The sequence below is a fragment of the Homalodisca vitripennis genome, chromosome 4 (genome assembly GCF_021130785.1).
Source record: "Homalodisca vitripennis isolate AUS2020 chromosome 4, UT_GWSS_2.1, whole genome shotgun sequence".
Lineage (NCBI taxonomy): Eukaryota > Metazoa > Arthropoda > Insecta > Hemiptera > Cicadellidae > Homalodisca > Homalodisca vitripennis.
This window is the reverse complement of record NC_060210.1, coordinates 79,136,012-79,280,190: the sequence shown is the minus strand read 5'-3', so window position 1 is coordinate 79,280,190 and position 144,179 is coordinate 79,136,012. Positions and strand designations below refer to the sequence as shown.

At 32.8% G+C, this 144,179-nt stretch overlaps 3 protein-coding genes and 1 long non-coding RNA gene across 6 annotated transcripts in view; 2 read left to right on the top strand and 2 right to left on the bottom strand.

The window, feature by feature from the left end:
* LOC124359608 (26S proteasome non-ATPase regulatory subunit 1) overlaps positions 1-35,132 on the bottom strand; it is a 251,882-nt gene extending 216,750 nt beyond the window's left edge. The window contains exons 1-9 of the mRNA XM_046812494.1: positions 34,971-35,132; positions 32,318-32,435; positions 31,965-32,134; positions 30,784-30,989; positions 30,362-30,574; positions 29,608-29,832; positions 27,757-27,983; positions 21,023-21,275; positions 11,028-11,216 (exon numbers count right to left, since the gene is read on the bottom strand). Of these exons, the coding sequence (XP_046668450.1) occupies positions 11,028-11,216; positions 21,023-21,275; positions 27,757-27,983; positions 29,608-29,832; positions 30,362-30,574; positions 30,784-30,989; positions 31,965-32,134; positions 32,318-32,435; positions 34,971-34,989 (1,620 nt within the window). The 5' untranslated portion in view covers positions 34,990-35,132. The remainder of the gene's footprint in view (positions 1-11,027; positions 11,217-21,022; positions 21,276-27,756; positions 27,984-29,607; positions 29,833-30,361; positions 30,575-30,783; positions 30,990-31,964; positions 32,135-32,317; positions 32,436-34,970) is intronic.
* On the top strand, positions 4,182-5,568 carry LOC124359610. Its single transcript, XR_006922164.1, has 2 exons — positions 4,182-4,359; positions 5,139-5,568. It is a non-coding gene; the product is annotated as an uncharacterized LOC124359610 (long non-coding RNA).
* Positions 35,133-44,669: 9,537 nt separating the features above from the next.
* LOC124359607 (transport and Golgi organization protein 11) lies at positions 44,670-71,137 on the bottom strand. 2 transcript variants are annotated; one of them, XM_046812492.1, is made up of 6 exons: positions 71,014-71,137; positions 64,612-64,832; positions 57,794-57,888; positions 56,515-56,696; positions 51,905-52,097; positions 44,670-45,132 (listed from the first exon to the last, which is right to left on the bottom strand). In XM_046812492.1, exons 2-5 carry the CDS (start codon positions 64,826-64,828, stop codon positions 51,914-51,916), a joined length of 678 nt encoding a protein of 225 aa, XP_046668448.1. In that variant the 5' UTR covers positions 64,829-64,832; positions 71,014-71,137; the 3' UTR covers positions 44,670-45,132; positions 51,905-51,913. The 2 variants fall into 2 exon arrangements, with proteins under 2 accessions (XP_046668448.1, XP_046668449.1); XM_046812493.1 differs by having other exon boundaries at positions 56,539-56,696.
* Positions 71,138-89,451: 18,314 nt separating this feature from the next.
* On the top strand, positions 89,452-135,227 carry LOC124359605 (gamma-tubulin complex component 3). 2 transcript variants are annotated; one of them, XM_046812490.1, is made up of 16 exons: positions 89,452-89,874; positions 91,027-91,217; positions 93,687-93,875; positions 96,872-96,968; positions 99,027-99,140; positions 100,093-100,208; positions 103,850-104,029; positions 105,813-106,058; positions 106,885-107,021; positions 109,044-109,195; positions 110,027-110,222; positions 112,463-112,667; positions 113,141-113,282; positions 117,965-118,191; positions 123,329-123,568; positions 134,419-135,227. In XM_046812490.1, the coding sequence occupies exons 1-16, from the start codon at positions 89,787-89,789 to the stop codon at positions 134,587-134,589; spliced, it is 2,691 nt and encodes an 896-aa protein (XP_046668446.1). In that variant the 5' UTR covers positions 89,452-89,786; the 3' UTR covers positions 134,590-135,227. The 2 variants fall into 2 exon arrangements, with proteins under 2 accessions (XP_046668446.1, XP_046668447.1); XM_046812491.1 differs by lacking the exon at positions 134,419-135,227 and adding an exon at positions 128,756-128,868.
* Positions 135,228-144,179: the final 8,952 nt, after the last annotated feature.

The window sequence follows — 144,179 nt, the reverse complement described above, 5'->3', positions numbered from 1 at the left end:
ATGTAAGATGGTCATATTCCTGCTAAACTCAATATTTTTCCTCTCAAAATACAATATATACTGTACATGATTTTAAACAGTTGATTATAAGTTTTCCAAGACTTATTCTTCATTTAGACAAAGTTGTATTTCATCATGTTGTGTGAATTTTAGGCAACAGTAACCTATCATTGTTATCCATTGCACAAAATATTATCATATTAGTTGTATACTCATTTCTTTTTATATTATAAACAAGTGATAAAAATATTAAGCTTACAATATTATAAATATAAGAGAGCAATCCTGTGAAAATATAAAAAACTATATTTTAGTTTAATTAATTTTTTAATTGTGCATTTTGTATGAACATATTATAATGTATAGATTTCTAACTAAACAATGTAACACAAGTGTAAAAAATATTTATAAAATATATTTTTTATACTGCCTCAATCCACACAACAACAATAACAAAAAAACCAAGACATCTACTTGTTTGAGTGATAAATTAAATTTGTTTAGATAATTAGAAGAAACTTTAAACGATTCAAAGGAGTGACTTGTGAAAATTAAAAGAAAACTCAAATAATAACATTCTGTAACATTATTCATCGTATAAAATGAAGGGAAGGTTAATATTATACAATATATAATATAATGCTCTGTTCTATGTCAACTAAAGGGCTATATAAAATTCATTAGTTATAAACCACCTTTCACGATTAACAGGATCATTATGATCACATTTGTTAAATTAAAAGGCTTGCTTATTAACATGAACTTGATAAATGAATACACAAAAAAACACAAATAAAAAACATGACAAGAAATAAACAAAAAAGTATATTCGATAAATGGTTTGCCTGAAGGAGCAAGCTATCTGATCCTTAAATAAATTGGTTTTCTGCCTTCAAATCTAAAAACCTAATTTCAAAGCAACTGTCTACTGATGCAACAGTAATTTATTGAGACAAAATAAAATATTTTCTACCAAATTGAAGCACCTATAAATGTAGTGTTTTACAACCAATAATAGAAAAGTGTTAAAAATATTCTTTATTGCAACTTTCCAATTTTGTTATTAAATCCAGATTTTACTTCAACAATATTATCTGTTAACTTCAAAGGCAATTTTGAAAATCGCAGGTTAAAAATATACATGAAAATATTTTTAAATCAATAAACACACATGTAAATAGTTAAGCAAATAAACATAGCATGGACAGAGTATTACATAATTTTAATTAATATTTATATACCTTTATATACTACATAGTACTTGGGGATTTCACATCACCAGGTAATTCTGGAAAGCCTGGTTGGATCATAAAAAACTAAATTTGTTAGGGAAAACATTCTTCATCTAATGAGGTTTAAATTACATTTAATAATTTATACTAACATGGTCATTTTGTGTATGTACAACACTTTCAATTACATTCTACCCAAAGCTAAATTTGTCACATCTTTTGAACAAAACTTTTTTGATTAAGTTTGAGCCTTTAGTTAAGCATCTGCTGTATTAATAAATAAGAATACAATTTGATCAAATCTATGAAGAATTTTTTGAAACTACCTTTAAAATAAAAATATGTTTTATAGCTAAAAATTATAAATTGCCTGATATAATTTATTTGACTGATGGTATCTTATCCACACTATTATCACCAGATAAGTCCCAGATATTTAAACAGACTTTGCAATAGAATTTCCACTTTCTTACTGTGATAAGTACTACAGTGATGTAAAAATCCTGGATTTTATAATTTAGCTGGAGTAGCTGGTGGAAGCAAAACAAAGACGTCGGAGACTTATAAAACATTTAAAACCTCTCTTGTATAATGTATACCTCTTTGTAATGAAGGGAGTGGAAAGTTAAAATTATAATATGCTTTGTGAAGGGTATGGTTAACAAAACCATTTATTTAATGTTTTGTATTAAATGTGCAGATTTAGTTAAGTCAACTGCTGCTTTGTTCAGTCAACTGTTATTATTCAGAGATAACTCAATTTTTCACAATAGAATATTCACTGATAAACAAGAAAATAAACCTCTCATGTCTCTTTTCATCTCAGATGCACAAAGAATATGAATTCAGATAAAACAGGATTTATTGATTTCACTGAGGCTTTAAATCGGGAGAATGTACTGAAGTTCATGTAACCTTCCACTAACATTCAGTCTGTATATGGTCATTAATACCCTTATCAATACTAAATCTCATATCATAAAACTGCAAAATATATTTACATGTTACTGTTGTAATGGTATATCAGAAAATAGTTTCGTTATTGTTAAATGAATATTATAAAAGTTGAAAAGAATTATTAGAATAAAGAAAGAAAAGTTGATGAATTGTTAATCAGAACGCCGTACTTACACTGTTAATAACCTTGTTACCCAAGAGTCACGTTTTGAACATGAATTACAACACCGAGTGATGAAACACATGTAATAAAAACTTGGTGAGACAAACAAGCCCTTGTATAAAAGCAACCACAACGTGATTTGTCAAGGGAAATAATTAACTCTGCTTGTAGAGATTCATCTTGTTGTAACCAGATTGTGTTAATTTGTATTTAACATTGTAACCAGATTGTGTTAATTTGAATAACTATCTCATAAAGATGCTGTTCCATTGTTAATCAACTTTAAACTGGATACAGCGTTTGAGACCGGATCTTCTTGACAAATGTTTCAAGTTAGAAAGAGCAGTTATAAACAAGTACTGTTATTTGGTTAAAGAAAAATAAAATTATCTCATTCAGATTTTTATTTATCCAGCTTAATTTAATTTTGGAAGGTATGAAACATGTAAAAGGACCGAATTTATTTTGCTCTGCCTGCCTATAGTATATGTTGAGAAATAGCTTTAATGTATTACTACAGGGACTAATTTTACAGCACACAAGTCTGTTCCTCTCACAATCGGATACCAAATGTTCTATTCTACTTATCTACACTAACTTGTATGATGGTTAAAAAAATATTCATAAGTGCAAGTTGTTTAACAAGTAGTAAATCATAAATTTTACTATTAAAAATTGTGTGACTAGAGAACACCTCCTAGTGCACTTTTGGCCACACCATTACTCTACCAGTGCAGTCATGTTTAGTAAATTGTGTGACTAGAGAACACCTCCTAGTGCACTGTTGGCCACACCATTACTCTACCAGTGCAGTCATGTTTAGTAAATTGTGTGACTAGAGAACACCTCCTAGTGCACTGTTGGCCACACCATTACTCTACCAGTGCAGTCATGTGTAGTAAATTGTGTGACTAGAGAACACCTCCTAGTGCACTGTTGGCCACACCATTACTCTACCAGTGCAGTCATGTGTAGTAAATTGTGTGACTAGAGAACACCTCCTAGTACACTTTTGGCCACTGTGCACTAGAGAACAACTCCTAGTGCACTGTTGGCCACACCATTACTCTACCAGTGCAGTCATGTGTAGTAAATTGTGTGTGACTAGAGAACAACTCCTAGTGCACTGTTGGCCACACCATTACTCTACCAGTGCAGTCATGTGTAGTAAATTGTGTGACTAGAGAACACCTCCTAGTGCACTGTTGGCCACACCATTACTCTACCAGTGCAGTCATGTTTAGTAAATTGTGTGACTAGAGAACCCCTCCTAGTGTACTGCTGGCCACACCATTACTCTACCAGTGCAGTCATGTTTAATAAATTGTGTGACTAGAGAACACCTCCTAGTGCACTGTTGGCCACACCATTACTCTACCAGTGCAGTCATGTATAGTAAATTGTGAGACTAGAGAACACCTCCTAGTGCACTGTTGGCCACACCATTACTCTACCAGTGCAGTCATGTTTAGTAAATTGTGTGACTAGAGAACACCTCCTAGTGTACTGCTGGCCACACCATTACTCTACCAGTGCAGTCATGTTTAATAAATTGTGTGACTAGAGAACACCTCCTAGTGCACTGTTGGCCACACCATTACTCTACCAGTGCAGTCATGTATAGTAAATTGTGAGACTAGAGAACACCTCCTAGTGCACTGTTGGCCACACCACTACTCTACCAGTGCAGTCATGTTTAGTAAATTGCTCTGACTAGCACAGAAGTCACTAATGATTTCTTCTTCACATTTATCTAGAATATCTGGCCATTAAAAAAAATCTTTTTTGTATTCAATGTTGTTGCTAAGGAACGTAATAAAGATCCAATCCGAGAGGACATGTTTTAAAAAGACCATCCCAAGTACAAATGATTAATGAGATATTGGATGTTTCAAACACGTTAATAAATGTTTTGTATGTTCATTATTTAAATTTTAAATAATTGTTATACATTCGTTAATATATGGTCAAAACTGTATATTCAAGACAGCAGCACAATCAGTAAAGGTCTGTAGATGCAAGTCATATTGTAGACGATTAGATGATATATTGCATTAATTGATTCATCAAACTTAAGTTTAAAACATAACATAACTATCTAAAAATTACTTTCATGTGCTTATAGTATCTCCGAAGAGATTACTCATCATTTTCACAATGTAGAAAACTAAATGTTGATAGTAAGACAAATGAACTAAAAGTTGCTAACAGACAGAAATTTAGTGTCATCAAAAAACTGTTTCACTAAGAGAGAAGATGGATCTCTCTCTCACACGTGTCAATGTCAACATTATGTAACTACAAGGAAATACACTTCTAAAGACATGCTTTAGCCCTCAGCAATTTCTAGATTCTAAGTTTGTTTCAAGTTACATTCACTTGTTCACCTTTTATCACACAGTTTATTTTCTTAGTTGAAGATGTACCAGTATTATTTTAACATGAGAATTAATTGTAAAACTTAATTTGGTAAATGCCAACGTTAGAATAATAATAGGCATTTTAATAGACTAATTGTTTGAAAGAAATCCTTCTTAACTTAGTGTATTAATAAAACGGATTAAAATAAAAGAGCATGCTGTACAAGAAAAATTTTGATTTAATTTACTCTCTGTAAAAACCACATATGTGTATTCATTTTCACTTTGCTTATTTGTCAAATTTTGACATTTTAGTATTTTTAATCACAACAAATATTTATTGCCTATTAAATAATCATTTCATAGAACTGTAAATTAATACAAAAAGGTAAACAATCTTTTTTATTATATCAATTTATTTTATAGATTAATAACTGACTTAATAAGTTGGTGAAGGGGCTAACAGTTGAGAAGAGTTACACAGAAATGACACATAAAAATTTTACTTAGTCCAAAATTGATGTGCTGTTCTTATTGGAATGAGAATCACAAAGCAGACTTATCTCCACTACATTGTCACAGAAGCTCCTCCTGAATATTTGGTGTATATGTGTTTACGAAGTCTGATGTTACTCAGTACATGTTTTATAAAAATATAACGAATTTGTAAAGCAAAAGAACACGAGTATATGATGTGAGTCAGCTAAGCAAATATCAGATTTACTTTGTAGAGAACATGAGAGACAAACACGGCTGTTACAGTATTTGAAGTGATCAAAAATGTAAAAATCCTCAAAGATGCCTCAATGTATTACAACTTATAATATCCAAATAATAAATTATTGTATGTTTCTTTTATCATTTGTTGTAATTCACTTTATAGTAAGCGAACCTTTCAAAAATAAACTATAAATGTTTTTTTTTTATTATTGGATATGAGTTTAATATTCACATTCTATGTTATTGTAGTGTAACATGTGAAGAAATAAATAAATATATAGGTTAGTTTATACAGCCTACTCCATAATACCATAAACGTCCTACCTTACTTAATAATAATCTCATAAATAAAAACTTAATTATCCTTACCTTTTGAAAAGATGTAATTTTAACCTAACTGTTGTTTTTTTATAAAATAACAAGCTTAAGGGATAAAAATGGACAGAAAATTGCCTTTTATAAGCATGTACTGACAAATACTGGACATACACTGACATAGTCAGAGACTATTGCATTAAAATGTTTTAAGGCAAAAAATGTGTCTCGAATCTTCTGTAAGAATATGTAGTAGTACTTATTTGTTTAAGCTAAAACACAAAAATGTAATACATTTGTAGCAATCGTAAGCACTAATTTTTTTGTTTTAAGTGTATAAACAATAAGGATCATCAATTTACTTGAAGTATTCTCAAAAATATGAACCCACAACGTTAGTGAATAAAAACATTTTGCCTTTCAAAAACGAAGCGCATACGTTATGCCAAGATTTAATCTGGCGCAGTATATCTTACTCATGTCAGACTAAAAGGGTGGAAAGAGGGGAAGGGAGAGAAGATAACACAACTTAAAATGTGAGTGAGAAAATGAACCCTTTGGCTTGAGGATTGCTAGTTTTTCAAACCATCAATCTTATCTCTATAGCGTGCACAATATAATGTATATTGATTTATGGCTTAAACAATATTTAGGTTACCTTAATATTTAAATATATATATTTAAGTGTAATATTACACTCTAGCAAGAAGTTTTAGGATTTCTCTCAGTACTTTTAATCTTAATACTGCTATTTAAGAAAATAAAACTTAAATCATGAAACTTATGCTATAAAGATTTCCTTCCACCGAAAGTACTTCTGACAATACTAAAATCTGCTAATTTACATGGCAAAATTAAATAAACAAAACAGTGATTATAATACAACAAACTAGAGTCATTAATAAACACTACTAATACTTTATTCAATACACAATACAATAATTTAAAACTATCTAAAGTATGTTTTCGATCTGCTTCAATTTAAAATATGAGACAAAAAGCAAAATAAGTGTTTTAAAAAATTTTGCTCGTAATTTCTTATGCTTATTAGACTTTCCTCCCTTTAGTCAAACAGTGTATTTTATTCACATGTAGAAGAAGTATTTCTAAATAATTTCAAATTTTAATTTTTAAGATTGATCATAATGGTAAAGTGTATCGATCTTATCAAAGGCAAGGAAACCATTAACATTAATAAATCCCCATTTTACAAGGGAAGTAATAAAATAAATGTGTTGATGAATGTTCCAGAGATATTAAGGGTGTAGAATGCTCACAAAGAGAGAATTAACAGGCAGACATACAAGAGACACATTTCATCACTACACTACAATTTACTGACAAAGTTGTTCTTTAATCAAGTCTAAATTAATCCCGTGTATTTTCACCATTTACTCTAAGCTTGACGCATTTAACGTTAATCATAATTTGACTTAATATACAACAAACTTTAGTTTTATTAATCTCACTGTTTAAATATCTAGGATTGAATATTGTACAATTTCAGTATTTTTATCTCCAAAAACAAAATAAGTTAAGATTTTCAGATGTTAAAAATAATGAAGTATGGTTCTAAAATAAAAGTGAGAGGATTGTTTAATTTTTTAATAAATTATTATCAGAAACTAGTCATAATACAGGGAAATTGTTAGTCAGATTTGGTTGATTCTTGAAAGGTTAAATATATTTTGATTGTATCACTATGTATAAATCAAATTATTGATAGAGAGTACACTCCCCGCCTGTAAATATTATCAATATTTTACTTTTAGGTACATTTTGACCGTTAGAATATCCTACCTTAAGTTGCATTTCTTCCCATATTGCTCCCATATAAAATGCAGAAATTTAAGAATCAATTGCATTAACTATTGAAGTACCTGTGACTCCAGTCAAGATTTAATCTCTATAATTGGTTTATGAAATTTTCAACTCATCAATAAAGAGGTTCTACTTTATTGATTACTTTCCAGTCGGGGCTCCTTGTACCCTTTTCCTCTACACTGTTCGGCATTTCATATGTGTTCTTCATTCTGCACCACAGAATCATCATCAGTTTTGTATCTAACAGTAGCCTACCTGTCCAAGGTATAGTTAGTTCTCTCATGGCCACCAGATTTTCCTTCAAACTGGTAACAGTTCAAAAATAACTGTATACCTGTGCTACTAAAGTCTGCAATGTTTTGTTACGATAGAGTTTTTAAATCCTCTCTCTCAATATTCTGTAAGCTATTACCCATGGCTTTACATGCCATTTCCCACAGTATAGCAGCGAGATTGAAGGGAACCTTTTTAATACTTTATCCTCTATATTCCCAAATTAAATGTTAGTATGATTGGACGATATTCCTGTTTTCATAACTACTTCCAAATATGAATGGCTGTCCTGCTGTTTGCTTATTACTGTACACCTGTGAAGTAACATAAATATGTTAGTTGCTATTGAATCGTTTTAACTAATGAGCCCTGTGCTCTATGTCATACATCTTGAATACCCTAATGCTGTTTTCTTTGTAAAAGAAGCCAATATAATGAAGTGCAGTTTTCCAATACACATAATAGCTACACTGCTTACAGTTCAAAAGTACTTTAAACATACAGTTTGTCCCAAGGATAACCTACAATCCCAATTCCAAGTCTAATAACCCTGTATTTCTGTTGATTGGTGTATTTATCTATGTATACATTGCGTGTTGAAAAAATTACAATGTAAATCTAGAGAAATCATTTAAACATCAGAATCAGAATCATTTTATTGTCGTCCAACAATTACAAAATTGTATTGACAAAGTCAAATATGATATTAAAAATATCACTAAGTAGGCCTACAGAGCCTAAAATAAATACAATCTATATCTATGTTAAAAGTTTAAAATTGTAAGTCACTAAAATTAGCATAAAAAATCTCATCTACAGAATAAAATGTTTTTCTCTTGAGCCACTCTGCAACAACATTCTTAAACCTACCAACAGAAATTGATCTTGCACTTAATGGTAACTTATTGAATAGCCTAGCTCCGGTTATTGCATAGTTCTGTTGAGTTTTACTTAACCTAGCATATTGCACATCAATTGTATTTTTAATTCTAGTGTTGTGTTCATGGTTAAAGCTTCTAAGATTGAAAGAGTCGAGATTTTCCTTAACAAAAACTAAACTGTGTAATATATATATACATGGAAGCGTAAGTATACCCAGTTCTTCAAAAAATGGCCTACAGGACTCATTGTCGCTAATTCCTACTATGCAGCGTATGGCTTTCTTTTGCCACTTAAACACAGTCTTGGCTCCACTAGAGTTGCCCCACAGTAAAACCCCATACAGAAGGTGTACATTAAAGAAAGCGTAATATGCACTAATGACAAGATTAAGACTTGTATACAATTTTAGTTTTTTTAGTAGAAATATTACTCTTGCCAATCTAATACATAAATGGTTTGTATGGATTCCCCAGCTAAGCTTTGAGTCTAAATTGATACCAAGTAGTTTTACAGACTTATTTACAGAATTACGTAAACTAAAGACAATTTCCTCGGTCTTGTTATTATTCACAGTTAATTTATTAGCAGAGAACCAGAGATAGGACCTTTCCCTCATATAGCCCATAACGACATCATTTAATTTTGAGTCTCTGTCTGATGATAACAGAGTAGTAGTATCATCAGCATACAAGACAACCTTACCAGGGACAAATTTAGGGAGATCATATGTTATTTTAATAAAATCAAACATGGTTTACCAAGAATTCAAATCCAAGTTATGATTATCAAAATCACTATTTAAAATATTACTGACCTAACCACATTAAATGGGTACACTCCTATGACTGCTCTACCAAGGTATAGTCTATGGTAAAATAGAGTGTACTCTGAGAATGTAAGATCTCCACTGTAAACTTTTAAACCTCATTATCCTACTGACCACAGATCACTGGGCTAGAGGTGTGTTGGGAGGAATGCAACACTGTACTGGGCACCTCTGTCCTAAGAATACCTGTTACTACAAACAACAAGTACCGTACTTGTTATAGTGTAAATCGGAATATGTAACTTTTTAGGAGAACTCAGTAACTATTTTTTCTTTACTGTAACAATAGAATAATATTCTTGTGGTTATGTTTTTAAACAATACTTTGTTTATAAAAACTATTTTGTACAGATATCTCAGTATCAATGGCTAATTGGAAGATGTGCTAGCTGTTCATAACTGAATAACTTGTATCAGAAATACTCTGTATTCAATATGATTGGATACTAAATACTTTTTCTGGGCTATCGGTAATGTAATGTAGTAATGGAATTAATGGGAAATACTCACTAGTACTTTATAATCATTAATGGACAGTACCTGTTCAATATTTGTGGAGTGCTGCTAGTAACTGTTTAACTCGTAACAGAAGTACTTTATATTTATTATGACTTATATTGGATACAAAACATCCTGTGTTTACAGCTATAATGGAGAGTAGTTACAGTACTTTGTAACTGATATTTGTAACCACTACTGGTGAGTACCTTCACTGGCTGTAATGGATACTGAGAGGACTCTTTTTACTGTACATCACTACAACTGTGTTTATTGACTATTTTGTCCCATACACAGATTATACATTATAGGCAGATGTATAGTTAATAAAACTAAAAAGAATTCCACATAGTATTTCAAGTAGTCGATTACAATTTTTTCTACTAACTATAATTATTTAAAGTAGTGATCATTTATATTCTCTTTTAGTAATAATGAGTGTTCTTACATTCATCGATAACTCAATAATTTAAAAACATGGGGAAAATATGTTTAAATTAAGATATCTTACTATAACAAAAAAACAATAAAGCAAGATCCTGAAGTCACTTTAATGACTGTAAAATCAGCTGTAACCCTCTGTAGGCGTATTTAAATTAAGATCTTATAAATTAAAGATCTAGTCTTACTAAAAATATGTCCACATAACATTGGAGATCGGATGTTTACAGAAAAATGAGCTGAATATGTTATGTAATTAAAAGGTATTAGTTACAGTAGAATTCCTTAAGTCCAGTCTCGGTTGGTTCACCGATGATGGATTAGGCTTGCAACCAGATTATCGGTTACACAGCAAAAATGAAAGACGATCAACTGATGATATACCCACTTTGACTTAAGATATTCAGTGTTTTGAATGTACACCAGTTCCTACTCGCATTTACAAATACAGGCTTTTAAAAAGGAACATTATAATTTCACACTGTTGAAGACTGAGGAGATAAGAATAGTACAAATAGCAAATGTAACTAACTCACCGCAACCATGTCCTCAATGGCTTGTGTAGCCTTGGAGCCCAACATCACCATTCCCATAGCAATACCAGCAGCCTCTCCTGTCACCGCATCGTCTTGGTACAGGTTAAACTTGAGCTGCTCGTACACGTCCTGTCTGTGTGTGCCCATGGCCGCCAGCCCCAGACCCAGACAGCCCCCGTGTCTCACCATCTGCAGATAATATATGTGCCTGTTACTGTACAGTTCACTGCATGTAAACAAAAATACAATGTTCCGTGTCTGTTTAGTTCAGCTTGATTTACAGAAAAACGACCTTCACAAGTAAATCATTTATCTGCAACGAATTAATATGCATATTAGTAGTAAGGAAGACAATACAGAGCTTAGTGGGTAAGAGAATAGAGAGAACAGGAGATATTTATTAAATAACTATTTTCGTGTTTTCCATATATAATTGGTGTGATGTAGACTTATAACTTGATTTTTATTAATGGAACTCAATTTATAAACGTAATTCGTTGTGTGACATATTTTTTCTTGCTTTCAAAAATTTTCTGTAGCCAACATTTTCTAATCCTAATGTTATGTTGCCTAAGGCATTATCTACTATCTAGAGCCTAGTTTGAATTCCTGCATATTATACAACTAATTTCTACGATATAATTTTCATCTACATACTATCCACCAAAATACAAAGTGCCTGTTTTTCAGCCCTCAAGTCGACTTCACCTGATATATGATCTATATAGATGGAACAATAGTTTAAGAGATTTACACTTAATTAATTCTTACTTACACAGCATATGGTTAAGTAGTTTTCCTTGGTTTTAAAATATGTTTGATGATTTTCATCAAAGATTATGATTTAGCATTCAATTTGGAGCACATTAAAGTGTGTGTTAAATACTCTTCAAACAGCATCTTAGGAAAAATTTAATGATTACAATAATGCAATATTTTAACGTAAAATATACTAAATTTCAAACATTTAATAATAAATTCAATAATTAATTGAGTAATATTAATTGTTTAAGAGTAACTTTCGGCAATTCTGAAATATTAGAAAACATGAAAATTTCATAAAAGTTTATTCAATTGATAAACTTAGAACATGTGTAATATGCAGAGAATTATAAAACAGCCATGGGAAATTCTGTTCTGGAAGCCTGACATCATGATACTTCATACATAAAAAGCTTTTTGTTGGTTTCATTCTTAATACAATAAGATTATAACTGTAATAGTTGTTATGCAGACAATTGTTTAACACCTTCACTGCCACATGAGATACGTGCTGACTTTAGGATAGGTAGAGTAGTAGTGAAGTGCATCCACTGCAGTCAATGTTTTAAACTATGGTCAATCTCCTGCTACATAGTATGTTGTTAACACCTTCACTGCCACATGAGATACGTGCTGACTTTAGGATAGGTAGAGTAGTAGTGAAGTGCATCCACTGCAGTCAATGTGATAAACTATGATCAATCTCAAGCTACATAATATGTTGTTAACTCCTTCACTGCCACATGAGATACGTGCTGACTTTAGGATAGGTAGAGTAGTAGTGAAGTGCATCCACTGCAGTCAATGTGTTAAACTATGATCAATCTCAAGCTACATAATATGTTGTTAACACCTTCACTGCCACATGAGATACGTGCTGCCTTTAGGATAGGTAGAGTAGTAGTGAAGTGCATCCACTGCAGTCAATGTGTTAAACTATGGTCAATCTCCTGCTACATAGTATGTTGTTAACACCTTCACTGCCACATGAGATACGTGCTGACTTTAGGATAGGTAGAGTAGTAGTGAAGTGCATCCACTGCAGTCAATGTGTTAAACTATGATCAATCTCAAGCTACATAATATGTTGTTAACTCCTTCACTGCGACATGAGATACGTGCTGACTTTAGGATAGGTAGAGTAGTAGTGAAGTGCATCCACTGCAGTCAATGTTTTAAACTATGATCAATCTCAAGCTACATAATATGTTGTTAACACCTTCACTGCCACATGAGATACGTGCTGACTTTAGGATAGGTAGAGTAGTAGTGAAGTGCATCCACTGCAGTCAATGTGTTAAACTATGGTCAATCTCCTGCTACATAGTATGTTGTTAACACCTTCACTGCCACATGAGATACGTGCTGACTTTAGGATAGGTAGAGTAGTAGTGAAGTGCATCCACTGCAGTCAATGTGTTAAACTATGATCAATCTCAAGCTACATAATATGTTGTTAACACCTTCACTGCCACATGAGATACGTGCTGACTTTAGGATAGGTAGAGTAGTAGTGAAGTGCATCCACTGCAGTCAATGTTTTAAACTATGATCAATCTCAAGCTACATAATATGTTGTTAACACCTTCACTGCGACACGAGATACGTGCTGACTTTAGGATAGGTAGAGTAGTAGTGAAGTGCATCCACTGCAGTCAATGTGTTAAACTATGATCAATCTCAAGCTACATAATATGTTGTTAACACCTTCACTGCCACATGAGATACGTGCTGACTTTAGGATAGGTAGAGTAGTAGTGAAGTGCATCCACTGCAGTCAATGTGTTAAACTATGATCAATCTCAAGCTACATAATATGTTGTTAACACCTTCACTGCCACATGAGATACGTGCTGACTTTAGGATAGGTAGAGTAGTAGTGAAGTGCATCCACTGCAGTCAATGTGTTAAACTATGATCAATCTCAAGCTACATAATATGTTGTTAACACCTTCACTGCCACATGAGATACGTGCTGACTTTAGGATAGGTAGAGTAGTAGTGAAGTGCATCCACTGCAGTCAATGTGTTAAACTATGATCAATCTCAAGCTACATAATATGTTGTTAACACCTTCACTGCCACATGAGATACGTGCTGACTTTAGGATAGGTAGAGTAGTAGTGAAGTGCATCCACTGCAGTCAATGTGTTAAACTATGATCAATCTCAAGCTACATAATATGTTGTTAACACCTTCACTGCGACACGAGATACGTGCTGACTTTAGGATAGGTAGAGTAGTAGTGAAGTGCATCCACTGCAGTCAATGTTTTAAACTATGATCAATCTCAAGCTACATAATATGTTGTTAACACCTTCACTGCCACATGAGATACGTGCTGACTTTAGGATAGGTAGAGTAGTAGTGAAGTGCATCCACTGCAGTCAATGTTTTAAACTATGATCAATCTCAAGCTACATAATATGTTGTTAACACCTTCACTGCCACATGAGATACGTGCTGACTTTAGGATAGGTAGAGTAGTAGTGAAGTGCATCCACTGCAGTCAATGTGTTAAACTATGATCAATCTCAAGCTACATAATATGTTGTTAACACCTTCACTGCCACATGAGATACGTGCTGACTTTAGGATAGGTAGAGTAGTAGTGAAGTGCATCCACTGCAGTCAATGTTTTAAACTATGATCAATCTCAAGCTACATAATATGTTGTTAACACCTTCACTGCGACACGAGATACGTGCTGACTTTAGAAGAGGTAGAGTAGTAGTGAGGTGCATCCACTGCAGTCAATGTTTTAAACTATGTTAAATCTCAAGCTACATAATATGTTGTTAACACCTTCACTGCGACACGAGATACGTGCTGACTTTAGAAGAGGTAGAGTAGTAGTGAGGTGCATCCACTGCAGTCAATGTGTTAACCCTTTAAGTGGCAAGCGCCGTCTGAGACGTACGATTTACGCCGCCGCAAAGTGGCAAGCGCCGTCACAGCCATCGCTTCACATTTAAGGCTGTTGCTCCGCAACCGTCCATTATTTTTAGGCCTAGTTTGAACTATCGTATTCTCCATGAAATTCTCTATACAAATCATATAGTATAGTGTGTATTCATGTTACTAATGTTTGCTGGCTTAAATGAATCCAACAGTTTTCTTTTGACCTGGCGGCAGAGGAGAGATCAGCTGTCTACTCGTCTCGTCACTGTTTTGTTTGGCGGCTTTGCGTACTGTTATTGTCAGTATCGTGTTGTTTGTGTTACCGGTAAATGTTTAGGTTTTTTGTTCGTCATGGAAAATGTTGGTTCTAGTGATATTCTTGAATTATTGCAAGAGGAAACTATTAGTTCTGACGAGGAAAGTGATGTGCCCGCTGATGAAATACCGGATAATGTTTCGTTGCGAGATATTTCGTCAAGCAGTGAAGACGAAAACCAACTTAGTGATGAAGATTTAAGTGCATCTGACTCTGAAACCCCCCTTGTACATAGACTTCCACAACTATGACCGCTTACTTGGATCCACGTACTTCCACCCGAGCCAGACAGAAATATTGAAGCTGAGTTCAGCGTAAGAAACCCTGGTATCAAAAACTGTCCTGCCAGTAACTCTAGGCCTGTAGAATATTTTTACCTTTTCTTTACTAACTACCTATGGAAGCTGATAACAAACGAAACTAACTTTTATGCTGCAAAAACTATGAGAGACAAAAGAAATTCTGGTGAGCTTAGACGATTTTCTAGGATGAAAGAATGGGTTAACCTCATAGAAAATGAAATAAAAACCTTTATAGCATTGATACTAAATATGGGACTAGTAAGGCAAAAAAATATAGTAGATTACTGGAGTACCAAAAGTAATAGATACCATTTTTTCCCAAGAACATGACTCTGAGAAAATTTCAACTTATTAGCTCTATGTTTCATGTAAGCCGCTCTCAAAATGTACAACGTAGTGATCCAAATTTTGATCCATGGAATAAAATTAGAACATTTTATGATTATTTCAATTTAAAACTAAAAGAGCATTTTGTACCTGGGCAAAATCTTGCAATAGACGAGTCCCTCATAGCTATGAAAAACCGTTGTGTATTTATAATGTACATGCCGAATAAAAAACATGCCCGGTACGGGATAAAAAAATTTGAGATGTGTGATAGCAACACAAATTATGTTTTGAATGTGGCATTGTACACTGGAAAAGACTTTTTAACACAAAATCCAGGCCCATTTACACAAAAAGTTGTGATTGACCAGTTAACTTCTTGTAGCCTTCTAAATAAAGGTCATCATGTTTTTACAGATAATTACTACACCAAACTCCCACTGGCCCGTGAATTACTAAGTAAGAAAACATTTTTGACTGGAACAATAAATAAGAATTCTAAAGAATTGTGTAAGAATATCATTGCTGCTCAGTTGGGGGAGCAAGAAAGTATTTACTATAGGCAAGGTGAAATTTTGCTTGTAAAATACAAACAAAAAAAATCTAGGAAACCTGTATATTTATTGACAACTGGCTGTCACGCTGAAAATAAATTAATTACCAGCAAAAGTGGACTGCAAGCAGTAAAACCAGTTGTTATAAATAAATACAACTTAAAAATGGGCGCTGTGGACAGCAGTGACAAGAGTATTTATCACCTTTCTTGCGCAAGACAAAGCAAGAAGTATTGGAAAAATATATTTTTCAATATGCTTGACATTGCGATTTTCAATGCCTACATATTGTATTTCCAAAACTCAGACAAGCCTATGGCAAGAGATGATTTTGTAGATTCAGTGGTTCAAGAATTAGTAAGAAAAGAAACCATTCCTGACACTTTAGTTGCAGGTCCACACCAAGTAGGACCTAGTAAAAACCATGCAATTGTTCATTTAGAAGGAAAAAAAGAAAGGGTTTGCGTAATTTGCGCAAAAGACCCTACAGTGAAGAGAAAGAAAAGTGTATACTGGTGCCCAGGCTGCAACTGTGGCATTCATCCACTGTGCTATGACAAACTAAGCCACTATTATAGGCCCTACACTACTGGGAGGAAAAGACAAGCCCCTTCTAGTGACTCGGAGTAAAAAACCAGTTTGTACATAGATTTAGTTTTTTCCATATAACTTTTTTGTTCTTATAAATAGAAAAAACTTTATAGGAAGTAATTTGTTTAGAATAAAATGTTCTGTATTCTGTGAATTTGACATTATTTTGTAGCTCCAGTAGTTTCAAAGTGACGGACAGTAGAACTCAAAAAATATTTTTTCAAAAACAAAATCTTTACACATCTACAAAGATATTCATCTAAAAACACAGGTAAGGAACCAAATAATATATTTATTCTTATTCTATAGTTCATAAGGAAAACAAAAATATATATTTTTGCTAGGTTATCACTTATACAATATTTTCTAAAAATGTTTAACGATCACGGCAATTTACCCAAAAACGGCCTGCCACTGAGACCAAAAATGACCGCCACTTAGAGGGTTAAACTACGATCAATCTCAAGCTACATAATATGTTGTTAACTCCTTCACTGCGACACGAGATACATGCTGACTTTAGGATAGGTAGAGTAGTAGTGAAGTGCATCCATTGCAGTCAATGTTTTAAACTATGATCAATCTCAAGCTACATAATATGTTATTAACACCTTCACTGCGACACGAGATACGTGCTGACTTTAGGAGAGGTAGAGTAGTAGTGAGGTGCATCCACCGCAGTCAATGTGTTAAGCTATGATCTATCTCAAGCTACATAATATGTTGTTAACACCTTCACTGCGACACGAGATACGTGCTGACTTTAGGAGAGGTAGAACAGTAGTGAGGTGCATCCACTGCAGTCAATGTGTTAAACTATGATACATCTCAAGCTACATAATATGTTGTTAAGTCCTTCACTGGGACACGAGATACGTGCTGACTTTAGGAGAGGTAGAGTAGTAGTGAGGTGCATCCACTGCAGTCAATGTGTTAAACTATGATCAATCTCAAGCTACATAATATGTTGTTAACACCTTCACTGCGACACGAGATACGTGCTGACTTTAGGAGAGGTAGAGTAGTAGTGAGGTGCATCCACTGCAGTCAATGTGTTAAACTATGATCAATCTCAAGCTACATAATATGTTGTTAACACCTTCACTGCGACACGAGATACGTGCTGACTTTAGAAGAGGTAGAGTAGTAGTGAGGTGCATCCACTGCAGTCAATGTGTTAAACTATGATCAATCTCAAGCTACATAATATGTTGTTAACTCCTTCACTGCGACACGAGATACGTGCTGACTTTAGGAGAGGTAGAGTAGTAGTGAGGTGCATCCACCGCAGTCAATGTGTTAAACTATGGTCAATCTTCTGCTACATAGTATGTTGTTAAGTCCTTCACTGGGACACGAGATACATGCTGACTTTAGGATAGGTAGAGTAGTAGTGAGGTGCATCCACCGCAGTCAATGTGTTAAACTATGGTCAATCTTCTGCTACATAGTATGTTGTTAAGTCCTTCACTGGGACACGAGATACATGCTGACTTTAGGATAGGTAGAGTAGTAGTGAGGTGCATCCACCGCAGTCAATGTGTTAAACTATGGTCAATCTTCTGCTACATAATATGTTGTTAAGTCCTTCACTGGGACACGAGATACGTGCTGACTTTAGGAGAGGTAGAGTAGTAGTGAGGTGCATCCACTGCAGTCAATGTGTTAAACTATGGTCAATCTTCTGCTACATAATATGTTGTTAACACCTTCACTGCGACACGAGATACGTGCTGACTTTAGGAGAGGTAGAGTAGTAGTGAGGTGCATCCACTGCAGTCAATGTGTTAAACTATGATCAATCTCAAGCTACATAATATGTTGTTAACACCTTCACTACGACACGAGATACGTGCTGACTTTAGGAGATGTAGAGTAGTAGTGAGGTGCATCCACCGCAGTCAATGTGTTAAACTATGGTCAATCTCCTGCTACATAGTATGTTGTTAAGTCCTTCACTGGGACACGAGATACGTGCTGACTTTAGGATAGGTAGAGTAGTAGTGAAGTGCATCCACTGCAGTCAATGTTTTAAACTATGATCAATCTCAAGCTACATAATATGTTGTTAACACTTTCACTACGACACAAGATACGTGCTGACTTTAGGAGAGGTAGAGTAGTAGTGAGGTGCATCCACGCAGTCAATGTGTTAAACTATGATCAATCTCAAGCTACATAATATGTTGTTAACACCTTCACTACGACACGAGATACGTGCTGACTTTAGGAGAGGTAGAGTAGTAGTGAAGTGCATCCACTGCAGTCAATGTTTTAAACTATGTTCAATCTCAAGCTACATAATATGTTGTTAACACCTTCACTACGACACGAGATACGTGCTGACTTTAGGAGAGGTAGAGTAGTAGTGAGGTGCATCCACTGCAGTCAATGTGTTAAACTCTGATGCATCTCAAGCTACATAATATGTTGTTAACACCTTCACTACGACACGAGATACGTGCTGACTTTAGGAGAGGTAGAGTAGTAGTGAAGTGCATCTACTGCAGTCAATGATTTAAACTATGATCAATCTCAAGCTACATAATATGTTGTTAACACCTTCACTGCCACATGAGATACGTGCTGACTTTAGGAGAGGTAGAGTAGTAGTGAGGTGCATCCACTGCAGTCAATGTGTTAAACTATGATCAATCTCAAGCTACATAATATGTTGTTAACACCTTCACTGCGACACGAGATACATACTGACTTTAGGAGAGGTAGAGTAGTAGTGAGGTGCATCCACGCAGTCAATGTGTTAAACTCTGATGCATCTCTAGCTACAATATATGTTGTTAACACATTCACTGCGACACGAGATACATACTGACTTTAGGAGAGGTAGAGTAGTAGTGAGGTGCATCCACGCAGTCAATGTGTTAAACTCTGATGCATCTCTAGCTACAATATATGTTGTTAACACATTCACTGCGACACGAGATACGTGCTGACTTTAGGAGAGGTAGAGTAGTAGTGAGGTGCATCCACGCAGTCAATGTGTTAAACTCTGATGCATCTCTAGCTACAATATATGTTGTTGATACATTTACTGCGACACGAGATACATACTGACTTTAGGAGAGGTAGAGTAGTAGTGAGGTGCATCCACGCAGTCAATGTGTTAAACTCTGATGCATCTCTAGCTACAATATATGTTGTTAACACATTCACTGGGACACGAGATACGTGCTGACTTTAGGAGAGGTATAGTAGTAGTGAGGTGTATCCACCGCAGTCAACGTGTTATGAAATAAATAACAAAGCGGAAGGTTATTTGTCTCCGACATTTTCCATCACTCTGGACATCAAGAACTATAACATGAGAACTAGTACGAGGCCTAGTAATCTACACAGTAGTGATTACTGAGGATGTAAAGTTGATTGTTATCATTGAAATTTTAAGCATACACATGTAATGAACGAGTTATGTTTCCAAAAATATCATGTTTTCAGGTTTAATTTTCAATGTATTTACAGATTTTGTCACATTATTTAATGGATATTGAATCAAATATTCTCATAGGAATGAGCAAAGATGTGTAATTAATCCCCAGATTTATTACAAATATTTCAGCTTACACAAACAAATATTTAAATTCAAGATTACCAGTCTATCATTATGATACACTAGACATGTTAGTTTTCATTTACCACCAAAAAACTACTTGTCCAGCCACCTAGTGGCAGTGCTTAAACAGGATTAATGCAGAAGGGACCAAGCACAATTTAAGAGATGAATAGTAATGAATAACTTATACAAATATCACAAGTTTAATAAGAAATATTTATAAGTTTAGTATAGATGATGCAACAAAGATTTATTTTTTAAGGTAAAATTAAACAGGGTTAAGAAAGAAGTAACCAATAAGATTCAGCCTTCGTGTGAGAGAGTCACTGATCCACAACAGAGCTAACATGTACAACAGTTTTAACAAATTTGCCTAGCAATTTTTCATGGGTAAGAATATTAATAAACCTAACAATGATTACTCTCTGGTAGGCGTATGTTAAACAGAATACATTTTTGCTGTCATGCATGAGCCTCTTTTTCACTTTCACTTTTTGCTGCCTCATGTAGGTACGTTTTTAATAGTGTGAATGGTGATAACATTTCTTCCACTGACTGCCCCTCATATGAGATTAAATTTACTAAGTGACAGCTGGTGAAGGTCTTCATTGAAAACTGTTTGGTACCTGATATTCTAATACTTAACAAATAGCATTGAAGATGAAAATCACCTCATTCTGAGCATCCTTGAGTTGTCCCAGCAAGTATTCTGTGATAACAGCCCCGTGGTTGGCATGTATCAGTCCCAGGGCATATAGGCCCCCACCTTCTGAGAAGCCGGAGCTAGGCCCTGCTTCCTTGGGCAAGTAGCTCTGCATGAGAGCCAGTGCTTCCTGCTCGTGTCCACGATGGATCACTCCCAGTGACGCTGTGGCCGTCAGTTTGGCCCAGTTGGTAGCTCTAGCTAGCCATTCCAAGTTATCTCTGCAAGATTCAAGATCTTTATTGGCCATTAAATAACATTTTCAGTTACAATAGGCTTCGCCATGAAAAAACATTTCATATAAAAACTAATTTACTTACTACTAATTTAGTTACATTAACCAGATTTATTTTGTAACAGATCAAACATGTTGCACTTCATGTACTCGTCAACAGAATAAAAAGCTTTTGTCTTCAGCCAAGTTGAAATCCTTAATTTAAACTTATTAATCGGTAGTTCTCTTATAGCTAATGGTAGTTTATTGAATAATCAAGTTTGTTGGGAATTGTAACTATTATAAGCCCGAGTTAGTCTTACTTGAGGAACTACAAGATTATATCGAAACCTAGTGTTGTAATCATGTACTAACTCATGAGAGATAAAGGTGTTGATATTTTCTCTAACAAACACTAAATTCTTATATATATATATATATATATATATATATATATATATATATATATATATATATATATAAATACAAGCAAGAGTCATTATTTTAAAATTACAAAAAGACTGTCTGCAGGACTCTTGATTAAAAAGATCCGCCATTAACCTGATTGCCTTTTTTTTGCCACAAGAAAACTTTTTTGGAGGCACCAGAGTTGCCCCATAGACGGGTACCATAAGAAAGGTGTATATGAAACAGTCCAAAGTAGGTCATTAACAATGCTTCAAAATTAACACAGTACTTAAGTTTACGTAGGAGAAAGATTACTCTAGAAAGTTTTTTACAGATACCTTCCACATGTGGCCTCCAGCTAAGTTTACTGTCAAGTACAATCCCCAAGAGCTTAACAGGTTTAATGTAGTTATCGTCTAAATTTAAATTATTATTGTATGTAAAAATTATGTTTTGAGTCTTATTTTCATTTATAATAAGGTTGTTGGCTGAATACCAATCTTTAGCTTGTTGAAGAGCATTAATTAATTGTACATTAAGTTGCTGTAGATGGAGCTTATATTGGTCACTGTTAAATTACATGAAAAACATAAAACCAATATTTAAAACTTTTATTTGTTTTGTGAGGCCTTTCAATAGCGAGGCTATCATCTTCAGACACATCACAAAAGTAAATGCAAAAAGTAAATTTGATTATTATTAATAGTTAACATATGTGATTTAATATTAATTTGTCCTGTGTGGCGTAGTGTGTAAATACAATTAAATTATTACTGGTATTATACTATATAAATTTTGAATGTTATTTTTGTAGTCTACGTTTAAGTAATATTGAATTTTGTATTGGTCCATCTTCTTGATTTAATAGATCTTCTGTATTTGTTTGATTAATGTAGTATGACTCCCATGCATTTAAATATCTTGGGAGTGTTAACATGTTTTAATAGTTTTAGGTTTTTCTGTGATATAGTGTGTCCAGTATTGATACAGTGGTGTGCGACGGCCGATTTTTCTTTTCTGTTGAATTTTATGTGGGAGCAATGTTCTTTATATCGTGTATGAATTTTTCTTCTTGTTTGTCCAATGTATTTTTTGTTGCAGTCATCACATTTAATTTGGTATATACCTGATTTATTAATAATTTCTTCTTCATCTTTTGGATTTTTTAATTTATTCTTCATGATGCAAAATTAAATTGGCTTAGTTTGGAAATAAAAAATATGTATTCAAAACAAGCTTCTTTGGAATTAGAAGCTATTGAACAGCATTTAAAAATTACCAAAAAACTGTCACCAGTGTATTATGATATATTCGAAGAACGATACCAAAAACTACTTCAGAGTATTGAGTTTAAATGTAATAGAAAAATGGAAACACTTGAAAAGAAGTTTGATAATTTAATAAAGAATCAAATTAAACCTGAAAATAATAAAAATGTATTCCCAAATCAGTGCTTAGTTAAAAATTTATCTTCTACATCATTTTCAGACGATGAAATATCTCTTTTGAATAAAGGTTTAAACTTCAACTTCCGTAATTCAAAAGACAATGAGTCATTAGTGATTGATATTGAAACAAACATTCAAAATTTAAACTCAAATCAAAAAACATTAATTAGATCTGATGTTTACTCAGCTATATCTAATGGCTTAAATAGTTCTAAAAAGCTAACATTCCGCAATGAAGATAAGAAAAATAAAGACGCATTACACAAGTTACAAAATAAAAATGTTTTTTATTTAAAATCAGACAAAGGAAATTCAATAGTAATCTTGAATTAAGACGATTATTATGAAAGAGTAAACAGTATGTTAAGTAAAGGACCCTACAAACTTTCAACAAAAAATCCACTTTCAAAATTTACCCATTCCACATCAGAGTCTATGAGACAATGTAAAATAGTAATCAATAATGAAATATGTAGAAAGCTTTTAATATCAAACCCCATTCTACCTTGATTATACTGTTTACCGAAAGTTCACAAACCTGGAAAGGAAATGAGACCTATAGTGTCATCAATAAATTCTCCAACATATTTACTGTCTAAATGGTTGCAAACCAGACTTAAAGAGCTACCACAATTTCCTTCATTAGCAATAAAAAACAGATATGAATTTTTAAATTTAGTAAAAAATATTGAAATTGAAGATGATGAGTACTTAGTATCTTTTGATGTTACTTCTCTATATCCTAACGTATCTATGAACACTACGATTCTCTTAATACAAGATTGGCTTCAGTCTATACATTTATCAAGCAAAGAAGTTGAAGAGTTCATGCTTCTAATTAATCTATGTATGAATCAAAATTGTTTTCAGTTCAAAAACTTATTTTATTTTCAAACTGATAGAACAGCAATGGGAAATCTTTTGTCATGCTTCATTGCAAATATTTTCTGAAGATGATAGCCTCGCTATTGAAAGGCCTCACAAAACAAATAAAAGTTTTAAATATTGGTTTTATGTTTTTCATGTAATGTAGATTAAGTTGCCACACATCCACATTAGAACAAAGAAGAGTTGTATCGTCTGCATAAAGTACAGACATAGATGAAACATTAACATGAAAATCATTTATAAAGACTAAAAACAAAAAAGGACCAAGTACAGAGCCTTGGGGAACACCTGCTACCACCTTCTGATACTGTGACGAAACATTGTTTACAGTTACCATTTGCATTCTATTTGTTAGGTAACTTTGAATCAACTTTAATTCTTTGTTTCTTACACCATAAAAATTAAGTTTTTCAAAAAGAATAGAGTGAGTAACAACATCAAAAGCCTTTGTTAGTCTATAAGGGTAGAACCAATTACCTGTTTGTTTTCTAGACCACTAAGAATTGAATTTACTAGACATTCTATAGCCTTAGCAGTAGAGTGATTTGGCCGAAATCCAAATTGGTTTTTGTACAGTAGATTGTTTTCCATAAAATACTTATATAATTGTTTAAACATACAGGTTTCTATTATTTTGCTAAGGGTTGGTACAACAGTAATAGGTCTATAGTTCTCGGGCATTTCTTTTCGTCCTTTTTTAAAAATAGGTTCACATCAACAGTTCACATCAATCATCACTTTTAACCCTTCACACACCATTAACTTATCCTGTAACACCAGAAGAAGACAAGTAAAAAAATGTTTTCCTATAAGGCCAAAGCTAATTTTTATTATAACTAAATTATAAAATGTAAAAGCAAAATAAGTATAAAATATGGAATTTTATTTAAAATTACCGTATTTATTGATAAAAAAAACTATTTACGAACCTGATTTTTTTCAAATAAATTTAAATTAAATTAAATACACCTTGTTGCACTATAAAACAAGATAAATATTTAAAACTAATCACAACACTACCATACAACGAAGAATAATAACGAGATACGTTGTAGACGCGCACTCATGACAACTGAGAAAGCAGTAATACACGCCACGGATATGTTTGGTTATGGTTCTGTAGGAGACGCAGAACTGATGAGCAGGTGGTCAAAGATGACAAAGGGTGCTAACTGCTACCCCCTGCCGCAGAGTGAAGGTCATTTATAAATACTTCCTTGGCAACCATGATAAATATGAAGCGTGCACCGGGCATTTCGATGCCCTTTTGTGAACATAAAAACTCTCTAACAGACATAATCTATAATATCGGATATAACTTTATTTGGCATTTTGGTCAAATTCTACCATTTTAATATATCCGTTTACAGTGTGGCAAGTGTTAAACTTTCCTCTTAATCCATTTTCAACACATCATAGATAAAATTAAAAACCTATGAAATTATTATTTACATTAAACCTTCAAGAAAAATATAAACTTTAACTATTTCTTAAAATTAAGAACGTTTCTTTTAAAGTGGCTCCATTCTTCTGTAATGGTATGGTAAATAAGCTATTTATTTTTAACTGTAAACCACTTGATAAAATATTTTATTACTTCAGATTCTATAATCAATATAAATTACAAACCATTAGTATTAACTGTTAATCGTATTTCAACATCTCATTGGTTTTGAGATACTGAAATTTAAGTTTCTGAAGTGAAACATTTATGATTAGAGACAACACAACTATGATTATAACACAACTTAAAACTTTAGCCCAGTGTTAAAAGTGGAGCCTCAAATGCAACTAACCTGTACATATCTTTAGAGCTAGCTGCACACTGATCTGGTGTATGGGATATTTTGATAGTTGTTGCCATTGATTCTTTAAAAAATGAACCCGAACTACAAACTGGAAAGAGTACGGTAATGATCAAACAGTAATGTAACTCATCATACTATGTAATAATCTAAACCAGGCTTCTGTGTCTACACTCAAATGAGTTTTCTGTCTACTTGTTGGTCAAATTTTCAGTAAAACTTTACCATTGGAGCCTAGGAATGAGATGATTCGCATATTTTGATATTAAAATTAAGTAGGATGTACACAAGATGAGATTTCGGTAATACCACCAATGGTCAAGTCCAAATTGCTTTGAAAGACAGGATCATGTGTTGACCACATATCAAATTAGTAGGCTTTAAAATCATAAATGGTATTAATTTTTATGTTATTTTTGCTTGACACCAATTATCTTAGTGATAAATATCCTCCAAGAAGGACTGATTAGTTCATTTTGACATGCCACCATCGATACATGTCATCAAAGACAGTTGATTTAAACTTTCACACTGTTATAGTTTAATTATGTTTTATATCACAAAACAAGCACACTTCAAGAAATTATGTATCAGGTATGAATCTATATATATAAAAATGAATGTTTGTATGTTTGTCCTTTATGGAATCGTGAACTATTGGACCGATCATGATGAAAATTTGTACGTATATGTATTTTTCCACGGAGAAGGTTTATAAGCTATGCCCATCCCTTTCCCGATTCAGGATTCCGCCCCACTGGTTACAGAAATACCCATAAGAAATGCATTGCAGCAAACATATGTTAACGTCTTTTCAAATTTTTAATCAGCTGTTCTTTGTAAACATATATTACACTTATAGTTTTAAAGCATAGAGTAAGCTTAAGAGAAACGACAAATTTTGTTTAAACTGTTTTTGCAATCACTGTTAAACATAGACTTTACTATCCAGATAATACAATTCAAATTTGACGTAAAAATTCACCTTTAACTGCAATATTTATTTAATATAAACCATGCTCATGCTTGATCAGAAGAGTAATGCAGATATCATAATTACTATCTTACGTTGGCTACAAATATAAAGAATGTTATAAAATCAACCTTAGTTGTTTTTTTTTGACAGAAGTATGGTTCTCAAAACTCCGTGTGTACATATTCTCTCGATCGAGACAACAAAGCAAGCTCAATCGTGGCATCGGAGATATAACTAATTTAATCTAAAATTTATTATAGTAAAAAAAAAAATTTACTAAGTAATATAAGGACTTCGGTTCTTAAGATTTGCGTGCGAAGCCGTGGGTAACAGCGAGATAGAGGCAGGAATATGGTACATACCTTCATAATACGCCCAAGAGGCTCACGATGGAACGACTATCAATTATCTCAGCAATGTTTAGAATGTGATAGAAAAAGAATAAGTGAATATAGTGTACTGTTTTCAACGGGAAATTGCGTGCGAAGCCGCGGGCAACTTTTGCAAAAAATTATTGAAATGCGCAGCAAAGCGCGCCGGGCCCGCTAGTATCTTATAATTCACAATTACCTGAAAAACTTATCAGAGTTGGTTCCACTATATATAAAAATGTTAGTTATGACTGTTGCGATGTTCTTGAGAACCATGTAGTGTGGTTGCACCTGATGAAAAGAACTGCAAACCCATATTTGAATACTTCATAGTTAAATATTACCTGAGAAACTCATCATCATTGTGCATAAAGGTATTTGCTATACCTGTTCTTGACACACAGCATGTCAGTAAGGTTAATCCAAATGAGGAACGGAAGATCTGAATATATGATAGTTAAATATTACCTGAGAAACTCATCATCATTGTGCATAAAGGTATTTGCTATACCTGTTCTTGACACATAGCATGTCAGTAAGGTTAATCCAAATGAGGAACGGAAGATCTGAATATATGATAGTTCATGATTACCTGAGAAACTGGTCAGAGGTGGTTCCACTGTGCATGAAGGCGTTGGCTATAACAGTTGCAGTATGGCAGATGGACACCCGAATCGCATCCTTGGTGTTCTTGAGAATCAACATGTCAGTATGGTTGCTCCTGATGAGGAACTGCAAGTGCAGATCGATTGACACTTCTCCACTCAGAATTTTACTCAAATTCTGAATCCGTGACTGAAATACCTTCTCTTCTTCGGTCTGTAAAGGCATTACTCAGTTTAAGAATACAAGTGCAAACAATAATTAACAGTAGTTAACACTACTACTGTTCAAGCTAAATAAATTTCTTACATTGCTATACAGGGTGAACATGAATATTCTTGGTAATATTTTAGGGAATTATTCTTTGTGTCAAGAAAAACTTTGTATAAACATGAGTAAAAAAAAATAGTTTACCGTCTTTTTATTATTAAACGTTTTTAGATTGTTTTTCATTTCAAAAAACAGTAGAGATTAAAAAACTCAAATTTTTGCATTCTTATTTCTCTTGCAGTCTCACATCTAGATAAACTAGCATATTATCATATCACAATTCAAGAATGTTTTTTAAAGCTTAATACTATTAATAGGATTATAAAAATATTTATAAATAACTATAACATTTTGACTAGTGATGTGTCAAAGCCAAATCACAAATACACTAAATGTTAGATAAAGATTCAGATTTAAGAATTGAGTAATGAGATTCGACAATCGAATTCAATTTATAGAACCATAAATTTGTGTATAAACATTTTTTGGAATGCTTACCCTACCAATTAATATTTTTTACCTATGATTTTGGGTAAAATCATAGGTATGATTATGGTTTCTTCTCTATTTTTAAATGATAACATCTTGCACAGAATTCTTAATCAATAAAATTCCTTAGTTTTTGTAGATTTTAAGAACCTACCAAACATAATTCTATAGGCTACCTATTTAATGAGAGCACACTGTGCTTATAGTTCACAATATGAGAGCCAATATGCATTGTATAAGCACATAATTTGCTTTTTATTGAAATCTATAGAAAACTTACCCCTACAAAATAAAACGATCATCAGCCATGCTAATTTTTGGGAAGTCGAAACAGAAGAGCATGAAAAAGGTTAAAAACAAAGAATAATTTTTTCTCAGATTATAGTTTTCTTAGTTTGTCACACATCAAACTAACCCCATCAGACATTTAGAAGAATGTTAAATCAATCTGAGCTAACCATATACAGACCATCAAATTACCAATTTTCAGTGTATTTATCTAGGATAACTGTCTAACAATATAACTATTTATATATCTGACAGTCGGTTTTCAGTGTTTGAACCTACAAAATATGTAATTTGAGAAGAAAATCGTAATTTCATATTTTTAACCCTCCCATTTCCACCTCTACCAAAACTAGTGCAGCTGATGATAAAGTTCTTTCTTATGAAAATTTGTATTCTCAATTTCAAGAATAACTAGGTCATGTGCTTATGCAGTCCTAATTGGCTCTCAGCTTCTAAACTATTATCATACATCATACATTGCATTATATATGGATAAAATCTGGCAAATTTAATTTATTCTTAAGTTTTTGTTGTCAGTTACTGAAATCAGTGTGGTAGGAAAACCTTAATATTTTATTTGTGGCTCAAACACGCCTCAAATAAACCTGATCATTCTACAAGACAATTTATTCTTACCAATTCATGCTATGTGACAATCTACATAACATGTACGACTAATTACCATCTTTAACATGTGTTAACTAACAAATTACGTTTGCCTAATCTAAAATAATCCTAGATAAATCTGCAGGTGTTTACTGTTGCTGAGTTAAGAGCAAGAGAGAAAACTGACCAGGCTTTCCATGTCACGGGCTGGCTCATCAGTAACAGCATTGTCTGCTACTGCGACAGGTGAGGGAGACGAGGCAGGGTTCTCCACTGGCACTTTGACTACAACATGTGCTGCCTGTGGAATGGGAGCAGACACTCGCAATGCCTGCAGCACTTGGCCCAAGAACTGTTGTGTAGCCGACTCGTACATGTCGAAAGCGATCTGATATGCCATCAGAGTACTGTCCTACAACACATCACACCAACTTCATACTTTTAACATTTAAAATTGTGAATTCTCAACAGTTACATTATGCGAATAAAAAAATTGTTTTTCAAACCTGTACATCTAATTTTATTGGGGCAATTGAAAAAAAAATGTTTCTTATTCATTTACAACTCAAAATTATTACTTAGTACAACTTAAATTTAAAACAAATATTTTAACAAAAGAAAATATGACTAACTACAGAATGGACAAAATAACTACTACCCGGCACAACTAACGGGACACTGTGTGTGCTGCAGTAGTCATTGTGTGCTCTGTGGCAGGCAACGAACATTTGACTGGCCACCTCTTTCCACCTTCTCGTTAAGCAACAACTAGAAGTAGTCTTTTTCTTTAGTTATTTATATATTTATTTTTAATTTTATCTTTAGAACAACTACTTAAGGGTTTTACAAAATGCCAATACTAAAGTGTAAAACAAGAACAAGAACAATACAGAATGCTCAGTAACAAATATTACGTTAACAAGACATAAAATCAATTATACCTCTGATTCCTTGCTGAGTTTCTCAAGGACCTGGGCAACAGACTGAGGATCGTCCAAGAATATCAAGCACTGGCACATGTTAACGTAGTCAGGGGTAGTCAGGTCTCGGTAGAGAGAGACCAGAGAGCGCAAAACCTTATTGCGAAAACCTCTGCTCTCCAGAGACGACATTGCCACTTGAAAGGCATACGACAGCATCCCACTGACGTCATCCTGAACCCAAAAAAGTTTAGTAATAACTGAGTCTTGCTCCTCCTCAATCACTAGAAATCATTAATCATTCAACATAGGATTATAATTTATTTTGCTTTTCAGATGACCAATATTTTTAATATTTCAGGCTATACAGATTTGATTAAGGTTATCTCACTCTCAATTTTACATAGTTACATTTATTTTATAAATTAAATCATTTTACTTACAGACTCCAAGATAGATTTCTCAAATATGTCCATACGTCTAGTCTCCAGAGCAAGGCCTAAAGCTTGCTTGTACTGTCCATCATCAAGACAACGTTGGAACATTCTGTTGACAATAGACTCGAGGCGAGGGTCTATTTCCCGACGTGCTTCAACAGGAGAGTCCATGTTGGCACTACTCAGCTCGGTGTAGTGGTCTATGCATTTAGCTGTAGTGGGAAAACAGGAAAATTTAATAAGGTCAAAGTTATTAATTCTGCCAAATATTATGAATTACCTTACTAGTAACATTGTAACTATTTTTCCATTGCTATAATTTTTATGATTTTTCCAAACTAAATCATCAGAACGTGACTGTTGTTTGATGTCCAATTAAAACTATAGATAAGTTGTTTTCATCCGTTATAAACTTAATTTGGTACTTGTAAGACTTTTAATGGGTATATGTATTTATTAATATTTAATTCTCATTGACCATTGTGGTATGTATGGCATTGTCCCATCATGTACTGTACTGCATCATTGTATACTATAGCAATAGAGGTTTAATCCATTTCTAGTTATAAAACCTTGTGTGAATGCAGTTTGCTCATGCTTACTTTTCTATACTTACAGTAATAGTTTTGCTTTGATAGGAAATTCTCTATTAATTGTACGCTAATATTGACACATCCATAACAAAACTTTACAAAATCATATAATAAGTATATTACAATCAGACATAAAATTGACATTCAATGACAGGTTATAAAAATTTTGAGATATACACATTTAACCTCCGTCAATAGGACATTTTTATAACACCATATCATTTTCAGAACATTTACAAGGCATTTTTTAAGTCTTAAGAATAGGTCCTTTGTAGAAATACAGCAAGTAATGTTTGGAATCATTTTTGAAGCCTTAAGATCATTTACAATAATATTTTGTTAAGGAGAGTCCAATCCCCTTTTCAGCCTTATTCTGTCAGTCCTCATGGGCCACTGGCTTGTGCGAGGATTTTATCAATCAGAATAAGGTAGAGAGTCGATACAATAAAAGTTCGATGGTACTGATAAAAATGCTACAGTCACAGACAGAATTTGTATCTGCACTATCTCTAATTGAGATCAAAATCTGACGTCTTAGACCGCTCTGTCATCGGCATTCCCATAACATAATGTATATATATTTATAAAACTTACCAATAATGGTATCAACATATTCTGATCGAGCGTTCACATCAAATAAATTGCCAGCTCCAAGAGCATACTGAAGTGAGTCACTGAAGGAGCCAAGGTGGTAGTACACCTTGCTGGCGACCAATGCTGCCAACTCATGCATGTTGAAGTTTTTGTCCTCATGCAAGATTTCACTGTAAAAATAATAGTTGACAAATTACATAAGTAAAATTTCTATGTAACCTATAAGGTAACATTTGATATTATATAATTGATAAAATTTGTATAATCAAATTTATCAATCCAGTGAAATACAAATAAATTATCATTTTCAATAAGTTAATATCATCACCCAAATGAAGGAATAAAGAACTTACATTTTTTGGATGGCTTCAGAAATTTCTGGCCAGAATTCATCTACAATCAAATCCAGCTTCTTCAACGCAAACACCTTTAGTTCAGGCATCGGCTCCTCTAATAGGGATATTATCCCAGCTGAAAAAGTATTGTAGTATTATTTTTATGAAATGTAGTAAAAATGTAGAACTAATCAATAGACAACCTAAACCAAGATGCATAATTACATTTTGTGATCAGAAATTTGTAAATTTTAATTAAAATTTCTTCATTGTGTCTTCCTGACTAAAATAACCCATTTGAACTTTTACTTTGATATTATCTGGAGCCAGCTATTTTTTAATAGTTTTTGTTATCGAGGACATACAAAAACTAAATTATTAGAAAGAACAAACTTTATTTCACTTACTATGAATACTGCATGCCATTATGACGATCGGTTTTTTGTTCTCTGCCTACTAAAAAGATGTTGGCAAGGACGCCACTATGTCCCTATCTACTATTTATTATAGGCTATACATACATGTGTATTATAAATATAACAAAATTATAAGTCACTATTTACAAGCGTGCACATGATCTGAGGTTGTACTATTTCAAGAGATGATTTACTTTTCCACCAGAAATGCGGGGAGGCACCACCAAAGTCCGCACTGAAAATTCCGTGATCTGATGTCAGAAAAGTTGGACGATCTAGGACGTGATCTGAAGTCGGGAAAGTACAGATCGGAAATGCCCCTAGCTATCAGTGCGGGCCTCAGTGACGGGGAAAAAGAAAAACATCCCTCAAGAAAGTACTTAGAATCAAATTATTGATAATTGTAAGAAGCATAAAAACTGTGTCCCATTATCGTACTCTGCACCTTTAATTTTATTGCTGATGAATAATATTGCATTAAAAACTGATTAATTACAGTATATGACAAAAGAAGATTCTTGGAGCAATTAGAACATTTTAAATTTGATACAACTAATAATCATCACAAAATTTTCTAAAAATAATTTTTATTTTCAAAGGCCTTGCACAAAATAAAAGCTAATAATGGAAAATAGTGTGATCATTGTTAGTTATAAGAAAAATATGGGATGAATGGCGGAGGCTTTAATAAGTGGCCTCCTACACTTGTTATTGAATTGTGATGGCCACTTATTAAAGTCTACCCGAAGAATGTTTGTGAGTATTGGTCTAATTTTACAAAACAACCATCACATGTTAAAATATGAGAAATTAAACAGGGAGTTATGAGAACTATCATAAAACTTTAAGTAGTTTAAGTTACAATTAACTTTTGTTTAACCCTTTGTGTGCATTCGCATATCAGACGCGATAAAAACATTGTAAATTGATGGTACCGATTGCCTCAACGATCCATATTTAGATGATATTTAATATAGTACCATTAATATATATTTTTTAAACTATAGTACCATTAATATATATTTTTTAAACATGATAATGTGATATATATTTTAACAAACAAACTGGAAAAACAAAATGTAGAATAAAGATAGTAAAACGTAAATCAAGAGTACTGTAATTTATCATGGGTAGGGTACGATAAGCGGACCCGGTTTTTTATATCGAAATTGGCAAACGATATTACTTAATCATAACCATCGATACAATCAATCGATACTGATTAATTATTTTGAACCATTAACTTAAATAACCTACATCAATAGCTGTAAACACTTTCAAATGATACTTGTAATGTAATATTTCAATTATTTATAAGTAACATTTTATTATTAAAAATGAGTCAGTTTTAGAAAACTAAACGACATTGCTTTGAAAGATGATAAGACATGTTTTTTGTGACTTCAACATGTTGTACTCATACCGAAAAACCCATTATGTGAAATTTGTGGGAAAGAAACAACTGTAACTGTGAGAGGAGCAAATATGGTCGTCTTCAGTTTTCCTAATTTTGGTTATAATAATTTGTTTGATCACTGTAAATATTAAATTCATATTTTAATTTAATACATATGATTGTTATTGAGGACTATAGATACTTTTATATCGATTGATAATGTAGGATTTAAGATGCAAATATTAGGTATCGATGATTACATTCTTTGATATAAAAAAAACCGAGTCCGCTTATCATACCATACCCTTTATCATTACTATTGTACACCATAGTAAATGGTAATTCATCAATTTAAATTTGTACTGTACAAGCAAAATTGAAAAGAATGTGGTATTTTCTCCAGGTTTTTAAGTGCTTGACCCATTTTACAGTAGGTATGTGAAAATGGAGCATGTAAGCTAATCAACACGAAAAGGTCTGTACAGATTCAAAGATTATAAGATATAAAATCCATTATAAAAACATACAAAATAAAAATAAGTGTCTAAGCTTTATCAAAACAATAGTATTTACACAGAAAAACAAGGTTAAAACATAACCTCAACGCCTTGTCTGGTATACTCTATCTAAAACAATAATTATAATTTTACCAAATTAATCTAAATTTTCTTTTCTAAAACTAACGCTAAAAACGTTTGAATAAAAAATGAAGAGCCATTTAATACTTTATACAGAGTAAAAATTTATTCAATGTAATGACTTGCACATTTGAACTCTATAACCTCACTTATTTGAAGTAATCACTTGACACATTATGGTTTAATGTTACTTTAGAGTTTAATATTAATAAAAATATTACCTGCTGACGTAATATTCATTGTAAGAAGTTTATCTTCAATTAAACTTTAATATTCAGTCCGATTTCTCAAAATCAAATATACAACAATAATACGACGTCTACAACGTTCTATTCAATCCACAGAAACAAGCAAGCAAGGCAAGGCAACTGAACTAAACCAAAGCCAAACCGATGCAATAGAGTGACGGCATGCAGTATTACACCGCCATTGAGATATTACAAACATTATACTTTTAATGCATATTGTTCTTTTTACGTCTGCATGCGCAAATCATGACATTACGATAAAAATGTATGATTTTAGTTCTTGATGCAACAAGGAGAAATGATTAGAAATATATCCAAAATTGTAATTGGCCTATGTAGAAAGATCCTAAATGCATTAATAAAATAAAAGATTACGCAATGGTAACATATTATGACACACATCTACTATTTATCTATAATGTAATGTAGATTGAATTTCATTGTATAATAAAATGTAAACCCCACTTAAGAAAGTAACTTTAATAATTTCAAAATAAACCATAGAAAATTAATACAACTGAACAATAAAGAATAATAAATAAGCTTTGAAAAAACCAAATTCACATGTGAGTAAAACACATGATAGTTTCTATTTATTAAACCATTAACCATATTCACTCCTCCTTGATAGGGAATAGTCTTCAAGACAATATGTTGGAAGATATTTATTTTTTATGAGTCTTCTTATCTCCGTTATTGAGACGTATAGTTGCATAATTGGGATTTACATCTATCAGTTCGACCTCGTCTGCCAACGGATCGTACGGTACTTGCCCTGTCTTACATTTCTCTTAAAGAACACTTTTTCAGACTCAAGTAGCCAGGTTAATAAAGATTTTGTCGTTTGAAGATTTTTTGGAATTGATATAAATTCATTCTTGTGGTGTCACATTTGTATTAATGCATAGTAAGGACCAAATAGAAAGTAATGAATCATTTAAGACACACTGCCATTCATTTATTCTTAAATTACGACTTTTCAGCAACAGGGTGCCTTCCATACTATGACGTTGTAACTTTCGATCTGGCCATTACATTGAGAATTAGATGGTGTAGTCCTGCTTTAGAGGCTAGCAGCAATTGAATGCTCAGATGTATCCGTTTGAACGCCAAACAAAATATTTTTATTTATAGAAAAAATGGTTGGTTTCATGATTTCTTGTTTCAAATGTTCAAAGTCTGAGGCAATTTGAAATGTTTTTGTTTGTATTAAACCTCGAACTTTATCTGAATAGTGTGATATCCACTTAGAATGATGGGATTGCATAGGTACCAATAGTTTTTCTTAACAAAGCTGTGTCTATAGGCAGTAGTAGATTATCTAGTGGTTCTATCCTGATCAGATCTAATAGTTCTGTTATTTATCTCATAGCCTAATAGTTTTATTGACTGGAGAGAATAGTTTCTTTTTCTTGTAATTTATGATAAGTTCAAATTTCTTGAGTCCTAAGGAAGTTATTTAGGTTAATATCATGTTAATGTTTATTCTTGCCACATACAGTAATGTCATTCGAATATGTAAAGGTTCCATTTAGATTTTCAGATTTGTATAACGCCATCGATCACCATCTGGAAACAAGCTACACTATTTGTTACCCCAAATAGAATTCTGGTAAATTGATAAAGCCTACTACCAGCTTCAAAAGCAGTGTATTTCTTTTCACCATCTCATAGAGAAATTTTATAATTAGCATTAGACAAAATGATGGTGCTAAAAACAGAGTATTTCGATACTTGAGAGACAACGTGCTCTATGCTAGGTAGAGGATAAGCATCTAAGAGAGTAAACCGATTGATAGTTTGAATAGTCTATCACCATTCGCCTTTTATTGTTTTCATTAACAAGAGTTTGAGCTCGCCATGGTGATAGTTTCTTCTGTTAATCCATCTGCTAATAGTTTTTCAACTTCATTCTGATTGAATGTTATTATTTACTAATTGTCTAAGGAACTTAGTAGCAATCGGTCGTACATTTTCAGTCAGTTTACTGAATAGAGGAGGAGGTTCAACTTGAACATGAGGTATTGAACAGACAGTAAGTGGAGATTTGCTCCCACCAAAATTCTATTGAATTTGAGAATGTTTCAGTAAATCATTACCAACTATGACATCAGTACTAAGATCTTTAAAAGAATTTATTGCAGTAGCCAATAATTTGAGGACTAAGTGAAGCAGATGATATTGAAATCTTACCAGATTCAGAGAAAAGTTTGATGTTACACTGAGAAACAGACAAATCACTTAAAAAAAAAAAAAAAACTATGAGCTTCCAGTTTCTATGAAAACCTCCTCTTCATATTTGGCAATAGTTAGTAAAATAACCATGTTTTAAACATGAGGAAGAAGGTTCTGTAATAATAGCAACATTTGAACTAGTCGTAATAGCATTAGAAGTTTTAATGTTGCTTTTCTTTAGTCTTGACTTACAGACCTTAGAGTAATGTCCTGATTTAGAACAAATATTGGTACTTTTGGGATTATACCGACCACACCCAGACATGAATCGTTATTTCACATTTCGTTTCTACTGATTACTAGATTAGCGTAGAACAATATTTCGTCAATATAAAACAGGAATTGTCTTATCGCAAACACCTCCCCATCCTCAGACAGAGGTCAAAGTCGAGCGTCTAGTAGATAACGTGATTGCAGAGTCTCGCCGCCCGTTCAGCTGGTGCATCGCTTTGTTGTACTTCCGTGTTTTACCTCTACATTTCTCCAAACACAAAAATTCAACAAAAACAAACATTTACCAAACTAAACTTTTTATTAAAAAAACACTCAAAACTTGTTTTTATTCTTGATCACATTCCGCCACCCAAAATGCGAGTGCCTCCGGCCATCAGCGCGGGCTTCGACAGCACCTTCGGTGCTGCCCCGCGCTGATGTCGACGAAAGAAAAACATCCCTCGAGATAGTACCTATCAGTAAAATATCAAATTCTAGAGGGGCTAATCAGAAATATAAATTGAATTGTAATGGAAAGGCAATGATGTACCGTGCAAATCACGTGATGCCGCGCGGCCTGCCGTAATCAGGATTCTCGAGAAAGATAAGATAACAGCGACAACAATACCGATCACAATACCTGGAAATGCTTGTAAGTTTGTAATTTTGTAATTGAAGAGTTGTTTTTTCGTTCTATCATGTTTGTTTCTATAAATTTCTATTTTTGTGTTCTTCATACTGGTGTGGTCGGTATAATCCCAAAGTACCCAAATATTACATATAGCGTCTTTAGCAGGACAGTTTATGTGCAGAAGCCGACTATATCCACAAAAGTAGCATTTGGCAGAAGGGACAGCCGAAAGATGTGTCTTCATTGTCCGGAGGAACATTTATGGGTGTACTAGTATTTATAACAACTACATTAGAATAACACGCTGATTGATTATGAGCTGCTTCTAAAGCAAGAGCCTGGTTAAAGACCTGGTCCTGAGTTAAAGTATTACTTGAATACTGCATCTTTGACCAGACTAGCTGGATAGATTGCGTCATTGGACTTAAAACTAATAAATACTAATAAATAGAGTTGGCGATACTACACAAGATCTGGGTCCATTCCTCCACCTAAACAGCAAAAAAACTCATCGAGAGAGTAAAATTATTTGAAGAGTAACCATAATTTAGTTTTAACTTCAAATGCCTTTTTATCCAAACATTGAACGGTCTCAGGGAGTTCGTTAAACATCCTGAGTGCCAGCACTGGGAAACAGTCTCTTGTCTTACTAAGTCGGCAGTAGGGTAAGTCCCTATTGTTTAAACCACGGAGATTGTAAGTGTGTGTCCGCTCTAGATTTGAAAGAGTCTGTTCTCTCTTATATAAACCAGACACTGAAGAATATATTGGCCAAAAACAGCCTGGATCCCAAGTCTCTGAAAAATTGGAGCACTGTGATCTTGATAACCAGCGGATGAGATTATATGGAGTATTTTCTTCTGAAGGAGAAGCACAGCTCCACAGCATGCCGCGTGACCCCAGACCATCAGTCCATATCTAATGTGACTATGAAACAAGGCATGGTAGATCATGACCAAATGTGCCTCAGATAGCATGTTTCTCAAGCTAAGTCTTCTGAAGAGGAAGGTTATTCTTGCCAGCTTGTTGCAAACATTGTTGATGTGGCCACTCCACGTCAGCCTTGTATCTAGAGTGAAGCCCAGTATCTTTACATTAACTTCAGTATCTACATTTCGTTTCAGGCTACATACCATACGTTGGGTTTTTTCTGTATTAAGGCAAGGCTTGTGTGTAGAGAACCAGTCCACTGCCTCATCAAAGACAACATTCGCAAGGCTGATGGATTCTTCTGGTGTCTTAACCCTGTGAAAAAATGTAGAGTCGTCCGCAAACAGCAGAACATCCCCTCTCAGACCTAGATCATTTATTAGGATGAGAAAAAGTAATGGTCCTAATATTGAGCCTTGTGGAACACCATGCTTCACAGGTAGAGGTGAAGATGTTGCTCCTCCCACTGTGAGAACCTGCAGTCTATTCTGGAGGTAGGACTTTAGCATAAGATGTACCCTTCCACTGATTCCACATCTGCCCAGTTTGTTTAATAGGAGCTCATGCGAGACACAGTCAAAAGCCTTTGTTAGATCAACCAGTATCAAGGCCACAGAGTCACCAGCTTCAAAAGAACCCAACACATAGGACACCAAGCTTTTGACAGCAGTGACAGTTGATCTGCCCTCCCGGAAACCATGTTGTGCATCTGTAAAGTGCCTATTGCGGGTCAAATAAACAACTAGTTGTTTTTTCATTATCGACTCAACACTGGTAATATTGAGATTGGCCTAATATTTTCCGGGTTACCTCTCTTGTAGATGGGCACTGTTCGAGCCAATTTCAGGGCATCCGGAAAAATGCCTCTTGTCAGACAAAGATTTATTATCATGCTCAGAGGGTTTGCAATGACCTCAGCAACATGTTTTAAAGATACCACTGACACCCTGTATACATCCTGGCAGGTTGAATTTTTAAAACTTTGAGGACCTTGGCAACTAAAGAAACTAAAGGACCATGCCTAAAGATAACATTTTTTATATCAACAGATCTTGTACAAAATGTACATTTATATTATAAAATATGTGATTATTAGTTAAATTTAAAGTTTGTGTGTGATTTGCTCATAGAATGAAGACTAGTCAGTTTCAAATGGGAATTTTCTCTCTGATGCTGCAATGCAGTGTTGATGAATATATTATGATTTTGTATTATTTTAGCCATTTTACTTCACATTTCTGTACAAAATATAACAGCTTTACCCAAATTATACAGTTGTTTGCCCATGGAGTACTTTTACTAATAGTAGATTTAATAGTTGTTTTCAATTAAAAAATTTCCTACAAAATCTTTAGTAAAACAGTTTAATAAAACATACTCAAGATACATTTTCATGTAATAAATTAGTTATTACAAATTCAAGTGTTCCCCAAAAATAAAATTACTACAAACTACTACAATACTAAAAATTACTGTATTAAAAAATGACTATTACATAGTAACTCAGCATTTTGTGATGTTAATGTGGATGTAGCAAACACCATTTGGTATGTTAAGCGAGTTATTTCCTGTTGTCACTTGGTTTTTCATTACTTGCATGTCATAGCATAGATAAAATTTAAACTTATGAAGACTATCAATCAACAACAATACTATTTGTTAAATTCTAATGCCAAAGCTAAATAAAGGCGGAAATAAAAATCAGGATCAAATTTTCTAAAAAGATATATTTTACTATAAATTATTTATATTTTACAAAACAACTTTCAATAAGTACAGAAACAGTAAAATATGGTTCAATAAATTAAAACTGTGTTGTGTTGAATTGATATTAAAGCAGATAATAGAGACATTCAGCTTAGCTATTATAAAATTTTCATACATTAATACAACAGAAAACCAATAGTTATTAAAGGTAGCCTTTACGTTAATGGAAAGCCAGTTTTTTTACTTAACTATAGAAAGTAATTGAGTACAAGATCAGAGCAAACACAATTTATAAAGCAGTATGATTTCTCCACCATTCCTCTATAGGTATTTAACACTATGGTTATTTTGCTGAAACATTTTTTGATTGAACATCAAGCACCCAGAATTATCAAAATGTATGTTTATCTTATTTCTTAGCATTTTTCATTATGATTTTTCAACCAGAGACCATTTTAAAAAAGTTATCAAATTTATCTGCTAATACTGAAAAATTAAATAAACTAATAAAATTAAATAAATCAACAATAATTTATGTTTTACTACTTTATATGAAATATACGTAGAAATATTATAATAATTATGGATTGATTCAATACAATTATGTGGATTAGATTAATCAATAATACAGCATTGATTTCAATATGAATCGAGACAACAGAAAATAGTTTAGCTTTATCTGCCTCTTTTCAGAGTTACAATTGCACATTTACACCAACATTATATTTCGTTCATTAATTGTTTTAAGGCATAGAAAAAGGTCTCATATATAAAAAAGAAACCGTCAATACCAAATACAATTAAAATATAAATATGACATAAATGCTAAGAGTATATTGCATGTGCTGTCCATTGAAAAATACAGGTGTTTTCCATATATTTTTACTGAATTTTGTCAGTTTAAGCACACATTTAGGAAAAAGTGTTTGAATTATTTTCACTGTATTAGATCAATGATTGTATGAAGCAAACTTTAAGCAATACTTAGAAACTTATTTTCAATGTTTGGCAATTTACTAAAAAATTTGATTTAACTTTTGTATACTCATTATTGTCTAGCTTATATAACTGGTATGACTCACTCAAGATGGTGCATCGGCCGCCTTGCTGACACCACACACAACCATGGCTCGCACTAACTCAACTTTAAAATACATTCCCTAAAACTGATGTGAGAAATAGTACTGTTAAACATTTGTGTTAGTATAATGTAACTCACTAATTTGTTCCTGATTTACATAAATAACGTTAAAACATGTATATGCTACTGAAAATAAATAATAACATATTAAAATAATATATTGTTGATTTTTTTGTGAGGCCACTGTTCCTTTTAAATTTGTAGAAGCCAAATTAAGTGAATAAATTATTTTTAACAACAATATTTTAGTAGTTATGTGTCATGGTGAATATAATATATAGAGAATATTAAAGGAAAGGGGAAGGTGGTTATATGAAGAGCGGCCTCCAAGTGGTAATATCGGACTGTATTATATTCGAACCACTTTAATGTGCTGGTACCGCACTGTGCGATATGTTCGGTTTTGTCACATTAGTCTAATATTTTATTTAATCAATTTATAGTTTTTATACAAACACAATATATGGTAAAGATTTATTCCTTTCCAATAAAACTGAAAGTGTTATTTCAAAAGTTCTGAAACGTAGTTAGTATATTAATTAGCTATTAGTGTACTGTACCTTGTTCCATTTGTCTAGTGCCAAGCGCCAAGTGACGAGTTTGTTTTGTTCATATGTTAAACCAAGATTAATATTTTGAAACAAAATTCGTTGCCGATATGCTTTTCCAGACAGTGTAGACTATTTGCTAATTTTGGCCAACTGATGGTTATTATTCTGGCCACCCCTCAGTGTATGTTTTGTTCTCAACACTATTATATATAATTTTTTCTATTGGAAATTAATTGTGACAGTTCATGTATTTTAGAATTTGATTAATCTATTTTGAAAACCATATATACATTAGTCACTAGGACAAACAATTACTTTACCAGTCAACAAGATCTCCTTCTTTTAACAAACAGTGATTTGTATTTTTTTTTTTAACAATACAGCATGTTTTATTGAAAAACTTGTAGTACAATAATTAATATTAAAAAAAATGGTTATATTAAAAAAAAAGTAATATTTATTGAAGCTAAGTTATATGTTTGAAAATGGTCCAGCACCTGTAAAATAATGTAATTACCATTTAGAAGTATAATCCAGACTTGGCAAGGAGAGATGTATTACTTTGAATAACATTATTTTGATCACAACAATTTTTTCCTATCATTAGAGGAATAATCCATTCCTTGAATTCTTGACACTGTAAACTAATTACAGTCACAAAAATGACCGTACAAGTGTTCTTACAATTGTATTTATATATCACAAGTGTTGAAGCAGACATTTGTTTATTTTCATAGCATTAAGCTAAACAAAACACGGCATGTTTCTAATTTGAAAACTGTTTAGTTTATCTGAGTTCCTATGAGTTTCTGCGATTTTTAGTTTACAAGTTTTAATACTCTATATAAAGTACAAATTAGGTTTAACATAAACAATTTTAAATAAGGAATAAATCTACTCTTCTACACAGTAATTATTGAATTGTAAGTTTTAGTTTCCGAAAATGAAATCTTGGATATGCCACTGGCTCCGATCAAGGTTGAATTTGATTTATGCTGTATTTACTCCAACCCCAAGTAATTGATACTTATAAGTTATAACCATATAATTCTCTATTTAAACAGTTTGAATTAACATAATTTTAATCATGACAAACAAATAGTTTCTGTGACTGACCCGCCTTTAACACAGAGCCAAACTCTGTACAGACTCAGTCAGAATCTAAACTCTAACAACGATCACAGACTCACTGTTAGGCAAGGTTGAAATACATATCCAGGACTCATATAATACTATCAACGAAGTAAAAGAAATATGATTATACTTACAATATAAACTAAAATAATAGTTCATTCTTTCATGAGTTAATCTAAAATTAATACATTTTGGAAATATAAATAAAATAGAAACAAATTCTTTACTAGTTCATAATTAATTGATAACTTACATTTCAGAAGACAACCAGTGTTACAAAAACTGAGTCAGGTAGGGTGTTGTGTGATTTGTGCACTAGATGTGATTCAAATAAGTGCACACTATAATCAATCATGGCTCAACGCAATAAAATCTAGCCAAACAGCTATTTAAGTTTGCAGCAAAATATCTATAACTGTAGTCCACAATATATATACAGTATTATATATATATATATATATATATATATATATATATATATATATATATATATATATATTAAGAAAATAACTAACATAGTACCCTTTCATAACTTTTATTGCTGAGATGTGTTTAGGAAATTATGCCATGGTCACAGTAACACTCCAACCTCACAATACCAACCATAACCTCACAACAAACTATAAACAAATAAAAATTATAACAAATATTGTGATACATAATAAATTATAAATCTTTGTTGGTAAAGTCTACTTTCAGGATTACTTTCTTTATTTTGATATTAGTTCAAATATTGGATTTTTATGCTGACTTGCATTGTATTTAATATATTAATTAAATCTCTTTTATAATTTAAATAAATGTGAAATTTACATTTAGAATATAATTTTTCTCCCTTTTTCTGAAACTCAATAATTACCATGTTTTTTCAATACAGTTATTGTTGTCTTTTTTATTACAAAAGGGTAGTTACTTATTTTCCTCATATATTTTTTACAATAGCCCTGTACAATGAATTTCAAACTTACAACAATAATATACATAAAATAAATCATTTATTTTATATATTAATAATATTCAGGTATTCACTTATCTACAGTGCTGTAACAAAGGGGCAAAATATTAATTTTAGGTAAATATTGTATATAACTACAGATTTGAGGGTGAGAAAATAAACTTAACTGGCCAGATACATAACCATTAATATAGGTGTTTTATTTTTAACGTTAACAGTCTCATAAAGTAACCAGCACAAAATAAATTAATATTTAATGAAATTTCTAGAAAAACAGTGTTTTGTTTACTACTGTGTTTACAAACCACCACATATGACACTCTTCCCAAAAGATACACACAAATACCGCAAGGACAATCCTAACAGACTTGTCACCAAATTAAATTTATAACTTTTATTTTATTCAGTTATTGATTTTTATGCATTGTCGTTATCACAAATAAAGCATCAGTACTCATCTGAACATTGAATGTAGTGTTCTATGGCACCACTACACTTCAGAGACTACAAAAAAAACATATCTCTACTTTACCAATATAATGTACTAAATAGAGATGCAAAAACAACAGATGTTTGTGTAACTTTGGGGTAGTCTACGCCCAGTCGTGAGTCCGAGTTGTTTATCACCAACAGGTCATCTGAAAATGAAAAGATTCATAATTGATTTTAAACACTGTGATTTTAAAGTCTTGTAATCACAGTGATAATTTATATAAGGCACATTATTAAGATATGAAAGATGTAAAACGTAAATTTTAAAGAAAAATCAGAATTTCTACAATTCTTTCTAAACTAAACATCAACACCATATGAATTGACTTAGCAAAGGTAAGTAGGCCCACTTGTCAGTACTTTTAAGGTATTGATCAACTTATGATCGAGTCAATTTAAAAACAAATTCATAGCGACAGTCCTTCAAAATACCTCCTCTGAAGAGAAAAAAAATGAATAAATGTTATTATCTCTCCACAATGAAATATCGGCATTTAAAATAGTCATTTGAGGCAATTTTGTAATTAGACTCAACGAAAAATGGCTGAAGTCGACGGTATAAATGTTGTACAATATGACTGTATTATATGATAAGACTTATGGGACTGGTATTTTTAATGAAATGTGACTTAATGATAATAATTGTTTTACCTTTGGTCATGTTATATATATATATAAAATAAATATTGTAAAGAATTCATATCCCAGGGACGGAGATATTGACTGCCCTCCCCTCCCCCCATCATCCTATAACATTGTGACATGGTGCCACCCGAGGGGGAAAACAGGAATAAGTTGGGAATTTAACACACTGGGCATGTATTTTATTTATTTGTATTTGCATTGTATTTATTTATGACTGAAAAGTCTACTTCCGTTGTCATGACGGTATTATAATCTGAAGATAACTACAAAATGTAACATTTAAAAGTCGATAATTCATTTCATTAATCTGATGTTTAATAAAGAAATACAGTGAATACATTTTTATAGCGGCAACTGCTTGGGTTATATGACACTATATCCATATGATGTAATTTGCCTAGTAGCGTGCGTGATATGTTAAGACAGGCAGCAACAAGTTTCAACATCTTGGAGCTTGTCAGTTGATTGCCAGAGCCATTAGAGTGAGGTTGTGTTTATCTTGTCTGTCGCACATCATGAATTTCAAAACAACACATTAACATTAATTTTTGTTTGAAGTTGCAAAGGAATGCCAAAGAAGCTCACTAAATGTTAAAATCTGTGTATGGCGATAATGTGGTAACTCTAAAAACTTGGTATGCGAAAATGGTATGACTGATTTAAAGGCGGAAATGAGTCGGTTGAAGAGAAGTAGCGTTGACAGATAAATTGCAAATGAGACTAGTGAGTGCAAAATTTGTTCCTAGACTTTTCAGTGATATACAGGAGGAAAATTAAGCATCAGTAAAGAACTGTCTTCAAGCAGATACGGACTTCATGGCTAAAATTTTAACTGGAGATGAAAGTTGGGTCTATAGATATAACCTGAGAACAAAATGCAGAAATGCATATTCTCACCTTAAAAAGGCACGGCTGTCACATTTGAACATCAAGGTCATGCTCATTGTTAAAACATTGGATAAAACTCACATGACATTGGATAAAATGCCACAAAGATCCTTTCAGGATTGTCATACCTTCTAGAGAGGCTTAGTCAGAGGGAAAGAAACCTCTTCCACCAGCAGAATTTGAATGGTTTAGAGACGGTTCCAAAACAAAAAGTGGCACAGGCGCCGGAATTGTGGGGGTGAGACCATGTAGGGAACTGGTGGTCAATATGGGTCCTTTTTCAAAAGTCTTTCAAGCAGAAGTCACAGCCATTATGGAGTGTGCACGTAAAAATTTTCCTCTGCGGTAAAGGAGTAAAATGATTAGCATTTTCACAGATAGCCAAGCAGCATTGAAGGCATTGGACTCTTGTGTGTTCAACTCCAAATTTGTCTAGAATTACTATCAAGTCGTTTCTTCCCATACCAGAATCAATAATTTCACTGTTTGTTCGGTTCCTGGTCATGAGGGGATCTCTGGGAACATAAAAGCTGGTGTCCTGGTTAACTTGTGCTCAGTGTCCAATATGATGAGAACTCAACTGTTCTGTGGCATTTTTTGGTGTGAATCCTTTGGGGCTATCACGGAATGGGTTTACACTGAACATGAGAGAAGGTGGAGGCTGCATCTGGATCTGAGAATAGGCAGATTGGTTCTACAATTGCCTTCCCTTAGGGTGGCGTCTGACCTTCTCTCACTAAGTAGATTGGTGTCTTCTCAGGTTATGGGTCCAATTACGGGACATGGTCACCTGAGGAAGCATCATCACAGAGTCCATATCCTTTGGAAGGATCCATTCTATAGAATATTTGACGAGCAGGAGGAAACTGCTGAACACCTGCTCTTTGATGTCCTGCAATAGCAAGAGAGCGATACGCCATCTTTGGTAATTTGAAAAAGGGTGGCGATTTTCCCCAGGAGCACCTGATTGGTTGTTTTTGACTTCATAGTGTGCTTCCAGGGTGCGCAAAATGTCCTTGAGGCTTAACTGCATGGCAATAGGTCGCCCCATAATAGAAGAAGAGGCATAATGCGATCAGAGTTCATTCCAAGGGGAACAACTGTGAACTGTGAGTTGTATAGGGGTGTGCTGTAACTTTTGCAAAACGACATATGAAGAAAGAGAACTAAAAAGTGGGCGAATGGCTTTCTTCTTCACCAAGTCAATACACCTTGTCACACCTCGCTTCTCATTTGTTCGATTTTGGCCAAAAAAAGTTTCCTGTCTGTACACATCCACCATACTCACCCGATTTAGCACCATGCAACTTCTGGCTCTTCCCAAAAATTAAAACTGTGCTTAAAGGAAAACTTTATGACATCGAATTGAATTGAATTGAATCATAATTTATTTCCAAACAATATTTACATGCGTGCAAATTTACTATTAAATTTATATTGTCGTTACTATACTAGTTAAATGTTTACATAACAACATTATACATAAAAATATTATACACATCAAATTTAAAGTGGCCTAGGAAATGAGCCTACATGGGCGGAAAAGCCTGTGCGTAGGCTCGAGTTGCTTCCCTGGAGATTTTGGACGAATTTAATCTGGTGATTAATTATCATATTATAACATCAATACACGCATACACACACACACACACACACACACGCACGCGCGTGTGCGTGCGTATCTACATAATACGGCATTGAAATTTATCAGCGTAAGTACTACAAATAGGTTAAAGGAAATATTTAAAGAGAAGAAAACAAAATTAAGGAGTGGTGTATTTTAAGGATCAAAAAGTCTACCTGCAGAACAACCTAACACATTACTAGCAGATTTCTTTACAAACTGTTATGAAATAAAAAAAAATAAAAGTATAAAATAGGAAAAGTCCATCTAAAGGCATCAGTGCTGTTGAAGGGGCATCAAGAGGGGGGAGGCAGGGTCAAAAGTCAGGCAGGTCCTTCTGTAGTTAGCCGTGATAATTGCCTCGGCCTCCTCCGCGCTGATAAGATACAGCCATTCATTCGAACGTTTCTTATATGTAAGTATTGAAGGTGAGGTGAATATTTGGTTGTCTGGAAAGTATTTACAGATATTTCTATACACAAGATGGGATATATAAAGAGAATTTGTAGATGAGAAGGATTTACTGATTTGCATTGATGCGACACCAATATTCCGTGAATATCGTGTGTTATGAGAATGTGAAGTTGTAGAGAAAATTGTATAAAAATGTTTATAAATGTGAACAAGAAGTGTTTTAATGAAGATTTTTCGAATTGATAGAATGGCAGTTTCTTGATATAAAGTGTCAGTTGGGTATCTCCTAGATTTTTTGAAACCGGCTTTTAAGATTGCCTTCTGAACCACTTGCAGTGGCTGTAAAAGAGTTGTATACGCTCCACCCCAGGCTATTATTCCAAACGAGAACAACGATTGGGCATAGGCAAAGTAAGCAAGTTTGATTTCTTTTTCATTTAAAATTTCACTTAAATGTTTAAACGCAAATATATATTTCCTTGCTCTCTTTTTTACATATTCAACATGTGCAGACCATTTTAAACGCTTGTCAAAGAAGACACCCAAATATTTATAAGACGATACATTTTCAATAGTTTCACACGAACAAAGATCATTGTAACTGCCACAATTATGAACCACGAGGTCGCCGAGGGCATAGTCTGTGGTCTCTTGGAGAGAGATGGGCATAAACTTAGTCTTTGATGTATTTAATGAAAGAATGTTTTGGTTAAACCATTTTTTTAAGACCATGAGGTCATGTAGAGCGTTAGAACGGGCATCACCCCAATCGCTACCTTTTATTAAAATTAAGCTATCATCAGCAAATAAAACAGGATTGCCATATAAATTCAATTTAGAGATATTGTTAATATAAGTCAAAAACAGAATTGGGCCGAGCGTACTGCCCTGAACCACCCCGTAGTCCACCGGAAGCGCGTCGCTCTCGGTCCCACAGACAGACATGGTCTGTAGCCTACTTGTGAGGTAGGTTGAGAACCATGAAAGTGCATTACCCCGTACTCCAGTGGCCTCCAATTTAAGGAGCAGCCTATTTCTATCAATGCTGTCAAAGGCCTTCCTCAAATCATGAAATATTAAAATAATGCGCAAGTTGTCAGATATAGCATCATTGATTTGTCTGTTGACATCAAAAAGAGCATCAGAAATGTTCCTGTCCTCTCTGAACCCATACTGACACTCGCACAAGATTTGATTGTTAGAAAGATAGGAAACTAATTGTTCTTTAACTATACGCTCAAGGATCTTGGAGAATACACTCAAAAGGCTGGTGGGGCGGAAATTATTTTTATCTAAGAAGCTATCTCCTTTATGCAAGGGAATGACCTCAGCGATTTTAAAGATATCCGGGAAAATTCCAGAAGAAATACTTAATTCATCATTCCTGACATTGAGAGGGCCACAACCGAGCAGCTATCTGCCCTTCTGAAAGAAGCTTGCCTGAAGTGTTTCCAGTCATGGAGTTAAAGTTGGAATAAGTGATTCCTTATTGGTTCCTTGGAATAAGATTAAATCAAATTTGATGTAAGTTTATTACTTTTTGAAATAAAAATTATTCAGTGTTCTTCAATCACACCTCATACACACACAGATCGAAACATTTTGACTCGCAGTGCTGGGCAGCATTTCACCATATTGCAGATGATGTGAAGAGATGCAGGGTACAGCACATTTGTCCAAAGATTTGACTTAAGTTGCTCTGCAGTGTTTCAAACAGCCATCTGAACTACGTTTCGGTTTCAAGACATAATGCCTAGAAACTGTTTTGTGCACACATGGTGCAGAGAACTGTTATCAGATGATCTTCTCTCTGGTGTGGTCTTTTACCTATTAGTCCAAAAAAGTTATCACTTTTTGTTGCCCTCATTCTTCAGTATGAAACTTCTGAGTTCCACCAGAATATCCCTGTCACCTTACCTTCACCAGTTTTAAGTCCGATTTAAGATGACCCAGATTTTTAAATATTTAGAATTTCTTGTGAAATTATCAAAATGTTTTATTATTTTGTTCCAGACTTTAGTGAACGTATTTGAAACGTTTGACATGATTTTTTAGCTTCAGCAGTGAAGCCTATGACAGGCATTTTTATAACAATTTTAATACAAAATACAGTGGCTTAGTACAGCCTCAATATTTTAGCTTATTATGGTCTGATTTTTATATTGTTTTTACCACAATACTTATCATTAAACATGGTAAATCTATTATAATAAGTGTATTTATTATGTAATTACTTTTGTATGCTTAAATTTATTTATTACCATCAAACAACAATAAAACATTGTCCAGCAGTAGATTCACTGTCCTGTCATGATTACAAATGACTGCAGCTTTGAGATAACATATTAGTATATCAAACATTTTTCTAAAGGAAAATCAATCTCACTAACGTAAATAGTGCACAGATATGTCCCAGTAAGGAAGAATCACTGCTTAGTTTATTCATGACACTATTAATGCAATCCGTAACTCCTCGTTAAGGGGCTAAAGAAGTATGATTTCATGTTTTTTTTCTTAGGACAAGAAGCTGAGAAACTGCAATTAGACCTAAAAGAACCTTTGATCTGATTTTGGAGTGACAGGATATTCACAATGGGTAAGGTTTGCGATAGGGATCGCCTCCAGCCAAGAACCATGAGGAAGGAAAGTGGGCAATATTCTTGGTCATATTTCCTTAGAAGGAAAGGCCAGCTCTTTAGCAGCCTTTCCAGTCCTTGCCCAGATTATTGTGACACGCCAGTTTTTACTGTTCCAATTGTAGTTGGATTTTGATTGAAGTTTGAGTTACTGTAAAGACTATCAATAAAGATCGCTACAACCTTAAAAATCGCATCTTCGTTAGCTCATATGGTATTTCCAAATGAAGTATCCCATATATGACGTTTCACAGGTCTCAGGATCAAGTCCACAACCTACTGTGATTTCCTTCTGATGTGGCCTATTGAATCTCATACACTTCATATCCCTCCCTGATCCTACCCAGTCAAATTATAATTTTATCTATCTAGCTGCCTCTATCGAGTCAATGATTATTCATTAGCATATAAATTTACTAGGGCAGGTATGTCTTAAATATTCATAACTGTGCTAAATTTTGCAAATACTAGGAAAAACTTTTAATTTATATAGTTCTGTATAATTTGATGTATACAGAAGTATTTATTTTTAAAAACTAGGACAAAAATATCATTTCTGTTTTTGGGATAAAATTTTCTACGAAATAAAACATTGGAATGTAACGCTGTATTGTTTATTTTCTCCACATTCCTGAACAGTCCCAATGTTTATAGTTTGCAGTTCTGCCAATTAGGTACAGTTTTACATGTTACACAATAGTTTGAGTGTACCTGAGATGTCTATGAGCGATTGAGCCACATAAGTCCCTTAATGAGGAAGTATGCAGTGATGACAGCATACATTATCTTCTCCCTCTGCTGCTGTTGTAGTGTGTTCAACTCCATGGCCATCACACGACGGTTCAGTTTGGCCAACTGTCTGCGCAGATGTACCACTTCCTCGCTGGTCGACATGCCTTCCGCACTGTCACACAAACAGTGTCAGATTTATTTTTTTAATAAGTAGCTCAATTGGAAAATGTGTTCCCTTATCTCTTTATTTTTAAAATAATAAAAACAGCACACAATAAGAAATTTAATGTACAGTTATTTTAAGTTAACCCTTGGTACGCTAAATAATCAGTAAAAAAGCTACTGTTACACTTAATTACTTTTTTTTTTTAATTTTTTCTAAAGTTTATTTTTTTATTGAACATATTGGTTAAATAATATATAAAAACACATGTTATGTTAAAAAAATATTTTTATTATTTACATAAATACATAATAAAAGTTTTGAAGTAATTTAAATTTATTTTATTTCATTTTTTAAGACTTGATACATATTAGTTTAAAACAAAATAATTTGGATTTGGTACACTGTTAAAAATTAAATTAGAAGGCACAAAACAGTTAGAACATTGCACAGTTAGAATTGAGCTTGACTGTGGTAGACTTCAAAACAGTCATCCGGATGGACAGCAGGCTTGGCATTGCATGTCTTGCAAAGATAAATGGTTTCTTTCCTCAGTCCTCTCTTCAAACACACAACGCACCTAGCTGTTCCTTTTTTCATAAAGTGAGTCATTCCACTGTTAGGTTACTAAACAAACAATGCACGTTCAGCTGTTGTTTTCACGAGCGAGTTTACCCGCTCCGAGTGTAGAGACAGCTGGCCGAGTGCGCGCGCAGGCAGTCATGGCCAACAAAAACCAGATTTTGTGACTGACGACAGCTGTTTTGATGTGTCACGCTCCACCAATATCACAATGGAAGACAAAAGAAACACTCATGCACATTCTGACGGCATTTTGTGGAACTGAAATGTTTATAATACGTTGTTAAGAGATACCGCGAATTATACCGCTTAGCGCGCTACGGGGAAATTACGATCGGCGATATATACCGCTTAATGCGTACAAAGGGTTAAAAATCATTTGATATTTATTATAACCTAAAAACATTTATAGGTCTGCACTGATTGGTCGGGAATGTGTTAATCTTTGTAGCTACAGCGATTAAATCTTTAGCATACACTTTTAGACCATAATAATACATTCTGGGTATACCTTTGTAATTTATAACACAATTGTTATATTTTTGGGTATCTAAATATCGCATTTGACTTTGTTACTTTGTTTCAGAGTAAACTGAATTTTCCCAATCCTGTGTAAAAAATTAACAAATAAAAATATTATAGGAAAACATTCCACATACTTTTCACTATGAACATTGCACATACACACATACATTCATCACATTTATAGTTAAATGTGAGGAAACGCAGAACAGATGGCTTGGCTAATGGGTGGGGATAGCAACATGCCTAAGAAAATGTGTGAATATAGACTGAAACTCTGTAAAATCTAACACATACATCATGCATGGTAAAGTTTAGGTTGACATGCTGGGAAATGCGAGTCCTAATACCTTCTTTTAAATCTAGAACAAGTACATTGTATTCAAGATAAGTTGCATATTTCCAATATACTAATCCAGTTAGTCTGTCCTAGGCTTAAGGAGCATGGATACTGCTATGGCAAGTTATAGTTTGTATCTCTCTATGCATTGGCCATATAAATTGTTATATGACAATACAGATTTTATACTATTTAACATGGATTTAACTGTAATTTTAATTGTTAAAATAACCAAGTAACTACAATACAAGAATTCGTCTAGTTTGGTGATTTGCCTTGGTTTTGAATCATACAGTTTATCAGACACTATTGTACGAGATACATCATTGCAAGCCTGGCTGTATGGACAATTACCTTACCCCACTCCCCTCCTAACCTTACTGTGTTACCACATTGTCCATATCAGTTTATTCTCAATATAAGGCGACACGATGACATCTCACCCCACTCCCCTCCTAACCTTACTGTGTTACCACATTGTCCATTTCAGTTTATTCTCAATATAAGGCGACACGATGACATCTCACCCCACTCCCCTCCTAACCTTGCTGTGTTACCACATTGTCCATATCAGTTTATTCTCAATATAAGGCGACACGATGACATCTCACCCCATTCCCCTCCTAACCTTGCTATGTTACCACATTGTCCATATCAGTTTATTCTCAATATAAGGCGACACGATGACATCTCACCCCATTCCCCTCCTAACCTTGCTATGTTACCACATTGTCCATATCAGTTTATTCTCAATATAAGGCGACACGATGACATCTCACCCCACTCCCCTCCTAACCTTGCTATGTTACCACATTGTCCATATCAGTTTATTCTCAATATAAGGCGACACAATGACATCTCACCCCATTCCCCTCCTAACCTTGCTGTGTTACCACATTGTCCATATCAGTTTATTCTCAATATAAGGTGACACGATGACGTCTCACTTCGTTGCAGATGTTTACATTTATTTTGTTCATCAATGTTCAACTATTAGTCATTTTTTATTTTATTATTACTTTTTTACATTCTGTGTCACAGTGTAAAAATGTCTTGATTTAAATCGTGAAGATAAAGTATTTTGGAAAGTGGATTAAAAATAAAGAGGATCAATAATGATGAGCAGTAACGATTACTAATTATTTTCTGGCATATTCTGACACTTCAAGACATACTGCAACATGTACCCGGCTATAACAGACCCCAAGAAGTTGTCTTAAGCTGAGACATTATTAATTTCAACCAAAAGTAAAGTATTTCACCGGGAGTGTTAAGCATGTGCCGGCTATATGTCAGATCACAGTACAGGGTCTGTATAATAAGTAACCGGACTGAGCCTGCCCCGCTCCGTCAAAGCGTCTGCTAACCGGTATCTGGTGCTGCAGTGGTGGTGGGGGGTATAGTGAAAAGGAACCGGGCTGCAGCAGTTGCCTCCAAGCGCTTAGAGAGTTAGTATCGAGCGAGAGCGGAGTGCATGTTCAGTTACCCCGTCGGAGTGAAAATGGAGAGTACGATCGAGCAACGTTTTAGCATTAAATTTTGTGTCAAACTCAAGAAAACGGCCACGGAAACTCTTCAAATGATTCAAGAGGCTTACGGTGAGGATGCTCTGTCCAGAACTCAGATGTTTCAGTGGCACAAAAATTTCTGGGAGGGCCGCGATGACGTCCATGACAAACAGCGCGTCGATCCTCCATCAACGAGTCACACGGACACAAATGTGCAAAAAGTGCATGATGTGTTGAACAGTGATCGTCGTCTGAGCATTCGGGCTATCGCAGATGAGGTCTGAATTGATAAGATGACCGTTTAAAACATTATTAAGAATGATCTGGGCATGAGGAAGATCTGCGCGAAGCTGGTACCCAAACATCTGACTGATGAGCAAAAGAAGCGTCGTGTTGCTGTCGCTTCGGAAATCCTTGATCGACTGCAAACCGAACCAGAGTTTTTCAACCACGTTATTACAGGAGACGAGACGTGGGTTTTTGAATACGATCCTGAGACGAAGCGGCAGAGTTCGGAGTGGCGTCACCACGACCGAAAAAAGCGCGCATGAGCAAATCGAAGGTGAAGTCGATGCTCATTGCTTTCTTTGACGTGAAAGGCATTGTTCACAAAGAGTTTGTGCCACCCGGTCAAACTGTAAACGGCCAGTACTACAGAGAGGTGCTCCGTCGACTAACCGCCCAGGTTCACCGAGTCAGTCCGGAGATTGCCGATTCATGGATTCTCCATCACGACAATGCACCGTCGCACACCTGCCTGCTCGTCACCGAACAGTTGGCAAAACAGTCGAGGGCAACGTTGCCACAGCCTCCTTACAGCCCGGATATGGCACCACCGGACTTCTTTATGTTCCCCAAGATCAAGAGACACCTTAAGGGGACGCGGTTCGGAACTCTGGAAAACGTTCAACGTGCTACGACGAGGGCTCTAGACAACATTGAGGTTGCCGACTTCCAGGGAGCGTTCAGGGATTGGAAAATACGGTATCAGCGTGTTATCGACTCCAATGGGGACTACTTTGAAGATTTCTAAAGAAAAATTGTACAAAAACTTTTACTGCTAATTTACAGGTTGTTCTTGGTTTAATAGCCTTGATAATTAAGCACAAATAAAACTTATACAATGCACAAAATTGTACGGATAAACATGTGGCTGAAATTATGGCTATTTTCAGTTATAGCAGATAACCTCATCTGATGTCATTCAGTAATAATTGTTTTAAACAACTTAACATTTCTAAAAAAATCATTATTTTAGTTCTTTCTCATCCGTTGTAAACAATGAACTTCAAAGACTTTATTGTGTTGGTACCAATTACTGTACATACTGTACATTAATTACATCAATTTAGTGATAGTGGATGAAACAATAATTGGGATGTCAACCCATAATCTGGAGGGTACAGTCATCAGCCATAAGACATCGCACAACTACTGTTGACATAGACTAGGGAGAGAACCAAGCCACACAAACCTAAACTGAACCAAAGGTCCAGACCTCTGCTCACTGCTCATGTCCAGGGCTCTGTTTATCTGGGTGGGTCTAGTGGGGGGAACCACACTCTTGGCCACTGGTTCAGCAGGAGGGTGCCTCAGGAACTCATCATCAGCTGAAGGGAAGTAGTGTTCATCCAGGGTAATTACTCTTGGGGGTGTCTGTAACAAATTACTCATTAACTAAAAAAACATTTGTACAGAGTAATTTGAGTTTTCTCTACTTTTTGCTACAAGATAAGGATGTTTAAGTTTAAGAACATCCTTCCATCAGATAGATAAATTTATTTAAACGGAAAGAAATATTCTATAACTAAAAAATTGTGAAATGTTATTTCAATTTAATTACATGTGTTTATTTGGTTGATTTTTAATTGTAAAAGAGCTTTTTACTTTTGATATTGTTAACAATGATAGATCAGACTATCTGTTATAACTTAATCCTCTACCAGCCAATCACCTTGATCATTCCTCTCTGATTTGTGCTACAATCATATTTATCGGTTTATTTTAATTTATGAAATAATATATTCACAATAATATTTTTGTGAATAGTTAACAAATAGCCTAGTTTTTCTTAAGGAGAATTTTGTTAAGAGTTATTTCACTTAATGGTTTTTTGTGTTGTATATGATACTCTAATTAGACATATGAAATATATTGCACATCACTCACTGATAAAATATAGCGTTTATCTCTTCAACACCAACTGTTTTTTAGAGTACCAAAAGAAAGAAGAAGTACAGATTTCACAAGTGAATAAGAATATATAAGTCTAAAATTTATGTAATTCATATTATGAATTAAAGTTAGCATACGATTATGATTTCATATGTAAAAACATAAAATAATTTAATTGTAACCAATACAACCTTGTAAGTCCAATAATTTTAAAAAACCACCATATCAAAGAGAATTTAAAAAGCTTTATAATGATATGATATGGCTATAGAAGTCAAATGGGTTATTAATATTGTGAATGTGTTCACCAGTTGAGAGGCTGATCCCCTTCTAAACATTATTCTGTCCTCGTGAGCCACTGGCCTGTGGGAGGATCTTATCAAGGAGGATAAAGTACAAAGTCGATAGTACTGATGAAAAGTGCAACAGTCATAAACAGAATGTGAACCTGCGCTATCTCTATCTCAGATCAAATGTCTGACGTCTACGACCATGCGGTCACAGGCTCTAGCTTGTATTGCCAAATGCACACTGTGATAACTCGATCGAACTGATAGATATCCAATGATGTCTTTTACCTGCACTCTCACGAAGCCTGGATCTGGTGGCATCACGGAGTTCTCAAACTGCAGTTCTCGGGGTGGAGCTCTGGTACCAAAATGTTGATCTTGACCTGATTGACACCATGTGGATTAGGAATTTACATCCAAGTGTATACTAGTTTTAAATAAACATACATTAATTTCTCATATAGCATTACTTATACGACCCATACAGTGCCTAATACAATAAGTGAAAGATTTATGTTTTAATCTTCTCCGGCAATACGCTGATTAAAAGAATTATATTTAAACACTATCCAGGGCCAGTACGGTGAGTAAAACATCAAGTGAAGCAGTTTAGGTTCAATCCAAGGATGTCTTTCACAATATAAATAGTTATGTATCAGTTGTGAGGAGTGTCTTTCTGAAAAAATTCTGAAATGTTGACCTAAGTTACATTTTTGTATATACTTAAATCACATATTTCAGTTAGATGTAAAGTAAATTTAGATAAAATAACATATTTTATACTAAAAAAAAATTAACTGCACTACCATGGATATTAAAGATGTATAAAAACATTTACAGAAAAAACATTTAGTGCTGGTTCACCTAGCACTTTTATAATAACTACAGGAGCTGACATTAACCTACTGAATTTGTTGAGACAATTTTGAAATTTATGGAAATAAATTATATTTATGGAAATATTTTTTTATGGAATAATAGATGGATATAGCACACAGATTAGAGAAAGGCTTTGGTACCCAAAATGTTCACCAGTTTTAATTCACCTAACTACCATACATAGAATTGATGGACGGAATATAAGATCCTGCATTTTATCTCAGCAGCCCTATGACCTACTCTTACTAAGAATTATATGCTCTGTTATTATTAGATTAATCTTCAAGTATTCATTTGTATGTGAACGAAAAGATAATATTATTACTTTAAACATTGCACCACTTCCAATCAATCAATGACTGGTTTCCCTGAGTGTAAGAAGTAGCACAAGTCTGTAACTTCTTTTTGAGATAACATATTGTACTGATAAAAAACTTCATCTACACAGATAGTGCCAGTTACTAGTTAGACGTTGCACAGTACAAGCAGCAATAGATTAAGACACAGCCACTGTTTTACATTAACCATCAATATGAGAACCATACGATTTCTGGCAACTCTGTATGACATATGCAACACACTATAGCCAATAGACAATAAACATTTGCCACTGTTGTATATTACAAACAACTGAACACTGTTTTGAGGATTTGGAATCTATTCTCTTCTTCAGTTTATCAAAAAAATCTTTAAGGTCTAAGGTTAAGCACATACAACAAATTAACAATCAAAGTAAAGAATTGAATTTGCGAAACATATAATGGTACAGAACCAGAATTATATATAATTTCAATTTCAATAAACATTGAATCACAAAAAGTAGTTGCTCCGCCGGGACTCGAACCCGGATCTCTCACTTGCCGGGTGAATGTGCTACCATTACACATTCAATGGGAGTGCTGATGGCCGAGTGGTCTAAGACGTTGGACTTTGAGTCTGCGTTAGAGATAGCGCAGGTTCAAATCCTGTCTGTGACCGTTGCACATTTTGTCAGTACCATCGACCTTGTACTGTATCGACTCTCCCCCTTTTTGATAAGATCCTCGCACAGGCCAGTGGCCCATGAGGACAGGCAGAATAATGCATAAAAGGAGATACCAAAAATTTTTATTGAAATTAAATAAAATTAGGCTATTGCCACTTATACAAATTTTATATGTGTGTGTGTGTATGTGTGTGTGTGTGTGTGTGCGTGCGTGTGTGTGTGTGCGTGTGTGTGTGTGTTCTGGTTTTGGTATCACATCAGTAGCTGTAAGGCATCTATATATCACCCCTGGCAGTGGGACTCCAGGCAATAGTTAGTCAGAGAGTTTTCAGTACTAAAAAGTCATATTGAGACTACTTCTAATCATCATCATGTCAATAATTATTGTAATGCGTGTTACCCTCAGGTAGTGGGACTTCCTACACCTTTTTTTAGGGTTCGTTAAACAAACTTAAAAATACTTTGCATATATTAGGCCTAATTGTATCTTTAAAATAAGACATCTCCCTTAACTTATTATCAAAAATAAGGTTGTAAAAGGAATAACAGGAAACCAACAAGGGTTGGCACAGACAGTGCAGATGTTGAATTTTTTCCAGTCGCTCACATTCTCTGGTGCATGTAACACATGCCTGTACAGTGCACATATTTTGTGCAGTGGTCTGTGCATGTACTGACTGCTCAGCATATACCATTATATGTGTAGCAAATTCAATTCCTTACTTTGATTATTAATTTTTGTATGTGCTTAACCTTAGACCTTAGCTTTTGAGATAATAAACATTAAAAAAATGGAAAACACATGGGATGTTTTCCCCCCACCCAATGGTATAAAGACAGGCATGGAAGTATAACAGTCAACAATATCTAAAACTTGGCACTAAAACTTGAGGTGATATTTTAATTGGCTACGATATCAAACCAATGCTTAAAAAAATGTGGTATGCCAGTTAAGTATTTTAAGACATTTCTTCCAAATATACTGATAAACAGGAAAGAAATACTTAATGACTTAAATCAGTTACTGTTTGTTCACTTAAAATATTATAAAAATATACTCTTTGTAACAAAATGCAGTATATATCATATATTTTAAGCGTAAGCCTAATGCTAAATAGTCAATTAACATAGTTAATGCTGCTAGCCTAAATTTTATCTCAGATTTGTTAGCCACTCACTTCTGGCCAGCTGGGACATATATTAGTCACTTTAGATATTCTCGTAGAAGTTCTGGTGTATCTTTTCTAGAACCAAGCCAGGGACAGAGTCGAGTAAAATAGTAGTGTTGGAAAATGATTCTGTTCAAACTAACCTTAAAACAAACTTAACCTCAAAACATAATAGGCCTAAAGGAAAGTCAGTTTACAAATCATTAAAAAACAAAACTAATTTAGAGATAGTGCTGCAAGAGTGTGACCGTGATCTTGTTTGTATATCCGAGCATTGGCTTAAGACCCAAGAGACAGAATTCTACAATCTAAGAGGCTAAAGTAGCTGCCTGCTATACTCGAGTTTCTGCTGAACATTGAGGTGCATTAATTTATGTGAAGACAAATCTGGATTATAAATTAGTGGATGTAAATAAATTCTGTGTTGACATATATCATGAGGCAGCAGCCATTCAACTTGTAAATAGTAATATAAATATAGTTGATGTATATAAATCTCCAAACAATGCCTGCTCTTGAGGCAGTACAATCTGCACATTATGAATCAAACTCCAACTAGAGATAAAGCAGTTTTGGACAGTATGTTTATTGATCTGTCATGGAGGATATAGTGTCTCTGTTGAACTGTATTTCTGACAATGCTTCTATATTGTTTGATATCAAATTCTTCACAGTTACCTGGCGAGCCAGGACGACCGATTTTAATTACGCCTATAACAAATGAATGTATTTTAGGCTACTCAGTTTTTTTTTGGCTGAAGCAGACTGGTCATGCCTTCAGCAGGATCTAAATGCAGAAGAAATTTTAGATTTGTTTTTCGATATTGTAAAAATCGGGTATGAAACCTGTTTCCCAGTAGTTAAGGGAAATAGATAAGGTTGCAAGAAGAAGAAACTCCAGTGGTATAATAAAGATCTTATGGAAAAAAGAAAACTTCTAATGACATTTCATGGTTTAAATAAACTGTTGAATACAGAGGAATCTCATAAAGCACAATCTGAATATCGGTCTAAATATACAAGCCTACTGAGGGAAACAAAGAAACAGTTCATGCCTGATAGCATCGAGAGTTTCCGAAAACAAATGGCAGCATGACATCTACCAGTTCTCAAACACAAGTATCCATGGATCCTAACCAATTCAACGAGTTCTTCACTTCTTCTGTAAGAGAGGCAGTCGAGGAATGTGTAGGTGAGACAACTGCTGCGCTGGATCTTCTCAACTCAAGAATCGTCACAGCTCCAAATTCTCAATGGACAAACATGTCTTGTGAAGAGGTAATGTCTCATTTAAGTTGTCTAAGGAGCTCGAACAGTCAAGATATCTATGGCTTATCAGTGTCTTACTTAAAACTATTATCAATGTAATATTAGTGCCACTAACCTTTTGTTATAATAAGAGTCTAACAGAAGTTTTTTTCCTAGTAAACTTAAGTTGTCTAAAGTGATTCCTATATTTAAGAAAGATAATAGAGACCTTCTATCTAGTTATAGGCCTATCTCATTAGTACCTGTGTTTGGCAAGGTCTTAGAAAAAAATTATACACCATCAACTTCACCTGCACTTTTAGATTAACACTCCTTTTTATGTATATCAATTTGCTTTTAGGTCAAGGAGATCTACAATTCAAGCGGTTCATCATTTATTAAATAACATACTCGTAAATTTTTAAGATAGAGCTGATACTGGAGTCACTTTGTGCAACCTCAGGATTATTTTGATTGTGTTGACCACAGAACTTTGTTGTCTAAATTAAATTACAATGGTCTCTGTGGTACCTCCTTATCCTTAATGAAATCCTATCTTGAGGAGAGGCAGCAGATTGTTTCAGTAAATGATAAATCTTTAGAATGTATTAAATATATGTTAAGGTGTACCACAGGGGTATGTGATTGGTCCTTTTTGTTCCTGATAATGATCAATGACATAGATTATGATGTTCCTTGTAATGTGATTTGTTTTGCTGATGACACAATCTTAATCAACTCCAGTGTAGATATAAATAGTCTAAATAACAACTGTAAATATTCACTACAAAAAGCTACTGGTTGGTTTAGAGTCACATATTTTTATTAAATAGGGATAAGACTTAGTTTATCGTATTCAGCCAGAAAAAGATCTGTCCAATTGACCAATGTACAACCTTAGACAAAGCCAAACTACTTGGTATTATATTAGAGAAACTTATCTGGAACAGCCACACAAACTATATTTGCAATAATTTGTAGAGTGTAGTCTACCTGATGAAAGCCCTACATGCAAAAATACCAAAATTATATGTTAAAGTAGCCTATTTCAGCTTCTTTCAGAGCATACTGTTGTATGGCATTACTCTGTGGGGCAGTTCAAGTGGAGTCAATAACATATTCGTGATTCAGAAGAAAGTTGTCAGAATATTGGCTGGAGCAAGGGTTAGGGACCAGTATATACCTCTGTTTGTACAGGAAAATATTTTAACTAAATCATTCTATTCTATTCATGGATTTTTAATGAAATATGAGACTTATTATCTTACTGTATTGCTATACTTTTTTCTTTCAAATGTTTGTAAGATGAAATACTTTCAGACCATAATTATGTACCAAAATTAGTGCTAATACCTCCAATTGTACGAATGTACATAAAACAACTTTCATATTTGGAACTTATTTCACTGGAAATTATAAATCGTTTTAACTAAAACAATTTATTGGAATTTGACAATTGAAACAATTTAATGTACAAATTTAATTCATGAAACATTGTTCCAAAGACAATACTTTGTTGCAGATGAAAAAATAACTTCACCTCAGTCCCAATACATCAAATAAAAGTCAATATCCTAACAACTATCATCATTATAGGAAGCGGGTTGTTTTCATTAATTATATTAATTATCACGAGCAACTGAAACTTTGTGTATGCTTTTCCTAGCTAAACATATTTTAATAAAATATAAGACAGTAAAATCCAGCTCTGCTGCATATTTAATGATGTTCCTCATTAGATCATAAACAGTTATGAGTTAATGAAATAATGATTTTAAAATTATTAATATATTGAAGTTATATTTTTTTGTGAGTTTATCCTAATTAAGAATGCTGAGTCAAAGAGAGCAAAAGATTTGAAAAAAATGCAAGAGATAATTTATATTACTGAACATCAAAAGACATACTGTGCATGATGTGATTAACATATAATGTGTTGAACCTTTCTTGTTGATGTGTCCGAAAAGAGCGTCTCTTTTCACCTTTTAATACTAACCTTCCACAACATTTTTTTTAATGTTTAGCCACAATATGAAAATCATTTTCAACTTTCCATTGCAAGAAGATATTGGAAACAAAGTGCCATCACAGCATTAAGATACAATTCTGTAAGTATTGCAAAACTATGCTAGAACAGTGATAAGAAACAGCCACACTACGAACCTGAGTACTCCTTTATTGTCTCTGGTGTCATATCCATATAAATGTTGTCTATATAATAAAAAAAGCATATATCAATGAATATCCACAAATCTGAAGATCATCAGTTAAAGTTTTATAACATAATAGATAATCATCTTTGGTGAGAGCTTCCATAAGTGATATTACATATTATAACAAGAGCCCCAATCCCCCTTGATTTTTAAATGGTTTAGAACTTTCAAACTTCCTCTAAGGATATAAATATAATAACAGAACCTATAGACGTTTTTTTTTAATTTCAAAATTACACCCTACCCTCCGAATGTGGAATGGGAGACAGCTCAAATATTAAAAAAATGGTAATCAATTGTGTGTTTAATAATCTTTTTACACAGTTTAATAAATTTAGAATAAATACAGATATGTGACGTGAATCAGTGACATTGCTAGAGTACTGGCCAGATGAAAACATCAAATTATCCATTATGTACAAAGAAATTTTGCCATATTATATGCAGATTGTATTATACATCTTAATGTTCTATACTTCATTTTAAACAAAATTATACCACATATAGGCAGATTTACAAAGTACTAGATAGTATTACTAGGCTAATATTCAAATGTAACAAATGTTCATTACACCAATTTGATTGCTAATTATTCAAAATATAATGACTTACCAATTACAAGAATCCTATCAGGAACTTGCATGTCAAATTTATCTGGTTGGTTCCAAGAACTTAGAGGTAAATTAGTTGAAACATCATCTTCTGTTTCACCATCAACCCTTATCCTTTTTGGAACTCGCATCTTCTGACTAATCTCTTGAGTAAATTTTGGGTCGTAAAAATGATCCATGTCACCGGAGAATCGTGTGGGACTTGCAGCCTTCGACATGTTCCTGTAACATATTCCAATTACTATTCAAATTAATTTTAAATATTAACCCTTAAAGCTCTGGAGAAAATTTGGCCTCAATTCAAGTAGCATACATTTAGATTTTTTTAATTCTGTTTTTGTTAAAGAAAAATTTATGTTCTATATCTTGGAAGAAGAAGTAACCAACAAATTTGTTCACAAAGGTCTACATAGACGCGCATATACGTGGGGGAGCCATACGGTTATATCTGAATGCTGTGCCTCGCTTCACAACACGAAGTGTCAAAAAAAGAAATAACACTGGTTTTTCTTAATTTTCATGTGACACACAATCCAACTTGCTTGCTGATGATCATATATTAACACATTTACTCATTCCTACACATTCAAAGCATTTTCACGAATTATAATGTGCCCAATAAACTAAAATAAAAGACCATGGATATTCCAGTTTACCACAATTTCAATGGTACGAACCTATCCGTATCCACGCATTAAGAGTTTAGTTTGAAAACAAATTTTAAAAACAAGACTTATTTTAATATAACATGTTTATAAAAAATTACTTTGTTATAACATTAAAAATTAGTAAAATATTATTTTATATATTGCACTCCCATTGCAGTCTATAACGCCTGAACAAGATAGTACATCTGTCTGTGAGGCTGTCATCGGCCTAAACAAAATGTTGAAAGGATAATACAATTTCGGACATTTGCCATCGTTATATGTTACAAATTGTATAAAACTACGTTTTGTGATTTGCATCTGCTACGTATCCCACTTTCACCTGTGCTAGTGTGACATATGATTGTGAGCTTGACTTATTGTGCTCGTGACTTACATTCTGTTCCGTGATAATGTCTGGATTGGCTTGGCGTCCAATCCAGACATTTGGCTATGATTGTTTATTTTAAACTAGACTGTAGTTATGTAAGGTTATTAAAGTCTGAGAAAGATACAATATTATCAGATTGCATATCTCGAAACGTAGTATTATACATTTTGTAACATATAACGATGGCAAATGTCCGAAATCCTATTATCCTTTCATACCTTCAGTCGTCAATAACAAACTTTAAATACAACTGTTGAGTAACAAACACGTGTGAAGTCCGATAATATGATGCACTTGAGACTTACACAATGATGCCATAACAAATCAGACTGATGTTTTATCTGCCTCTACATTTTGTTATTCACATGTGGAGATTTATTTTGAAGTTGAAATATCTTGCCCATCCTATATTGTATTGTTAAATTAGTATCAGCGCAACTGAAACTATGCAGAGAAATTATGGAAGAACATTTACATTAAAGTAATAGGGAACTAAGTGTGTTTCTGTGAACATTTCCTCTTCCTGTAAAACATCTAAAGAAAATACTCTTCTCTTGAGGTGTTTATGCCATCAGAAGTACAGGATCAACATCTTTTCCTTCAACAGCAACTATAGTCTTTGTTTTAGCTTTCTCAATCGCACTTTATTTAATATTTGGTCAGCATACTGGAAAACACTTGGGTTCCAAAGGTGTTATATATCAAATTTACATAAAAAGCTGAAACAATGAAGACTTGTTATGATTACCTAATACGTATTCTTGTTGAACAGTGACTTTCATGTCCAACTTTAAGTTTATCCCCATTATCTTGTGCTGATGTTCTTTGGCTGCAGTGAAGCATGTGGCCACCACCACAATTGAATCATCAATAGGCTATTCCTAATCATCTGAACTACCAAAACCAAAATTTCAAACCGAATTACATTAAATAGGTAGGCCTATTTCAAATTACAGTATACTTAAGCTATTTTTATATACAAAATAACAATAATTTAATGATGAATATAAAACTATTTAGGCTATGTGTATTTATAAAAAGTGACAAACGAAAGTGTGTAACATTTAGTTACTTTTTTACTATTTTGAAGGATAAACATGTTTGACAACTTGTAACAAAAATAACACAAGTACAACACCGGTGTACTTACAACCATTACTCAGATACCATACAAATTATTTTAATTTGTTTGAATTAATGTGGAAGAATATTGTTATTCAATACATTAAAAAAGTTGTCTATAATTAATTGTAAATAACTATAAATAGAATAATTTTTATTTGATAGTTTAGGTATTTGTAATGTGGTACCATAAATGATTGTGGTGGTAGCCACTTACTATACTGCAGTCTGTACTATTTTTTATTTGTTAACTTATCACAATTAACCTTGCATTGAATATGGTATTGCGTAGTGAGCGATATTGTGCAAAAAACTATAATTGTGTCAAATTTGTCACAAATGCACATATTTGGCATAATGGACCACTGGCATGAAAGAATGGTATTATTATACTTTGTACTCAAACAAAGTGAGCAAGCCAGTAACTGCAGTGTTGTAAAACAATAAACTGTTTCATAATGATAACTGACCATGTCAAAGTACTAGATAATAGTAAAGCCATTGGCCCATTTTGCTTCAAGCTGCTTCAAATTCACTTGTTATTTTGGACTACTTTAAAGTGATGCAAGTTGAGAGCCATTCATCTTCAGAGTCATGATCTGATTGAATACGTTTACCTCCTTATCTACTGTAACATTGACATTGCTAAAATATGTATTTCATAAAGCCATCTGGAACTAAAAAATATTCACGAATCTCACTGACATAGGTACAAGGCCAGGATAAAATAGTAACTAAAGGTAGATGGAAGGAGGAGACTTAGCTCTGAACTGGGTGATGCCAAGAAACGTTTAGTAGCACAGAGCGTTTGTGGCGTAGTGATACAGTCAAGGACATGTGGTAATGTTTTCTAGATATTCTAGCCTACTCATTTTTTGTAGGTTAGAAACAAAAATACATACAATTATGTGAGGCTTCTATATGTTACATGAGGTTATAACAATTGAATTCAAGGAATTTATGGCTTTACCAAAGTTTCCTCTACATATATCACAATTAATATTGAATTCTATGACAAATATGCACAAGACCTTTCCTGTAGGAAATTTTACTCCCAATTCTTAAATAATGGTTTATGCGCTAAACTTAATAGTTTTTTTAATATTTGCGAGAAACTGTAATACTGTAACATTTCATCTCCCCCACCTTGGCTCCCCCCCACCAAAGAGGATTTTTAGTATGTTTATCAAAACCCTTAAGGATACAAATGTACAAACTTTTAGACTATTAGAATTTGTTCTCCCAATCGCTTTTTTAATGGCTAATTGAAATGCGACAAAAATACTTTATGTTCTCATCTAGGAGAGCAGCATTGATCTCTAAATCTTGTTCAAGATTATTAATGGTTTGATTAACTGCTCTGAACTACTGAAATTACTTTATTTTCATGATCATATAAAAACAAGTCTTGTGCTTCAGTTGTCCACAAATCTACCAACTTGACGCATACCGTGTCATAGATCCTTGGCATTTAGAAATCTTTAGATCTTCTTTTCAAATATTTTGGCAGAACTCCTTTTGGGTTAAAGAACTGCCAGGATCTTAAGTGTAATTAAATTAATGCTAATATTTTCCTTTTATATTCTCATTTATTTATCTTATATAATCTGTTTCATTTACATGTTATTACCCAATGTTACTTTATAGTCATAATCCTCATAAAAATAACTAAGTAGTTATGGTACTCTTGATTGAATTCATCAACATTCAATCTGACACTGAATCAACCATTCCATTATAACAATCAATTGATTCTTCAATATTCAATCTGATACGGAATCAACCATTCCATTATAACAATCTTATATGTAATTTGGGTACTTTTTTATTATCCGAAGGCCACATTTATTGGAAGAGATTTTTTTTACTGAGACCTAAATAACTACATTATTAGAAAGAACAAACGGTTTTTGTTTCTGCCTCCCATAAGGAAGTGGTGTTAGCGAGAAGGAGGCCACTCTGCCCCTGTCTACTAATTATTGTTATGCGATATATGTAGGTTTAGATTTGGTTATCATAAATATGTAACTAGTAGTACCAAAGTTAAAGATAACCTTAACGAGCACTCTCGTGATCTGAGCTTGAATTTAGGTACTATCTTTAGGGATGTTTTTCTTCCTTCACCAGAAGGGCGGAGTGATGCCAAAGACCCCACTGAAGTCAGTAGTATTTGCGATCAGTACGTTCCCTACCGCAGATCACATTGAACGATCTAGCTACATGGTCTTCAAACAATTAAATAAGCCTGTCCATAATTTGGTCTATATTCAAGTATAATTTTGCTACAATAGACTACATAGGTACTAGGACTGTAAACTTTAAGATTTACGGTTTAAATTTATACTTTAACATTTTTCATTTCATATATCGGGTAGGGTCCAATAAGCGGGCCCGGTTTTTTATATCGAAATTGGCAAACGATATTACTTAATCATAACCATCGATATAATCAATCGATACTGATTAATTATTTTTAACAATTAACTTAAATAATCTATATGAACAGCTGTAAACACTTTCAAATAATACAATTAAGGTAATATTTTAAATTTCACATAAGTAACATTGTGTATTAAAAATGGCTGTCAATCTTAGGAAGCTTCACGAAATTGCTTTAAAAGATGATAAAACATGTTTTTTATGGCTTCAGAATGTTGGGTTAGTACCTAAGAATCCATTATGTGATATTTGTGGAAAGGTAACAAATATAACTGTCAGAGGAGCTAACATGGTCGTCTTTAGATGCAAAAAAGAAGGTAATGGTGGACACAACTTTAGTAAAAACGCACTGAAGAATAGTTTTTTTGAAGGGTCAAAGTTCGGACTGCGCAATATTGTGACTTTAATGTACTTATTTTCCAGAAATCAGACAAATTACGATTTTTTAATTCTTGAGTGTAGTTCTGATTTACACAGTCCATCTAGAAGTACGATATCTGACTGGCTGTCGTTTTGCAGGGAAGTGTGTTTTGTTTGGATAGATGATAAGTTTAATAGGGAAGAAGAGCTTGAAGGTCCTGGAGTGGTGGTGGAAATTGATGAGTGTAAAATTGGTAAACGTAAAAATAACAAAGGGAGGTTGGTAGAAGGAACCTGAATTCTAGGTTTAATAGAAACTATACCGGAAGGACAAAAACGTGGGGGTAGATATAGGATAGAGATTTGTCCTGAAAACAAACGAGATGCAAAAACTCTCATTCCTCTCGTACTAAAACACGTGCAGCCTGGAACAACCATAGTTACAGATATGTGGAAAGCATATTTTGGATTAAGTGATTGTGGTTTTGTCCATTTTACTGTGAACCATAGTGAAAACTTTTTAAACCCAGCAACTGGTGCCAACACTCAGACAGTTGAAAGTTCGTGGAGAGCCGTAAAACGTAGTCTAAGAAGTGGTATCCCAGCCGACCTTCTCGCAGATCACCTCTGTGAATATTTATATAGAAGAGAGGTACGGTTTTCTGAAGAGGACGCATTCAACCATTTCTTAAAAGCTGTAAAAAATTGCTACCCAGGCGAAGACATGTAGATAGTTCGACAAATTTCGGTTTCCTATTCTAATTATTTTTTTGTTCTAATTTATTTTCTATTCCCAATGTTTGTTATCATTTCTTAATTATTTTTGGTTTTGCTGTTTGATTGTTCTCGTTCTGTTTCATTTAGTTAAAGTTATGAGTTTCCCTGATTTTGTATTATTTGTTACATCATTAAATTCACATTTTAATTTAAAACATATGATTGTTATTACTTTTATATCGATTGATAGTCTATGATTCGATATGCGAATATTAGGTATCAATGATTATATTCTTCGATATAAAAAACCGGGTCCACTTATTGGACCCTACCCCATATATCACCTTCACTGTGACTATACTGAGTGTTTTTGAGGACTCTCATTTTAATTCTGTGCCATAAAGCATCTGCTACTATTAAAGTGTTAATAAATACCCTACCTGCATCTCACCAAGTCTTTGATATACACATTCCAAGACCTGAACCACAAAATTCTTATTTAATAATATTCATTTTGGAACATATATTAATACTCTTAAGTTATGATGAAATGTATTTTAAAGGGGCTAATAGGAACCTTTCAGTTTACCTAACCTCAAAGATTAACTAAAAGCCTCTATGGTTTGCTATATTTTATTCCTTTACTTGAGGCATCATATTTTTAGTAAAAAAAGTATTGACTTATAAGAAATTATGCAATATAAGGTAAACTTATAAATATTTACGTGTGTGTTATCCTTGAACTTGTGTGTGATGTAAAGAATTTGTACACTTGAAATTTGTGAAGGGTTAAATTAAAATTATGTAAATTGAAGATTTGACAAAACAGCTGAGATATAGCTACTAGTCTACCAGATTATACGAATCTAATCAATAAATGCGCACTGGGTATAACTAATACTAATATAACTTGTATATTGTACTAGCACTTGTATAAACTAATACAACACTTTCCAATATAAAAATTATAAAGATTGTATTCGTTTATACTAGTGATAATACAATAAACCTTTTCTTCCAATGCTCCAAGATTCTACATAACTTGTATACTAAATAAGTATCTTGTAGGTACTGTGTTATTACTTATTATGGATGACATAATAGAAAACCAATACAGACAGATAAAAAACCTATTCCCACTAATATTAAAGTAATTTTTATTTTTAAAGTGTACTTTATTCTAAAAAATAAAAAACAATTTTTTTACAAACTATTCAGTGACAATATTAAAAATATTTGTTAGATAAAGTAAAGGATGAAAAATACAGTTTATCGTGATTAACAGGCGCTTGTAACAGATGAATGTAGTATTGTGTTATTTTTTTTACCAAGCTCAGACTTGGGAACGCGCTACTGATCTGGCGGACTCGGTTGGACTGATTTAGACTCATGCTAGGCACTAGGTACGAGCTCCTCACGAGTGAGATTTAATGGGGTGATCAACCGAGGCGGAGAGAAAGAGTGGGGATGGAGGGGCCCCTCCTGCCAACTACAGATAGCCCGTGTGAGGAGCTCGTGTCAGTTTTGGATCCATCAGTATAAACATAAACATAACCTAAATGTGATAGTGACATTTTTTCTAACCACAATTGTTTTAGAGTTTCTTAACTCGTATTCTTTTTACTTACTTCTAAATTTGTTAATCTAGTATCGCCTTTTATACTATTTTCTTCCCATAAATAAAGGTAATTCAAAATCCCAGTCATTTTTAAATCCTTCAGTTTCCATGATGTTAGGCATCATTTCAGTTACATTATTAAATGACTTTATAAATAAGGGTAACTTTTTCTTTTGCCAATAATCATTATTTTGACTTAACATATTTAAGTAACACATATTTCTAAATGCTGGATGACTGTTTTCTAATATAATATAATATTCTTTTGTAATATAATATAATTAGCAAAATTTTGTATTTATTAATGATGTCACATGCTATGTTAGGTATTTAAGTCAGGTAGTTGTCATTGGTTTTGTCATATTTCTATTATTATGTTTTTGGTTGAATATTTACTCGCAAGTTTCTTTTTTAATCTTTTTTAATACCCTTAGTTTATTACAGCTATTACATAACTCTTATTACAGATTTTGTAGTGTAATTATTAATTTATTTACTACCAATTAAGGACTCCACATTATAATATGTTGCTTTTTTCCTATTAATTTGAATATATTCCAATAGCACAAAAAGATTATGACATTTTATTCGTTGTGCACCATCTCACATTTTGTAAAGTGTCTTTGGAGTTATAAAGAAAGTTCAATATTAATATAATTAATTCGATATAATTTCTATGTTTTGCAGATATGTTCGTGTAAAGTGTCTTTGGAGTTATAAAGAAAGTTCTATATTAATATAATTAATTCGATATAATTTCTATGTTTTGCAGATATGTTCGGATATAAAACGACTCATTAATTCGGATATAAAACGACTCATTAATTCGTAAGATAATAGAAATCAGAACCGTTCCGAACTGAGGTCGCTATTAGCCGCATGTACAGAGTTTGTCAGGAATTTTCGGGATTTATCGGTACTGCTCGGCTCTGCTCGGCTCTGTCCCCACTCTTTCTCTCCGCCTCGGTTGATCACCCCATTAAATCTCACACGTGAGGAGCTCGTGGCACTAGGTAGTCTAAAATATTGCGCCCACGCAACTCCCAAACCGATGCTTTAACCTAATTATATCTTAACTGAGATTGTTTGGAATATATATATATATATATATATATATATATATATATATATATATATATATATATATATATATATATATATATATATAGAGAGAGAGAGAGAGAGAGAGAGAACAGTGGCGAACTATATTATTATTTCTATCGTTTTATATATGATTCGAATGTGAATGACTTCTTATTACAAGAGACTAAAAGTTATTTTAGTCTCTATAAGAAGATCTCCTCCTTCTTCATTAAAAGTTATTTATTTATTTGTCATGCCTCCTATATGTTAATAAATAAATATGTGACCTCACTTTTAAATTACTAAAGCACTGCTTCACCTGCTTCCCATTGCTCAATATTACAGCTGCCATTCATGTACCGGCAAGCCGGACAGCCCTGCCTGAACAGTCCGCCGGGGAACGGCGGCTTTTGTTGGACTGATCACACCATACACCTTCAGTTGAATCCAGTCCGGCAAGCGGTATTTTTATGTGTAGTGAATTACTTGCAATGCGTATTAAGTAACTGAAATGTCATCCAGTGATGAAGATGCGAATGCCATTTTGGCTCTATTGGTAGTCTTAAATGGTATAACAGGAAACTTCTTTTCTCCGTTTCCTGTTATACCATTTAAGACGGTGCGGCTTCATAGCACCTAATCTTTTAGCACCTAATCTCATACCACCGACAGCAAAAAACTCGTAATTTAGGTGCTGTGATATTAGGTGCTATAAGGTTAGGTACTGTGTGACGATCCACGGTTCGTTTAGGTGCCGTGATACTGTTTCAAGTTTCAGTGTCACAGCACCTCTCGCTTTGTTCCAAAGGGGCCTTGGTGGGGACAGAGCGGTTGGAGGAGAATACAGCCATGCCCCTCACCCCGCTCAAGACGAGCCGCCATTACTGTCCTCTACAGCACCAGCAGGGCGAGCAGTCGACTGCACAAGGCGAGGCGACACGAGTTAGACAATGTGTCTACTCGCACAAGGGAATGGTCCGTGCGTATGGCGAGCGGCGGTTGTTGATTACAACTAATGATGGCACCAAAAATTAAGTACCTTGAATTTGAATGAGTGTTTAGGCCAAACCGCAAATCTTGCACATAATCCAATAATTTGTTCATCTAATTTCATTGTGTTTTAAATTTTTATATACGTTTTTAATAGTTTTTATCGTCATTGGAATTAAATGTGCTCAAATCGTATATATACCGTGCACTGAAAAAGGTAATAATTTGCATTAAAATCTCTATAAAAATAGGCAAAGCCTTAAATCATTCTCCAATCACTTATTCTCCAAATTCCATACATAAAAAAGTAAAAATTTTATACACGTAAGCATCATGACTTAAATAAAGAGCAAAAGTATTTGGATTAAAATGTAATATCCATAGGAAATTGCAACCATTAGAAGAACTATAGTTTAGCTTTTTAACCTCCCGATGTTCTATAACAGTGACATTTGACTCACGAGTTTTATAGGCCTACTTTCAGCCGACAAAGCTAGCTATTTCATGTCAAACTGTTAGATAAGTGTTATAATGAATACAAGTACTATACATATATGATGTTTTTGAGAACCAAATACGAGATTACATAAAAATAACCCGAACGATGTTAGAAGCATTGAAAGACTCGACATTTTGTAACATAAGTGGTAGCGCACAGACCATTCTTCTTTATCTTCAAATCAATAGAGTTCTTATTTAGACCAACAAGAGCATATGTACCAAGTATGAAGTCACTAGGACCTTTATAATAAGAGTTATCGCACAGACGAACACACAACAAACCATTTCAATAAAGCCTTTTGTTTCTTCATAAAGCGTTAATAAATATTCGGCTCATTACATTGCATTAAACAAATATACTTATTTTATAATTACTAGATAAACTTATAAGTCAAATTGCAATTTCTATAATTCATTCCATAAAATAATGAAAATAACCTGAGCATTTTATAGTAAAAAATCAAACTGGACAAAAATAGATTATATTAGTATTTAATATTTAACAAAATACTGTTCTCCGTGTTATCAAGATGAGTGATTTTGCCGTTTGCGACGAAACTCTGCCTGATGTGAGTGAACATGCTGTTTGTTCTCAATGTAAAACAAAGCTACACTTCGTTTGTGCTGATATTTTAGAAAGCACATGGAATCGCATGGTACAAGCACGTCGTGAATCATGGAAGTGTAAGAACTGCTGCTCAGGTAAGAGTAAACAGCAAAAATAAATAACTACTAAGAACATTTTGGCCAGATTGCACAATTATTTTTGTCAAAATAGAGGATACCGTTAAGGCTCAATTTGAAAAATATGATATTATTTTTAAGAAACAAATGAGTGAATTTAAGGAGTCCATACAATTTTTTTCGAACAAGATTGATAAGTACGAGGGGAAAATGGAAACGTACTTGACTGAAGTTAAACACCTTCAGTCCGCACAATCTGCCCTTTAACAACAAAATAGTGATTTAAGAAAATGTGTAGCAGAGTATAAGACCATACTTGAAAATATGGAGCAACATAATACAAATAAAAATATTCAGATTGATGGAGTTCCGCAGTCAGCTAATGAAAGGATGTCTGACGTTGTTGATAAGCTGTCAGAGTTGTCCAGTATACCGTTGAATTTTGCCACTGATGTGCAAGCAATGCACAGGATTCCAACAAAGCGGGAAAAGGGACAAAAGCCAATTGTTGTTCAATTTTCAAGCAGACAGACCAGAGATGCCATGCTACATAAGTGTAAAAAATTGAAAATAAAATCCACGGACTTTGATCAAGGTGTTCCAGAAACAAATGTTTATGTTAAATCACACTTAATACCCCATAACAATGAGTTGTTATTTCGTGCAAAGAAACTCAAGGAACATAGTTAGCGTTTTTTCTGGACTGCGGAAGGTAAAGTTTTTGTGAAAAAGTCGGAGAATTGATATAAATTTACTTATAAAAAAAATGTCAGTGTATGGTATAGGCCTGGCTTTGTTATGGTTGGAGTCTTCATGCAAAGGAAGAAAGCAAGCTGTAAAAATTAACAACCAGTATAGTAAAACATTAAATTTGAATTATGGAGCAGCTCAAGGCGGGGTGTTAGGGCCAGATTTATTCCGTATTTTTATAAATTATATGTTGAACATGGATCTTAATTCTGTTTTTGCATACGCAGACGACCCTGCTCTTGTATGTGGGGCGTACAATAGACGTTCATTATTTCAAAGAATCAATGATGAGTTGCAGAAGATGTCTAATTGGGTAATCAGTAATAGATTGCTTGTAAATTTAAATAAGTCTAAGTGTATTAAATTTTGTTATAATAAAAAAACAACAGAATATTTGCACGACATGTTGAATTGCTTTGTTACTCCCATCAATGTATATATAGCTGTGAATTTTCTAGTATAGAAATGGTGAAAAGTGTTAAATATATATATAGGTTTATGTATTGATGAGTATTTGAAGTGGGATATACATGTAAACTATGTAACAAAAAGGTTAAGGAAAATAAACTATGCACTTTACTATTTGAAAAATTTCCTTAGGAGTGACCAGTTGAAGCTGGTGTATGTGTCTTGGTTTGAGAGTACCATGAGGTATGGGATATTGCATTTTGGAGGTGCATATACCACTGTTCTAAAACCTATTGTAATGAGCCAAAGACATTCGTTGCAAAATATATACAATGTAAAATATAATGAAAGCATGAGCTACCTTTTTACAGAACACAATATTTTAACTTTCACACAGATGTGTAAGGACGCCTTTGTGTATATCCACAAAAGTTTATTTATGTTCAATCTAAAACCATCAAATAGAACTACCGAATCTAGTAATTATTTTTTACTCGAGGTACCATTTTTTACCAAGGAATCGAGTAGACATCAGTTTTGTTATCTTGGCCCAAAATTGTTTAATGACTTTGTGAGATTCTTTGGAAATGAGGTTATATTTGATAAAAAACAGAATGTTAAAATCAAAGCTAAACTTTTCAAAAGAATTAGTTTAAATATGTGTTAAAATTTTAATATATACCAGCCATATATATTATTTACGTTGCTTGTTACAACTTAGACTATTTATTTATTTGGTTTGTAAATGTTAAACTGTATTGTTTAGCAATGTAATATTTATTACGTACTATTGTTATTACTGAATTATTTATTAAATACTTATTTATTGTTTATAGCCACTTGGAATGTTTATTTATTTGTTACTAGATTTCATATATTATAGTTTATTAAATTATTTGTTATTATAGTTTATTGAATGTTATTAAATTTCAAACCACCTACAATATATATTTATTTGTTATTTCTTGTCAATTTGTATTGCTTGTTATTTCATTATTTTTGTGCATTGCAAGTAAATAACTTTGTAAAGGAATTTGCTTGAAAATGTATTAAAGTTGTACTGTTAGAAAGTTACATATATTATTTATACTACTTGTTGCACACTTGGATTATTTACACATAGACTATTTATTTATTTGGTTTGGGAATGTCAGATTCTATTGTTTACCACTGCAATATTTATTACTTATTATCGTTATCACTGCATTATTTATTTTTTATCTCTTTATTATTACTTGTAAATTTTTAATGTTTATAATTACATTGTTTATGTACATATAACTGTTAATGCTGCTTTATTCTAAGTAATATTATAATAATCTCGTGGTTTACCATTTAATAGATTTACACTGCTTTTGGCTAGTTTATGAATTTAGTTTAAGTGAAGACAATGTTACAGAAATATGAATTGGACAATGAACACTAAGATAATTGTAATTATGATTCAACTGAACTCCCGCACGCGCCGCTTGAGGTGCACTGGGAGGTAAATTGTATTTATATATGCATTTTGAGATAATAAAGAAAATTGAACTTGAACTTGAAAAATTTATTTAAGAATATTATTTTAATATTCTATTAAAAAGTGTATATTATTATCTATCAATGGCATGAGTATACATTTTAAAAAGGTGAATATGTCTAAATTCTTTCTATCTGGCTTATGGGCTTATATGAAATAATATACATATTACGATTACATATAAGGCCTACATATTATACATAAAAATGAATCACAACATATTCTTATTTCGACAAAATTTTGGTAATCTGTTGAAATGTGAAGAACTTTTATAAGAAGAGGTGGATCAAAATAGTTGCCTAGAATATTTTACAATTTGAAAACTATTCTAATATTATTGTTTCGTAATCGAATTTTAACTGAGTATTTAACAGTTGTTGACACTTTCAGTTCATGTTCGTAAAACAGACATTTTAATACAAATTAAATTTACTTTTGGATTTAGCAAGGTTTTAGATGTTTCAGACAAAGTATTCTTTTCAATATTTAAAATAAGCCCATTACGATCCGAGAAAGAAATATCAAAGATGCTGCATGAAATAACCTGATCTAGGCAGACTAAAAAAACATTATCAAGACAATGGGCTCCCCGAGTTGGTTTGCCATTAATGCATAATACACATGTATGTCAAATTTAACATTCATAAGATACGGGAAGTTTACAAAGCAAAACGTAGATTTTATAACGGGTACAACTTCCATGTAAACCAATAATCTGGGTTTATCTTCTTTAATATACGTTTTGTAATTGTGTGTGTGTGTGTTTGTGTGTGTGTGTTTGTGTGTGTGTTGTGTGTGTGTGTGTGTGTGTGTGTGTGTGTGTGTGTGTGTGTGTGTGTGTGTGTGTGTGTGTGTGTGTGTGTGTGTGTGTGTGTGTGTGTGTGTGTGAAATTTTTACTTTTTTCGGATAGCGGGAAGATGAAAAATAATAATATACTTTTTCTATGGTTTGCAATTATATTTCAGTCGCTATGGTAGTTAATCTTCATAAAGACGCTATTGTTTTTCTGTGCAAGTCATGAGGCATGTGTGTGCCACACTTTATGTACATAACATAGGACATAGGGAAGTTCTTCTAAGAATTCCAAGTCCATTTCTACCCCTATGGGTGGATTATATTAATGAAAGATGTAGTTATTACTATGTATAATACACTATATAATTCAAAATAAATATGTAAACCACCTAGGAGCAAAATGTATAAGGCAGAAATTACAGGATGGTTTACTAGAAAGGAGTCACTTTAGTTCAGATATGAAAAAGTTGAACTTCTAGTGACAGTCAAGCTCCACGCGATAGAACTAATATGGGCGTCGTTCACTATTAATTCTATCACAAAATTTGTAAAGAACCTTTGGAAAAGACTACACCTGATTGTTGGATGAAAGTTGTAGAGAATACAAAAATAGTTATTGATAACGCTTGGACCAATGAATGATTGCTGGGGGAGGCTGTGGAGAGACCACTAATATTTTGACTGAAGGACGGAAATTCGTCGGAAGGCTGTGTCAGTGAACATGAGGCAAGCAGTGAAAATATAAGCACCGATAACAAAGATGATGATGATAAGATTATGGAAGGTATTCGGCCGCTTCGGTTTGAGGAATATTAACTTCCCTCAAATTATCTGTTAGTGAATTTACAAATATAAGTTTAATTAAATGTTTGTTTTGAGTAAATGAATAATTTAATTGCCTTTCCTTGAATTAATATATTTACCAGAATCTTACAAGCCTAATTTAAACATTTTCCTGTTGTGTTTTGTGTGAAAATAAAACTGTCGATATTTTATCTTGTGTTTTTGGCACACGGGGCAAGTTGGTATGTTTCTTTAAGCCATAATGTAGCAAGGTTCCGGCACAGTTACTGTGTACCTCGCTTGTTCTGCACCCTCACTCATAAGTAAACACAATTAGTAATAAGCATTGCGTGATTTATAAATAAATACAAGTCTAATTAGTTTCCCAAAAAAATTGTTACGCCTTTAGTTATTAACTTAGAACTCTGAATTATCAGTATGTCGTTGTTTAAGAGACATACAACAAATAATATATTAATATTTTTAACTGTAATTATTTTTGAATTATGAGGAGTTAAATTGGAGGAAGCTTAAATTTAAAACAAAAACTGTGTTTTTCTACATATTTTTGATTATCACAATCAATAAAAATATCTTAAATATCTCACTTTCGCTATAATATATGGATTAATACTACCTAAACCGTCAAACTTTTTCAGATGTAATAAAAGGGTACATTTTAATGCGGTAGACGTTTTAAGTGAGATGTTTAGTGTGTGAGAGAGAGTTTGCCGGGATCCGGTAACAATAACATATATAAATTCCTAAATGAAACGTCCACCGCCTTCAATTCTTCCAGCGAGCGCATTAATGCAATCAGCACAGCACGTGTCAATAACCAACTTAGAGCTCTCGCCTAACCACGCGACTCAACGGACGGTCGCCCACTGGGCCACGGACAGTGGTGGCGGGTGCGGCTTCATAGCACCTAATCTTTTAGCACCTAATCTCATACCACCTACAGAAAAAAAGTCGTCATTTAGGTGCTGTGATATTAGGCGCTATAAGGTTAGGTACTGTGCAACGATCCACGGTTCGTTTAGGTGCCGTGAGACTGTTTCAAGTTTCAGTGTCACAGCACCTCTCGCTTTGTTCCAAAGGGGGCCTTGGTGGGGACAGATGGGATGGAGGAGAATCCAACCTTGCCCCTCACCCCGCTCCCGACGACCCGCCATTACTGTCCTCTACAGCAGGGCGAGCAGTCGACAGCACAAGGCGAGGCGACACGAGATAGACATTGTCTCCTCGCACAAGAGAAGGGTCCGTGCGCATGGCGTGCGGCGGTTTGTTGATTACAACTAATAATGGCACCAAAAATTAATTACCTTGAATTTGAATGAATGTTTAGGCCCAAACCGCAAATCTTGCACAGAATCCATAATGTAAATTATTTGTTCATTAATTTCATTGGGTTTTTACATTTTTATATAAGTTTTTATCGTCATTGGAATTAAATGTGTTCAAATCGTATATTCCGTGCACTGAAACCGGTAATTAATTTGCACTCAAATCTATTATAAAAATAGGCAAAGCCTTAAATTCATTCATCACTTATTCTGCAATTTCCCTACGTCAAAGTAAATATTTTATAGACGTAAGTATCACGACTTAAATAAAAGCAAATTTATTTGGATTAAAATGTAACATCCATAGGGAATTTTCAACCATTAGAAGAACTATAGTTTAGCTTTTTAACCTCCCAATGTTCTATAACAGTGAAATTTGACTCACGAGTTTTATACTTTCAGCCGAAACATCTAGCTATTTCATGCCAATCTGCTAGATAAGTGTTATAATGAATACAAGTACTTATACATATATGATGTTTTTGTGAACCAAATACGAGATTACTTAAAATAACCCGAAACGATGTTAGAAGCATTGAAAGACTCGACAGAGTGTAACATAAGTGGTAGCGCACAGACGATTCTTCTTTATCTTAAAATCAATAGAGTTCTTATTTAGACCAATAAGAGCATATGTACCAAGTTTGAAGTCACTAGGGCCTTTATAATAAGAGTTATCGCACAGACGGACGCACAACAAACCATTTCAATAAAGCTTTCGATTCTTCATAAAGCGTTAATAAATAGGCGGTTCTTTACATTGCATTAAAAAAATATATTTATTTTATAATATTTACTATATAAACTTATAAGTCAAACTGCAATTTTCTATAATTCATTCCATAAAATAACGGAACTAACCTGAAGCTTTTTATAGTAAAAATAAATCAAACTGTATAAAATGGATTATATTAGTTTTTAATATTTAACTCAATGGTGTTCTCCGTGTTATCAGTGAGTGATTGTGCCGATTGCGACGATCTTCTGCCTCATGTGAGTGCCTGTATTGTTCTCAATGTAAAACAAATCTACACTTCGTTTGTGCTGATATTTTAGAAAGCACATGGAATTGCATGGGACAAGTACGTCGTTGAATCATGGATGTGTAAGAACTGCTGCTCGGGTAAGAGTAAATAGCAAAAAATAAACACCAATTACTAAGGACGTTTGGCCAAATTGCAAGAAAAAGTTTTGTCAAAATGGAGGATACCCGTTAAGGCTCAATTTTAAAAATTTGATATTACTTTTAAGGAACAAATGGGTGAATTTAAGGAGCCCATAAAATTTTTTTCTATTTATTATTGCTTATAAATTTGTAATGCTTATAATTACATTTTTTTGTACATATTGTTAATGCTGCTTTATTCTAGTAATATTATAATAATTCTCGTGGTATACCATTTATTAGATTTTACACTGCTTTTAACTAGTTTATGAATTTAGTTTAAGTGAAGACAATGTTATGGAAATATGAATTGGACAATGAACACTAAGATAATTGTAATTATGATTCAACTGAACTCCCGCACGCGCGACTTGAGGTGCACTGGGAGGTTAAATTTTATTTATATTACGTATTTTTAGATAATAAAGAAGATTGAACTTTAAACTTGAACTTGAAAAATTGATTTAAGAATATTATTTTAATATTCTGTTAAAAATTGCATATTGTTGTCTATAAATGGCATGAGTTATACATTTAAAAAAAGTGAAGATGTCTAAATTCTTTCAATCTGGCTTATGGGCTTATATGAAATAATATCCTTAGTACGATTACAAAATAAGACCTACATATTACACATAAAAATAAATCACAACATATTCTTATTTCGACAAATTTTTAGTAATCCGTTGAAATGTTAAGAAAAATTTTATAAGAAAGAGGTGGATCAAAATAGTTGCCTGGAATATTTTACAATTTTAAAAACTATTCTAATATTGTTTCATAATCGAATTTTAACTGAGTATTTAAAAGTTGTTGACACTCAGTTCATGTTCGTTAAAACAGGCAGAACATTTTAATACAAATTAAATTTCAGAACGGTGCTTGATCAGTAGATACGTAGACAGCAAAATTTATATATATATATATATATATATATAATATATATATATATATATTAGCAGTTACCCGCGGCCTCGCACGCAATTTTCTGTTGAAAAATTGGACAATATATCTATGTATTCTTTTTCTATAACATAATAAACAGTCTAGAGATAATCGATAGTCACTCAAAGCTATTCCAATCTCCTGATCCAATTTAGATTTTAAGTTTAAAGAACAGAGATTTGGGATCCTGAAGTCGTAAAGTGTGAAACAGTTTTTATAAGATTAGTATTTCCCTCCCCACATTCCATGTTAATTTATTGAAGTTCTTCGATGGCTTCAGTAACAATAAGAGTTAGCCTTTTTATCCCAATGACGTAAGTGTATCGTACAACTCAAAAAAATTGCTGCGGGACAATATGGGTCTGTTTCTGGTCGTTTAAATTCACCCCCGGTCTAATCTATTTACAGTTCCACAATTGATTTTATGCTGTTGCACTAACCAAAACAATGGTCTCATACGTTGGTTTCGGATCTAACTTAGGTTTAAATTTTGATGATTAAGTGATTTTGATATTTTTACCGATCGCTAAATATGTATTAGGGGTATATGCTTCAAGTATTAGGGCAATATTATCTCCATTTGATTTTCAATAACTACAGTAAAAGGCCCATACACAATGTTAAAGGAAGTAACCAGATTAGATTACGTTATGTGCAAACATTCACAGCTTTATACAATAAGGTAGTTGTTATAACAGCGTATAAATAGCATTTCTATTGTATTAGATGGATTATTGATCATTGGCGCAATCTAAATTTAAAATTAAATAACTTCGTATTTTGCAATCTACATTACACTACTGATTAAGCACTTTACAATAATTCAATATTTACTCAAATCTAAAATGTAAACACATGTTTCTGCCTCTTTGATAAACTTCAGCTGAAAGTGTTAAACAGCTACTCTAAGTGTTAATTCAGACCAAAAGCTATACCGGTTCAAAATTTCAGCACAATCCGTATATAGCAGTTTCAGCGTGATTCGAGGACAAACATCTTAACATCTAAAACATACAAACATCCAAACATCCAAATATACAAACATTCAAACTTTCGCATTTATAATATTAGTGGGATATATATCTTATTACAGATTGCGCCAGTACCGCACTTATAAGAGCGTGTCTTGTTTTGGTTGTTCAAAGAAAATAAACAATTTGTTATGAGTCTTTATAAAAATTATTAATCAGCCTTGCTATCTCTGAATTTTGGTGTATTGGCGCGAATATCTCTCTTTAGTAATGATTGCATAACAAATTTAAATTTAATTTTTAAAATTACATTGTCAAAGCTGAACATTCATAGATTAAAAATGAATGTATGAGACCATGTTAAACAAGTCGTGAAACTTAAAAAGAGGATGAGGACTATTAGAAAATTACTTGAAAAAACTGAGAACAAGTATACAGTAAGGCTTCAGAAGACCCATATAATATGACATACAGTGCAAGACGACAACATCAAAACGTATATTAACACTTTTGTTGCTGGTAGCCTATATACTGAGTGAGATCGACTACTCTCAGTCCTCCCACTGCGTCGTAAGAAGTTTGCCGTAGTCTACTTGTAGACTGATTGTTGTTAAAATTAATCTTCCTGATTTTTGAGGATCAAAGTTATTAATTGTTTAGGACGCAATCTCAATACCTCTTAAAATGTTCCATATTGATACTATTAATAAACATATCCATTTCATTGTAATCTATTTATACAGGATGTATTACATAGGAAAGAAATAAAATTTTTTAATATAGAACAAAAATAGGCTTTCAATCTCGGTTTTTTTTATTGTATATAAAAAATTATAATTATCAGACATAAACTCTAATTATTGCCTGGCTCACTTGCCTACATAACGGGCATTTGGAGATTAACCTGGCAACCATGCAGTGTGTCTCAGCACTCAGTGCACTGGCACAAGGCACAAGGAAATACCACATGTGTAGACCTTTGAATCAGGCACACTGCACAGTTACGAGGCACGCAGCAGGAGTGCCTCGTGAAAAATACAACAAATATTGCAATTTGTCTTCTGAGTAATTTATAACATGCCTATTTTGTTTTTTGTTTAATCTGCAATGCTCAATAACAATATTATATTTATTTCTGCTATTATAATTATGCAATTTGCTAGTCAAAATTAATGATGACATGTTTTTTGTAATATACAATACTGAGTCAAAAATATATAAATTTATAAAAGTTTCCACCAAAGCTTAATAAAAAGTGGTTCACAGTGTTCTAGTGGTTGTGATATTGTTATTATTCTGATAGCTTTGTTTTTTCAGATAACGATTTCATTAATTTTAGCGCTATTACCCAATAATATTAGGCCATACCTTGTTATTGACTGAAAATAGGCATAGTATGCAGATTTAAAATATTTTTCAGTAACACAATTTATAATACGTCTAAGTAAGAAAATTACTCTACCAAAATATTCCTAGAAATTTAGCACAAGAAAAGAAATAATTTGGTGTGTCAATTGTAGGGGTTTGTCGTAAAGTAAACAAATGTTTTGAGTTTTGACTTCATTTAGTAATGATCCATTTCATCTAAACCACACTGAGGCTTTCTCAACTGATTCAATGACAAGAACTTGTAGTTTGTCAAAAGTTTGTATGGATATTCTAAAGAGTTGTGTCGTTAGCATATAAAAGAGATTTTAACCTAACAACGGTAGGAAATTAATTTATATATAATAAAAACATAATAGGGCCCAGGGACTGACCCTTAGGTACAACAATCCCGATCACCAAATTTTTGGACCGATTTCCATTAATAGAAACAAACTTTTCGCCTGCGGTTAGATAAATAGTCTTTAAAGAACTCTTTAAAGCCGGATTCCCATAATTACCGTAATAGTTAAGTTTTAAGGCCCTGCTCAAGTCAAAATATGTTACCTGAGCAAAGGCTTTAATCTCAAAAGTGTTTAGGACCTCTTTAATTAGTGAATAAACTGCATCAATGGTGTATTTACCTCTTCTATTGTAATAAATTTAGATTGATATTATTTTCCAGATACGCAAAAGGTTCATCATGTAAAACAGTTTCTATTATTACAGGACAGGTAAAATTTATACTGGGCAATAGCTCTCAGGGAAACTCCTAGACCCTTTCTTAAGAATCGGGCAGATATACATATAGTTAATGGGTTCAAAAAAACGTATGGTAAATTCGTTAAAATATAATGTTAGATTTGTTATAAATGTCTTTGCTTTCTGAGTTTTTTTTAACTCTTTTGACAGCTTTAATGACCTCATCAATTGAGACTTCTACAAAGATAAATGTTTTTCTTTCAAAATATGGTAATTTCTTATTAAGTTCATTCTATTAACACGAGGCTTTTTGATACTACCCTTTATTTGATGTTAACGAATTGATAAAACAAATGGTTTAAGTTACCTGGAGTGATATTTATTGATAATGTCGATTGAGATGCTCAATGGTTGTATTTTCGTTTATCTGCACCGAAAACGCCTTATATTGGCGTTTAAAAACCTCTCCCAGGCCTTATATTGGTTACTACTATTTTTATATTTTTGCGACATTGTGAGTTCGCATCTTCTACGGACTTTTTATAACATTTCTAGAGATTTAAATAGTTAACACCAAGCCTGTCACTAGTAGAAAGTTTTGTCGATTTCTCCAAAAACAAAAATTTCTTTCATTTGGTCCAGTTCCCCACTATACCAATAATTTTGATTTCGACCTTTAATCTCACTAACTGTGGAACGTTGTTTTTTCACTGTAGAGTAAAATGTTTATTTATGAACTGAAATGGAGAAATATGCATGAACGAGTTTTTGGGTAGAGAATTACTCTTCCATTACTAAGTACGACATTCCAATCATGTGAAAAACACATGGTTTGTCAGATCATCAATAGAGGATTCTGGAAAAATTAAAATAAATGTGTCACTTGTACTTTTTGGATTTAGCAAGGTTTTTAGATGTTTCAGACAAAGTATTCTTTTGAATATTTAAAATAAGCCCATTACGATCCGAGAAAGAAAAATAAAGATGTTGCATGAAATAACCTGATCTAGGCAGACTAAAAAACATTATCAAGACAATGGGCTCCCCGAGTTTACAAAGGAATGTTTACAAGGAAGTAAGGAAGGGAAGTTTACAAAGCAAAACGTAGTTTTTTATAGCGGGTACTACTTCCATGGAAAACGAGTAATCTAGGTTTATCTTCTTTAACATACGTTGTATAATCAATTTATATGACGAGAACTGTGTGTGTGTGTGTGTGTGTGTGTGTGTGTGTGTGTGTGTGTGAGAGAAATTTAAAACTTTTTTCGGATAGCGGGATGATGAAAAATAATAATATACTTTTTCTAGGGTTTGCAATTTTATATTTCAGTCGCTATGGTAGTTAATCTTCATAAAGACGCTATTGATTTTCTGTGAAAGTTATGAGGCATGTGTGTGCCACATTTTATGTACATAGGACATAGGGAAGGTCTTCTAAGAATTCCAAGTCCATTTCTACCCCTATGGGTGGATTATATTAATGAAAGATGTAGTTATTGCTATGTATAATACACTGTATAATTCAAAATAAATATTTAAAGCACCTGTGAGCAAAAGATTATAAGGCAGAAATTACAGGATGGTTTACTAGAAAGGAGTCACTTTAGTTCAGACATGAAAAGTTGAACTTCTAGTGACAGTCAAGCTCCACGCGATTGAATAATATGGGCTTAAATTAATTTACATATCGCAAAAATAATAAGTAGTTCACTATTAATTCTATCACAAAAATTTATAAAGAAGCTTTGGAAAAGACTACGCTGATTGTTGGATGAAAGTTGTAGAGAATACAAAAATAGTTATTGATAACGCTTGAACCAATGAATGATTGCTGGGGGAGGCTGTAGAGAGACTACTAATATTTTGACTGAGGGACAGAAATTCGTCGGAAGACTGTGTCAGTGAACATGAAGTAAACAGTGAAAATATAACACGATAACAAAGACGATGGTTGATAGGATTATGGAAGGTGTTCGGCCGCTTCGCTTTGAGGAATATTAATTTCCTCAAATTATCTGTTAGTGAATTTACAAATATAAGTTTAATTAAATGTTTGTTTTGGGTAAATGGATCATTTAATTGCCTTTCCTTAAATTAATATATTTACCAGAATCTCATACAAGCCTAAATTTAAACATTTTCTGTTGTGGTTTGTGTGAAAATAAAACTGTCAATATTTTATCTTGTGATTTTGGCACACGGGGCAAGTTGGTATGTGTGTTTAATTAAGCCATAATGTAGTAAGGTTCCGGCACAGTTACTGTGTACCTCGCTTGTTCTGCAACCCCTCACTCATAAGTAAAAGACTATTAGTAATAAGCATTGCGTGATTTATAAATAAATACAAGTCTAATGAGTTTCCCAAAAAACTTGTTACGCCTTTAATTATTAACTTAGAACTCTGAATTATCAGTATGTCGTTCTTTAAGAGACATACAACAAATGATATATTATATTTTTAACTGTAATTATTTTTGAATTAGGAGGAGTTAAATTGGAGAAAGCTTAATTAAATTTAAAGAAAAACTGTGTTTTTCTTCATATTTTTGATTATCACAATCAATAAACATATCTAAAATATCTCACTTTCGCTATAATATATAGATTAATACTACCTAAGCCGTCAAACTTTTTCAGATGTAATAAAGGGGCCATATTTTAATGTGGTAGACGTTTTAAGTGGGATGTTTAGTGTGTGTGAGAGAGGTCGCCGGGATCCGGTTTAAAAATAACATAATAGGTCATAATATAAATTCCTAAACGAAAACGTCCACCGCCTTCAATTCTTCCGGCGAGGCGCGTTAATGCAACCCGCACAGCACGTGTCAATAACCAACTCAGAGCTCTCCCCCAACCTCGCGACTCAAACGGACGGTCGCCACTGGCCACGAACAGTGGTGGCGGCCTACCCCTCCGGCGATCCCCACCACTTCCCTTTTAGGTGGTGTGATATTAGGTGCTATAAAACTCCAGCACGATCTTTAGGTGCCGTGCGACTCTCGGGCATTTCCTTAGGTGCTGTGAGATTAGGTACTATAAAATTAGGTGCTATGAGAATCGGCCTTATTAGACGGTTAAATTTTAGGTGCTGTGAGATTAGGTGCTGTGAAACCCCACGGAAAAGAACGCAATTTGTGGTGTAAACAGTGGTTGTCGAAGAGGGGAACGTACTCAAATGTAAATTTAATAAGTAAATTAAAGGGAATCAAAGGATTTACACAATTACCTATGACTGGATAAAAGTACGTACCTAAACATTTTGTCATTGTTTGCTCCTTTAATTAAAAAAAAAAAAATACATGACAGCATGCACGGTTTACAGCGAAGAAGTTCTGGAAGCACGATTACCGCTACTTTCAATCTCTGTTTAGTAAATTATTGCTGTAATGTAAATTTTTTTTTCCTGGTAATTGTCCATAAAACACTTAATTTTGTATTTGGAGTTAAATATTCACATCAATGAATATTTTATACTCTATGGTGTCGTACTCCGAATAAAACAATACAAATGCATGTAAACTAAACTAAACGAAAACAACCGCAAAAGTAAAGAAGTTATAATGGAGGTTGGGTTGAGTTTGCGATCGTTTCGTTTGTTTTGTTGGGTAGAAAAGTTCGAATTTGAATAGTTATTGACAATTTTACTAGTGAGGAATTCAAATTTAATTTTTGTGTCCTACCGATATGGTTTATTTTTATGTGTTGTCAAACATATTTTGTCTGAATACGGTAATAACATTTAAAGGAAATTGTGCTGTTTTAAACGTCAGTGCAGTGAATTGATCGAAATACAATGTACTTATAAATACTGTTTAAAAAATTAATGATTTTATTATAATTCCATTTTAAGTGTCGTTTTATTACTGAAAACATGTCCTCAAGTACTGAACATCATATTCCTTCAACACAATCTCTTGTCAAAGAGCTCTGTAAACATATGTGCTATGGAATCGAACCTAGTAAGTGATATCTACAATTTGCACATTTTATCAAATATTTTAACAGTGATATTGTATTTAAAGGATTAATGCCAATTACGTGTGTTCAGTAAATTCAGGGAATGAGCAAATTAATAGGATGTGTAGGTCTAGTTAATTATAACAAGCTGCAGTATAATAAGAAGCCACTAACACAATCAAATCATGATTATTGATTAGAAATATGAAACTATCGAATCAACACTTGATTTATAGATATTCATAATTATTAATCATTGCCACCTCTTTTTATTTCATTTACATACTATGTAGGCTAGTGACATTGGAAAGAACAATGGCGATGAAAATGCAACTATTATCTCAAAAAGTATTTTTAAACATAATGTTACAATGTTTTAAATGGTTACAAGATAATGACCTACCAGCCTACACTTGTTTTTATCGTAACGTAAAGTAAACATAACTTTAAAACTCTTTATGTATGTACAATCTACTTAAAAACCACCTGGTAACTTCTGATCACATAAAAATATCTTTACCTGATTTAAAAACAATGCATAATTACATTGTCACTGCACAGAATTCAAGAGCACAATGACATCATACCACCACAGGTAAAAGAGGGATACTTTACAGGCGAAAGTAGGCTACCACCGTTATTTGTAGTCTACTTGTTAGCCAGATGCTGTAGCATTAAAACATTTGACTTACAATACATCTGCTTTGACAATCTCTTAGTGAAGCTATATAAAAGTGTACTTAGTAAAGACTGGATGATCTCAACTGCACTGGCAGTAGCCAGAAAGATTGCTTCTTAGAAAACTCATCTAGTTGAAAATTTTTGAAAATAATGCATAACACACAGTGAAACCGATCACATAGCTAAATGTATAGTTCTTAATCCAAATCAACTTGCTTTCCTCTGTCAAACATGTTACTTATATATATATATATATATATATATATATATATATATATATATATATATATATATATATAAGTTAATATATATATTATGACACAAATTCTCCAGACCCTTTAACAGCAGATGTAGTTATTTTCACTTTCCCAACATATGTACAAAAACATTTGTTTATAGATTGATAATAGTATCTAGATTACCTCTCACTTATTCCAGTTACATTAGAAATTAATGTGTTTTACTCTTTGCAGGTGAGGGTGCAAGGATAGTGAAATCATCTCTGGGTATTATCACATCACAAGATGTGTCATTTCTGAATAGCTCATTGTCAGATAACGATGAATTTGCAGTAGTAGAGAAAATCAAGAAACACTTGAAGTTGACTGGCCGTGAACATGTTGTAACACATTTTGATGCACTGCATAGAAAACTTGTTACAGTTGTAAGTATACATGTGGCTGAAAAATAAGTTAACTTATATAACTTTCATGTTTTAAAATATTTGACTAACCTTAATTAATTAGTGGAAATTAGTGCAAGACATGCCTTTAACATTGTTTTTTTTATATAATGAAATTTAATTTAATACATAAAATATACCTTGTTGTTTAATGGCTATAAGCTTACAAGATAAAACTGTCACTAAGGTAACAAATAATGTGTATGAGGTATTATCTCAAGATGTGAAAGTTAGCTCTAAAAATTAATTTGTAAAACTATAAAAGTCATAATTGTATTTTCTTTTTTTTAAGAAAAACAAAAGAGCAAGTATCTTAATCTGTCACACAAACTACTAGAGAACAAAATTGCTTCTTTGGAAAATTTGCTTTCAATTCGGAGACAAATTTGTATTAAGCAATCTCAACAAAATGAGGCTGCTGTAAAAGTCAGCTTCAAAGTCAGCCATATTCTGGCTAAAGCTGGTAAACCTTTTACCAATGGCAAATGGGTGAAAGATTTCATTTTGGTGAGTGTGGGAGAAATCTGCCCTGATAAACGTTCACTGTTCAATGCAGTTTGTTGACAAACAGTAGCGTGCAGTACGGAAAATTTTAGAACGTTGTTTATTGACTGAAAGGCGCAAGCAATGATTTTGAATGGTTAATCACTCTTTATGAATTGAATGGATGTCACTAACTCAAGTTTTTTACTTGTTCATGATGTGAACAGTGATTTTAAAATCATAGAAGAGTTGGCTGAGGTCAATCTATAGAAAATAGTGTGACCGGACACAAAATCTTTGTAAAAATAAGTAAAACCATTTCTAATCTTGGGCTTGACTTCAAATGCATGAGGGGTGTTACCACTGATGATGGGAGAAATATGTTTGGTACAAACAATGAAGTAGTTGGAAACATTTGCAATTCTGTTAAAACAGCTGGCTGTGTTCAACCCGTGACTTATCACTGCATTATCCATCAACCAGCGTTGTGTGGTAAACACATAGATGTAATGAATGTAGTTGTAAAAACAGTTAACTTCATTAGATCAAGTTCCCTCAAACGCTGCCAATTCAAAAATTTTCTTGTTGAAATTGACAGTGCATACCTAGATGTTTCCTATCATTGTGAAGTTTGCTGGTTGAGCAAAGGCAAAGTATTTCAGCGATTTTTCAAACTTTGTGAAGTGTCATTTTCATCACTGAATAGCATTGCCCTGTACCTAAACTTTCTGACAGAGTGTTTGTATGGAAATTATCTTTTCTTTTTGACCTCATGGCACATAATAACTCTCTTAACTTGAAACTGCAAGGTGAAAACTTTTGTGATTTGTACTGCTGTGTCAAAGCTTTGAGAAAAAACTCATAATTTTCGAGAAGCATCTATGAATTTTGACCACTTTGAATATTGTCGGAACTTAAGTGCACTAAGCACTACTACCTTCCCCAAGGATTACGTTTTAGGAATCATGTTAAAGCTACAAAAAAAGTTTGAAAACCGCTTTGAAGTCTTTGACCATGCAGCAGAAATGCAACTTGAAGTCATTGATCTAACAACCAATGACTCGCTCAAGACCAATTTCCAGGAATGCTACAAAGAAGGTACTACTTACATTTTATAGTTCTCTCCCATAAAAAGTCTTTAAAAACAGAAAAACCTGCTCAAGCTATGGTTTCTCTTATTACTTATATCTACAAGTGTGACCAGACTTTTTCATAAATGAAGTTTGTTAAATATAAATACTGATCTTCCTTGTCAGATGAACACTTAAAATCAATCCTAATGATCAGGACTACAAAGTTTGACTCTAAATGAGCTGAAATTTGGTAAACAAGTGCAATCTTTCCACTAAAATGTAATTGTCCTATTAAGCTTTACACTTGTTATAAATTCATATATTGTAATGTTTTCTTTAAAATTCAATGAAGTACATTACAAAGATTTATTTTTGTATCATTCCATGTTTCCTTTAGGCCTACTGGAAAACTCTTTATACAGAACAAATATTTTATTTGTTTGGTCGCAGGTTTATTTACAATCACATAAAGAATTTTAGTTAGCCAACAACAAAGATATATAAGGAAACATAGCAACTTTAAAAAAACTAAGCAAGAAAATCTCAAAACCACCTCTGAGCTCTTAATTACAAAAAAGCTTTGTGGGTTTATGGTAGCAGTGATGAGGGGGGGGGGTGTTACAAGACTTTCTGCTCTGAAATATTGCTGGCCTGCCTTTTCTCCAAAAGTTTTCAAAGTATTTCTAAAGTAAAATAGTTGGAGACCTCTGGTATCAATGAGTTTTGAAAATTAAATTAAAATATTAGTTATACTGCTAACAGTAGATATAAGGCTGATCAATTTGTCATAAATGTATAGCGTTTAGTGTTGTTATATTAGCATATTTTGTCAGTTATGAGACTAGTAAAAGTTATAAAATTAAAGTCTATACATGTTTTATCCGTTTATTTTCAGTCCCATACCGTGTTGAAAAACAGATCAGCTATTCTGACATTGTTTCTTCGTCTCAGTGAAGGACAAGGAGGTTCTTCTCTGAATGGAAATATAGAACTTGGAAAACATCTATCTCAACGCTCCTTTGACAGCTTGGCTATAAGTGGAAGTGTTGCGTCTGTGCATAGCGGTCGAAGCAGAGCAGGATCAGTAAGTTATTTAAACTTTTTATTTAGAATACAGCAACAATATTGACCGTAGTTAGTTCAAACCTCAAGAGACTGGTGGAAGAACTTGAATTACCTTAGTATCATAAAAAGGACTAAAAAATATATTATTTTAACTGCATGATGATTGTATATGCCATCTTAATGTTCGAAAACATATTTAAATCTTGTGTTTACTGCATATTTAATGTTCTGTATTAATAGACAGAGCAATAAACATAATGTAAAAGTCTTATGCGGTGAGAAAATCATTGCACGCAAGTTGTAATGCAATGCAACTATGTTGATGGCTAAACAAAGACATGATAGGAGGAGTTATGTTTTGGAGGGCGAGAGAGGTGAGTTACTGACCTTGATAATGGAGAGACATGGTAGGATTGTTCACATTGCTGCATTTGAGGAAATCAATGCGTAGATGGTGGGGAGGAGGCTCTTTCATGTAAACTACGTCTCACCCTACTCAGTAAGTACAGCAATAGTCTTTGTAGTCTTACACAGTTATAGTGGCAACTACAGTATAAGGTACTGCATTTGAATGTTACATATACTTTTAAGAATTCCAGTTCAAAATTATTGTAGCTTGTTGCTTTCTGAATCATACATCGGCAAATTTACGCATTTGTGGTACGTTCGTATATTGTAACATACACAATAAACTGAAATAAGACAATACAGAAAAAATTCCCATATGCTGCAATAAGCAAAGGTATGGAGATATCTGTATGTCACATTTTAAGGTTTAACATAACACAAATGTTAACAGATCAGAAGAAAAGTTATTTAAATAGTTTATAATTCAGATGACAATCTTTATGAAGCAAATAGCGATTTAACCAAAAATAATTTAATTTGCTCAGAGTATAGCAACAATTTGTGCTGTTTTCCTTTAACATAATTCATTTCTTCCTTTGAAAATGGGGTCTAAACATAAGGGAGAGTGGAGGACATTAAATAGTAAAATAAGGTGAACTACCAAACCAAAATAGTTTGATACCATTTGAGACGGTGTTACCATATCACTGCTTACGTGGCTTTGGTCACTAACTTACTGTCTGTTTGATTCACATTTTGTCTAAACAGATGAATAAAATTAAACGAATCTATATTTGTTTATGAGCTAATGATTTGTTTATTGTATCGGATGTAGAAACAAATTAGTATTTTTTCATACATGTAAAATTGATAACAGTGTTGGACACAGGGTGTAGTGGTGAGATTAAAATGCAACAGCATCCATCAGACTATTTTGGTACAGACTTCTAGTTCTTCTTCTTCTTTTATGGGCGGCCTATTGCCATGCACTTAAGCCTCAAGGGCCTTTTGCACACCCCGGAAGCACAACATGAGTCTACCAGTCTATGATTTCAGCAGTTCCACAAACCGCCGAAAACAATCTATCAGGTCCTCCTGGGGAAATGCACCACCCTTGTCCAAACTAACAAAGATGGCATACCGCTCCCTTGCTATTGTAGGACAATCAAAGAGCAAGTGTTCGGCAGTTTCATCCTGCTCATCACACATTGTACAGAGCTGATCCTGCCGAAGGATGCTGGCTCTGTGAAGATCAAGTGACCATATCCCGTAATCAGACCTATAATTCGAGAAGTCATCAATCTACTTAGTGAGAGGTGAGACGCCACCCTGAAGGAAGGCGACGATTGGTAATATCTGTTACCATTCTGCTCATTCTCATCCCCGGATGCAACCTCCACCTTCTCTCATGTTCAACGCGAACCCATTTCGAGACAACCCCAAGGGATTTACACTTTAGAATACCACAGAACGGTTGAGGGCCTGTCATAATTGACACTGAGCTCTGGTTGGCAAGGGTATCAGCTCTTTCATTTCCAGGGATCCCCTCATGACCAGGAACAGTCACATTGTTGATTCTGGCAAGGGAAGAAACGAATTGAACTTTGGTATGGTTGTAGTAATATTGGTTGTTTATTTACTTTGTTTCAATAAAATGCTATTACTTTGTAGCAGTAGCTGTGATAATTTATTTCTTTTTATTCAATTCACAAAATATTTTGAAGATTAATAGTTAAAACTTTACAATCCAGTTAACACTTTGAACAGCAATGACACAACAGTCACGTCACCGTTGCTACAAGCCACCACAGTAACAAGATCACTGTTGAATTTTTATATTAATCTTAAATCAGTGTGGAATGTATACGTTGCAATCTGCTTAATTTTGTTAATTAACTACCTTGCCATCCCTCTGCGAGATTTAGAAACTATTACTGTAAGTCTAATCACATCTGCTTGATGTGTAAAAGTAGTACAATCTTTGTATAGATGACTTTTCTTCATTTTGCCTATTGGTTTTTAAAGTTTGTTTTATTGAAAAAAAGTGGTGAAAATACCCTTTTCTTATACAAAAAGTAATCACTTCTGAGCTAACACCAGATATAGTGCCAATATAATGGGTAAAAATGTATTTAAAAATTTGTTTTCAAACTTACTTTTTAGGGTTTGAAAACAAAAAATTAGTTTAGTTAAATGTTGGGAAAGTCATTGCTCAAAGGGTCAATGCAAAATCTATAAGAAGGTTATTTTGATTTAAAAAGTTGATTTTACGAACTCATGATGAAATGATGGAGATCAAAGTTGTTTAGTTGTACTGTTATAAAAACTGTGTTCTACTGGCAGTGCAACCTTTTAAAAGGTTGATTTTTTATGATGACTTTGGAATATTTGTACGTTGTGTGTTCAAAGTAAGTAGTCAGTTATGACTGTATCATTGATTGTTACATAATTAGCTTCTTTTGAGGTTTCCTTTTTTTTAATATTGCATTCTTACTTAGACCTCACAGCTGTTCAAGAATTCTGCTGGTCAGGTTTCTTTGCCAAGTGAGTGAATCAAAGTGATATAGGACTAATTGGATGCTTAATTTTAATGAAGTTTTAAATCAGCCTATCTGTTTCTTTCAAAATGTTTAGAGTTTATTGTTAGTGATACTTATAATGTTATAGGATCTCATACAGCGATCTCCCGGCTACAAGATTCCTTCAGCCACAATGAAACAATCCAATGTTGATTCTCTTAATTGGAGCAACGGTCTTCCTAAAGGTAACAATTTAAATTTAATTAAATATGTTCTTTAAACTTCAAACAGCACACATGTATTACTGTCCTTCAACAGGTAAACGGGTATTCTGGACTCTATTAAAAAATGCTTAAAATATAAGTAAATTGCATTTACGGTAGGTTTCTTTGTTTCTTTAGACTATTAATCTATGTAAGAGCACTAATAAATTGGTTGGAAATACTAAATAAAAATATTATTTTTCAAAATCCAAAATTTTGATGATAAAATATGTACTATTTGAAAAAGGCCATATTGATTAATTGTTTGAAGTTTTAGGTACAAAACTATACACTATATCACACATAAATATCCGTAGAATCAATCTATAATTGTGTTCATTCCATTACTACAATGATCTACCTTACGAAAAAATCACAAACTCTGCGATTTCCCTCCCTTCTAGATAATTGGCTATGTCACTTCCCTCAATAGGCTTTGTGGCTCCTGTGTCAATCTTCCCAACAGAATCCCTGCCCTCTACTTTCACTACCACATAGAGCCTAGGATTATATCAATCAGCAGTGCTATTGCTGGTGCCTAGGATTCCTATTGCAAAGTTGAAGTATGTTGTTGGAGAGTCTGTTCTGCAGGGCTTCGACTTCCCCTCTGTTCCAGAGTCCCTTTTTCGTTTCCCAACCTACAATCAAATTCGTCCATTCTACCTTGCTTTTTACAATAAAAACAATGTTGTCTCCTCGGTCTAACAGAATTTCTTGTAAGTAGTCCTTTAAGCCCACAACTCCAGCAAGTTAAACTTGTTCTAGAGAAGTACCTTTATGTAACTTCGTGCTTGTGGTTATCTAGTTCACCAGTTTGTTGAAGGGGTACCTTCCTTTACTCTTCAGGTAATCTCTCATGCTTAATCAATAAAAATAATAGTTTTACGTATTGGTTTGTGTGTTCTAGATGTAGTGATTAAGTTAATAGTAGCCAATATAAGTTCCATCTTTAACATTAATCTCTCATGGTTCAGCTGTCTGATCTCATTTTCCGCCAATCATCTAAAATAGCCGTATCTTAAGTTTTTCCTTTTGTTTTCTTCATACGATAAGCCGTTTCAGGAGCCAGTGCCTGAGTAATCTCAAGCCAAAGTTCATAGTCTTCTACCTGGCTTTCTAATTCTCCTAGATCTGAAGACTATTGTTTTGTCACGTTAAACTTGTATTCGTTGTAGTAGTTTTTCCTGTTCCATGTAGCTGTCTCAGAGAGCCATCATATATTGCTTAAAAGGCATGGGAGGAATGTCCATGTTGTTTAAGGTAGTGTCCACGTGTGGTTTTTGATGTTGTTAACTCAAATAATCAGCTTTTTGTCTTCTATTTTCGAACAATAAAGGGGTTTGGTTACTGTTAATTTATCATAATGCACTATGGATTTCACAAAAATTGCATTGTATTGCAGTCACAACATTCCCCTATAATCTGACTCCACAATTAGAGTGTACTGCATTGCGCTAGAAGCATTTCTAAGAAAACTGTGTGTGGCGAAAGTAGTTTTGACGTTTTATACTAGATGTTAGTATTTCCTTGGTCCTCTGTCATGACTTTTTGCACTATGGTGAGTTCATTATATTTGCACACTGCAGATGACTGACTACCTCATGTTGTTGTATGTCACCCGTCCTGGAGTATTTTATGGTTTTTGTTGTACTATGGAAATGTCCGGTGCACAAATAGCTCATTTGAGTGATGATGACACGGGCATGGATAGTGAAGATGACACGGGCACGGATAGTGAAAAATTGATCAGTGGAAGATATATTCAATATTTTTTAATATTAAAGACACTAAAAATAACAAATTTAGGTAAACAAGTGTATACCTAAACTTTGCAAACAGCAAAAACATAATTTTAGGTACAAAAATAAAACTGTTAAGAAGTTAACCCTTACAAAAGTATGTAATGAATTGTCTTGGATAATATGATTTTCAACATTGAAAAGTACTGTCAGTGATAATTTTATTTTAGAACTGATATGTTATTTGTAAATTACTGTATTACATGCTAAAATACAATAAAATGTGACGGATATTTTTCAGATAATTCATACAGTGTGAATGTGAACACAGATAGACGCACAAATCAGCGTAGTGAGAGGCCAGAAACTATCACAAGATCTGTCAATTCGACCCCTCCACGAACCCCACGCACTGGTAAACTAGCTGCTGTTTTAAAACTTTGTTCTATTTTCTGTATTTAAACTGAGTAGATTTATTCTTATACTATTTTAACAAATAGTAAAGAATATGTCCAAACTTTTTCTTTATATTGTATTTTCTTTTATAACGATATAATAGTATAATAATTGGTGTCAACAGAAAAAATAAAACATAAAAATCAAACAGCTGTAATGAAAGGACCAATGATATTTACCACCATTGTGTTACAAAAATGGATGTTGTAATAACTGGTACCTATTTTTATCAGTTATGTATAACTAAAATATAATATTAACAATGAGTTAACGTAACAAAACCATGTACTGTACTTGACATGCTAAAGTAAGGCATCTATAGAAAAGTTGTATGTTGAAGCCATCTCATGAAACAAAACTTATAAAAGCCCATACTATAGCTTAATACATGTGTGCTCCCTTTGGTAGGCTGGTGCTATGGTGTCTAAAAAGTTTCAACACTGATGATCCCTCGGATTTCTAGTTCTACTTCCCTGAAGGAATTCTTGTTATAATTGTTACCAACTTTAGCAACACAATTAAGTTAAAATATTAACTTAACATTTTCTGTATCAGATAACCTTTGAATGTGAGATGGTGAACATTATAGAAAGTGTTTTTACCTTCTTCTTCTATGGGGTGGCCTATTGCCATGCACTTAAGCCTCAAGGGACTTTTGCGCACCCCAGAAGCACACCCTGAGGCCTACCAGCCTATGGTTTCAGTAGTTCAACAAACCACCGCTAACAATTTTGTCAGGTCCTCCTGGGGATATTCACCACCCTTGTCCAAAGACAAGTGTGGTATTTTCATTCATCTTATTCTTAGAGTCGTTTTACTTAATTTTTTATATATACCTTACAGATTTGGGTAAAATTTTGTTTTCTAGATTTCTGTTAAATTGTACAATCTTTGTGTGTTTGCTTTTTTAGGTAAATTCGAGGTGTCTGAAGTTCAGATTCTTCAAGAGTTACTGTTCTGTTTCCAAGGAATTGAGGGAAGTATACTTAAGCTAGATACCGACAATGGATTCAAAATTGACCCAATGGTAAATATACTTGAAACAAATTTTGTAATATACTTTTATTACTTGCAATGAGATATACTATTAATAGATTTTTAGAACTCAGGATTATAAAAATATGATATTACATTATTAAGTATTTAATCATTTTCTTTTTTATTTTAATGATATCTTTATTGCATATAGTAGAATTCTACCTTCTGTATATAACATGTCATGTTTACTTCGCTATAAGTGCAGTATACACAATATGGTGGCCAGTTCCAATGACTAACAATGTATTTTAATAAATGGCAATTGTTTAATTGAGTTGGAGTTCAAGTATGGCGTCCCACAGGTGTCGGTTCCCCAGGAGGATTCACTTCTGGCTGATATATACCTTCCAGTTGAACCCACAGTGGGTACAGAAATAACCAATGTGTCACTTAAATCTGGGCAACCCTATGCATTTCCAGGAGCAGCACATCACTAACCACAAATGTTGAGATTCTGGGACGCAAGGTTAATGCGATAGGTCTAGTCTACTGTTGAAGTTGTTGGGGTTTGTTCCCTAAGAGTCAAAGGGTCTTGCCAGCCTAGACATAAGGATGTGCCACCCCCTGCCTGCTTTGACTGGAGAGGCTGGTTCAGAGCTGGCTTCTCCTTCATCCTAGGACACATGTCGAGATTAGTGCCCTAAACTTTTCGTCATGAATTTCAACAGGAAGCGGCCCCTACTCCCAACCTTACCCATCCAAAATATCCTGTCACTCAGAAAGCAGTGCAAATGTCCTTATAAAACTGGTTGAAATTTTACAAGCTTCTTGTCCTAAGAGAACAAAAAAAGATCGGTTTTGGGACCTATGCTCTTTTTGGAATGAATCAATGATCTGTTAGCCTTTATGAAAATCAATACATATTTATATACCATTGATACAACTTTGTTTCACACAGGATCAATATTGAAGAACTTAAGAACTTGGCACAAAGTGCTTTGGACAGTGCTTCAAATTGGTTTAAAGTTAATAGGTTTTTCCTCAATGAAGATAAGAGCCAAAATATAATTTTTACTTTAGGGTAATTGATAAAAATGTTCCACTAGAAAACTATATTGATAAAGTAAAACTTTTAGGTGGTAATTTATGTCGATAAAAATTTGACACGGGTTCCCATTTTTATCACACCAGTTCAAATATATCTAGGGAAATTTTCTTGATTAAAAGGCTCACTAGCTGCATTCAGGTAAACTATATTAGATCAGCCTATGTCTGATATTTTTAAGCAATTTTTAATTGTGGATTAATTGTTTATGGAAACTGTAATAGGATTGATGAAATGCTAAAATTACATAAAATTCATAAGGATTATGTCTTGAGCAAAATTCATGAATGATTGTAAACTTCTATGTATCAATTTAAAAATACAAACCATTATTGATGTATACATATTTTATTTAGTAGTATATACCCTTAACAACCCTAATATTATCAAAAATACCACAAATAATTACAGAACTAGGAGTAAAACAAATGGGCTTACTACAATTAATTACTACTACTAACTTAAGTCTTAAGTTTCTTGGCATTTTTATACAATCCAAACTTAAATGGCAAACTCATATTGATTATGTAGCTTCTCGAATTTCCCGAGGTATTTTTCTTATAAGATCCCTTAATGGAACAATTTCTGCTAAACACTTGCTTTTTATGTACTATGCCTATATTCATAGTTTCTTAACATATGGAGTAACTTTGTGGGGCCAATCTCAGATTGCGAATAAACTGTTTGTGTTACAAAAAAGAGCAGTCAGGCTTATATGTAATGTCCAGAGTCGTGAGCACTGTAAACCACTGTTTGTAAAATTAGGTGTATTAACATTGCCGTCTATTTATGTATTAAATGTTTTGTTATATGTCAGAGATAATTTATCATTATTTATTAATCAATGTGATGTTCATAGTTATAGTACTCGTAATAGAAATAATGTAGTTGTACCAAAATGTAACTTTGCTAGCACTCAAGCCAGTTTTAGATATCAGGGAATCAAATATTACAATGCTTTGCCCAATCATATCAAGGTATTAAACAGATCAAATTTTAAAAATGTTGTAAAGAAAATGTTAGTAGATTCATGTTTGTACACTGTTGATGAATTTTTAACTGTGATAAGAAGTAAGGATATTTAAAGTAAGCTATAGATTATTTATAATATGACGTTGTTATATACATATTTTGTATTCTGACAATAAACCATTTGAATTTGAATTTGAATTTGAAAGATATTACAAGAAAAATACTATTTAACAAACTGCCACAATCAAAATATATTTCACAAGGTTAATGATTTCCTATTAAATGAAGCTCGTCAATTACATACAATATTTGATAGCTAAATGCAGACCAGATCTGAATAAGTGTGTTACTCTTTTTATTGGTTGTACTTGTTTGTTATGTATTGTATAAAGTTAACTTTTAAAAAATCATATATTGTCGATTCGTGTTGTTTGTTAATTGTTATTTATTTATATTATTTATTACTGATATAATTCAGTATTTAATGTTGCTGTGAATTATTACATAGACGCCTTCTTATGCTGTACATATTTATCTACTGTTAACTCAAATTTGTTAATTTTTATACTTGGTTATGATATTTTCCATTATATGTGCAGACAATTTATTTATTAAATATGACTTAACTACTATATTAAATTGATTAATGAACTAGAAGCATTTATGTAATAGCTGCTAAATAGTAATTTATAAATGACGAAGTCTAATGTATCATTGTATGTCTAATGACTAATAAAGTTCTTGATTCTTGATTCTTGATTCAATTGAATTTTGCAGACTAAGCAAATCAGCCAATAGTCATTATATTGTGCCACTGAAAATGTATAAACACTTTTGTCATTTAGTTAATAGTTATTATAAAAAAATGTTTTCTGTAATAAATGTTACAGTCGTCTACTTAAAAATAATATTTACATTTGACGAGTTTTTTAACACGTTATTATTGTTTTAATTTTTAGTTCTTTTAACAAATTTGTTTGTTCTCTTAGTTTTCTATTTCCTATCTAATTCGTAACTATCTTAGTTTTGTTGGTTTATTCTTTGTGCAGATTGTTTACATACATAGGAGGTACAATGTTTCTCTATTACAGAATTTATTGTTAGTTAGCTCATAAGCTGCAATACATGATTTTGTCAATGAATTAAAATTGTAAACATTATTATTGTTATTACTCAGCTCACTCCTCAGATTATGTTGTACAGATCTAGACATACCCAGAACAACATTATAATTTTGTAAGTAGTATTAATCCATACTTACCTTATTACAGCCCAAGTTATATAGTGGGAGCACCACACTCTGTGTAAATACGGTATGACTGTATGTACTTCTGTTTCCATACAGTTACATTGCACTGCTACGCGTCATATACTAACTATTAACTTCAGTTAATGGTTGAGATACTTCAGTTTTCAAATTGTGTACTGTAGGACATTTCTGGAGGTCAAGAAGAATTGAAAACTTCATCATCGGAAATGTAAACTTCAAAGTGATTTATAAAATGTTCTTTTAGGGCATTGCATGTTATAATCATACTATGTTTTAGTGTTGTCAGTTAAGTTTGAGTTACTTTACAGACAGTAATGTAAAATGATTGTTGACACTGTTGCAGGCCAGTGTACCTCAGCCACACATGGTGAGGACGTTGATGGAACTCGGCTATCTGCACAACTGTGTGCAGGGCCTGTGTCAGGAGCTAGAGGAGGGGGGAGCTGTGGCTCGTGCTCTTACTTGTGCTATCAGGACAGAACTCACCAACTACTATTGTACAGTCGCACAACTCAACTCTGATGTGAGTCACTTAGTGATCCCATCAATGTAAATTCATAAACAATTTAATGTTTTCAATATGGGTTAAGGATAATACAAATAAATGCCTAAGTAGATATAACAATCCTTGACAATAAGGGATGTTGAGATCAGGATTATGAAGTAGTTCTCATAATTTGTATCTAAATTTGTCCAAAATCATAATTCATCAAAATTCATGTTCTTATCTGAATATTATGATTATTCCTTTTGAAATGTTACTTTATCTAATAAACTTACCTTCCCTTTCTCCTTTATTTTTTTAAATTGTAATTTATATTTTGTTTCTTTTTAATTTACTTAAAATTACTGTACCATTTTGTTTAGTTTAAAATACAGAGTATTTTATGGTGACTCCTTCACATTCAGTTTTTATAGCCCATGTGGGAATAATTCTCAAATAATAAAATAAATAATCTAATATTACTTCACACAATCTGAAGTGAAGTATGCTATATTAAATTAATAGTGAATAAATTATTTTGTTTTGATTTATAATAATTATTTGAATAATAAATTTCAAATGCGGTGGGAAAAAACCTAGTGTGACAAGGAATGTATTTTATCCAATTGTATTGCTAACCTGAAACTAAAATGAGACAGTACCAAAGATTTTGGACTCAGATTTTTAATTATTTATTCTGCGTTGGATTTTGATTCTTTACTTAAATAATTGATGTTGTATAATTTCATGACAAGGTTTAGACACTGAGTATGGTGTAACAGTCCTGTCAAAAACTGTTGTCGTACGATTTGTGTACCTGACAAGAATTTCAACTGGAAATGTCATAGGAAAAAAAAATACAAGCTTGTCTGAAGTTCTGTTCTCATTACAAATGCATCTTGCCATCAATTTACATCAATATTTAGATGGGATAGTTCAATTGATTAATCATTGTTGCTTTTGTTATTTTAAAACATAGATGTATTAATAAAATCAATATAAGAATCGCCTGTGAAATCCAAATGCAGTTATGCATGTGTGTAATGTACAAGAACATTAACATTAACATCTCAAACAAGAACAGTTGATTATGGTAAAAATGTACTAAGTGAGGATGAATGTTTGCTGAAAAATTTAATTTTTATAAGGGGATTTGTATTACTTTAGACTTTACTACGTGCAGGTACTTTCCTACTAAACAATAAATACATACAAAAAATATGTTTTATAATTTTTTTTTGTTTTTTTACTTAAAGTGTACATTTTCCTTTTTTTACAAGGTACTCTACAGTAGTTGAAACCAGTGCAAGCAAAACCATAATGTTGGAAGTTTTCAAGTATAAAAATAAGGAATGAATATAGTTCACACAAAAGCATACAAACCTGTATTCAGTTGCCAAATCTTTTCAATTAATCTTCTATGATAAGGAAGATTGGGGTCAGAATACCCTGTCAACTAGCCTGCCCACATGAACTTTGTTTAGAGTGAGTCCATAGCTCAATTCACTGTGTGATGTACTGTAGACAAACAGACAGACTGAAGAAACATTTTACCCACCCTCTGAGTGATTTGCGAACACTTAGGTAAATCACATGGAGGGAAATTCATCATCATCAAACAAATCTTGGCTGTCTAAAATGTAGTTTCATACAAAATTTCAAGTCTATAGCTGAATTCACTATAGGCATGTGTATGTTCAGTATTAAAATATACGCTTAATATCACACAATGTGACTAAAATTGGAAAAGTAGGTTATAGTTCATTTCTACACATATTGCAATTAGTACATACCTTTTAAATTTGTTCTGGATTTTGTTTAGTTAAAACAAAGCCTGTCACTGAGTGAGGACTCGCCAATGTCGGAGGAAACACTAAGCTATGCAGGTCTGAGCTTGCGGCGGCTGTATGTGTGGGTGCGAGAACCAATGTGGAAGTTCCAAATACTAACAGACATCTGCCGTGTATGTGTCAAGCAGCGAGGTGGTGCGGTCGTGTCCTCTGCTTACACATTCTCCTACCATGGTGATCCACAGGCTCAGCGTATTGCCGCCAGCATTTTGACAGCAGTAAGTATCACGGTCTTATAGATGTAGAAGACTTAATATCAAGCTAATAAAGTATACATTCTATTGTAAAGTATAATTAATTACTCTTCATATTTCATGGAAAATCTAAAAGAAGAGTGTGACTCCCAAAATAAGAGCATTGTTATTCTAAGAGTATGATATTGCTTTGATGCAATATACTGTATTGTACAAGACGCTCAATCACTCTTCATAATAAATTAATAAACAAAAAAGAAATATGATCTCAAAAGTGAGTTCTTCACAAACGATGCAATGTACTGTACAGGATATGTTATAACTCGACACATCCACAAAATATTGAAGAATCCAAGGGGATAGTATGATTAATATTGCTGTTATTATACTGTTTGTTTAAACACAATATACTACACAGGCGACTCAGCCACTCTTCACACTGATGTGCCATTGGATAATTCAAGGGGATAGTATGATTAATATTGCTGTTATTATACTGTTTGTTTAAACACAATATACTACACAGGCGACTCTGCCACTCTTCACACTGATGTGCCATTGGATAATTCAAGGGGATAGTATGATTAATATTGCTGTTGTTATACTGTTTGTTTAAACACAATATACTACACAGGCGACTCAGCCACTCTTCACACTGATGTGCCATTGGATAATTCAAGGGGATAGTATGATTAATATTGCTGTTGTTATACTGTTTGTTTAAACACAATATACTACACAGGCGACTCAGCCACTCTTCACACTGATGTGCCATTGGATAATTCAAGGGGATAGTATGATTAATATTGCTGTTGTTATACTGTTTGTTTAAACACAATATACTACACAGGCGACTCGGCCACTCTTCACACTGATGTGCCATTGGATAATTCAAGGGGAATTATATGATCCCGATGATGAGTTCTTCGTTGCTGTCAATAAGATGTGTCTCTCGCACAATCGTTGGAAGGACAAGTATTTGTTGAGGTTAGTATTTCTTGTTTATAATTTAATTCTTTGATTTATTTAAGTTGGAAATGTTTTGTGTGCCTATAAAACTTTCTTTAACCCTCCGAGTGATAATAAGAAACTCCCAGAATGATAAGCTAGAATTTGTCTGTGTGTAGCATATTTTTAAGAAATGTACTAAAAATATTTAATAAATTAAAAGGTATAAGTGTTATACATCATTTTTTTTTGTTATTAACCATAGAATAATCTACAGTAATAAAAGTATTCACTTACTTTAGCATATTTTTTTTTTATTTACACATAAAACTCAAAATGTTAATTAAAAGAAATATTTTTTCAAAGTTTCAAGCTTTGTAGCTTTGTTACTTATAAAGATATCAAGACACTCCAAATGTAAGAATTATACACCATATTATAATGAACAAAAATCTTTATGACATATATACACATATTTACAACACAAAACATGTTTTCTTTCAAAAACTAAAAAAATGCACAACTGCTTTTTTAAGTCATCTTCACTAGAGTAGTTCCTCTTCCTCCTCCCTGAATGTGTAGGCCTAGTGAAGTGCTCCAACTTATGGTAACACATAGGGTGAATACCACAGTTACAACTGGGACTCCAGAAAACACTTTTCTTCCTTTTTACACTGGGATCATCAGCGCAAACAACACAAATTCTTTCATTTTTACCAGGTAAATGCGCAAGTAAATGGCTTCCATCCCCCATTTCATTTGGATTGAGTGTTGCATCTTCCTGGCTAGCTAAATTTGATATTATGCTGTCTACAAAGTCTTCTCTAGACATAGGAGAATCAGTATTTCTGTGGTATAATATATATATGAATCAAATACCGAAATGCCGAACAATGCGCCACGCCCGCGATGAGTCACCAGTTGCGTTGCCGGTCAGCCGCGTGCTGAGCGGCCTTTGGTTTGAAAACAGCTGACAACGAGTAATAATACGAACGTAAACTATATAAAATGAATTGTTAAATATGAGCATAGAAATCAACTGATGTAAATTACTTTTGTATAACCTTTGTGGTTTTCGCGCAATAACAACGGAAAGTTGACCGACGGCTGTGCCGTCTTTTTCAGTTCACAAGCGGTATAAATAGACGGCTGTGCCGTCGGTCATCAGTCGGAGGGTTAACTGTGTTGTATTAAGCTATCTGCATATTACGGAATCATACCATGGAATAAACTACCATCTAGGTGTAAAAATATTGTTGAAATCATAGAATTATTAATTTTACGATGGAGCTTCATTGCTACATTGCATTTTTATAATTGAAGTTGATTTAAACCTTCAATTTTCTTAGGGGAAAAACATTGCATAGCATAGTTTTTATCTTATTATATAAACATATGTCTAAATATAATCCTTCAGTGTTATAAAACCTATATGTGAATATAGATATATGCTAGCTAGGGCTGGATAGGCAATATTTGTTATTGGGTACTAAATGTGTTTGCTAACATGAACTGAAATGACAATATTTTATAATAAGCAACAAGTAATTGATTTTTTAGAAAAATATCACACATCTTATTGCTGTTGTTATAATGTAATTAAAATTCCTAGTAATTCTAATGATTAGTAATGTATTTTAAATTTCTTTTTCATTATGATTTTCAATTAAATTTCATGCCTGTTAACAACTGTACTGTTTGTACATATAACAATACATTAGAATGTAGTTTTATTAAAATAATTTATAGCAAATTTTATCAAAATTAAACAATGCAAGTCACTAAAGCCTATGCTAACCCACAACCAGATGTTTCTTTTTCTTATATCATGTCCAAATGTTAAGAATAACCTATTTTTGCACAATCCAGAGCTCAATATAAAAAAGAGCTATATAGGGGGAGTGCTGAAACCTATTAGTAAAAATGAAAAGTACATACAATGTTGGCAGACATGATTATAACATCCAGATACTCTCCAAATTATACATTCAAAAGTTAAAACTGGCTAATCACTTATTTTTGCTGTCAACTTCAAAACTACACCTGACTTTGTGTGTGTAGGAAAGAACTAGTGCCAGCTGTAATGTCTGAGAAGCAAGCTATGATGGTGCTTAATGCAGGAAAATGCATAAACTTCCTGAATGATATTTGTCAGCAGAAGATGCCAGTAACAGGAGCCAGAGCCAAACTTCGACAGTTGGAGAGTTCTCAAGGTAATATCATGTTTAGAGATATGAGACTTTTGAGGTAAGGAGTAACCTTGGAATGTACAAATTGAGTTAACTCATTGGCTACCATTGACATGTAATGCCTGCCATATGTTAGCGTAGGCATAATTACCGATGCCTGCCCGTCAACCTAAGTTCGTAATTTTGGAGTTGAAAAATATTCCTAATATTGATAACTTTGGCATTTGTTTATATTATTTTATTAATGGTTAGTCTGTTGAAACATAACATCGTTTTTGATGTGGGTCGACTCTCTCGAAATCAATTTTTGTTTACTGTTTTATCTGTTGATTTTTTGTTTTGGCCAGTTGTCTTCTGAAATGACGTTGCAGCAAGGTCACGTTCTCTTCTGAGAATTTTAGTAACTTTGTGAAGAATATTACTCATGAAAGTAAAAATGAAGTGAATGATGATAACTTTGATGACAAAATTTTTAGTGAAAGTAGTAATGAAAGAAGAAATGTAAGAAAATTATGTGACAAAGACTAACCTTAAAACTTGGGAGTGGCCAAGGCAAGCATATGATCCACATAATTTTATATTCAGTGGTATATCTGGTAATTAGGATTATTAAAATTGGTCATATAAAGGTGTAACACTACACAGCACAACTGTGGCCTAAAAACAGCACTATTGGTAAAAGTTATATAAAAAACACAACTGATGAAACAGAATTTTTGGTTATAAATGGCAAGATACAGCCTGGCAAAGCAAATCTTCATTTACTAAAATTAACAGTAGTATAGTAACAATAGATTATTCAGGATTTTTATGCTTAATCAAAATGCTTTAATCAAGTAATGTGTGATGTTGTAGGAGGAGAACTGCTACAGTTAGCTGAGCCTGCCAGTCCTCTGGCCATCATCATAGAGTCTGCTTTCATGGAGGCATCACAGCTGGTGTTAGAGACTCTCAAGACTCAGTTCAAATTGTACGAGAACTTCCAGGGGCTGCGGCAGTACATGCTCATGGGGCAGGGTGACTTCTACCGCTACCTCATACAACTCCTAGAGTGAGTAGTACCCATGTTCAGTCTTTTGGTATATCCTTGAATAAGCCTACCCTTTACATAAAAACAATCAATCAATAAGTAGTAGACAGAATTATTTATTTAAAATATCCCTTCCTGCTTCTTTGGAGGAGGATAAATTTTACATGTGAATGTCATCTGGAAATTTCATAGCAGAGATGAATTTGTTTTAGATGGTTAATTTGTAAAATATTGGCTAATTATGATGACTCTAAGGATTCGCATGTTTATATACATTTTGAGATATTTAGAAACTCCACCATCTTGAAACCTTAGAAACAATATTTATTTACTAGAAGACAAAAATCATTATAAGCATATACATATTTTATTTCTAAAACTATGGACTGTAAATGATTGTATGTTACTTTATACTTTAAAAGACATGTTGCACAGCTGTTGTCTACAATCTTAAGAGTCATAACAAAAATTATGTAAATTCTAACATCACTTTTAATGACCTAGAAATTTTAAAACTTTCCGTTTTGCTCTACAGTACATAATAATTTTGATATAACCATTCCTTTTCTAAAATTTGGACAGATACCATCTTTGAAACCTAAGATATCGAAAAGTGTACAAGAATGAAAATTGCTTGATAATTATTGTAAAACACGTGTATTTTCTTTTCTATGATGTGACGTAGAAAAGATAAAAACGTTATGTATGGCCAACATTTTTACATTTTTTTATGGTTGAGGCTAGCTAACAAGTTCATCCAAGCCATGTGCAAGTACTGTAACAAGTTTATTATAAGTGAGTTACAAATTACAACAATTATTGTGTTTAATCTGCCCTTTAGTTTTGTGTATCAAATTGTACCAGTTTTTCTTAATAAGATCAGACTATTGTTATACTTCAGGGAATTCATTGTGAAGCTAGTTAGTTGTAATTAAATACTAATGTAATACTGTAATATACTATTTATACTTTTACTTAATTCTGATGTATGCATGATATTTGTATAATGTATTTTGAGCTAAAAATGTTCAAACCCAGTTACAATAAGATTATGGCAGTGAGCTAAAAAAATTTCTAAGCACATGGTCAATAAAAATAATATTATTCATTTTACAATATTTCCAATATTCTATTAACATGTTTTACAGGTATATAACAATTATCAACAATCTATACCAGTTTTTAATTACAATTTTCAAATTTATTTTTAATTCACTAGAGCAGTTAAACAGTGCTAGGCAATAGTTTTTATGCTGTACACAAGGTTGTGTACAGCACAACCAAGCAAGCAAGTTGCATGTACTGTACAATGGAAAAAAACTTTTATAATCTTCTCTATATATGTTTCAGACTGAATAAAACACATTCTGATTTGGCCACTACAATATAGTTACATTAAACATATCAGTAATGTCCTAGACAGCTGATCTGCATTCTTTGGAATTTACACCACAATACTTAAAACATGATTCAGTTTGGTAGTTTTTCTTAAGAGTACTTAGTTTATCGGTACAGTGATCATTCTTATTGCTAATCACCTGCAATAAAAAATTAAATCATCACTAAAAATGTGATAAAATATCAAAGTTATTATTTGTTATTAAAAGTGTTATTGTTGATTTTTTGTAAAGTTTATTTTTTCTTCCAGATAGAGTAATATTTTACTATTATTTTTTGTTTCTCATATTTCACAATCAAATGCACCAATAGCAAAAGCTGTAATCCATTAGGTATTGCAAGCTATAAGTGTTTACATTTATATGGTGATTATGTAAATAATTATTGTAGAGTTCCCTTTTCAAAACATATCTTGAAATGTTTAAAATAAGTTTTATTTATAAAAGGAATTTATTTTTTCAATAATCCTATACAATCATGAAATAAACATCTTGGGGCCTCATTTAGGCAAACAGATCATGTCTAATTTGTTGAAGCCATCTGCAGGGTATTTCACTTGGCATATCTTCATCATCTTTATATATATATATTATATTATTTATTCACACATTACCTATGTGTGTATATGTGGTTAGAAATAGATTGAATTATAACATATAATGGATCTAATCTAAAGAATATTCTACAATTGATTATGAAGCAATCAGCTATTGAAACAGCTAAATTCCAGGACAAAGAGATCCTGCCTCAGGTAATTTGATTGTGTAAAACAGTCGCCAGAGCAAACCTGCTGGGGTATCTGAAATGTCATCTGCTGTACATAGTGTCAGACCTGTCCATAACTCTAACTTATTTGTTTACAGACCAGAGTTGAACAAGAATGTAGAACAGGTGTACAATCATAACCTAATAAGTATCCTGGAAACTGCGATCCGAGCAACCAATGCTCAGTTCGAGGATAAGGAGATTCTGTCTCGGGTGAGTGTGACGATGCTGGAGCCTTCAGCAGGTGACACTGGCTGGGATGTTTTCAACGTCGTCTACTGTACCTCTGGCCCTCTCGACACTGTGAGTTCACTCTAGATACAACAAATAAACAATTTTAAATATTTGACATTTTATATTTTTGGATTAGATGGGAAATCAATTTAAGTGCGTTTTCAGTTTATTTGTACTAGGAGCTTTTTGGTATAAAAAATACCCGGTTTGTAACCTTTTGTTGAGATTTGTGTATGAAAACTATATTAGTTCAATTTTATACACAACTGCTGATTCTTGTATTTTGAAGCTTTATGATCTATAGATACACCTTAGGAGTAGTCTATTCTATATCTAATGATATATTGGTTTTTATTAAGGTTACAATAAAAACATTGTCTTAATTTCATCTTTTTCTCTGATGTGATTGTGGCCTTATATAATGTTGTATTATCACAAACATTTGAGAGAGATATATATATATATATATATATATATATATATATATATATATATATATATATATATATATATATATATATATAGATGGCGTCTGTTGTCAGGTGTTCCAACTGAGTGACGGTACTTACCAGGCAATGTTCCTGTTCTTGTGGCAACTCAAGCGAGTTGAGTACTCCCTGTCTAACTTTCGTAAACAGCAGACTTGCGTGTTGAAGAAACTGCAAAGGCGGACTGATTTCTCAGGTATGTTGAAAGTACATGTACATGTATTTACAGAGTAAATTAGTGTGTTGGGTAACTTGGCCCTGCAAAATCAATGCTGCTTCATGGGTGGTATCTGTGTGTTGTTGATTCAATATATTTCTTTATTGACAAAAACCCTTGTGTAAATTTAGGAAAGTGTAATTAAAAATATAGTTGCCTTTTTCCTGCAATCTATTCTTAAGAAAATTTAGTTTGAAGTTGAAAACTCTCCTGGTGGAGCGGAAGTACACCAAAGGTGTATCTATAGATCATAAATTAATGATTGAGTGCTAGATATTATTTTTTACTAATACACAAGGTTTTGTAAAAAAATGCACTTACAATTTATTTTTCATGATAAGCGGTTTTTAAAATTCTTTTTAAAGTTAAATTAATTGTGTATTAGAAAATAGGTAACAAATCTGATTTTTATATAATTGAAAAAATTAAAAATCACTTTGGTTAGCAACTTTTGTATGGAAAAAAAATATCCAGTTTGAGGTAAAATAACTACTATAAGAAAACTACTATTTTGAATTTTCAATACTTTCATGATAAAGAGCATTTAAAAACAACCTAAAATCATGTTGTACCATTAAAAAAATTGTCAAGCGCTAAAGCTTTGTCTTGCTAAAAACAGAGTTTTTGACAAAATTCACTAAAATTTAATTTTCACCATTTAAAGCTTTTTTTAAATTATTTTGAAATGTTAATACTTTAATGGTAAAGACCATTAACCCTCTCCCGCTCGCAAGGCATGAATCGGCACGGCCACCAAATAGCCACTGCAGCTTAACCCATTGAGGAAGACAGACGAGTCTGACTCGATGCCGCTACTAGCGGACTGAATGCAGACACACGAGCCTGACTCGATGTCTGTACTGCGTCGTTACCTATCGACATAGTTCTATAATTTTTCGACAGATATCATTGGCGTGTCCTTTGTGAACGTTTATACTGACTAACAAAATATAGTTTTGGTCAGTTGGCCAACCTGTTGATTCCCTTTTTCTATTATTGTAAAGTGTCATCTGTTTGTTTTGAGGGAGTTAACGCCGTTTACTGCGTGTTTGTATATTGTTTGTAACTTTTTGGTTATGTGCGCATAATGGATCGTGAAAATTTACGTTCTTCTGAAGTGAACCGTTGAATTTAGATGATATTGAGTTTGATTCCGAAAACAGCAGTAATGAAAGTGTTGAGGACATAATTGTTCAACCGACCAGAGCTTGTAAAGTTTGCACTTCCCACAACAAGAGGTCTGAGACTGCTTGGATGTGCGACCGGTGTCAAGTTCCACTGCATCATGAAAAATGTTTCAAGGATTTTCATACCAAGCTAAATTACTAAAATCCTGAAGAACATGTGTATATAGTGTAAATAATAAGACTTAGTAACTACAGTTATCCAGTGTTTTAAAATTTCATTTCAATATAGACTAAATTCCATGGCAACCTACAACTGATGATGAAATCGCAAATGCAGAACCGTAAGTGATCACAAAACTTTTTGTTGCATGTTTATTTTTACAGATATAAATGTAAGTTTTTGTTTCCATGTAAAAAAAATTATAAAGTTTCAGAAAATATATAGTTTAGATGGCTTAAAATTTTTTAAATAATTTTTATAGCAAATTGCTTTTAAAACTTTAAAATTTCTAAAAAAAATTTTAATATTTTATATTTTTTACAAAAAAATTTTTGTAATCTACAGTGAGTATATTTTATTTTTAAAGAACACAATGTTTTCTACAAAATAAAACACAAATTATAAGTTTATCTTTAATAGAAATTATTTTATGAATTTTTTACCAACTGCCTGCAAAAGAGCTGATTTTAATTGCCTTGTACAGGTCAGTTCAGAATCAAGTTAACTACTTCCTTAATGGGTTAAACAGCACAGATTGGCACGCACTGCTTTACCCACTAGAGCCGATAAGTGCTGCTCTCGAGTAGCAATATTTTGTACTACTACGGGTTGTTCGCTATCAGGAGGCCATTCACTTTACTTTTACAGTAGATTTATTCCATTATTTTGCTATTTATATGATGTACCAGAGCTTTGTGAAGTGGTTCGAGGCATTGAGGATGTAGTTCAGAGTGATTACAGTGGCAGTGGCAGTGACAGCGAGCCAGACAATGACCTTCACCAAGTAACTGCGCAACAAACAACCCTGCGCCCAGCTGTCCGTGTGCCCCCTCCCTGGTCTCGTACAATCAACTTCATTGAACCAATATATAGTAAAATAATTAATATATATAATTATAGTTCATTACAATGACAGAACGTGTGTAAGTTGAGGCGCCGCGTATTTTGACCGAGCGCGACTGGCAGAGCGAATTAATTGAGGTTAGAAGCACCGTGAGCGCCTGTAAACAATATGAGCGGGAGAGGGTTAAAAACATAGCAAAATCATGTGTAATAAAACTTTACTTGCTAAAAGGAAATTCAAAACATAAACGTAACCTTACTGAGGCAATTTTTAAACAAACTCTACAACACTGTCTTTGTGGACACTTAATTAAAAAACTAGTTCATTAATTTTAATAACTAATACAACTTTGAAACACTTTAAATGATTAAAAACGCACAATTATATAAGATAACAAATGCTCCGCTACTACTCAGGACACAACACAGCGATCCAACTGAGAGTTTTGTATTTTTAGTTGTTTACGTCATCTATCAGCAGTACAAAGTAAAAATGACAGTTGAAAAGGCTAGTTCAGTTCATGTATTGGCCTTTGGTATGATGTCAGCCAGTATGGGATAAGTTATAGAGATACTAGAAATTAATTAATAATTGTCTTGTTCCGAGACTCCGGCACTTTTTGGATCAAGACTTGGTGTTTAAGCATATTTTTTACATCCTCTTGTAGCGAGGTTCCTGGCAGAGACAATTTTCTCTCGGGTTAAAAGGGTTAATGTAAGTTTACACCTCAAAAATTGAACAGCTACTTGCAAAACTATCCTGGAAAGGAGGTAGGACAATCTTTATCCAAAGTTTAGTTTACTCTCAATAAAATTATCTAAAGATAAAGATTTTTTTAAATTAATAATTTGATCTCTGTAATGAATCAGAGTATTTTTGGTGGCTTCAGTATTTACTCCCAAGAACATGCCTTCAAAACGTTTTACATGGGTTCAGAAACTTGCTGTGTTACCATGTACAAATATTTATTATTTTTGATAGCAGAACAGGGCTTTCAACCAAATGTTTTAAAGGTTGTGGGAATTACGCAAAATGTAAAATTACAAAAGTGGCACCCAGGGTGAAAGAATAGTAATTAATACCATGTAATACTAAAAAAAACAAAACAACAATAATAATCTTTATTATTCCCTCAATGATTTTTTGGTAAGTTTAGTTAGTAGGTTCAGTAACAATAGTTAGTAAGTTTAGTACATGTTGAGTACTGGATATACAAAATATTTAACTTTGATGATTTTTTATTTATGTCTTTAGCATTGATTTTGTGAAAAACACAAGTACCTTAAGTTTAACAGAAATAAAAGTGGCAGGAAAATATCCGAAAGAACTGAAATACGGAAAACCCATAACAATGGAAAAGTCAACACTTTCTATACATTGTACAAAAACAATATAACAGATACTCTATTGCAAACTGCACATTTAGTCCATATTTCAAACATTGTACAGTAGTATCTAACAGTTTCAAGTGTGCCAGTTAGAACCTGTATGTCCCTCATACCAGTCAGTGAATGTACATCACTGGAACTTTTTGAAGAAACAATAAAGTGTTTTAGAAGTACATCATAGAAACTGGAAAGAGTAGTCCCCTATCTGCCATTGTACCAAAAACCAAATTAGAATTACAAGTCATAAGGAACGGTATTGGTCGCAAATGAAGATGTGGTCAAGACTGCTCTGACACAATATAATAGAGATAAATGTCATGGTATGTTATAGCTTTCATCAATTTCTCCTATTTTTTAAGGATTGTCAGAGAATTTACCTATAATCCGGTTTTTCACAATTTCCGCAATACAATCCATCCATATTGGCATCAGTTTGTATATACAGTCCATTTAATTTGGTTTCAAACATATATTACCAATAAAATGATATAACCTAAAAACTAAATCCAACTTCATGTACAAAACTACTTATATCTTATCACTATAAAAAGGTAGTAGCTAAAAAATTAAGTTTTGTAATTAAAATAAACAAGTTCGTACTTAACCCTGTTTGTTAGACTTATAACAATAAAGCAAGAAGTTTTGTATGTTAATTTAATTCCTTAAACCATTTGATTACGTTTTCATTATTATAAAAGATGAGGGAAGACAGTTATGGTTTAATCCTGTAAGGCTGCCATAGATATAATAAAGTACTGAGCCAGTAGAGATGTTTAGACAGCAGGTGGTATCAACTACTCTATTTTTTGTTTATTATTAAATTATATCCCTTTCAATAGATATTATAACAAAAAACATTGATTGTAATATTATAAATCCTTTCTTATTAAACAATTTGTTTTTTAGTGGCCATAAACAAAATCATGATAACATGTTAGTGATTGTGCGAGACCACCATATCAAAGAAAATAAGAGAGCCTGATCATTTTGTGATCAAAACATCCAGTCGAGGCATTGTTTACCAATATATAAATGTTGCAAAATGATAATGCATTCTAATTTTATTGTAACCATTTGTTTAGAGCTACAAGCTATGCTGAACCACATGAGTCTAGTCACAGCGGAAATGGTCCACTACATAAACCAAGTACAATACTACATCTTGTTCGAGGTCATAGAGTGTTCATTTGAGAGTTTCGCCAAGAAATTTGCATCTGCCACAACCATTGAACAAGTCATACATGACCATGAAATATTCTTACAGGAGATAAAGATGAAAACACTACGAGATGAAAGTGCTAAATCTCAGGTAATTGGCAGTCAAGTAAATTAAAGAAATGTTGTAGTTTTATAAATAAAATTGTATTGAAGTTCATATGCTTTACTTGTATGTACATATATTGCCGAGGTTTTATTCACTGATACCAGACACTAAACTGATTAATAAAATGTATTTTTCTTATACTTTGTTTTGAACATCTTAGATAGATAACTAAAGTAACGAATTATTGTGGCATTGTAAATATCACTCGGCACTAGATGAACAAACAATCACTAAATTTATTCAAATAATACTTTAGGTATCTGTATATAAATATATCCCGTTTTAAAATATATGTGGGTTTATGTAATGTTTGTTATCATGAATAGGGATGTTTTTACCAATTTTAATATATACAATACATATAATTAGACTTGCCATACGTCCCGGTTTGGCCGGGACAGTCCCGGTTTTGCAAGCTTGTCCCGGTGTCCCGCCCGGTTGCCTGCTTGTCCCGGTCACGTCAGAGGAGCCGAATGTTTAAAACAATTGAGCTAGGCCTAGTTGTAGTTTAGTCTAGAGGTTCACGACTACACAACACTCGTTCGGTTCAGCGTGGTCCCGAGATAAACCGACCTATTACGGAAACGCGCGATTTCTGCCGAGAAATTACGGAAAAACCCGAGTCGATTCCGATTGAAGAAGAAAGTAAACAAACAGCCGCCATTAGCCCATATTCTGTCGCTAGTTTCACGTGAATATTGGTTATTTCGTTTCAATCCTATTTATGACAGTCCCTTGTGTTGTTGATGTATTGTTTACACTATAGTGTGAGTTTGATGTGCTCAAAACTAATTTAGTGTTTTCTTTGTATTCTAAAACTTTAGTGCCTGTTTGAGTGACGTTTTAGTAATTTAGTAGCCACATCATGCCTAAAAGAGTCTGCGGATTTAATGACAACCTTCAGAGCAAGTATCCTTTCTTAAAAAAGTTATGTACACAGGATGACAGAGTTAAATGTGAGCAATGTGGTTCTGAATTTTCTGTAGCTCATGGGGGCCAATCTGATGTTAACGATCATTTAAATTCAAAGAAACATAAAAATAGTTTATAGGGCCTTGCTGGTTGTTCCAAAATTGCATCTTTTTTCAAAAACATCAATCCACAAGAAAACGAGTATGAAATAGCTGCAAAAGAGGCAACATTCGCCTATCATACAGCGAATCACAATTTGAGTTATAATTCAAACTCGTGCTCCTCTAAGTTAATTTCAAAATTTTTTGAACCGAAATTTTCCTTGGGCAAAACTAAATGTAAAGCTATAATTTTAAATGTGATAGCACCTTTGGCACTTAAGGAGTTAAATAATGATTTATCAAATGCAAACTTTGTTGCGTTAAGTATGGATGCTTCAAACAAAAAAGAAGTTAAACTTGTTCCTATAGTTGTGCGTTATTTTAAACAGGAATCTGGTGTGCAAGTCAAGCTATTAGACTTTAAGTCTGTACCAGGCGCAACCGCTGAAATATTGTTTAATCACCTGATGACAGTTGTTAAAGAAAACAAATTAGAAGAGAAAGTTGTAGGATTTTGTGGTGATAACTGTAATACAAACTTTGGTGGAGTAAAGAGAAGAGGGAAAAACAATGTATTTGCTCTTATAAAGAACGAACTTGGAAGATCAATAAATGGTGTTGGTTGTGGTGCTCATATCGTCCACAACGCTGTCCAGACTGCTGTAGATGTGCTTCCCATTGAAATCGAGGCCCTTGTTGTGAAAATCTACAAGTATTTTCACATTTATACTGTAAGGGTTACTCAACTCAAAGAATTCTGCGAATTTGCAGATATTGAATACCGCAAATTAATAAAACACGGAAATACTAGATTTATCTCCCTTATGCCAGCAATTGAAAGGATGATTCAAATGTTTTCTGCTTTGAAAGAGTACTTCTTGTCTCAGGAAATGTGTCCATCTCTGATAAAGAACATCTTTGATGATGAGCGAGGTGAAATGTTCCTATGGTTTGTACATGGTCAGCTAGCATTGCTTAATAAAACTATTTTAGCCATGGAGAAAAATAAATCCAGTGCTATTGATGTTGTACATGCCTTACAAAAGTTGAAGGAAAATGTGCAAGAAAGAAAGGAGTCTAACTTCATCCCATATGGAGCAAAAACGGTCCTTAAAACACTTAAGGGTAAAAGTAATGTTGACTGTAACCAAATGACTAGTGATTTTAACGAATTTTACTGTAGGTCTATTTCTTACATTACACTTTGGGGAGATAGTTTTGGAGAAGCTCAAGATTTCGTCTGGGTCAATGAAAACAGCATTTCATTGGAAAAAAATTGAAAGAACTGCAGAAGTAATTAATAAAAGTACCGGAAAACTCAAGATAAACATCGACAAACTTTTTGACGAGGTTGTCCTTGCCAAGCAATTTTGGGCCTCAAAAGTGAGAAGTATGGGTAAAAGAAGACGAGAAGAATCCAAGTGAAGAAAAATGGATGGAGCTGTTCCATTCTTTTAAACAGCAGAATATTTCAGTACCAAATCTATGACTTATAATTGAATATTTTTATTGTCTTCCTGGAACATATGCTCCAGTTGAGAGAGTTTTCTCCATGATGAACATTGCCTGGAATGATTATCGAGGATTAATGCACGAATCCACAGTTCCAAATTTAATGTTATGCAAAGTTAACTTTGCAGTTAGCTGTACTGAATTTTACGAAAAAATAAAAAACAAAAAAGACTTATTGAGAAAGATTTGCTCTAGTGAAAAATACGAATGGTATAAAAAATAAGCCTTGCTTTTACATTTTATAGCTGTCAATGTTTTTAAGGTATAGCCTGAAGTAAGCTTGTATTGTTTAACACATTGGAGTCTGGCTTGCTATTTGCTGTTTTTATAGCCTGGTCTGCATAAATTAATGGTTTTCAGATTTTTTTTTTTAGAAAACTGTTAAATATTATGTATATGATATTATATTTTCTTCAAAGTTCTATCTTTACTCTTTAAATTTATATGCAAAACTGTATTCCTATAAAAATCTAATTAATTTTAAAAAAATTTAAAAACTTATCTTTTTTGAAGAAAAATAAAAACTCCCGCATGTCTTGTGTTACTTGAAAACTAACTTTTGAATAAATAAAACAAGTAATTTCATTTTTTTTAAAGGCATTTACTATATACATATTTACAAATAATTTTAATTTCCAAAAAAGTTTCAATTGCCAAAAAAATTATTGTTGTCGTAGACAGACTGACGACGCGCCAGGCCACGTCAGTAGATAAACAAAAGCCTCAAGCGGGTATGACGTAGTAGCGCCTAGTGGAATTTTTCTGAACTAACCATCAAAGCTGGCTTTGTAATGCAGCAGACGGCACTCGAATATCACTCGGGCAACTCCGTATATCAATCGGCAAAGCTGTGCTCCAGTCACGCTCGAGCGCCGGCCGTGGGTTTAAACAATGGCGCTCGAGTCTGGCTCGAGCGTAGACTCGAATGTGTTAATGGTTTCAATTCATTTTATTAGAGGCGTGTAAAAATATAACCCAAACTGTATTTTTATTGTTATGAGGTATAATCACTTTTATACTATTTAGAAATTAAATTAAATTCATACAATTATACACAAAGTTTTTTGGTTTTTATTTTTAATTTGACTTCATATTTATCCCCTCCCCCCCACACATTTCGAACAGAGGCGTTCCGGTTGGCCGGTGAAAGATTATGGCAAGCCTACATATAATAAGTTACAGAAAATATACATGTATCTTTCTTCATATATTCAGAAATCCCATTTTATAATTCATCAAGTAAAAATAAGATTGAGGATATGATGTAGTCCTAAAAGTATAGAAATTACCAATCGAACTCAACAAATCCTATAAAATAGTGTGGTATCAATTACTTTTTGTTTAATCAGAGATCTCTAAAGGATCAAACTGACATGGCATAGAGAACAGATCTTAGATAATTGCAGTGTCAAGGGTTAATGATTGACATTTTGTAACTAACACTCTGCAAAGAATATGTAGCATTTGTAGGTTTCATAAGTGAAATGTGAAAAGCTTGAAAGCAGTATAATCTTGTAATTACTAAGTACATAAGGTATTGATCAGTAAATGATACTGAATGTTAATTACGAGGGTCGTCCACAAAGTAACCTCCGTTTTGAAATAAAAAATAAACCAGTTGAGATACAAAAAGTTTATTCTATAAATGTTAAAACTACAGCTTTTCTCTACCTTTCTACATATTCACCATACAAATTCAAGCACTTATCATATCTTTTAACAGTTTTTGAAATTCCGTCTTTAAAAAAATCTGCCGCCTGAGAACATAGCCAACCTGTCACAGCGTTTTGAAGCTCTTCATCACTCGCAAACCTCTGGGATGCAAGCCACCGCTTCATGTATGGGAAAAGATAGAAATCACTGGGAACCAGGTCCGGGCTGTAGGGGGGGTGGGTCAAAAACGTCGCATTTGACCTTTCCAAAAGTTCTGTTGTTCTTTGAGCTGTATGAAGGCGGGCGTTGTCATGGACAAACACAACACCAGATGTCAGAAGACCATGACGCTTGTTTTGAATCGCTCGTCGTAGCCATTTTAGTAAAAGGTTTCAGGAAAATGATCCGAAAGTTCCAAGATTGTGAAGCGACGGTTCTTGCGAATTTTCTCATCCACTTTGTTCACCAAGTCATCACTGACGAGAGATGGCCTACCACTCCGGTCTTCATCGTGAACGTTCGTTCTTCCATTTTTTTAAAAACGAACCCATTGACAGACTACACCTTCCCTCATAATGTTTGGGCCATACACCGCACTCAATTCACGATGAATTTCAGCTGCTGTGTAACTTTTCGACCACAGAAATCTTATTACACCACGTACTTCACACTTGGCGGGATTTTCTATCATAGCGCTCATGTTTTTACGTTGTAACAAGAGAACGCGCGATCGCACGATGCTCTCCCTTGCACAGCTAGAAGCGTACTGAACGGCTGCGCACACCGATGTGAGAATGTCGGCGCTACCCCCACTACTTATCGCGCCACGCCCAAACGGCGGTTACTTTATGGACGACCCTCGTACAATTAAAGGTTACAATAAAAATGGTTTTAAGCAGTTTTTATTAATGGAGGTTTCTTACAGATAATTGTCGGTTTTCTAGTTGTTATCAACATTGATGAGTAGCCTGAACCTGTCTATCCTGAATCTGCTGAGTTTTGGGAGTCAGTTCCTGGGAGCAGCTGAGGAGGAGCTGGTACGGCGCTGGGAGCGGGAGCAGCAGATACTCAAGGATGGTACTTGCTACAAAGAGGAAGCACAGCACAAGCTGCTCGTGCGACAGTTCAGTAGTAGAGTGTTACATGCCAGTAAAGAGGTCGGCCTGATTTCCTGCAGTTACCAGGTCAGTATGTTAACACATTCTGAAAACTGCATTCCCATAAAAAAAAAATTATCAAATGAGCCTTCTCAAGATAAAATAGTTCATATACATGAACAGACTATATATATATATATATATATATAGATATATATATATATATATATATATATATATATATATATATATAGATGTCTGATATATATAGATAGATAGATCTATATATATATATATACACACACACAAAACGACAAGTATTTGGTCTTCCAATCATATGTTAGTTTGGTTATTAAAACACATATATGACAGATACGGCCAAATAGAAAATAATTGAATTGTAAAAAGTGAGGGTTCTGTGGTGTAGTGGTAGCTTGTGAAAGTTTATTGAAATTTTTTTAAATTAGTCTATTGACATTTATACAAATTTGATTAATGTAAACTAATGTTTGACATATAACTAATATTTGAGAAACATTTTTTTTAGGCAGAGGATCTTCTACAACAGACTATAAAACGTCAAGTGAAAATAATTCCCGTATTTAACATTACCCGTTTCCTAGAAACGTTGGATTGTTTTTTTGAACTCCTGATTTAGATACAGGGTTTCGATTGGGATAAATTTCATTAAATAAATTACTTACTTCATCATAACAACTCACCCGGTCTCCGTAGCCTTGCATCATCAGGATCATAAGACGCTCTTATTCACTTAAACACTCCATTTCAACGTAAAGTACTGTATCACAGAAACACGTCTTAACTTAGTTAATTTTAACAAGAAAATAAATACGATACTGGGCTTCCTTAACCCTAGAACTGTTAATCGACAAAATTTTGTCGGTCAGTGCCGCTTCTGTGGTGTTAACCGTCAAAATTTTGTTGGTCAAACATTCCCTCGTATAATTACTTTTTACAATATACTCCGGTAACGTATCGATATAATTCATGCACCATTAGATTCGGGAAGAAAAATGCTAGGGAACAGATGAGTTTTATTCCTCTTTGTATTATGGTTATGACGTAGCAAGCTTGTCATTTTGAACGTAAAAGAAAACGACGCAATTTGTTGTGACTGCCATATTGCCGCTGCCGTTCCGTATCACTTTCGTGCCAAGCTGTGGATATTTGTAAGTTTTAATAGTTTTTTAACGCGTGTTTTAGTGTCGTATTTAATGTGTAGTGTGTTGTTTGATGTCGTAGTAGTGTAAACATATATATTTTAGAATAAATCAATTTCTATTTACTGAAATATGTTTGAGAAACTACCGGCTTTGTGTAGGCTATGGCAAAATGACTTGGCTAAAATTCATTTCACATAGTTTGTTATTGTTTTCACTTACTAAACGTTATTTATAGCACTCTTTTAGCTCTGAAGTAACTATTTATTTTTAGTAAATAGATAGTTTTCACAATAAAATATATATTTCCTGTAATTTCTTTGTTTATATATATAATAACTGTTTGGGTTATTCTATAATTTTTCCATATATTTAGTTATATTTATAGTTTTCTAACTACATAATATTTCCTATTACTTATAAACCATAAATTTATAAATTTTGATATAGTACAAGCTTTAGAAACGATTTTATATTTTGCTGAATGAAAATTTTTTGCAAAATTTTTGAATATTGGCAAAATGCAACTTTTTTTACTTTTTTAAAAACAATTTATGGTAATTATTTCATTAGTACTGTATATTCTATTTTATTCTAAGTAAGAAAATATGCAATATAACATGTATTCATAGATAAATGTATTAGCAAAACTTGTTTTACCAAAGTCTTACGTGTACACCTGATTTTCAGAATTTATACGCATCGCTGCTTTTTGTTCTATAGCTTTATGATGCTTTCATAAATGTGTATAGTGTTTATGTTTTTCTGAAACTAGATAAAATTTGACACAGAATGGCTATCTCACTTTTAAATATATCTCACTATAACTTCATTTGCTAAAAAATTTTAAGAAATATTTTTCGTAAATTTTATATTTGACTAGCGGGCCCGGCGCGCTTTGCTGCGCATTTCAATAATTTTTTGCAAAAGTTGCCCGCGGCTTCGCACGCAATTTCCCGTTGAAAACAGTACACTATATTCACTTATTCTTTTTCTATCACATTCTAAACATTGCTGAGATAATTGATAGTCGTTCCATCGTGAGCCTCTTGGGCGTATTATGAAGGTATGTACCATATTCCTGCCTCTATCTAGCTGTTACCCACGGCTTCGCACGCAAATCTTAAGAACCGAAGTCCTTATATTACTTAGTAAATTTTTTTTTTTTACTATAATAAATTTTAGATTAAATTAGTTATATCTCCGATGCCACAATTGAGCTTGCTTTGTTGTCTCGATCGAGAGAATATGTACACACGGAGTTTTGAGAACCATACTTCTGTCAAAAAAAACAACTAAGGTTGATTTTATAACATTCTTTATATTTGTAGCCAACGTAAGATAGTAATTATGATATCTGCATTACTCTTCTGATCAAGCATGAGCATGGTTTATATTAAATAAATATTGCAGTTAAAGGTGAATTTTTACGTCAAATTTGAATTGTATTATCTGGATAGTAAAGTCTATGTTTAACAGTGATTGCAAAAACAGTTTAAACAAAATTTGTCGTTTCTCTTAAGCTTACTCTATGCTTTAAAACTATAAGTGTAATATATGTTTACAAAGAACAGCTGATTAAAAATTTGAAAAGACGTTAACATATGTTTGCTGCAATGCATTTCTTATGGGTATTTCTGTAACCAGTGGGGCGGAATCCTGAATCGGGAAAGGGATGGGCATAGCTTATAAACCTTCTCCGTGGAAAAATCTATATACATACAAATTTTCATAATGATCGGTCCAATAGTTCACGATTCCATAAAGGACAAACATACAAACATTCATTTTTATATATATAGATTAAAAAAAGTGTTTATTAAAAAATTTTGTATGGTTAATTTTACAATATAGTATAATTCTACGTTTAATCCTGAACACAAAAATATATACTTTTATTTTATATTTTTAATAATTTTTAAAAAAAAACCTTGCGCGAAGCTCCAAAACAGCCCGACACTACAGGATGAAATGACCGCCAGTTCTAGGGTTAAAACTGAAACAATGAGGGAGGCCCGCTCTGCAGCAGGTAATAGCTGTAAAACAGGTTTGAGTTTGTAAGAAAAGTGGTTGGCTATTGAATTTATTTGCCTTCTGAATGTGGATGTTCCTGTTATACCTCAATTAATTTAATGAGCTGCCATGTTGTACTGGGTTGAGATAGAATGCTCTCTAGTTTCCACTGTTCTTCTTTTATAAAGATCTTTCAAATGAGGTGTCACTTAATGGGTCTTTACATAAAAAAATTTTGAAGGATCCCACCTGATTGGAATTGTTCTTTACAGTTTCGTCCATTTTCATCTCCCAGAGAACCTTCAATACCCTTTTTCATAGTTAAAATTGTATTAAAATGTACGGTACCATAAAAACCACAAAATGTAATGCTGTACCTCAACTTGGACTCAAATAATCCCTAATATTCTAAATTAAGAACATAATACAAGGCGAATGAAGAAAGACATCTCAAAGCGAAAGTTGCTGAATTGAGCTGATTTGACAGTATGTTATGTCCATTTCAGGTCATAATCGAGAAAAGTTGCAGTAAATTATTTATTAAATTAATTCTAAATGTATAAAAGTCAATATTGTATGTAAAAAGAACTAGGTACATAGAATTAACAGTATAAAGAGCTAACATGGGAAGTATAAAGTATTATGCCTTAAGATGGAGTTAAACCAATATATAATCTAATTTTATAGGTTTGGAAATAAAATCAGCAAGAGAGAAAAATATGGTTGATCATGGCTATGCTTATCAAGTATTAGAAATGAAACAGATAATATGCAACGCAGCAGTTAATAGTTTTACGTAGGCTGCAGAAACTTGTTAAACATTAAGTATTACTGAACCATGGATTAGATGTATCAAAGGAATACTGTTTTTATTTGAGATTTGTGACAACAAAAGACATGTTTGGTTATAATTATCAGGTATAAAAATTAGCTCACAAATCAGAGAAACAAAAATAAACACATGATATCAAATCGAACATCAAGTGTATGGGAGTCTTAAACTTATAATAAACAAATCTTGCTAATATTACAAACAAATAGAGTATAACTCATTTATATTGAGTAAAGTTTTGTAAAGAGAAACAAGTACGTCATAAAGAACACAACTAACAATAACCTCTTGCTGACAGATACTATATAGGCATAATAAATATCAATAATATCCAAACATGGAAACAAACTAAAGTCGGTAAAACTAGTATTAATAATTCCATTATTAATTACTTAGACAAGCAGTAATCAGAAGTCGATTCTAATAACCAAATGGGAAAAGGGACAGCAGACAGCACAAATTATGGAAGGGAAATAAAATTATGTGGGAAGTTAGAGAAAGAGAGCTTGATTTTTTAAATTTTTTATTTTAGTTAAACCGACTCTTGATGGTAGCACACCATGTCTTCTTTACACAGACAGAGTAGCTAATGTGTGTCTGCAAAATATCTCCTAAGTGATAAGAACCATCAGGCAATTAATGTTCATAGCTCTTAACCTTTTTGGTAGTTGGACCCATATTTTATACTAGGGTCTGAGCTTATAAAAGATCTATAAAGCCGAGTAAAAGCAATATGATAAAATGGCTACAGACTATATGCACCATTGATAAATAAATATACATGTATTTGAAGAAGTACATAATTCTTGTTACCTTTGTTATTTTTTTGTAATTTTAGTGTTAGTACTGGGCAGAATTATGGCTGGACCCAAAACAAAAAAATTGAAGCAATATTCCATCTGATTAGTTACCTAAAGATTACATGAGCCTGTTAAATTGTACAAAAATATTCAATGTTAAAATTATATTTTTTAGGAATGCTAAATGTAATATGAGTACCTAAAGACTTCAAATGTAGCTTCCCAATACTCTACATCTCATCAGAAATTTTTCTGTAAATCTTTACTTGACTGAAAGTGAAAAACTTTCCAATAACTGGAGTTAAATTAATTTCATGCTCAAATTCCCTCCAAGAATTCCTTTGGTACAGTATATAATTAGACAGGTCTATATAACTATAAGAGTATATGTCTATACTCTTTTAGTCAGTTACTGACTAATTTTGTAAAACATGATGACATGTTTTAGGTGACCCACCAAGCTACAAGGATCCTTCTACAGAGTGTTGGTTGGATCAAATAGAAAACATTATTTTATGGATGTATTGTAAAAGAACTCCAATAAAAATTATTTGATTTTTATTATTTCTTTTTTTATAAGTATATATGTGTAGTGAATGTTCTGCATATTTTTAGGTTTGTCATGTACTTAAAAAGTCATGAAAAACGTTTTTAAACTGTTGATTTTGTGGGGAAACTGCAATTCACTATTCTACAATAATCCATTCTCTCGAAAATTATTTGAGACAAGTTAAATGGAACACTCGGTATATACACTTTTTATGGTTTATTGACACATGTATCTAAGGGTTGTAATGAATTGCTGTGTCAGGGTTTACTTGCTCTCTTGGCTGATACAGGGCTAACCAGCTACAGATGATAACAAATATTTTGTTGTTTGCTCCAGTTAAATTGTATTTCATACTTAAGAAAACAATTGATTTTTAATTTTAATCCAAAAAAAAATAATTGGGTTTAAATTTTACTCTAAAGAAAACAATTGGTTTTTAATTTTACTCCAATGGTAAATAATAAAATGTCATTTCATGTGTATACTGCACCTATACCTCTATACCCTTTCTCATATATAGAAGTTATTTATAAATAACATAGTTATATAGACCAGAGTTTATCAAGGTTTGATCAGAAATCATAAAAAGTACCAATTATAATAATTGAAATAATTAGATTTTAGAGCCTAAACCTTCGTGATTTAAAATTAGAAGTGAGTACACATTTAAATTATTTTCAAAGAAAGCAAAAAGATCTAATGTAATCTTCTATCTAAATAGAAATGAATTCATTGGTAAGTGCATCACTTAAGAACCACCAATTTGGTTGTTTTAGCTTTAAAATGTTCTTATATCCAAAGTAAGGTTTTTATGAGAAAACAATTTAAAAATTATATACATTCCGGAATTTCTATGAAACAGGCAATTCCAAGGGTTTGGAGAAGTAGCAGTGTACTGCAAGCTGCAATGGCAATAGTGTCATTATCTTACTGAATTAAGTAAGATCTTTACGATAGATTGTGTTAGGAACAAATTCAAACCATTAGTGTATTCTGAATAGTATTTTAACGTTACTGTTGAATACCATTTAATGAACAAAATGTTAAGTATATGCACACTAGGTTGTCATTGTGGCGTGTAATATTGGAACAAATCAAAACAGAGAACCAAACACTAAGATGACTCAATGAGCCATTTACTCAGTGACTACAAAATTGAGGAAAATGGTAAGTGCAGCTAACTAATGATTCCCACTGGCCCAAAATAGTTCAAGTGCTGCTGTAATCGTGGGAACAGTTAAAAAATCTATTTTACTCTCTGACTTTAAGGTCCAGAAACATTGTTCTTTAAACTTCATTATGCTAAACTGTATCAGGAGATGAGAGTATCTTCCAATACCCATCATTTATCTTGGTAGGCCATTTGAAAAGGATATGCGTATGACGTCTCTGTTGTTTAGTAGGAAATGGTATGTGATGCCATGAGTAAAAGGTAGTTAAACTTATAACATCAGGTTTTAGAGGCAATAGTTTTTAGATAATGGTTTGAGTTTCCTTAAGATCTTTTGAGGATTGTAAAAATTGTAAGATAGTTTTTAAATATTCTGGAAATAGCAAAAAAGTAAAATATTATGAAGATCAAATATATTGCAATTATTGTTTGAGAAAGAATTACATTAAAGCACTCCAAAAGTTATTACATAGACTTGTACATCCACAACATATAAGAGAAAGCTTTAGAGAGCTTTTTACAGAGATAATTTACGTGTTCATCCCAACAAAGTTTGCTATCCAAATGGATACCAAGTAATTAGACAGGTTTAAACAGCCCAATGTCATCAGTGTCTAAATGGTTCTTCATAGAAAATATTATGTATTCCGTCTTATTTTAATTTATTATTAAATAATTTTCTCTAAACCAATGTTGTGCTTGTTCCATTCAGAATCAGAATCAGAATCATTTTTATTGCCATTTTTCTTTACAGAATTGACAAAGTCAGTCATAAAAACAATACATATTACAATAATGTACAGTTAAAAAACAAAAAAACAACACAGTAAAATATACTGGCCTACAAAAGTATGGACATTTCATATGATGGGATAAACGCTAAGCATTAATAGCTACCTCTGAATTCAGAAACTCGTTTACAGAGTAGAAGGCCTGAGTGATGAGCCATTTGGAAATTTTTGATTTAAAAGTTTGTAAATCTAACACCCTCAACATTTCGGGAAGCTTGTTAAAGAGCTTGATTTGCAAATATTTATGACTCTTGCTGTATTTGGTTAATCTCATTGTAGGCAAAACTAAGTCATTAGCATGTCGTGTGTGATAATTATGTATATTGTTAAAACTTGTAAAATCTTCTACGTTTTCTCGTACATGAATTAAATTTTGAAAAATAAAAATGCATGGAAGAGTCATTATATTATTGTTAATAAAATATGATTTACAGCTATCCCTATAACCTAGACAAAACATAATTCTTATAGCTCTTTTCTGCCACAGGAAAACTCTTTCTGCACCTACACTATTACCCCATAAAATGTTAGCATACAACAAATGAGAATGAAAAAAACTAAAGTAAGCAATTTTAAGTAACTTATTACTAACACAGCTCTTTAGTTTACGTAGTAAAAAACAAACTCTTGACAACTTTGAAATTACATTATTGGTATGCTCATGCCAGATAAGCTTAGAATCTAAAGTTATCCCTAAGAGCTTCACCGGTTTCAATATAGAGTCTTGCATTTCAATACTTCTTAGAGAGAATAGTATGTTTTCAGTTTTATTATCATTCATTTTTAAGAGATTAGACTCAAACCACATAGAAGCTGTATTGATTACTCTATTAGTGTTACTAAGAACATCATGTACACAGTTGCCCTTTACTATTATAGATGTATCATCCGCGTACAATACGGTATTACAGTTCAAATTGATTGGTAAGTCATTGACATACAAAATAAATAAGAGGGGGCCAAGAACAGAACTTGCAACCATTTTTTTGCAACCATTGAACTTTTAAGTTTAACTTTAATATCCAAGACATCTGAACTTGATTTAATGATGGTTGTATCATCAGTGTAAAGGACAGAGAAAGATGGAACATTGTGAGCAAAATCATTCACAAAAAGAGGAAGGGTTCATGTACTGACCCTGTGGTACTCTTGCTGTAACATTTAAAATGATGAATGTTTATATTTTAAACAAACCATTTGCTTTTTTTAATAACTTACCAATAATTGTTCAAATTATTTGTTTAAAAGTCTCATAATATTCTAACTTTTTAAACAACAAAGCATGACGATGGTGTCAAAGGCTTTACTCAAGTCGATTAGACTTGAACCGACAACGAGTTTATCCTGAGAATAAATTCTACTATTGCTTCTATTCCATCAGCAGTTGAATGTTTGAGGTCTGAAACCAAATTGAAAATTGGATAATATACAGCAAATTACTATTTAAAAAATATTCATGAAGCTGTGCTACCACCATACGAGATTCAATTATTTTACTTAAAATAGGCAAACTTGTAATTGGACAATAGATTTCTGGATTCGACACATGTTCTTTTTTGTAAATGGGTGTAATTTTAGAAACCTTGAAACAACATTAAAAATGTCCTTGAGTTAAAATCAAGTTGATTAAATAAGTTAGTGGTGCCACAATTACATCAATTATATTTTTTAGAACATAATTTGAGAGACCATTGATATCTTCACTATGGGAATTACTCATTTTGTTTACAATGGATTGAACTTTTGTTTCATCAATCAATTTCAATTTAAAACTAGTATATATGTGATGTGACTGAGGAGAGTTTGCCATTAAATCAGAGCAGGCTATATAGCCTGATGTTGTTTACATCAGGCCTAATAGATATTTCTAGTTTTGTGGATAGTGATTACACTCAATTTTTGCAACCTTTCAAGCAGATTTACATTGATTTTTGGAATTTGAAATAAGTTTATTATTAGATTCAATTTTTGCATGTGTAATAGCTTGGTTATAATGTTCTTTTTTTTCATTCTGAAAAATGTCCTTATTCACTAAATTAGAGGTATTCTACCATCTGCCATATAAAGCTAAAAGTTGATTTCTTTTATTATTCAATTCAACAGTGAACCAGTTCACTTTGTTAGACTTGTTAGATTTACTTATCACAAATATTTGTGAGCAATACATATTTAAATAAACACTTAAATCGTTTACAAATAAATTAAAAACAGTATTTACATCTAAATTACTATAAACATTGATCAGGTTAAAATCACTCAAACATTTATTATTTAGTCTTTTACAAGAAATTAAGCGCTTGGTACAGCTGTCTTGTAATTTCTTTAAAGAACTGTGTGTCAATTGACCATAACAGGTTAACCAAAACACAAAATAGTCACTCACAAGTTTCCTTGAAAGTATACAAACATCTACTATTATTAGTCTTTTGCATGAATTCTATAACATTCTAGAAAATTAAAAAAATATACTCTTTTCAATCAACTACTGTGACTTTCTATACATGTTAATCCATTCCAACTTGTATGTTAACATTAAGACAGACATGGCTGTCACTGGGTCTCACTTTATGACTTTTTCAATGATCCTTGTGATTTTTATAACAGTAAAAATCACTTTGATTTGATTTGGTAAATGTCAAGGCAAATGCTGTGCATACTCATTTAACTAATCTTTGGCAGACTTATCACATTTACAGCACAGGAGAAACCACCCTGTAAGACTTTGCTTGATAGGTACAATTGTTGTTTTTGAGATTGTGTTCAGTGAGTAGTATTAAGTATAGATGTAATATATTTATACATTTTTACCTTAAACTGGCTATATACAAGGGCTATTACAAAAATTAAAAAGTAACCGATTAAAATTAAGGTTCATTAGAGAAGTAACCACCATTTGATTATAAAAAAACACTGAATCAGATAAAACATATTTTATTATATACATTTGAAAACTACATAGTTCCTCTATTCTTCAACATAATTGCCATTACAATCTAATTACATCATATCTTTTGACGAAATTAGAAATGCCTTCTTCAAATAATTCTACTACGTACACTTTTAGCCAAACAGTGACAGTTGAGCTCTATAATCTTTGAGCTCATCATCTCTTTGAAACACTGAGAGCCACTTTTGAAATTGGTGGAAATTTATCCGAAAGTTCAGAGATTGTAAAATGTTCTTCTCTAACTGTTTCATTGATCTTGTCAACAAGTTCATCACTCACTACTGATGGCATTACATAGATCCCTTTCTTTTTCATGTATGCCACCTTTGAATAGCTGCCACTGAATATTGTTTTACTGTAAAAAAACCTAATTACAACATGTACTTCACATGTGGCAGAAAACTTAATTCCAGCACACGTTTTGCTAAGCTTTAGAAAATGAACGAGCAATTGTACAACCTTCTAACTACGACAGCTAGATACATACTGACATGCCCTGGCCCCGGTATGTGAGACGAATGGCGGTTACATTTGTAATAACCCTCGTACATTGTTAATTTTAGTTCTATATTATAAAAAACATTTTATGTTAAAAATACTTATTGCATAAATTTATACAAAATACATTTTGTAAAAAAATCTCTTTTTTTAGGAACATATGAGAAAACTACTGGTGCAGTTGTCCTCAGAACAAGATGACCTGCAGCTACTCAGTACCAGATTGGATTTCAACGAGTTCTACAAACGTGCTGATCCGGAGCTCTCAGAGAACATCAAGTTTCGCAGAGTTAGCAACTTCCTTGGCATTACGGTGCGAGAATGACCTATTGATCTACAGCCTCCGTCCCCTTCACGAGACATAGGCAATCCTACTGCTGCAGCCGAACTCGCACAACAAAACCAGATGTACCCAGATTTTGACCTTCAAGCCATCGACTTAAATGAGCAGTTGGAGGATTTTGTCAATGAAGGTTTGTATGACAATAGTGACACAGAGAGTTCTCTGGGGAGGATGGTCGATGATGAAGTTTCACTTACTGGTGACTCCTTGAGGGAAATCGATTTGGATAGAGATTTGCTTTTGGGAGAAGATATTTATGAAACTATTCATTACTACAGTAGAAATGTGAATCGTGAGTTTGTGAATATCAGTCCAGTAGTATTTGATTACTCGAGCTCTTTGAGTTCAAGTGCCAGTGAAAGTGGTGAGAGTGTGGGTCCTTCGGGTGACTGTGATGCAGCTAAGTCATATGATCATTCGGACAGTTCCCACTCAGATGTTGGATACTCCTCCAACTTAAACACCACCAATAATGATGAGAGTCTCACCGAAATCGCTGACGTCAAGAAAAAAGAAAGTTTCTGTTCTTATCAGCCTAGGAAAATCTCTAAAGAAGATCCAATAGGACGTAGTGTCAGCGATTCTTTCCTGAATAGAATAAAGGGATTTAGATTTTTGAAGGGCAAGAAATCAAAAAACAAAACCAAAAGTCTTTCTAAAACTAACTACTTTGAAAGCTCCACAAGTAGCCAAAGCAAGTTTGATGATTCTGGTGTAATGAATTATGGGAGTATTGATTGTGTACAGCTGGCTGATTTAGATGAAGATTTAAGAGAGAAATCATTTGATTCCCTCAACAGAAAATTTACTAAGAACAAGAAACATGAGAGCTTCAATCCTTGTTGTGTTGGCTGACTATTAAAGTAGTCGTAGGAAAAATAGATATTTATGTTTTCAAGCTTTTATTCTCTTTAAAATTAAAACAATTTTGGTAAAGGATACATTTCTTAGATATCAATTTTACAATGTATCATATAGTAAACAAATATTTCCAAATTCCATATATTAATTCAGCGGAAAATAATTATTTTAAAACGTAAATTGTGATGTTAATATTATGTAAAATATTTAAACATGGTATTTATTGAAACTGATTTTGTAACCTGTATGCCTAGAACTATTGAATGTAAAATATTTTGTAAATAATGTACCACAGTTTGTTAGATAATGTTAAATAGTTATTTCATATAATTTTAGTTGTTTGATTCCTGCATATTCAATAACAACGTAGCAACATGACATGATATTTAGCATAATGCTATCCTATTTTTAAATTTTAAATAGTTAAATTATTATTGTACATGATTGTATATATGTTGATATAACCTTAGTAAGCCAAGGATGTTGATAAGCATCATACATACAATAGTGTTAGAACCAATATCTCTAGTAGTCAAAAAAAGTATGAATATTTTTGTTGTACTTTTAAGAACTTGTACATTTATCCATTTTGACAGAATCAAATTATAATAAGCAGATCACAAGAAGTCATACCTGCTGTGAAGACCATATCCACTGTGAAGGTGGTAAAATGGCAGCAACCACTTCTTTATTCTCTGCCACAAAACACATTGATGTCTATTCAGACACACTCAGTCTATCAATTGGTACATCTAAGAGCAAGTATGTCTGTGCCTTTTCCATAGATATTTTGGTATTTGTAATAGTTTCCACATTTCAATTAATTCTTTGTAATATTTCTTTCTTATTATTCTTTCTGTTATTTCTTTTAGTTTATATATATATTTTTAGGCATATTGTATCTTTGTAAATTGTTGGATATAATTTTATAAACTTATATTGTTATTTTATTCTATCAGCTATAAATTATGTAATACTAAACTACAGTGGAGTCCCGCTAATCCGAACACGTGTAATCCGAACGTCGGTTAATCCGAACAGGTCCAGGAGGAATTATTTATAACGATAATGAACGGTTATAGGAACTAATTACTTAAAAAATGAAAATGGGTGCATCGTTTCGTACATAAACAAAGACAACTTTAATTAAATAGACATACAGTATTTTATTAAGACAAATTGTGTACGGTACAGTACATAAATAATGAAGTTAAATACAGTACCAAATTGAAACTTATAGGTTAAGTATGAGTTAAATTACTGTATTAAGAAGTGAAATCAAACAAAAATTGGACGTACAGTACTGATATTATTATTGAGTACAATATTAATTGTTAAAAGACATAAGTTCAGTTATTGTCTTCTGTCGCAATGAAGAGAGTTTATTGGATGACTCACATTGCTTAAAACAATAGAACTCTCACACTAAATACGGTAAATGTGCTTAGTATTCGCAAACACGTTTATTTGTCAAGAAATACAATGCAACAGTCAGAAAACATGTTTTAATAAACAATGTTGATAATTCTATAACAAAATAGACCCATTCTCAAGTTTAAAACCGTATTTTTCTGTAATTCTGGCTAATCCGAACAATCACATAATCCGAATAGGGCTCGGTCCCAATTAGGTCGGATTAACGGGACTCTACTGTATTTGTGAAAACTATTTTCTGTTCAAACTTTTCGAAAAGTATTGAATTTATGGAGAAGTGTGGAAATTTACTCACCAAATTTGGCATTTTAAAATTTGAGCTGTAAAGTTAATAAATTGTTTTGGCTTTACGAGCCTTATACATTTTTTTTTTTTCACAAAATATGATTAGAAAAGTCTGACTTTTTTATTTGGCTTGCTAAGGGTACTACATAACTTAGGTTTATTATAGTAAGAAACTGCTTTATATTTTAAGATAATAATAATATATAACCATAAGTCATTAGTCAACATGATCAAAAGTTTTAGTGACATAAGTGATGTACAAATAAAGAATAGTCACTAAGGCAGACTTTAATTTGGTATCAACCACTGATTAGTGATATAAGTGTTATTTGTTGATGTTCTGGTTTTTCACTAGTTTTTTCAAGTTTTTATGAGTAAGTTTATTTATACGTGTTAATGTCTTCATGTTTTGACTGTTTTAGATTTTAGCACATTTAATAAATTTTGAATATAGTTACTACTGTATTTGTAAATTTCAACTAAGAAATTATTACGAAAATAGTAATTTGAATGTGCTCCCTACAGTAGACCTACAAGTGGTTCAGGCAGTGACTCGTTCAATGGGAGAGACAATAAGTGAAACTTTTCAAGTGATTATCCATGTCAGTCTTAAATTTAAATGTGCCACATGTATAATATAAGATGTTCATTAATACTAAAAATGTAATGTGAAATTACACTATTTAGTTGCTGCATAACAACTACAAAGTGTTCTTCCTGATATTCAACTGTTAATGTTAATGTGTTGCTGACATAGTTCGTGAGTGTTGACATGATTCAATACTGTAGGACCAGTTAACTAGGCCAGTAATCAAGTTTTAAACAGATATCCTTCGTTGCTAGGGACTATGTTTGATATTTGAGTACAGTGAGTGTCTAAAAAAAGTTTAAACTTTTTTAATTGTATTGATTTTAAAAGCCTACACAGCAGTAAATTCTAAGCATTCTTTTATGTAATAAAATTCATTGTTGATTGCCACCTATACAATTTAACTTGTGATTAACTTGGCTGGAATTCAGTTATTGTTTGATTAAAGTAAGTGGGTATTAAGTGTTACTGGGATCCCACATATTTTTGAGAGCTTAAAAGATTTTGTAAAATATAATTTGGAAAACAACAACTGAAAGGTGTAAAATTGCAAGAATTATAAGTTTGAAGTGTCCAGAACAATAAAAAATATGAACAAAGAGCTGTATGTCAGTACAAAAATCTCTACAGTCCATGAAATTCTCATTGTGGTGATGTAGACTCTACACAGTCCTTAAATAAATATATTCCTTCTATAAAAAAATATTGTGTTGAATGAATTCTAAAGGTACTAAGTGGAAAGTATGATGGTTGCGGGAATAAAGTACAAACAATTGAGACAGGTGTTACGGAAATCATTCAGGGGCAAGTTTGTAACAAATAAAACTGTTGGTAGTATATTTGTTGAAATAAAACTAAATTTAAATTTAATGGGTTAATTAAGTATGAACTGGATTAACTGTGTCTAGACTATGCGGACATAATGATACAAAGGCTATAAAATGTACCTCTTCTAATAAAATGTTTTATCTTCAAGAGATAAAGTTGGTAATGTACACTAGAATAGCTTATTTATAAAATGTCATACAAAAATATTACTATTATAAATTATTTATAGTAATCTTCTGGACATTAATGAGCTTTAACTTAAAAACAACACAAGTAATGAGTTACAAAAATTGATCTTTCATAAAATATAAAACGTGTACAATTTTTTAGGTGCTTTGTATTAAGAACCCAACTGTAATCCCTTACAAAATTAAGACAATGGCAGGCAAGCAATCAAAACTGTAGCAATAACTAATACAATAAAGTGTTCAGTAGGAGCTTTAACAAAGTTTTAAGGCACATGTCGTATGTTATGGTCTCACAATTTTTATAAATATAAAACCTATAAAACAAAATTGTTTAAACTGTACAAAGAAATTATCATCAAATCCAGGTAGAAATGTTTTATAAAATTAAAACAATCACTTTGGAAAAATAAACTGAATAGAAGAATGTACCATTAACAGCACTAAATGAACCAAAGTTCAATTGTACAGAAAAGTCCTGTAACTAATTAATGCTTCTCCCATTTTCCATTAGACATGAAGTAAGAAATCAGTCAAATCTTAGTCCCAGCCGTGTTTTACCTTTCTTTCTGCCATTGATTGTCACATTTGCACTGAGAGGAACCTATAAGTAGTGGGCTTATTATTTTTCTATTCAATTGCTTTGGCGCAATAACAGAAATCTCTGCATGGTAATAAGAACCACAATTTATACCAATTCTCTTAATATAACACTGAGTGCAGATTCCATAATGTTATGAAACATAAAAACTGCCAAACGGTGTGCATTATGTATGTTTTCATTCAACATATTACGCAAGTGCTAATTTTATGTTGTAATTGCTTATTACATAATTTAACATTTATTGTGTTGTTAGTAACATTATTCTCCACCAGGATGTATTAAACCAGTTGGTTTACAAAGCAACATTTGGTGACTTGCATTAGTTGTTTATTTTCGTCCGTCAAGTTGCTCAGGTTGATGTCATGGATTCACCAAAAAGTTTCTAAATTTAATAAAAATGTATATGTAATTATACTGTTTTGTTTATAAAATAAACATTAAAAATACTATAAAAATGAATAATTTGCTTTCTTTGCATAAATTACGTGTAATTACCTAGAGGTGGAAATTGCTTACTTTTTATATTTTCCCAGCATATAAGAAAAACACTGAGCATCATAACTTTTTGAAGTGATTACTTCTTTTGGCGGGCTATGGATGTATGTTTTGCACAGGGGGAAAACTTCGTTTCGTGTCGCGGAATGTATTGTTACGCTTGTTCGCTCTGTAGTCGCTAGGGGAAGGAGTATAAGCGGCCTTTTTGATGTTAGGGAGGATGTTTCTCCGTTCATTCATCCAGACGTGCTAGTGATAGGTTACTGTCGCTCTTGTTGAAGTGACTACTTATTTTGGTGGGCTATAAATGTATGTTTTGCACATGCTTTTAAAGTAGAATGACAGTTAATCTAAATATAAACAAACCGTTATATAAACATCTAATCTGAACTAACAAAACTTGATGTTAATGAAAAATCTGTTATGAAAGATTAAAAGGAAAATATAAACCACAATAACATACAACATTATATATGATAAGGAAAATAATGAAACGCTTCTCTAATCTTTTAATGTTTTACAGTGATTTGTATTCTAACTGTTTGATCAGTGTACTCATATTATTATTGATGTAAATGTTCGAAATATCGCTTCATCTGGATCTAAACCTGCTTACTTAAGGTCTAATTTAAAAGCTGTCAACACTTACAAAATCAATTCATACTCAGCTATTAGTAGCTATGTTCACTTTAACATACTAAAAAACTTCCAGTGCCAAACAATTATTGCAAAAAGACTAAAATTTATCTTATAATACTGATTTGAATAAATCTATAAACAACTACTTTATTTATTAATGAATCCAACAAAAATGTATTAATTTAGTAGCAGTATTTAAAGCCTATTCCAGTTCACTACTAGTTTCGTTCTGACGAGATTAAAAATAAATTGATTGTATCTTTTCAATCTAACAAAGCCACAGTGTAATTTAATCCTGGAAGAAAGTTAGTCTTTCTGTTGATTATAATTATAATCTTTACTTAATTACATTGGGCCTAACCTTACATTCAGTTAAAAATTAATTATATAAAATCAGATTTTTATATAATTTTTGCTGAAAAATATAAGATATTGAGTAAGATTTTATTCCAAAATGTTTATTCCTTATTTCAATTATTATAAATCCTCCATTTCATTTTAAAAATAACACAATGAAAATGAAGTTTTTTTGTAATAGAAGATTTTAGGGCAAATGATACTGATCAAATTGTAGAAACCAATATAAACCATAATATTGAAAATGTATAAATATTTATTACTTTATATTTAGAAGTCAGTGATCATTGTAATACGTTAAATGTAACAAATATTACAAAAATGTGTATAAAATTAACAGAAAATATAAAACATTTTATGTTAAGGAACTGACTCTCTCATATTATCAAACATAACCATTGAATAATTAGCAAACCTACTTTTTCAAGATATATGTCCACAGCCCCTTCATTATAAGAAGTAGTCACTTCTGTTGATCAGTCCCGCTACAGCCTTTCCATTTTTTAAATTTACAATCTAACTTCTTAATTCAACATGAATTAGTTTCCCAGAGTTAAATTATGGGTTTTCCTTGTAACAAATTCTCAAACTATTCAAAAACAATTTTGTACTTTTCACATAACAGTTAAAAAAAAAATATTCTAATATATATTTGAATGTATATATACTAGTATTTTTAACCATGAAGTATGTTTGTTTCTAAAGATGTTAGTGAAAAATGTAATGGTATATAACAAATATTACCAAAGTTATGATGTAATAAAAAAATCACTAAATGTTTAACACACTATATCGGTTTGTTGTTATGCCTGTGTCCGTAGGTAATGTAGCATTTTTAATCGTATTAACAATATCTATACATGCACAATCATGAAATCAATTTAATATCTGTATGATTGCCTCCCAACCATAAAAAAATAGCCAATCAAATTTCACTTCAGATGTACTCCTGTTTAAAAATTATTTTTCTTTCTGCTTTGCAAGTAGAAAGAAAAGTAATATTTATTGGTATGTCTAATTTCTCTTGCAAAATATCATTTTCATGCAATGATTATAACAAAAATATGTAATTGATTGAATGAGCTATTAAATATTAATCCATTGACAATTGTTATTGATTAACAAATGTTACCATCATCATGAAATGCCGAACTATGGCCAAATGCCAAGTATGAGATGTTAGTGAGCTAAATACTTGTTTGTTTACCTGTAAACTTAAGTAACTCAGATACATAAGAAATTAAGGTAAAAGTTGATTCAATATTACTCTTTAAAAGTAACTTGTAACTTTTCAGGCAAACAAGTTCAAGGTAAGAATTTTGTGTTTTGCAACCTTTATATTAGTAATATTAGTTATGGTACAAATGAGTGAGATGGAAGGAAATTATGGTCACTAATATGCATAAACTTTTAACAGAAAGTTTTCTTGTCGAACTTTGCAGTGAAAACAACCACTCTTTTACAAACTGCCCTATAATTTTATCACTAATGTTTGAAATCAAATTTCTGTTAAACAGAATAATCAACAGATATACCAGTTTAAACTGAATATCAGACTTAGTAAGACTTGTAATATATCTCCCTATGAGTGTGAACACGTTACATTTATGTTATAAACCATTGAGATAACGTACTGTGTACATATCAACAATATACTGTAACCACAAACAATACTCGTATTATATGATGTTACTGTGATAATTAATTTAATAACTTGTAAGTCAACACGATACTATGATCGGCTATCTAACTGTTGTAGTTGTGTACTGTTTGTAATATATTTTAAAACTAGTGTTAACTTTGTTTTAGGCTGGTCGACAATGAAGTATAATAGAACTAGACAATATCCAAATAGAATGCATAATTGGTTTCAATGTGTATCTAGAGAGCATCAGTAATTGTTTGGTTACTTTTTATGAAACTAAAAATATTTTTTGTAATAAATTAAAATTTACAATATTTTGAAATTTATTTTTTACTCGGTTGTCACAATTTGTAAACACACTTTAGCCACTACTACGAATAATACTTAGAGCCTGTCGTGAAAGATCTCATTATACAATTTTAGTTCTATAGTTTACTTGTCCTGAGTTTGGAATGTGTAGCATGAAATATTGTAGATAATGAAATCTCATATCAGTGTTCACGTTTTCTAGTGATTGTTCACTATGTTTTACAGCCATATTTTTATTCTGTGCGCTTATTATTCATAGGGAGAACAGAAGGCCTAGTATATTGAAACAATACATTTGTTTTATACGTTAGTTGATTTCATTTCATGTATACTTCCATTGATCTAGACAGAATGCAGTCCCATAAAATCCAGATAGCAAGATTGTATGTTATTTTTGAGACTTTTACTTTCAAATTGCATTTTGAAATTTAAAACATGTTCCTTCCTCCGCTTATCTCTCAGGTATATCCATGCTCAACAGCACACATTAACAGTTATTATTGTAGATAAGTTACTTACAATGATTACAGAGAATTTATGCCAACTTATCACTAGATATACAGTAAAACTTGAATTATTTGTCATAATAGCCAAAACATCTGATAATACAAACCTATGTTAGTACAAGAACTTCCAGGTAAAAATCTTCTTAACAAATTATTTTATGTTATATCAATTAGATCATTTGTTTTTGCCAAAGTGGAGTGGTGAGGCATGTAGGGGTGGAAGGATTGTTACTGACTACAGTTATTTCTGGTTGTGCGGTTAGTGAAAGCTCTCTTATGTTATATCAGTTAGATCATTTGTTTTTGCCAATGTGGAGTGGTGAGGCATGTAGGGGTGGAAGGATTGTTACTGACTACAGTTATTTCTGGTTGTGCGGTTAGTGAAAGCTCTCTTATGTTATATCAGTTAGATCATTTGTTTTTGCCAATGTGGAGTGGTGAGGCATGTAGGGGTGGAAGGATTGTTACTGACTACAGTTATTTCTGGTTGTGCGGTTAGTGAAAGCTCTCTTATGAGGAGTGTTTTATTGCTCTTTTCTGTGAAATCGACCTGGCAGTGAGGCAGTTCAGGTTTTGACCTCCATTGACAGCCCCTGCAATAAATATTTTGAGTGCTGTCTATATAAAATTAAGGTAACCATTTGCCCATATTATCTGCCCTTTCTGTAGCTTTTCGATTCAAGACTACTGGAACTGCTTTTACTACTTCTCAAGTCGTTTCGATAACCCTAATTTCTAATGAAGTTCCATACCAATTTAAAAAAGTTTTGTTTCTCTTGATGAAAGTAATGTAGTTCATTTCTTAAAATATTCTTGCTCTTTTTTTGATATTTGA

Excerpts from the sequence above, each read along its gene's own strand:
- LOC124359605 (XM_046812490.1), top strand. The coding sequence starts at position 89,787 with ATGTCCTCAAGTACTGAACATCATATTCCTTCAACACAATCTCTTGTC. Across the intron at positions 110,223-112,462 it reads TACCTCATACAACTCCTAGA|ACCAGAGTTGAACAAGAATG; the intron begins GTGAGTAGTACC and ends ATTTGTTTACAG. Across the intron at positions 123,569-134,418 it reads TGATTTCCTGCAGTTACCAG|GAACATATGAGAAAACTACT; the intron begins GTCAGTATGTTA and ends CTCTTTTTTTAG.
- LOC124359607 (XM_046812492.1), bottom strand. The coding sequence starts at position 64,828 with ATGTCGAAGGCTGCAAGTCCCACACGATTCTCCGGTGACATGGATCAT. Across the intron at positions 57,889-64,611 it reads TGATAGGATTCTTGTAATTG|GTCAAGATCAACATTTTGGT; the intron begins GTAAGTCATTAT and ends GGTGTCAATCAG. Across the intron at positions 56,697-57,793 it reads CAGGCTTCGTGAGAGTGCAG|ACACCCCCAAGAGTAATTAC; the intron begins GTAAAAGACATC and ends AATTTGTTACAG.